The sequence below is a fragment of the Aotus nancymaae genome, unplaced genomic scaffold (assembly GCF_030222135.1).
Source record: "Aotus nancymaae isolate 86718 unplaced genomic scaffold, 86718_ANA_hifiasm-v0.15.2.pri h1tg000043l, whole genome shotgun sequence".
Lineage (NCBI taxonomy): Eukaryota > Metazoa > Chordata > Mammalia > Primates > Aotidae > Aotus > Aotus nancymaae.
In genome coordinates this window covers 9,691,314-9,835,492 of record NW_026988457.1, presented here as the reverse complement: position 1 = coordinate 9,835,492, position 144,179 = coordinate 9,691,314, and the positions used below count along the sequence as shown (strand labels likewise).

Sequence of the window (144,179 nt, the reverse complement as noted above, 5' to 3'; positions counted from 1 at the left end):
TACATCAGATATACCTTTTCCAGAAGGCCTTTTCTGGTCTCCTCCCTGGCTGTGAACGCCCAGTGTCAGCCTGTGATCCATGTTCTTCTATGTGTCCATACAGTTTCCCTCCAGTAAATGGACATTTCCTCCTTCTCCTTTCTAGTCATCTTCTCATTACCCTGAGAAGAACTACATGCTATTGAAAGACACAGAATGCTTAGTTGTTGAAACTATTCTATGTGCAGTTTTAAGCTATTAGTCCCTGGTAAGTTACTCTCTTTTGAAGAGAAGGGCACAGGCTTTGTGACAGGTTTTGTCTCATTAAGCAAAGACCTTTTATATTTGTTGCAGCTGTATTTCTAATGGTTGGAACTGGCCAGTTGGAGTCATATATTATTTTAATATTACGTTTTTGCTTATAAACTAAAGATAAAATATTCAGATGTATTTTGTATTAATTTATGTTTGCTCATTGATTTAGTCTCATGGGATAGAAGAAAACTTCAACTGTGGAATACATTAACTTTTTTACACGTTCAATTTTTCTGGCTGTAAATATGCAATCAGGGAAACAAGCTAATTTTATAAAGTAGCTGTTGAGGAATATATTCAGAGCAACAGACAAAATGTTATCATTAGGAATGCAGGACCTCAGTCCACCCATACAGACCTTCAGGATTTAGTCTTCAACCCAGGTTTTGTCTAAGTGTCACTTAATTAAATTGTGGCATTATCTTGGAGAATTTTCAGTTCATATCTTACCACAGAACAAGAAAAATTATTAGTCACACAAAGGCATTCTAAAATGTGATGCTTTAAGTAATGATCCTTCAATTTATGGGCAATGTTGGTATCAATAGATTTGAGAATCACTAATGATAAAAAACATTTCTGGAAGTAATGGCTTTGAAATGTTAACCTAGATTGATTTTTTTAAAATCCAACTAATATCTGAACAGTTCATTGAGAAATATTTTAAGACCAAGGTCTTAATTCCTCTGAGTAGTAAATATATTTTGGTTGAGTGGAACTAGTCTTTAAATCTCACCACTGACTTATTCCAAGGAAAACTAAAAAAAGAAAGAATCATATGTAATCGTGAAATGTCACTTTATTTAGAATTTTCCCTTTAATTTTTTTAAACATCAATAAATAATTTGCCAAAGTGTTTATTAATATTATTAATGTTTCCTAAAATTAGTAGGTATTATGTAGACAGAAGCAAATATGTACTATTCAAAATAATGAGTCATTTATTCTGCATCATTGTTTTTATTTGAAAAAGAAACTGTTATGAGATTTGTGTGGTAACATTTTATATGATTTATTACATAACTTGCAATATTTAACTTATAACTTTCCTTAAATTGCTATTCATGTTAGGGAAAACCAGCTGATTTTTATGTGTATACTCACTGAGAGAATATACACCATTAGGAAAGAAAGAATACAGTTAATTCACATTAAATCCAAAGGACACTATGATTAATTTTAGAAGTTGTCTTTAAAGTTACTAAAAATAAAGAATTCATGGCCATGGACCAAATTTACTTTTTCCTGAGAAATTTTCAAAGGGTAGCTTTAGTGGCCTTTGTCTAGGACCAATGAGTCGATTTAATTCTCTCTAATGTTGTTGGAATCTGGCATCTGGGTTTTCCTTTAAAAATACGTGATCACTTCCTCACAGAATGCACAGCATTCCATTTAAGATCACAGTCTGGCTAAAGTTGATCAGATCAGTGCCCTTTTACTTCACAACAATCTGTTGTTCCATCGTTCAAAAGCTCCAGAAAATAAAGTTACATTTTATATCTAAAAATTAGTTTCTCAATTAAAAATTTTCTTTTCACCTTTTTAAAAAGCAATTTACATCCTGAATGCCAACTAAGGCATATTTAATTAGAATCTCCTGGTTATATGCACAAGAATTCATGGCTTATTTCAAGTAACCAGCATTTTGTCATAAAAATTATGCACAGAATTATAGCCCTTCAGTCTTCTGAGTAAGGGTTTATCTTGCAAGGGCGGAACCTAGAGCAAGCCCTAGCTTCAGGAAGAGCAGGCATTGACATAGTACTGAGCTATGGGATTGTTACTCTGTGTATCAGCATTAAGGTGAGTCAGCTACTTCATCTATATTCTGAGTTTACTTATTGCCTGGCTTATTCATCCTCAATTCTCTGCTGCTTAGTTTGTGCTGTCTCAAACCTTTGGCATCCCATCATTCCAGTGATTCTGACTCCACATCACAACGCCTGTCATCTCAGCCCCTTTGGGCAATTATCTTGATATTTTTAAGGCAAACTTCTCTAGAGGGGAATTCTGATCATTTTTGCCACAGGCCACTGGCCTTATATGAATTCTCTCCCCTTGAGTCACTTGACCATGACTGACATAATCCATGGAGGTACTGGGTGAGGAGCTCCAGAGTATTACACAAGAACCACCTTTCCATAAAAGGGCATATGGAGAACAATGTCACTGGGGCTGGGAGTTGCCAGAAACCATAATTGGCTTGGTTCTGCAACACCATTCCAATCTAATGCTAATCTCCCTACAGATAGAAATCCTACCTCCTTATTCATCATGTGCAGTACGAGAAGGTTTTTGTTTTATTTTTGTAATTTAAATACAGTCTCATTTTAACAATTCATCAAGGAGTATGAAAGCTCTATCATCATTTTATTACATTATACTAATGGATTATTATGATCCCTTTGAAACAAACAATTCTCCATCTGGGTTTATATACTCCTCAGCTTGTTTCATTCTTTGGAGTAAGTTAAGGAGACTACTTGGCAGATCACCTGACATCAGGAGTTCAAGACCAGCCTGACCAACATGGTGAAACCCTGTCACTACTAAAAATACAAAAGTTAGCCAGGTGTTGTGGTGCACACCTGTAATCCCAGCTACTCAGGAGGCTGAGGCAGGAGAATCACTTGAACCTGTGAGGCAGAGGTTGCAGTGAGCCAAGATCACACCATTACATTCCAGCCTGGGCAACAGAGCAAGACTCTGGCTCAAAAGAAAAAGAAAGAAAGAAAGAAAGAAACGGCCAGTGTTCATTCATTGGCTAGAATAAATAAAATGTTGCTTGAAATTCAAAAAAAAAATCAAATTTTATTATCTAAATATCTGAGACTCTTTGCCATTTTACAAGATGCATTATGTGCAATTTTAGTTGTAAACATGGAAATCTGTAATAATGATAATGTTCTTAATTCTCCTACAACCAAAGCAAAATCAGTAAAAGAGCAGACTTTTTAAAGCCTAAAATTTGGGATCTATCATTTATTAGCTGTCACTTAGTGCCCTAGGACAGAGATTGACAAACATTCTATGAAAAGGAACAGATAGTAAATATTTTAGGTTTTCTCAGCCATATGTTCTCCGTTGTAAGTACTTTCTCCTGCCATTGTAGCACAAAAGAAGCCATAGGGAATGCATAAATGAATGAGAATGGATGTGTTTCAATAAAATTTTATTTATGGATATGGAGATGTGAATTTTACATAGTTTTCATGTCACAAAATATCACTATTTTGATTTTTGTCCCAACCATTTGAGAAAGTAAAAACCATTCTTAACTCAGTAGCCATGCAAAAACAGGCTCTGGGCCACATTTGCTTCTCTCTGCCCTAGGAAACTAAATTTAGCTTTCAAAGCTCTTGGGAGATTTAAGTACACCATTTCTACTAGTTTGAAAAAAAACAATTTTCTTTTACTTTTTTAATTGTTTAATTTTGTGATTGCCCTAAAAGGTTATTTTACTGTTGATATTAATGTTTAAGTTAATTATGTATACATAATAGTGCCATGCTTTGTTGTCATATCTTATGTATAATGATTCTATTAATATAGCTATTAGTATCATTTTATCTTTATTCCAGGTTATTTGAGACACTCCAGTCCCTGTTTTGGTCAATATTTGGGCTCATCAATTTATATGTGACCAATGTCAAAGCACAGCATGAATTTACTGAATTTGTTGGTGCCACCATGTTTGGGACATATAATGTCATCTCTCTGGTTGTTCTACTCAACATGTTAATAGCTATGATGAATAATTCTTACCAACTGATTGCTGTAAGTTGACCAGCTTTATTTTAATTCAATATTTCCCCTCAAATGTGTTGTTCTTAGCTATACTCCATCTTCTTATCATAGGAAGTAAAATCTGTAATTGGCTATTGATGAGACAGATAAAAATTATAAATGATTTATTTGACATTTCTGAGCAGTATCACACTATATGTGGCTATAAATTAATCTAATTTTGTTGTGTTACACATGATTATAGAGATAAACCAAATCCATCTTGCCAGGCAGTCACTGGCTATCGGATGTAGTAGGTGAGGTCTGACTTACAAGCAAGCAGCTGATCTCTGTGCAGTGACCAATAGGTTTTGCCTCCTGTCTGTCCATTTAACCTACCATCCTAATATAAGCAAAGTCAGACTATAGGGCAAGACACAAAAGATAACCCTGAGAGGAGTCTGGGAAGGGAGGAAGCCACAGGATTTTCAGTTTCTTAAAGCTCAGGGAAAGCAACATATTAACAGAAGCAATGTTAAATTCTGTAGAATATTACACAATACAATACATGGTTTTTTGAAACTTTGGAACCTAAGCAACTTAGTATAAGTTATTTATTTATTCATTCAACACATACTTACTGGCTACATACTGTGTTGCCCAGTACTGTTCTGGACACCAGAAATACAGCAACGCACAAGAAAGACAAAGCTTGAACTGATCTGCTTGAACTTATATACTAGTGATGTACATCTATGACCACTAGCAATAGCAGCAAAGCAGAGCTCTTAGTGGAATGAAATATAGTTAAGTCTTTCATATTTATACCTTAGACCAGTAGCATTTAATAAGCATAATTATAGTTTTCCCATTTTCTTCATAAATAACTACATTTGTATTGTACCTTTGCATCTATGGCTAAACCTCTGAAGTGTTATTACTGTTTTTTTGTCAAGCAACACTCTGAATTTTACTTCAGCTGTCCTTTGGGACACAAATTTTTCTCATGAGACACTCATCACGGATGAAAAACTGCATAGAACGTGAGAATAGATGGTTTTTATTTATCAATTCATAGATTAAAGTATTCCAAATGCAGAAATGATTCCTTTGGAAAATGTAGGTCCTAGGATTTGGGGGTAAATATCCAAATTTATGCATACTTTGATCTTCATGTAAGCGTCTTATGATCGGAAATTTTTATAGTCTCCAAATTTTGGTGTCAGAAGTTCTATATTCTCCTAATAACACATTTCCAAAATGTGGGCTCTGTTTTCCAGAACATCAGAAACAACAACAAAAAAAATTAGAAGGCCTCTAATTATCAAGCTAGATACAAGGAAGCTGCCAGCAATTTGGATCTTTTAAAACATTAAATGTTCCAATTTCATCAAGAAGAAAAATCTATTTAAGAATATTATGACATTTTCTTATTGCTTCTTTGTGAGGTGTACTTTTCTAGGTAACTTCATTATAGAGATGAGAATCATCTTCAAACCTCCATTTCTACTTAGCCCAAACTCTAAGACTGTGGAGGGAAGAACAGGCATTGCGAACCTGAGACAGGTGTGGTTCCCAGGACTTCATGCATGAAGCCTCCTTGGGGCATGAACGTACCAAGCATTTGCTTTCACCTGTCCCAGAATTCAGAACAGCAGATTTTACTCTGAGGTTTTCCTTTTTCTTTCTTTCTTTTTTTTTTCTTGTCTTGCTAACTGTAACTCAGAGCTGTAGGTAAAGCATAAAAAAGGAAGAACATTTAACTGCTGAAAGGCAGAAGCAGTTATGTAGTCCCTGACTAAAGCCTGCTTTCCATTCACTCATTTGTTCATTGATGAAATATTTATTGTTCATCTACTATAGACCAGACATATGTTTCATTTTAAGGATACAAAGAATTAAAAAGTCCCTGTTTTCAACAAAAAATGATATAGTAGAGATTTTAAAATCAATAAATAATTTCAATATTGAGAAAATAAATTTGAGGATGTCATGAAAGTATGGAAGAGGGGACCTTGACTGGGGTTGGAGATAGGAGGCAGCTCAGGATTCACGGGAGGCAGAACAGGCTTCTGAAGAGAGGATCCTTAAGCCGAGTTTCAAATGTTGACTAGGAGTTAGAAGGTGAGTAGTGGAAGATGAATCTCGTCATCAACAGCTTAGAACTTTTATCTCCAGATTTTCTAACACCATAGATTATGTGATAGACCTTCTTGAAATCCTAAATCATGAACAAAGAGAGCACTTGCTTAGTGATTGTAATAAGATAACATAATTTGTGGCTCCCTGAGAATCAGAGAATAAGAAGGCACTATTCACAGGCCAATGCTTTATCTAAATGATTGCTTTTTTATTTCTTTGAGCCAAATCTACTGAGTCCCATTCTCCATGCCTGCAGGAAACAATATATACAATTCTCTTCACCAATGCAGCATAGTCAGCAAGAACCTATAATCTTGTTTAGAAATAAAGAGAAAGGAAAGGAGGGAGAAATCAGGAAGGAAAGGAAGAGAAGGGAAAGTGGGAAGCAAACTGCAGCTTCTGTGTTCCCATTATGTGGATCAATCCATATTATCAAACATTTGCTTAGCAACAATAAGGCCATGCATTTTCTAGATATTGTGATTCCTGTTCAAAGCACAATATGTCCAGTATCTGGATTAAAACCCATGTTGTGCAGAATAGAAATGTATGTATAACTTATGCATTTATCAGCACACAGCAATTTAAGAATATCAAAATGAAGCATAGTTGAAGATTATTCTCCTACTCTAAAACATGAGTTCATGTATATGATATTAACTGGTTACTATGAACTATTCTGAATTCTTAAAATGAATGTATGTCCAGTTTCTACCACCTCCTACTTCTCAGATCTTCTGCTTAAATCAGATTTATGGCTAAATTAAGAAGAGACTGGCTGCCCCAGATCTAATTGCCACAAATGCTCCAAAGTTTCCACAGGAGATTAATAAAGTGAAGTGAGTAATACGTGATGAAGGGGAAAGCCTCAGACTTGTGGGCAACCACTGGCTGTGCTCCTCTCTGGTGAAATCTGTCCAAAGTTAGGTCAAGAGTCAATGGTGTGTCAGAGAGGCCCAATTCTACATTTGTTAGAGGAACTTCTTGCTGAGTTTATCTCTGTTGGCTGAAGGTAGACAATAATATTCACATGAAAACATATCCAATAAGACTTTTCCTGTCAACAATGAAGGCTAAGCCATGAGCATCTGTGGAGGTAGCTTTAATCTAAGCAGGAGTACAAGGCTTTGGTTAAGATAGAAAGTCTATTTCTGGCCTAAATCAAATGAAACTACACTAACGTGAGCCTACGGTGCAGAAGATGCTGGTTAATCTTCAAGTCATAACTAATTACTGCAGTCTTTTTAACATGGAATTATTTTAGATGTCTGTTTCATTGAAGAAGCAAGGATGAGAAGTGACACAGGAGCTGGGACTACTCTAGGTGAAGCCGTCGTCTGAAATGTTTACATGACTATCTCTGGGAGTCAGTGGTGGTTTTATAAGCAATTTAATTAATGTTCAAGAGCCACTTGATGTCGGGTTATAGGCTCTCTGTGAGGTTTATGGTACCTTGTTAATTCAGAAACCTGTCATCAGTTGTCACGTTCTCCTATTCAGGACCATGCAGATATAGAATGGAAATTTGCACGAACAAAGCTTTGGATGAGTTATTTTGAAGAAGGAGGTACTCTGCCTACTCCCTTCAATGTCATCCCGAGCCCCAAGTCTCTCTGGTACCTGATCAAATGGATCTGGACACACTTGTGCAAGAAAAAGATGAGAAGAAAGCCGGAAAGTTTTGGAACAATAGGGGTAAGAACACAGCATGTTAGTATTACTCTTTTTTAAAAACTGTGTATTTGAATATATTTGTATTTTTTACCTAACATGTTCAGATCTTTAGCCTTTTTGTTCTTATCGATTGCATGTCATGAACGTTTATAGCACACCTACCATGACTAAGGCAGTGTCTGCTGAACTAGGACTTCTTCAAAAATGCATTTCCTGCATTGAGGGCAGTCACTACCAGTTTAATAGAAGTCCTGCTCGTCACACAGCCCTCCCCAAGTTCTACTAGTCAAGGCTGGGGAACTAGCATACTCTGTCTTAGTACCTTGACTTCTAGGTCTTTTCAGAATGTGATAGCAGGTTATTTGTGGCATTTCTTCCTCATTGTCTGTTTTCCGCTCTGGATTGTAAGCTCCATGAGGGCAGGGCGTGTGTGTTTGGTGACCTCAAATTCCTCGTGCCTAACATAGGCCCCTGCACAGAGCATTTTATGCTGGATAAGAATTCTCAATTAAATGATTGACTAAATATTATAACTTAAAATGCTGTGCCAACTGTCAGCTGTGATTGCAGAATATTTTAATTACTCGACATGTTACATCTACTCCCTATCATATTAGATGCCAAGAAGTTAGGCATCTAATACATATATATATATAGAGAGAGAGAGAGAGAGAAAGAGAGAGAGACAGAGATATATATATATATATATATATATATATATATATATATATATATACACTCCAGATATTTGACTTTCTTGTTAAAAGTTTGAGAATAAATGTAATGGCTTAGATTTAATAAGCAATTACTTCCTGTGTTCCCCTTGCCAGTAACTGAGCTAGAATTTGAGGAGTGGGAAGAGGTACAAAGGCATGGGTTCCATCTTTGAGGGAACAAATTTTAATGTGAGAGATACAGAAATAAAAATAGATATGTTATGTAGTATATTTAACATTATAATATATATGTATGTATGTCTATATATATACATATATATATGCAGAGGGAGAGAGTGAGGGAGTAAGAGTGAGAGAGAGAGACAACTGCTCAGAACCATGCTCCTGGTAAACTGGAAGATGATATTTCCCTTTCTTTATTTTGGAAATCAAGGTTTCAAAAAATTCCAGCAGAAGATACATTATGTTAACCTTTTGGTCCAGCCATACCATTGACATAAGACAAGTCATTCTTCACGCCTTTCTCACTTTGTGTCCTATTTTCGAAAGTTTTCATAGTGATGTTTTGGGAATTATGATGCTCATATTCATTAGTCACTTTGATCTTCTCAGAGACATTGCTTTGGAAGTATTTAAAAATGTTGTTACATTAGAATTACCAAGTAATATTAGATATTAATTAAAACCCCAAAAATATTAATTTGTTTTCAATTTTCTTTAACATGGATTGTGACTGCTATGCCCTAAGAGATCCTTCCCACGTTTTAACTTCATTGTCCACCAGGCATTGTCATCAGCACCAAATGGAGCTTTCTCCTACTGACAGTGGCATGGATCTCCCTCTCATATCAGTAACAACTCTAATTCTAAAGAGAAATTGACTGGCAAGTAAATGTTACAAAGAGGTGATTAGGAGATGCAGTTATATTGTCTCCCATAAACTATTAACCGTAGACTTGGGGGACTACAGTTTGGGAACGTATCTTAGAAACCAAAGTCAGATTATGACAAAGCCTTATCCTGCCATCCTCATACTAATTTATGAACTTTATCAATGACCTTAGAAAGGAGTGAATTTATTTTACTCCAGATATTTGAGTTTTGTGTTAAAATTTTTCAAATAAATGTAATGACTTAGATTTAAGAAGCAATTACTGCCTGTGTTCCCCTTGCTAGTAACAGAGCTAGAATTTGAGCAATGGGAAGAGGTATGAAGGCATGGGTTCCATCTTTGAGGGCACCAACTTTAATGTGAGAGATACAGAAATAAAAATAGATATGTTAGGTAGTATATTTAACGTTATAATATAGTCACATGCAAGAGGCTATGAGAAAAATGCAAGAACTATTTAATGCTTCCCTTGGGGTAAACAGGACAAGGTTTCAGGGAAGCCAGCCTGCAGCTGACTCCTTTCCAGATCAAATATACTTATCCTTTGTGCCATCTCATTCTTAAATTTATAAGCATTTTTTAATCGATCTCTGAAAAGATAGTGATGATTAATACTGTCATAATATGCTACCTTTTATAAGAGCAGTTTGATTTAAAAGGAGCTTTTGGGCCAAAAAAAGTACCTATTCATCAAAGAAATACGTCTTTCATATTTTAATTTTAGGCAATGGCAGAGAGAATCTTGGTTTTTAAGATAACAGGAAACTTGTAACTAGGCACAGGGTCCTGCTCTGATGTTTTAAGAGATCCATCTGTACTGACAACAAAAAGAATGGAGAACCACATAAAAAACTTGACTTCCAAACCTCCCTCCTATCCTCTCACTGTTGACTCACGGGTAGGATTATGTTGCCATCATTTTTTAGAAGCAAAAAGAAGCTCTCAGTCAATTGGCTTTTCTATTAAAATAATGATTCATTTTCAGAGTTAAATAGTCTTATTTGCTATATATTACTGGTCTAAAAAAAAACCCCACAGATTTCTTTTATGTGTCTATCTCTAAATTTGAATTTTTTGCTCCAAGCTGATGCACAGCAAGAGAATTTGAAACTAATCAGAATCTCAAACCATTTATTTTTCCTTCACTGTGAAAATTTTACTAACATTCAACAATGGGTATTTGGATGCTTTTGGAATGCATGCCAAACATAAAAATATTCTGAGTCATGTTTCTCTTTTCCACCAATCTAGAGCCTTGGGTGAGTACCAGCCCAGTCAACATCAGTGCTGTCTAAAGTTACTCTTTCTCCGTACTGCAATTCCAGAATGAGAAGGACATATTATTTTGAGATGTATACTCTTAGTTGAGTTTTATACATTTTTTGCTTATATGAAAATAGGTATCATTTGTAAAGAAGCTCTTGCTTATTAAAGTGTGAGATAAATGAGATATAAATTAAGATGGTTGCATTATTAAGAGGAGTTAACTGAGAAAATAATGTCAAAAAGTAATTAATTTTTCTGTGAATTTATTTCAACTTGATTAATCATCCTGATAGTTCATTACATGAACGTACAAAGACAATGAGATACACAAATAACTATTAATTAAAGGGTGACGTTTAAGGAACAGTGACAGTCGCTTTGTGAAACTAATGCATGGTTTAGAATATACCATTATCTGCCAAAGGGACCTTAGATAACATTTAGCTCAACCATTTCTTTTTTTTTTTTTTTTTTTTTTTTGGGGATAACTGTAAGTTGTGTGTGTGTGTTTTTTTTAATTTATTTATTTTACTTTAGGTGCATACTATATCTGGCATTTCCCCCCATATTATCCCTCCCTATCCTCCCCTCCCTCCCCACTCCCCGCTGTCTCTCCCCTGCCCACCCCCAACTGCCCCCAGTGTGTGATGCTCCTCTGCCTGAGCTCAACCATTTCTTTTGAAAGAGAACCTGTTTACTTTGCCCATTTTATCAGGGTCTCCTTAAGACAGAGCAGGCGAAAAATACTGTGTCTTCTGTTTCCCAATCCAAACTGCTTTCCATTGCCCTCCCTTATTGCCCTGAGAAGTCTGGTAAACATGCAGCAATACCTTCCCCATTGTGTCTTTTGATAGTTCTCAGCAGCCTTTGCAGATCCTACCCTCATTGTTTTCAGTTGCCTCTTAGACTCCTGTATTTCGAATCCCTTATTTACCAAGCTAGTTTACCTTCTGCTTCTTATCCTCAACCTGCTCATCTTTATGCCGCATTTTTGAAGCAGATAATTAAAGCTACACTGGAAGTGACTTCATTCTTTGCAGTATTTTCTCTGATCTTCCCATTTGTAGTTCACTTACTGACACTCGTCACCCAGCCTTTGCGTAAAGGTCACCCTGGTGCTCATTCCATTCACGTTCCCAGGAAATGCCTGGGAAACCAGCGCTCTTCAGGGTTGCTACATTGGCCACTCTGTAGGAGCCCATTATTGGCAATCTTATCGTGCTATTTATGGCTTCCCAGTAATACTGATACAACTAGCTCTGAAAACTCATTAACTCATATTTCTTTGTGACTTTGGACTTCCTTTAATGGGTGATTGGGAGTTCCAGGTAAATTAATCTTTCACTTGACTGCTTTATGGGGGAAAACATAAATGAAACAGAAATGCTTTATTATTGAGCACAGTATTTGTAATAAAAAGCATACCCATTATTGAGAGAGCCTTCGTCTCTGAGCTATTATAAAAATCCCACCAAAAAGACACCCTACCCAAATAAGAAACACACTCTAACTTGTGATTTTTGATATTACTTCTTGTCAAATGTTTTGTTTAACCTCATTTTATCAGCAAATGCCCTTCTTGTTATTAAAGCATTTGTTCTTAAATTTTATAGCATACAAGAATCGTCAGGAATCACCATTTTAACAAAAATTTCCAGTTTGTAACTTTAACTAGACATTTCTATTCCAGAAAGTATTGGTATCTTCTGCAGTATTTTTTTTAGTTTATTTTAATCTTTAATTTGTGTGGGTACATAGCATATCTGAGCTTTTTAATCTAAAACAAAACCATGCTTCATGCTGTTGTTCAAAAAGTCCCGATCCGTTTAATTCAAATACGAAGATGCTATTACAATACAATCCTTCCCCAAAACATTTAATTAATGTGAAACATTTTTAATGCCACAGACTAGGTTTCTAATCAAAATGTTTACATTTATATGTTTGTATATGAACCAAAAAAATACTAGTTTTTTCGCTAAAAATATTTTAACTTCCTTAGTTTTATGTTTTCCACTTTTTAGTTTTCTCTCAAGCACATGGTGAGAAGAACAGGAGGCATGATGATCTCTGGCAGGGTCACTGAGTATCACTCAGCCCTGAGATACAGGTGGAATATTTGATCCCGACTAGTTGCCACAGAAATATGCCCAGTTAAGTCACTGCAAATGAATTAGAAGCTGTGAATAGATTAGCAACAGCTATCATCACTAAAGAAAAAATGCTCATAGAACATGCCTCCCAGACTTCATTTATAGTGGCAATTAGTCAAAATGTATTGTTCCCTAATCTTTAGGACACTCAGTAGGCCTAACGACAAATCTTACAGATATGACAGTTTTCACTCGTGAGTATCTCCGGATTCCTAAATTACTGCTGTAAAATTTGTTGGCAGGGCCTTTTGATAAAACTTTATTTCCCCAGTAGGGATATATAGAAATTAATTGCTTGATATTCTTGGTATTTCAAGAGTGAGTTTCTGAATATTTGGTTTGACAATACAACTTTCAGGCATTTCACATGAATGATTTTAATATGCTTAGAAAGTGTTTTCATGAAAAACAGTAAACAGATGTATACTGTAAAGGTGGAGAAAGACTGTTCATAGAGAACAATATGTAGACTCATCTGCAAAGAAGCCAAACTGCAATTTTTTTTTGTAAAGGAATCACATCCTGGAATGGCCCCCTTGCCTTTTTAGTTTTCATTAAAGCAGAAGAACACAGTAAGCTGCATGGCTTAAGGAATTCAAGGAGCAAAGCAAAGACTAAAAGGCATAATTCATGGGCTTAAAATTCACTGCTAGACCAAAGCCAGAGTGGAAATGAGAGAAAACGGTACTGAAAGTTGACGGCAGGGAACTAGCTACATGAAGTGAACCTGACATTGCGCATAGTGGACCTGGAGAGAACTGGAGGTAGGAGTGAGAAACTGTCACAGCTCACTCTCCAGAGACCCCTCTTTTCGAGCTGCAAAATCTTCCCTGCTCCAAAGGAACCTGACACTTCTGTTGAAATCCTGGAGTTTCCTTGCAGTAGCAGCAGTTTCTCAGTAGATGGTCTTTTCCTTTAACATGAGTTCTCTGATCCAAACAGCACCACTGTCTTGTCCTAACCAAATCAAGAGGAACCTGCAAACTGTGAATTATGCCAATGTGGCACACAGGTATGCCCTCAGCTCCTGCCTTGAAAGCTACCTTGCCAAGGAACATTCCACACACAGTCTAGTGACTTCTGATATCGTTTGCAAAGACAATTGCCAACTTAAAGAGCACTTCTTCCAAAATATTTTTCCTAGACACTCAGTTAAGGAAGAAAAGTCCTTGATTTGTCATAGGGTCCATTTTTCCTGTCTTAAACACCACTCACAACCAACTTAGGTTTTTCAAAAATAGCTGCAAAATGCAAGTTCCAGAAATTTCTATGTGACATTGTACACATGAGTTCATTTACTGAGAAATTCTTTATTCCTAGCATAGGCCTACCATGCTATAATTCTACCTAAGTTATTATTTTTAGTAAAATTAGTGAACACCTAGTCAATAAAGATTACTCTGTCAAAGTTTAACATGCAAATGGCTTGAAAGAAAATTAAATACTCATTTTCTTAGGTATTAAAGCTAAATACTCATGTAGGTATTTTTAAATGAAATGGCTTTCATTATATTACTTTTATAAAAAATTATTCAGATCTCCTGTTCTTGGTCATTTCCAGTGATAATTGTAAGAAAATACATCTTCTCTTAAGGTAGAAAATCCCTTTGAAGCTCAGCTGATCTTTACCGAATAAAAGGATATGAATATCCTAAATGTCACTGACGGTAGTTCTATTGTATAATATTTAATGGTGTCACTAATTGCCAAAAATTATTGTGATGTATATTGCAAAGAGTACATATATTATGAATTGAATTGTGCGCCCCTTCAAAAAAGATATGTTGAACTCCTAACCTCCCCCCATACTTAGATTGTGACCTTATTTGGGAAAAGGATCTTTGCAGACATACTTAGTTAACATGAGATTACACTGGAATAGATTCCTGTAAGAACATGGGCATGTAAAGACAAAGAGACCCAAGAAAAACACCATGTGAGATTGCAGACAGGCACTTAAGCAAAAGAACTCCAAGAATTGACAGCTACCACCAGAAGCTAGGAAGTCTCATTCCCACCTTATGCCGCTGCTAGATGACTATCAGTGAAATTAAACTTCATCACATGTCACTCAACTAGTCAAAATCCCCAGGTGCCTGTAACCACTGAATTCATGTGCCATCTACAATTCTACATTAAGAGTCTGTGCTAACTTCCCACTGCAATCTAATCTGTATATTCCCAGTAGCAGAGAGTTTGCAACTGTCCTGCCAGAAGTCTTCACAATGTGTCTCTCACTTTCTAGTCATAGAATATTTGCTTATCCTATTCCAATTGTCTAGAACACCTGTGCACCTCCCCTTGTCCAAATCCTATGATTCCTTCATGTCCCATCTAACACCCCATTCTCTATATGAGGTCTGTTATGGCTTCTTTCTTTAGCACAGTGTTACCTTCTTCTTCCCTGTATTCAAATAACACACTTACAGCACTTCCCATGTTTTCTTTTGTATTTTGCCTTCATGTGTAGTCATTCATGTTCTTGGCAATCCACCTTTTGGACTATAAGCCATTTAAGGGCAAAAGTGTGCTTTATTCATCTCTGGTTTCTTGCACTCCACTGCCATACACATGTAGTCGCTTAATAAATATACCTTAAATTAGCCCTACAAGTTAAGAGAGTTATAATTTCAAAATGGAGCCTTGAGACAAGCTGGCTTTACTCCCTCACAACCCCATGGAAAACCAAACCCAAATATACAGTGCCAGGATTATCACCAGCAACATCCCAGGGCTCAGATATGAGGCAAAGCCCATTTTAGGGGTTGCAGATAAATGAAAAGCTTCAAGCACATGGTAAAAGAATCACATTTCCATATCCAGGATGCCCTTCCCTTCAATTGCCTGGCACCAAGAATGTAAACAATTTCTCTCAACTCATGGTTTCCATACTGAAAAAACTGAGATCTGAGGTAGATAACCAGCTTCCCCAATATCTTGCATTCCATAGAAGTAGACTTCTCCTTGCCTCAACCCATGAAAATTATCTGAATCCCTGAAGAGAGAAATATCCCTGAGCTCAGCCAGAGACAAAGGCGAAGGAAAAACTCTCACCCCCAGGCCTGGAGACTCTGCTCTGTAACTCAACCAAAAGAGACACCAAATCAGAGTGGCTCTTCAGTAGCAACATGATGTAGGAGGTACATTCCACAGGTCCCCTGGGCAGAAACCCCTGGCCAGCCTTCCCTTTTGCCATGACCTCTGAATTTTCCTTTGAGTTTCTGTATCAATGCTCACATATGGCTATCTCATTAGGGTCATAGCAAAAATTCAGTGTCATTCAGAAAAGTTCATAAAACTTTTGGGCTACCCCAAAAGATGACTGCCTACAGAGTTTGGGTCACATCCATCCAATTTTACCAGAACTATCCCCGTACTCTATCACTTACATGCAAGTTTCCTACCTCTAAACACCTCTACTGCCAAAGCTGAAGGCATCTAACGATTTAGCTGAAGGAAATGCTCTTCAGAAGCGTGAATTGCCATCAAAATGATTTAGAGACACAGTTAAATCTAAGTATATTACTTTACTTTCTCAGAGGTAATAATAATATGTGTCCTACTATGCACAAGCTTTGAGAATCAAGATATTTTAAAAGGCTGTTAAATCATATTATTAATCAAAAAGAAAAAACATGCAGAGGACACAAACTAACATTAGTTAGCCACAGATGCCATAAATCTCTTATCTCATGTCATCTTCAAAATTACCCATGGAGTTTATCTTCACCTTGCAAAATAAAAAATCAGGGAAGAGGGAGGGTTTCAGAGTTAAACCCCATGACTAGGCACAGTCAGCTTCAAACCCAGCTGTAACCCCTGGGACCATGTTCTTAATATCACACCACACTTTATCCCAGAAAGTAGGAACTGGAGGGCATAATGGTAATGATCACTAAACAACCTATTCTGTCATGCTAACCAGGGAAACAGAGATTAAACAGAAGCGAGCTCTATGAACTGCATAATTTAGCGTTCATCATTTGGTGAGTGCACTGCATTCATTTTTAGGTTTCAGGTTCAGAAGATGGTTAACTTCACCCATTCCTATTTTTCTAGCCTGGATGTTGAAGTTCATTGCCTGATAAAATTTCATAAAACTAAAAAATTGTTTTGTGATACTACCACAAAATTTTGGAAAATAATTGGTTGGCAAAAACAATGAATTATATTAACTTAGTCTTAAACCTGGGCTATAGAAACTGAATAACACCTGAAAGTTACCACAGTGAACATTTTTAGTGTTTCTCTCTCTTTTTGACAAGCTATTTTGATTTTTTAAATTTTTTCCCAAGAAAATTGACCTAGAATTGTTGTTTAAAATGTAGTCTTTTTACATTTGCATCAAAAATTTTTGACTTTGGATGAGTAAGATTCTACTGAAGGAAAGACAGTTTGTGTTCATTTTAATACTAAAATATATCATGATAATTTTCACTTATTAGTCATAACTTTCTGATTCTGTTATCCCTAATTTTAATTTGATGTTAAAGAAATTTAAAATCCTGACTTCTAACTGCTCTTTGTTGAAAATTTCTTTATTGGAATTTAGAAGGATAGGATTCTAAAACACGGTAGTGAAATGCTATAGAACCCCAAAACAATAAAAATTAAGGAAACTAAATTCTTTCTATATTAAATTAAGAGTCTCTAGCTACTCAAATAATTAAAATCAGATCTCTGATATAGTATTTATGGTGAGAATGTTAAAGAAATTGATGTATGATTCACTCTAGTATTTTAGTTTAAGTAAATTTAAGGAGATTCAGAAGACTGTGTGTTTCCTTCTAGAAGTGCTGTTTGTCTTATGTTTCAGCTGAGCTGTGTCTCGATATGAGTCAGACACCTCCATCTGGTGGCCCAGTCATAAAATTCCCATGCTATACTTTTTTCAAGATGCTCTACATTTGTGTTGCTTCAAATTTCTGAGTTTTTAAATTGATGGCTTAATCCTATTTTAAATGTTTTTCTCAAAATTTATTTCTCTTGCAAAAGCGAATGATATTCAAAATAATCAGTGACCTTTAGGAAGCTAAGCATTGTCTTATCTGTTCCTGCAAGTCACTGCTAACCACGAAAGACAGTTGCGTCCTTATGGCCAGTGAATATAGCATTTTCTTCTATTTCTCTGAAGAGAAGAAAAGAGTTTCTTTTAAATTATTTAATATTTGAAATATCATTTCACAGTGATACAGGCACAGTTCTTTTCAATATTCTATTTTATCAGCCTATGATTATTTATTAAGGAACAAGATCAAAAACCTCATTTTAAACCCAAAATATATTATTACTTTTGCTTTCTCACAATTTACCAAAGTAATTCCATTATTATAGAGATATTTTTATTTTAGATTATTTTGGCCAGTTTTCTTCCTGAAGAATCAATGCTGATGTTTATTCAACATACATAAATTTGGGATTATGTTGGGTTTTTTTCCTAATATCTGTAGAATACTTGTGAATCTGCAAATATATAATTTTGATGTCATTTATCATTTCGCTCAACTCATAATGGGCTTTTTTTTTCAATCATTAAACAACCCATCTCTCTAGTCTACACTCCAAAATCACTGCTCTGTGCTTACCCCACCTCTGCGCTCAGACCATTCTGATGTCTTCAAAACATGAGCTGGGACTCACATTTAATTTTTTTAAATGAGTTAATAAATGCAGTGTTTCAACAGAAACCTTTATTTATTTATTTTGTTAAATCCAGCCATCTATTTAAACAGGAACCTCCTCTTACTATGTATATCATTGAAATGAATATTGGAGAGTTCAGTGACTAATGAGGTCTCTGGTTACCTGTTACATAATGTAACTAGCTTCTTAATCTTGCCATGTTGATATTTATGAAGACTTTAGGTTTTTATTTAATATGTCCTATCTCTTTCTCTTAGCATCATTTCAACTGATTTTGAGTGTATATTAACTCCAATTAACTACTTTTCCATCATCCTATATCCTGTATGAGAACAACGGTTCCGTCATTGTTAACTTATTGTTTTAAATGTCATAAAGGTTATATACTCACACCTTAGTGTTTTTGTTCACTCATTCTTTTGATTCATGTGAAGCATGCTTTAGCCATTGGCCACTGCCTAGTAAAACTCCCACTTTGAATAAATGAGAATAAAAACATTCTTGATTAAAAAACATTAATTTTTTTTTTTAGAATAGCAATATAACCATATAACCAGAAAGGAAATGTCCTTTTCCTTTTCAGAGGCGAGCTGCTGATAATTTAAGAAGACATCACCAATATCAAGTAAGTTGTCCTTGTATTATGTCTTGAAATTTTCATTAAAATAAATGCAGTCCCCCCTTCAGAACTGACTCAGGAGAGAAATTTATTTACACATTGAATATCAATACTCTGTTCTAAAATGCCCCAGGAAGTTATGAGGAACCTCGTGAAGCGATATGTTGCTGCAATGATTAGAGATGCTAAAACTGAAGAAGGCCTGACCGAAGAGAACTTTAAGGTAACCATTTTCATCTTTGTTACAAAAGGCAGATTGTGCAGAATCAGAATACGGATCCAGATGAGCACAATTAAAATCAGAGCTGGAATGTTGCTGTGTGTTCCAGCAAGCCTATGTGCCCTCTGATTTTTTGATTGAAACCCTACGGAACTGTAAAAAGAGAAGAAAAGCAAGTGGTTAAATTTCTTCTCAAAATAAATTGTTTTCAAACATACAGAGAAAAGCCTAGTGCTTAATGGCATTCTGACTTACCTGATCCCAGAGTGAGCTTCTGTTACTGAAATTTCAGCCTGATTTAAAAATCTGCAACGTTTAGTAACTAACACATTAACAACAACAAAAACTTGCTGCATCTTCTGCAAAACTTTGATAGCGATGAATTTATAATTTGAGTTTAATTGTAACTAACACACTTATAAACTTTCTCCTTGATAGTTTTTCAATGTGTAAGAGGAAATAGGTAGAATATGTGAAATATCATGTGCTTGAATCACGTTTAAAATAATTTAGTTATGTCATGTGAGTGTTTCGAGATTTTGGAAGAATGATTAAGGTCAATAAGATCTTACAGGCAAAAACAAACAAATAAAATCTACAGGAGATATTTAACATAGAAAGTAGCAGGTTTGAACATGAGAATGAAGTAGTGAGTTAGGTAAGAAGATAGAGAAATTACAACACTTAAAGCACAGGTTGAAAATTGGCTAGAAGCCCAGATTTTCTTCACAGCCACAAAGTTCAAATTGTAAAGTTAAATGATTCATGTTGCTTTAGGAGATCGGTTGGGGCAGGAAACTACCAAGAAGACTGCCATCAGGTTAAGACTGAGAATTCAATTTCCCCAAAAGACAGAGGAAAAGGATGAATCTAAGAAATGTTGTTAGATCGGAAGCAATTTTTAGGATGTAGAGGCTGACCCAGATGTAGGGGGAAGGTCCTCTTCAAGAGAATAAGCAACTGAAAGTAGCTATTCAACTCTTAGAAAGTTAGGCTTCACTTAATTTTCAGATATCCCTTTGGACAGAAAACTGTGCCAATATTAAAAAAAAAAAAAAAAAAAAAAACCTTATAAAATGCAACCCAGAGACAGGTAACTTGCCAGCAGATGAATAATTTGGAGAGGAAGTCTTCAAAACTGTAGTCCCAAGGAAACCCAATGTACTCAGCTGCATCTTGGTGGCAAAGATAACTCATGTTTCTTTTTACATCAGTCTTAGGAAGTGTCCTTCCCAACTGCAATAAGGAAATTAGGAGACACCAAAATGACATCAAGTATCCGTGAGAGAACTGGGAATTCTAAATAGAACCACAGTCGAGTAGAATCCTTGTTGTTAAAAGGAGTAAAAACATTTCTGACTCATATATGAGACAAGAAAATGTTTCCAAATGTTTAAGTCATAACCTAATTTTTCATTTTAAATTCTGTGTAGGAACTAAAGCAAGACATTTCCAGTTTCCGCTTTGAAGTTCTGGGATTACTAAGAGGAAGCAAACTTTCCACAATACAATCTGCAAATGCCTCGAAGGAGTCTTCAAATTCGGCAGACTCGGATGAAAAGAGTGATAACGAAGGTAATAGCAAGGACAAGAAAAAGAATTTCAGCCTTTTTGATTTAACCACCCTGATTCATCCGAGATCAGCAGCAATTGCCTCTGAAAGACATAACATAAGCAATGGCTCTGCCCTGGTGGTGCAGGAGCCACACAGGGAGAAGCAGAGAAAAGTGAATTTTGTGACCGATATCAAAAACTTTGGGTTATTTCATAGACGATCAAAACAAAATGCTGCTGAGCAAAATACAAACCAAATCTTCTCTGTTTCAGAAGAAGTTGCTCGTCAACAGGCTGCAGGACCACTTGAGAGAAATATTCAACTGGAATCTCGAGGATTAGCTTCACGGGGTGACCTGAGCATTCCTGGTCTCAGTGAACAGTGTGTGTTAGTAGACCATAGAGAAAGGAATACGGACACACTGGGGTTACAGGTAGGCAAAAGAGTGTGTCCATTCAAGTCAGAGAAGGTGGTGGTGGAGGACACGGTTCCTATAATACCAAAGGAGAAACATGCAAAAGAAGAGGACTCTAGTATAGACTATGATCTAAACCTCCCAGACACAGTCACCCACGAAGATTATGTGACAACGAGATTGTGATACTTGAAGGAGGAAGCGTTTACCATACACACACGTATTTTCTGTAGTGCTCTGGATGAGGGAAAACGTTTAAAATTAAATTAGCAAATGCTAACTTACACTTTATAGCGTTTATCAATTGTGGCATATTAACCTGTAACATGTTTAAATACGGCAAAGGCAATCAAAAACCTTTTTGTTTCGTAGCCTGCTTTTGCTTTCACAATTTGTTTTTCAATTGTTTTTGTTAATAAATAAATGCACCTTGTATTCTTGTACTGTTGCAATAACCCACAGAAAAATTTTAGCTATCTTTTTCAATTAAAACAAATGCAATTTATTTCATGTGGTAGTTGACTCCTAAGATAGGTATTTTTGTATGCAAAAACCAATGTGGAAAAACCAATGTGGCTGAAATATTAATAACTTTTCATAATTTTTTAGGGTCTCTAGCGAGGGTTACTCACCAAGGACTTTTCACCTAGTCCTACAGTTTGGCTTTAAAACACAAATATTACCAAATTATGTCTTAAGGACGTGTAAATAATTATTGTACACAATTAAAGCAAAAAAGTCTTCTCATGGGTTCACGTCTAAACTCCCTCAACGTCAGAAATACTTTGTAGGGTTTTCGGTTTCCAGGGTTTCCTTTCAGTAAGTAAAAGAAGTGTTTGTCTTAATACATTCTGATGATTAATGATTTTTAAGGACAATTTGTCAGAAAAAAAACTCGCTTCTCCAGTTTTTTTAAATTACCTATTTCAGATTCAACTGCTTATCAGTATAAATATGAGTCTTTATGAATAACTGATTTTCAAAAAATGGCAAAATTTCTCAGTTATCGAAAAAATAATAAACTATAATATTGTAAGCACCTTAAACAAGCAAGATGATTGCATACTAATAATATCCAAATGAAAGTGAATTTCTTCTAACAATTTAAATCTAAGTAAAGTTGAATTCCAGTACTTTCAATCAATGCAATATTGTAATCAACTAAAAAGAAGTACAAAAACCTAGGAATCTCCTTTTTCATCAGTAATTGGTATGCATTTCTTTAAAATTAAAATCACTCAAAAATGTATTATTAATTTTGTCAGCAGATATAGATACATAGTTTTGCCTACAGGAACAACATTCTTATTTTTTGTTTCTTTCTTCTATTGTTTGCAAGGTAATTTAGCTTATAATAATTCACTGAACTATTATAAGGAAAGTGTTCACAATTTACAAAATATCGGTACTAGAAACTTAAAATTTAAATTACATTGCTTGTGTCTATTTAAGCCACTGTAGGAAGTTTCTTCACCACATACAATTAGCATTTATTTCAAATAAATAGAAAAATGCTGAGTTCATTTTATTTCAAAATTACTCTGTGAAACTCAGAAATTGCATATGATTTTTCACTGGCCCCAAACTGCATAATATTATGGCACTCAGTTTCTGATTACCAAACATCAAAAATAAGGAATTAACAGCAACAGCAATGCCAGCCTCCATTCTATTCCTATATAGCTATTAACATATGGGTACTGCTCTTAACAACACTCTGAAGTAGCTCCTGCTCTTATCCCCATTTTACAGATGATAAAACTGAGACCAGCACTAACTGGCTAAGGTTACATAGCTAGTGATGGAGCTGTGATGTGTCTGTCAGAGCCATTCCCATCACCACTACATTGTACTGCCTTTCAGAACACAAAAAGACCAAGTTATAAAATACACACATACAGGGGTTACCATTGCCACTTCTGAAGTCCTATACCTTGAGAGAGAATGAGTTTGGTAAGCTTCATAGGTGTCCCTTCTTGAAATGCAAGAGAAATGTGCAAAATATAAAATGTGCTGTATTTGATTTTTTTATACTAAATTACATTAAAGTTAGATTTTAAAAACATATTTGGTATGTGATCTCTGAACTCAACTTGAAATTTTAGATTTTAATTTTCAGAAAAGCCAGAGACACTAAACCCCTGCTTACTTCTAAACCTGGTTTTGTCCTAGGGATTTAGGAATGGGCCAGTTAGGTTTAGAGCAACACAAGTCTAATGAATGTATTCATTGTTTCAAGAACACCTTTATCTCAAGTACATTAGGACTCAGAGCAAATCCTGCATCTACTAAAATATTCAATTTTTCTAAGTCACACATACAGTAGTAGAGAAATTATAGGCCTATTCTCCATATTTGATATATTTTCCGTTAATTTCTCTTTGCCTCTCCTGTGCCTTGTTGTTTTATTTTTTTCCAAAGTAAGGACACTCCACTTCGCCATTTTACATACTTTACCAGAATTTAATTTCAAATTATCTCTGTTCCTTCAAGCAATGCCAACAACAGTAAAAGCAACAAAACTTTTTTCCCCCAGTAGCTTATTTACATCGGAGGTTAAGGTGCTGACATTTTGTAGGGGAACATCATGGTAACAGAGGAATGTATTTGGAGCAAGTAAGACCCTCCTTTTCAGTGTCCTGGAAAGGATGATTCTTACAACCCCCAGATGCTGCTAACAGATGTGTTTATGAGTATGAACAAAGTGTTGGATGTTATTGGTACCAGATGCTACTAATATTACCAGAATTGAATGCTATTCTAAATATGTAGTGATATTATGTAGCATTAATGAAGATAAGCAGTAGGGATATAATAAGAAAAAGCAACAGCAGGATGGCAAGCAAAGAAATATTGTTTATTTGAGGTCTGTAAGTGAGTACTTCAGGGTTTTTATTTCTATTCATATTTCTATCCACAGAAATTTCTAAATGCTACAGAGAAGTTTGAAACCACCTTCATTTACATAAATAATGTTTCGTGTTTTTCATGCTCTCTTAATCCTAAAAAATTTATTTTTCTTAAATTTTGTGTCTGAGTTGGGTGAAGGAGTGTGTTGAAAATTCAGTTTAATAGACTAGCGGGTAAGTTTAAAACACTTTGTTTATCACAGATACATTTTGGAAGCCCCATTTATAAGAAATTATGCTATAAAGATGTACCTCATCATTTGTAATAAAGGTTTTCCTTAAAATTTCTGTGGAAATAAATCTATATTAACTTCAGTAAGGAAATTGGCTATATTTTTTTAAATGGTGGTGAATTATTTTGTAAAATGAGAAGTAATTTTTCAAAGTGCTAAACATCCTCAGAATGTATCTGTTTCATGAGCTGGGTATTTGTGTATCAAATATTCTTAAATTAGTTACTCTGTTTACTGGCTGGCAATTAAACTAGTGCAAAAACATACTTTCTTGCCTTGACATAGACAAAAACTTGAAATACTTTAGTGATCAAACAAACTGATGAAAAGTCAAGGATAGTAGACTTACCATACTATTCTCAAAGAAGCAAAGTCAATTTTCTAGCAAACATGGAGGAAATATAAGTAACAATGGCATAAGAAAATATTCTTCTAACATTTGATAACTCTGGGATTTAGTTGAGTAAATGACTCTCCAGTCTCATGGCTCTTTATTGAAGAGCAGCCACCAAGTTTTGAAATCTGTCCATTCTTAGGCCTTTTGCATTGTATATTTAGCTGTCTTCTATGGTCCATACAGCTGTCTTCCATGCTCAGTGTCCTTAAAACTCAACCTAGCAAGAGCCATCCATTGTGGACCTATAAATATGCTCACAATAACTCAGATTTCAGAAGGCCAGAACTCTGAATATACTTCACCATTCTGAAAATTATTTATTCTGTTTTTTATTATATATATTTTTCTTTCCGTGTATTATCCAAAATTCAGACCTAAAACTAACCATAGAATTTAGAAATTTAATATTGCTGGCATTCATCTTCAAGTCAGCATCAAAACCATTATTCTAATAATTTTACAATGTCTGAAAAGGCATTTTATTTATACAGTGTTATCACACGCCTTTTAAAATTTAAATTTTAGAACCATGTTAAATAAGTTCACCATAGATAACTGGGGAAAATAAAGCTCAGGGGATTTATGGAAATTATCTCAATTTACCCAGGTATTTGTTGGTCAAATTAGGGCTTAAAAACCTCCTCAACTAGATATTTGAATGAGACATCACATTATAAATGCCTTGATTACTGACTTTTTATTTGGGGAATATTTTGTCTTCTTTGCCCTTGTGGAAGTTGTCCAAACATTCAAGTTAAAATTCAGAATTGATACCATATTATATTTTGTTTTTCTACAAAGTTATGTTAAGAGAATTTTTTAAAAGCTAGTTTCTTACTGCTTTCAGAGAATACACTGTTCATTTTCCCTGAAAGTTTAGATTTTATAACCTATATGCATATTGGTAATAATAAAATCTATTAAATAATATCAAAACTTCTCAACTGAAAAATGATAGAGATGAACAATGTAAAGCTGAACTAAGATTGGGACAATGGGACCAAGCCTGGATACAGCCACACCGTTACTAGGCTGACAGTAAAGATATCTCTGGAAGTGATATTCACCAGTAGCAAAACCATTTATTTCCTTTTGTGCTGCACTGTTCAATAAGGTAGCTCCTAACCACATACGGCTATTGATCACTTGTAAGTGTGGCAAGTCTGAATTAAGATGTGCTGTAAGTGTAAAACATACACCAGATTTCTGAGACAGTATGAAAATAATGTAAACTAGCTCATGAATATTTTATATTGGCTACATATTGAACTGATAGTATTTAGGAAGTGTTGATTTAAAACATACTAGGTAAATGAGTTTTATGTTTCTTTTTCCTTTTTCAATGTGGCTACTAGAAAATTGAAAAATGTGTATGTGGCTTGCATTTGTGCCTTGCAATACATATCTGTTGGACAGTGCTGCTCAGGAACATTTGTATTTGTTTCAGTCAACTCATGTATTTCCATCATCTGAATTACAAAGGTAGAAAATTCTGTATTTAATTACTCAAAAAACTTTATGTAGCTCTACTAAAGTCTGCAATCTCTCCTTGATTTCTAATCTCCTAATGGAACCAATGGTGATAATTTACTGTTTTCCATGTTTCCTTTGCCTTTACAAATGTATTAATATATAAATATACATGCATATATACAGGTTATGGTTTTGTTATCATTTTTGTCAAGAATTTTATCACACTATACCTATAACTTAGCAAATGTTTTTATCTAACTGTGTATCATGGAACAATTAAATATAGTGGAGCCATTTGAGTTTAGTCAAATAAATTTCTCCACTAGTTATTTTACCTACTGAAATATTATCACGTGCTATTTTTAAAACCATGAGAGAAGACCTATTTATCGGCGAAAACACAAGGTTTTTAAGTGATGACAAAAGCCTGAAAGACAAGTTGTGTCCGAAAGGCAAATGAGCTCATTTCTCTCTTTCATTTACAGTCTTGCAGGGCTTGGTTTCTGGTACCAGCATCACTTCTCAGTATCATTCTCTCACACTATACTTCAACCATTCTAAACTTCCTTATTTTATTTTATTTTATTTTATTTTTTGAGGTAGGGTCTCACTCTGTCACCAGGCTGGAGTGCAGTGGTTGGCTCACTGCTTCCTGGGCTCAAGCAATTCTCCTGCCTCAGCCTCCCGAGTAGCTGGGATTACAGGTTCACACCACCATGCCTGGCCAATTTTTGTATTTTTAATACAAAAATTGTATTAAAATATGAAATGGAGTTTCATCATGTTGGCCAGGATGGTCTTGATCTCTTCACCTCATGATCCGCCCGCCTCAGCCTCCCAAAGTGCTGAAATTATAGACATGAGTCACTCCGCCCGGCTCCCAAGCTAAACTTCTTTTAGCTACTTACGAGTTAGTACTGTTTTTTTCCCTAACATTTGCAAACATTGTTCCTCCGTGCTTGAATAGGAATTGTACCAAAATGTTATTACTTTAAGTAATAATAATACAGGATTTTAATTAATTCAAATCTACTTATTTTATGATTTCCTTTAGGTCTGATCTGATTGTTTTACCAAAATTTTTTTTAAAGAAAATATCTTCCTGAGAGTGCACATAAAGAGCAAGGTTATCCCTCTGGAAATGAGGTGTGATCCACACTGACATGCTTTCAGGGCACCAATGTACTTAGAGAGGTTTAATAACTCTCAGAAGAGTAAGTACACTGTGCCGCTTCACGATTTAGAATGCAGAATGCCCTGTAGTTCTGGGGAAGGCAGGAAACTGATATCTTTTCGTAGCTGCTGTGAGACCTCAGTTGCTGATATCTGAAATTTCTGGAAGAAAATATCTTACCTATCTCAAAAATATGAAACTATACTAAGTCACCTTTCTAAAGTTAGAAGTACAAATATGAAAGTTGAAACATAGAAAAAAAATAAAGACACCATAAAATACTCAGTTAATGATTACTTCTCCCATTAAAAAAATTAAACTTCAAAAAGGTTTTTTTAGATTTTCATAGATTCATATCCAATTATAAGAAATCATATAAGCATATCTCACCATCTACCCATTTTCCCTCAATGGAAACATCTTTCAAACTGTAATGCAAATATCGAAGTGTTTTGACATGTGTTGCATTATCCACAGATCTTACGCCAATTTCCAAAGATTTACATATACTTACTTGTGTGTGTGTATTTGCATGTTTATTTAGTTCTGTACAGTTTCAGCACACATACAGGTTTGTACATACACAACCATAGACAAGATGCTGAAAATTTCCATCACAAGAATCCTGGAATTGTCCTTTTACAGGAATACCTCAGAAATATTGTGGTTTCAGTGCCAGACCACTACAATAAAGCAAATATCACAATAAAGCAAGTTACACACATTTTTTTGTTTCCCAGTGCATATAAAAGTTATGTTTATACTATACTGTAGTCCATTAAGTATGTGATAACACTTTTTCTAAAGCAAAATGTACATATCTTAACTGAAAACAGTTTATTGCTAAAAATTGCAAACAGTAACCAGAAACTTCAGCAAGCTGTAATTGTTTTGCTGGTGAAGGGCCTTGCCTCTATGTTGATGGCTGCTGGTTTATCAGATTGCTTGTTTTCTACTTTTGGGGTTGCTATTGCAATTTTTTAACAATGCAACATTAAAGTTTGGTGAGTTGATTGACTCTTTCTTTCACAAAAAAATGTTCTCTGTAGCATCTGATGCAGTTTGATAGCATTTTACTCATAGAACTCATTTCAAAATTGGAGTCAGTCCTTTCAAAACCTACTGCTGCTTTAACAACTAAGTTTAAGTAATCGTCTAAATCCTTTGTAGTCACTTTAGCAATCTTCACAGCATCTTCACCAGGAGTAGATTCCGTCTAAAAAAATATCACTATCTTTGCTCATCCATAAGAAGCAATTTCTCATCTATATTAGTTTCATCATGAGATTGCAGCAATTCAGTTATATCTTCAGACTCCACTTCTAATTCTAGTTCCTTTGCTATTTCTACCAAATCTGCTGTGACTCCCTCCACTAAAATCTTGAAACCTTCAAGTTCATCCATGAGGACTGGAATCAGCTCTGTCCAAATCCTGGTTTATGTTCATATTTTGATCTCTCCTCATGAATCTACAAACGTTCTTAACGACATCTACAATGGTGAATCCTTTCCAGAAAGTTTTCAATATACTTTGCCCAGATCCATCAGAGGAATTACTATCTATGGCAGCTACAGCCTAACAAAATATATTTTTTAAGTAACATGACTTGAAAGTCAAAAATTGTCCTTGATCCATGGGCTGTGGAATGGATGTTGTGTTAGCACATATGGAAACATCTGTTTGTACCTCTCCATCAGAGTTCTTAGGTGATAAGGCCCACTGTAAATAAACAGTAGTGTTTTGAAAAACAAAACTCTCGTTCTGAGCAGTAGTTCTCAACAGGGGGCTTAAAATATTCAGTAAACCATGCAGTAAACAGATGTGTTGTCATCGAGGCTTTGTTGTACCATTGATAGAGCATAGGCGGAGCAGATTTAGCATAGTTCTTAAGGGCCCTAGGATTTTCAGAATGGTAAATGAACGTGGCCTTCAGTCAACAGCTGCATTATACCCTAACAAGAAAGTCAGCCTCGCCTGTTCTTTGAAGCTTTGAAGACAAACATTGGCTTCTCCTCTCTAGCTAGAAAGTCCTAGACAGGACAGTAAGTTCTTCCAGTAGAATGCTGCTGTGTCTTTGGATGCTTCACTGCACCTTCTACATTAACACTTGCTGCTTGACCTTCCACCTTTATGTTATAAAGTTTGCTTCTATTCTTAAACCTTGTGAAACAATCTCTGCCAGTTCCCAACTTTAGTTTTCCAGCTTCCTCACCTATGTCAGTCATCATAGAATTGAAGAGAGTTAGGTTTTTGCTTTAGGTTAGACTTTGGCTTAAAGAATGTTGTGGCTGGTTTGATCTTCTATCCAGACCACTAAAATTTTCTTCATGTTAGCAATAGGTCTGTTCTGCTTTAACATTTGTGTGTTCAGTGGAGTCACACTTTTAATTTTCCTCAAGAACATTTTTTTACATTCACAGTTTGTCTGTTTGGCACAAGAGGCTTAGCTTTCTTGGTTTCTGACAAGTTTTCCTCACTAAACTTTATTATATCTAGCTTTGATTTCAAGTGAAAGATATGCAGCTCTTTCTTTCACTTGCACACTTAGAAGCCTTTGCAAGGTTATTAATTGGTCTAATTTCCATATAGTTGTGTCCAGGGGATAGGCAGGCCAAAGGAAGGGAAGAGAGATGGGTAATATCCAGCTGGTGGAGCTATCAGAACACACATTTACGGATTCAGTTCACCATCTTACATGGGCACAGTTTGTGTTGCCTCCAAACAATGACAATATTAATTTCAAAGATCATTATAACAGATATAATAATAATGAAAAAGTTTACTATATTGTGGAATTACCAAAATGTGACACAAAGGCACAAAGTGAGCACATATTGTTAAAAGATGGCATCCATAGACTTGCTCAATGCAGATTCTGGTTGTAAAACAATGCAATATCTGTGAAGCACAATAAAGAAAACTGCAGTAAAACAAGGTATACCTGCATAATATTCCATTTCCCATCCTCCACCCCCTACTCATCCCTAACCCCTGACAACCACTAATTTGTTATCCATTTTTTATCTTGTCATTTCAAGTCAAAACATTTATCAGAGTTATATAAATGGAATTATGTACCATGTAACCTTTGGAGGTTAGTGCTTTTTACTCAGCATAATCCTCTGAAAATTTATTCAAGTTGTTTGTTTCTATCTATCAATAGTTTGTTTCTTTTTTGTTGCTCAGTTAAATTCCCTGGTGTGGATACAACATTTGTTTAGCGCTTCATCCATGAAAGGATAGCTAGGCTGTTCCCAGTGTTTGGCTAATACAAATAAAACTGCTACGAACATTTATGTACAGGTTCTGGTGTGAACTTAAGTTTTGTTTGTCTGGGATAGATTCCCAGAACTACAATTGCTAGGTAGTATGGCAGTTTCGTGCTTAGTTTTATAAGAGACATGCGAGCATGCTGTACTTTTTATACACTTGCCAACAACATACGAGTGATTCCTTTCTCTCTCTTTTTTTTTTCTAGCATTTTATGTGGGTACCAATTTGTATTTTACTCATTTTGATTTCTATATAAGGATATCTCACGTGATATTAATTTGCATTTTCCTGATGGATAATGATTTTAAACACCATTTCTTTTGCGTATTCCTCATCTGTATGCCATCATGGCATACTAAATCAAATTAGAATAATGAAATTATAATTTTATGTCTGCTCATGTCATCTGTACGTTTTCTAATTAGACTGTTTGTATGTTTGTTTTTATTGTTTACTCTTTGAGTGCTTTTTTTATACTCTAGATACCAGTCATCTGTCGGATGTGCTTTGCAAATATTTTCTCCCAGACTGTAACTTGTCTTTTCATCTTCTTGACAGTTTTCCACAAAGCAAATTTTTAAATTTTTAAGTCCAATTTTTCAACGGTACTTTTTATGAAACTTCTAAGAGCACTTTGCCTAGATCATGAGGATTTTAGTCTACGTCTTTTTTTTCTAAAGGTTGTATTCTTTTGTGTTTTATATGTAATCAGACTGTTTTTCCCATTTTTTCAAGTACATTAAGTAGCATACCATATTAGTTCATTTTGCATCACTATAAAAGAATACCTTAGGCTGGGTCATTTATAAAGAAAAGAGATTTGACTCATGGTTCTGCAGGCTGCACAAGCATGGTGCTGGCATCTGACCAGCTTCTGGTGAACAAGAAACTTTTATTCTTGGCAGAAGACAAAGGGGCATCAGGCATGCCCCATGGTGAGAGAGAGAGCACAAGAGGGAGTTGCTATACTCTTTTAAACAACCAGCTCTCACGTGAACTCATTACTGCAAGGAGGGCACTAAGCCACTGATGAGGGATCTGCCCCAATAATCCAAACACCTCTCACTAAGCCCCAGCTCCATCACTGGGATCACAATTGAGTGCAAGATTTGGAGGGAACACATAAATAAACCATATCACATACATACGGATTTACAGCAGAAAAGTAAACTCTAGGAATAAGATCACGCATGCATACACAAAGGAAATGATGAGGGGAATGCTGATCAGCAAATATGCAGTTATTAATAGTAGTGAAATGAGGTGACAACATGAAAGAGGAATTATTTTTATGAGATTAAAAACTAACCCAGTTAGCCAGATTTTCTGAAGTTTGAAAAAAAATAAAACTCAAGTAACTTTTCAATTCTATTACATTTCTTGCAACTTCCTGAGCCAGATGGAGAAGAGAAGTTATAAAGATGAGAAAAATTTCTCTGATGAGACTGGAAGCCAGAAAAAAACAAATAAATAAATTTCAAGTGCAACCCACTTCATGAAATTCAATTGCTGTTTGAAAAAGCATGAGATTGCAGAAATGTAGCATGACACCCTGTGTTCTAAAAAATATTCACTGAATTTGAAACTTGTATGTAGCTACCACTGAAACCACCAATCATATGTTTCTCTTTCGCTTTGACAGGGAATAATGACAACAAAAGAAAATAGCCTGGATTAAAAAAAATGTAATTCATTGGCATAAACTAAATCAAATTAGAATAATGAAATTATAAGTTTATGAGACTGTGTATAAACCATTAAACATTACAATTTAGTGCCCAGCAAAAAACGACCACTTAATGATAAAGAATGTGGCATGAAATTCCCATTTTAATTAAAACAATTCACAAGGTTTGCATTAGAAAGACAATTATCTTTAATAAATAACCATAATAATATAGACTAGTTTTGGCTAAGTCATTATGATATTATAATTGATATCATATGATATTATTAAAATATCAGAATATTTTTATTCTCTGATAAAAATATAGCAATCAATTAAATTTTTAAACAATGGAAATAATTGGAATTCTTCTCTCATATAATTTGAAGTTTCCACTTCTTACAAAACTCAAAGTTGGAAATTGTAATTTAATGTATAAGACAACCTGGATCTCTAATTTGGCCTTCACTTTCTAATATTTCTCATTTTTCCCCCAAGTTAGAGTTTTGATTCTGTGTTAAAAAATGGAAGTAAAAAATGAAGAATGCTTTCTATAGGAACTCACAATGTCAAGTCTGGAAAAATCTCACCTGGGTTTTGCATTATAAGATCAGAAACATAGTGTTACTCTCCATATAGGTTTGCAGACTACATGTTTTTTCTCCATCATTCATCAAATCGTGTGAAAAGAGACTATTTTCTTAAATGTGGTATGTATTTTCATTTTCTTTGAGATAGAAATGTAATAAGAAATACAGAAAAGGCAACATTTTTCATCTCACACCTAGAATAAATTTATTGAATGAATGATACATTGATTATTTTGTGCCTTCATATTTTTACTCACCCACATAGTAAATTACTGTTTGCAACAATTATTACCTTGTTTATCAACATTGATTAAGCATACACTTCGTGACACACATTGTAATACTTGCTGAGTAATAAAATAATAAAACAAAAAGTTGTCGAACTAAAAGAATGTCAATTCTATGGAAATAACAATTAAGTATGATAATCATGGTGTCCCTGGGGAGAATCTAGGAGACGAATCTAACCCATTATGATAAAGAGAGAATAAGAGATGTCTGTGTTATTTCCTAAAGATGAGTAATAGTCATTGAGAAGTTGATCTTTATCCTGGGAATAATTGGGTGTCGTTAAATAATTGGGTGTCCTACTTCTTGTAGGAGTTTGTTATGACAAAATTCTCTTTAACTACAGATGGAAGGAGAGGAGGAAATAATCATCACATTTGCATGTCAAAATTAAAGAGAAGTGAGTCCTTAAAATTCTGAAAAAAACTTTTTGGGGATTTCACTCAATGGTGTGGAATAACCTGACTTCCAATCTGCAGAAGATAAATGGGGAATAAATTTTTCTAAAGCAAAACAAGTAACTACAATTCTAACAGGTTTTATATGTTATGTTTTAAAAGTAAATATGTTTTATATTCAATTGTAATGAATGTACTGGCTGTTCTTAAGCATCTAAGGATTAAATATCTGTTTAAATTGCTTTATTGAGATATAATCCACGTACTATACAATTTGCCAACTTAAAGTACATAATTCAATGGTTTTAGTATATTTATAGATGTAATTATCACCACAGTTCATTTTACATTTTCATCACCTCAGAAAGACACCCTGCACTCTTGGTCTATCACCACCCTGTGCTCCCACTCCCACCTCCCTCCATCCCCATCCCCAAGCTAACACTAAATTTTCTGTCTCTATTGATTTCCTGTTCTGAATTTTTATATAAAAAGAATCATATATTTGGTGTTTGGTGACTGGCTTCTTTCAGAACATAATGTTTTCAAGTTTCATCCATGTCATAACCTGTATCAGAACTTCTTTTCTTTTTATGTCCAAGTAATATTCCATTTATGGATATACCACATTTGGCTTATCCATTTCTATTGATGGCATTTGAGTTGTTTCTACCTTTTTCACTACTGTGAATAATGCTGCTCTAAACATCCATATACAAAGTTTTGTGTGGAAATATATTCACATTTGTCTTAAATAAATACCTAGGAATGGTCTTGCTGGGTCATAGACAACTAGACAATTCTATGTTTCATCATTTGAGGACATGCCAGACTTTTCCACAGTAGCTGCTCCATTTTACATTCCCATTAGCAATATATGACAGTTCCTATTTCTCTACATCCTGACCAATGCTTATTTTCTCAGTTTTCGGTTTCAGCCATCCTCGTGGGTATGAAGTAGTATCTCACCTGTGTCTGATTTGCACCTTCTTAATAACAAATTGTGTCAGCCATCTTTTCATGTGCTTATTGGCCATTTTTATAACTTCCTTGTAGAAATGTCTATTAAGATTCTTTGTTGAATTTTAATTGGATTATTTGTCTTTTACTATTTTCAAGTTTCATCCATAAAGTAGATGAAAGTTTACTTTCATCAAGTAAAAGTTTCATCTTTTACTATTTTCAAATTCCATCCAATATTGAATTTTAAGAGTTCTTATATACTGTAGATACAAATGCATTATCAGACACAAGACTTGCAAATATTGCCTCAATTTCTGCAAGTTGCCTTTTCACTTTCTTGCTGATGGCCTGTGAAGAATGATTTTTTACAAATTTGATGAAGTCCAATTTATCAAATTTTTTTTGGTTGTTTATGCTTTGTGTCATATCTAATAATCCTTTGTTAATGTCGTAAATATTTATTTACTTTAGTTTTTTCTGAAAGTTTTATAGTTTTGGCTCTTATATCGAGGTCTTTGATCTATTTTGAGTTAGTTTTTTAGATATTCTGTGAGGTAAAGATCCAACTTCATTCTTTTGCATGTGGCTATTCAGTTGCCTCAACACTATTCTTTTCCCATTGAATGGTCTTGGCACCCTTGTCAAAAATCAATTGACTCCATCAAAGAATACAAAATTTCAGTTACATGGAAGGAATAAGTTCAAGAGATCTATCTTACCATACGGTGACTCTAGTTAATAACAAAGTATTGCATACTTGCAAATTGCTAAGATAGCATATTTTAAGTGTTCTCACTACAGAAAAATTGGTAACCATGTGATATTATTTAGCTTGATTTAGCCATTCCACAATGTGTGCCTATTTTACAACATCATGTTGTGCACCATAAATATATACATTTCTTTCTCAACTGAAATAAATAATAATAAGAAGAATACAAAAAGTAAGAGAAAAGAGAAAAAAAGTAAGTTGACCATAGATGGATGGATAGATGTTCTGATTTCTGGACTCACTTCTATTTCGTTGATCCATATGTCTGTCCTTGTGTTCTGACTACATTATCTCAATCACTGCTGCTTGGTAGTACTGAATTCAGGAAGGGTGAGTTCTCATATTTTGTTCTTTGTCAGGACTGTTCTGGCTATTCCGGGTCCCTCGCAATTCCAATTTAGAATAACTTTTCAATTTCTACAAAGAAGTTAGCCATGATTCTGAAAGAAGTTTCATTAAATATGTATGTCAGTTAGGGGAATATTGCCATTTTAAGAATATTACATCTTCTAATCTATAAACATCAGATATTTTCCCATTTATTTAGATCTTCTTTAATTTCTTTCAACAATATTCTGTAATTTTCAGAGTATAATTTTGTACTTTTGTTGAATATTTGTCTAAATATTTTATTCTCATTGATGCTATTGTGAGCAAAAAAATTGTAATTGTCTTTTAAGGTCCAAATTATTGATGCACAAATACATATACAGAAATTCATTGATGTTATAAATATATTAATCAAAAATTGATAAAGTGAAATTCTGGACACCTCTTACTTTAGAAGTTTTTGCTAACTAATGATACAATATCAGGGGGAACCAATGATTTTTATTGCTAAAGCCATTTAACTGTTCCAATAGTTTTGAAGGCAGTACATATCAATGCCAAGAATAAAATATTGTATTCAAAGATAGAAATCCACATTTATGTTCTGATTTTTACTTAATGGTTTTATATTAATTGCCATATATAGTGTCTATATAACTTTTGCCAATTTAAATTACAGTATGCTACATGTGTTAATGACAAGTTTGTGGTTACAAGAAAACCTAGTATTATTACCCATTTCAGTACAGTGTAATGTATATACACAAACTTCCTGATGGGGAGGGGTTCCTTTTTTTTTCTCTTTTTTTTTTTTTTTTTGAGACAGAGTCTCACTGTTTCACCCACGCAGGAGTGAAATGGTGTGATGTTGACTCACTGCAACCTCTGACCCCTGGGTTCAAGCAAGTCTCCTGCCTCAGCCTCCTGAGTAGCTAAGATTACAGGTGCCTTCCACCACGCCTGGCTAATATTTGTATTTTTAGTAGAGATGTGGTTTCGCCATATTGGCCAGGCTGGTCTTGAACTCCTGACCTCAGGTGAGAAGAAACTTTTAAACTGTTTTGAATTTTATGTATGTATATGCTCTATCTTGTTATACATTAAGTAATGAATATAAGATATCTCACTTATAAATATCTACTTATAATTTCACTGATTAATGAGCAGTAAGGGGTAGGAAGTGGATTTAAATACTTGTTACTATTTTTTATATTCATAATTTTGATCTACTTAGTAATGAATTTTTTACCAATGGATTTTTGACATGACAACCATGCCCCAAAATTTCACCAGCTTTTAGAATCAATGTAATTCATCACTCTTACATACAACAGTGAAAAGAATAAATCTAGCCACTTTGGAGGATTCGTGTTCAAATTACTTCCTTACATTAGGCCATAGCCAGCCTAATTGGTTACATTAGTTGAAAACATGAGACAAAAAGGCACAGATAGGCTGGCCTGTGTGGGAAAACTAGGTCCATGATATTTGCAGATTAAGATTTCACTATGGATGAGAAAAAAAATGAGAAGGAAGATGTTAATGAGCACAACCCTACGTCTACAACCCTTAGGGGAAGAAGGATGAGAATTGAGCTCCCGACAAGGCCTTACTCATTTGCTCCTTCTTGTCCCTATCTACAGCAATTTAAAGAGAAAGAAATGTTTTTGAAGAAGTCAGGCTAATCATGGATGCAAATATTCTAAATACGTATAATCTCAATAAATGGGCGGGAACTTGGCTGCAATCACGTTTAATCAATGAAACTAGCCAAAGCCATCTCCAATCCAAATACCTTGGCAGGAATCTTCTGCTTTGACTATTGGACTTGGAAGCAAAAAGTTCAGTTTCTGTCTTTATCCTAGTGTCTCTATTGGCACATTCATAAAATGGGAAAATAGTTACTTAACTATTCTAGACCAAGGAGCTCAGTTATCATTACGATTTAAAACATGAAGAAATAAAATTATTTTGTCAAGTATAAAGAATTACGTGTGCATGATTCGTTTTTTCATTATACGAGGTTAACACTAAGGAATCCCAAAGATTTTAGGATTAAGTCATATATAAGTTCCTTCTTATACAACTGGGATCAAATAAAATGGCACATCACCTTAAGGAAGCAGAATGAGCCACAGGCTCAATCTGACCTAATGTATCAATGTAGCTAAACAATGAACGTCTGTCAGAATGGAAGGATAACCACAATTGGTAAAAATACCATTAGAAAAAGGAAAAGGAGTGTTAGAGAAACCGATGGCATTGTCCACTCAAATGCTTCCTTGGAAGGATGCTTAGCCAATGGACTTCGATCATTCAGGTCCTATTTCCACAACTGAACCAGTTGTGGAAATAAATGAAGATAGATTAGCTGGATGCCACTGATACCATGACTAAGAACTAATTTTCTGATTCTAATTAAGTCCCAATTATAGCTTTATTCATGGAACGAATGCACTAGTGATGTTGAACATGTATTCTGGTTTGTGTGCTAGCAATAACTATGGATATAAGAAGTGGTCATCCTGACTGTAGAAAACAAGCTCCTGCACTTGACAAACTCGAATCTGTAAGAGATGAGACCATGCTACAGATAATGACAAAGTTAGATTTCAGAGCCTGCAGGCAAAGAGCCAGACGCTGAATTAAGGGTCATTCATCAAGGGAGGCTAGTTTGTGAGACTTCCTGGCATGCAACCAGCTGGTATTTCTCAACGGGAATACATCTGTGCATCCCTAGGCACGTTTGCTAGTCTAAGAGCCAGAGATATTAGTATTATTGCTAAATCTCCTTGTACACACTATATCGCAGACCTACCAAAGTTTACTATCTCAGTACAATGTTGCTTATAACAGAATACTTGAAGCTGTGTGATTTATAAGTAAAATGAATGTCTTTCTTACAATTATGGAAGCTCAGAAGTCCAAGGTCAAGGGGTTCCATCTGGTGAGAGCCTTTTTGCGGGTGGGGATTCTGAGGCAGTGCAGGTCATCACACGGTGAGAGGGCTGAATGTGCTAGCTCAGGTCACTCTTCCCCTTCTTATAGAGCCGCCAGTTCCATTCCCATTCCCACCAGTTCCATTAATCCATAAGTTGATTAACCCAATCATAAGGGCAAAGTCCTCATGATCCAATCACCTCTTAAAGGTCTCATCCCTCAATACTGCCACACTGGGAATTAAGTTTCAACATGAGTCTTTGGAGAAGACTGTCAGTTCATAGTAGTTACTAAACACACACAAAATTAAGAGGATCACAAACACTATCACTGTAAGCTTATATCCAATTCTGAAATTTACATGTGCCAATTAAACTTATGCATATTCTACTGCTTGATTTGAAAGACCAACTGAAGCCAATAGTAAAGAAAGATGGAGAACTCAAGGAGGATAATCATGTCTGTAGCCTGGGTGGATACATAGTTCAAGGAATAATCAATGTGAAAGGAAGTAACCAAACAATCTAAACAGCTGTAGCCAGGCAAATGGCAGGAAATACTGAAATGAGAGAAAGAAAAGTCTTTCAAGAGAAAGTAGCTTACACTGACAGAGCTTCAAGAGGTCAAATAACATAAGATAGAATTTTGGGGGGAAAAAACAGAAATAAAGAGTAACATAGATTGGAGTAAGTTAATGAGATTCATGGGGTAGAAGAACAGTACACTGAAAGGTATATTGAAAATATTAAAAGATTCAGCTTCCACTTTCCTGCTTTACAGATAGATGGAATCTGGACAATGAACCACAACCACAAATCAGGGCTACATGAGGAGGTGGTTTTCTCAGGAGAGAATCAAGTTTTGGGTATGGAAAACTGTTCAAAATTATTTTCAAAGTAGAGGGTGATTATTTAAAACTACTTTTTCTTACCATGAAATAAGTAAATAAATAGTTGTTTCAGAATTTAAAATGAAAAGATTTTTTAAAAGAAATCACAAGAGAGAGCCTGGTAGGGTGGCTCACACCTGTAATCCCAGCACTTTGGGAGGCTGAGGCAGGTGGATCACCTGAGGTCAGGAGTGGCGACCAGGCTGGCCAACATGGTGAAACCCTGTCTCTACTAAAAATGCAAAAATTAGTCAGGCATGGTGGCACACACCTGAGATCCTAGCTACTAGGGAGGCTGAGACATGAGAATCGCTTGAACTCAGGAAGCAGAGGTTGCAGTGAAACGAGATCGCACCATTGCACTCCAGCCTGGAATAGAGCACAAGACTGTCTCAGGAGAAAAAAAAGAAAGAAAGAAAGAACGATATCACAGGAGGGAATAGATGACTGGAAAAATAACATTAAGGGTAATTAACTATATAACAAAGATATAAAACGGGATGTCTGGCGTGTTTCAAGGTTTACCAAAATACTTGGTTTCCCGAGTTCTTGGGGCACTTGGGAGGAAGTATAAACATTATTTGTATTACTTTTCTGTGTGGGAAAAAATCAGTCTCAATTTTGATTGTGTTTCTGAGGGAAGCTTAACCCAGGTGAGATGGCATGTGATGGGATTTTAATTAGAGATTATGATTCTAACCCAGGAATTCTAAATAGTGATAGATTTCTTCATTTGCTGAATAAAAATTGTAACTGAAATCAACAGTGCCTTAAGAATTGTTGCTTAAAACTAAGACAGAAAAAACTGAGATGTGTTAAAACATGAAAAACGTTTATTCAGGAGAAGACAATGAATCCACTGTAATTTTTATAGTAGGTTGGTAAAGTTAATTTCTAGCTCTCAATTTTTATGATAGTTTTTAAAAATCATCAGACTAACATTTTTTTAAACCAGAGACTTGTGTTGTTTCTCTGTGTATTTTCTGCCTCTTTCTCTCTGAAATACTTCTCTAGAAGGGCAGGAGCCCTATCTATCTTGTTTATAATTAATATTTCCAGTGTCTGTAAAAGTCCTGGGGCTTTACTGTATACCTAACAATTATTTTTGAATAAATTTTCTGAAATGTTTCTCATACTACCACTTCACTTGCCATCCTGATTTCCTCTATTAAGTCAAAGAAGTAGGAATGGTAAAATTATAAACTCAATGGTTGCCCAAAATTATAAATTTTATAGAAAATTTAACAAAAAAAAAATATATGTTGAACATTTAATTTAACTGAGAGATTTTCAGACATTTAATGTAACTCATATAGGTTGTTAGTAGTTTACAGTTTCCTGGTTTTCTCAGTGAAGAAAAAGGATTGAGAAAACTTAGCGTTGTACCCAAAGTCATATAACATGTTTATGGAATATGATAGATTTTACCATAAGAATCTCATTTCAAAAAGAAGAGGGAGGAAATGAAAATAAAAGGCAAAAGGTAATGGAGGGTAGGAGGAAGAAGACAGAAGAAAAATTAACTCCTCTTAGAATGAACACTTCACCTCCTTATAACTTTCATAAGAATTCAATCTCATAAATTCCATTCTCATTTCATTTAAAATTGTTAGAGAGTTCGCATGATTTTTGCAAGTGACTCACAGCTAAAAGCTAGTGGAGCTGGGATTTGAACTTGGATATTTTATATTCTGAAGCCCATGTTCTTTTGGTTATATCATAGTCTTTGACAGTAAGAGAGAAAAGAGAGGCAGAATACTCTGAGCTCCACTGAGAATCCAAGCTAACTTTCTGAACAATATATTTGGGCTGGTTCTTTCACTCATGGTAAATTGAGAGATACGGTGTTCTTTATTTTTTATGGATCCTCATGTTTCAGCTAGCTGGAGGTACATTGTTTGCATTTACCTATTAATATTATACTAAAAATAAAATTATGTGGAAATTAGGAATATTAAGCTATTGTCCCTTAAACATAAAATTACTATCATAGTTAATTATTTTCTCTCACATTTGAGAACCTGTCAGAGAATCCATGTTTGTTTATAAAAACAAACAAAAAAGAATATTTTTCTTTTATTGCTTTCTGCCTTTACAGAGCATCTATATGTACAGTCACCATAAAAGTGTAAAGAAATCCACGCTGAAATTAGCTTAGGTAGTTATCTATGGAATAAAACTGGAATATCATGTGACAGTAAGTACATTTTTCATTAAAGATGCTTTTGAATCTTGTGTTTTCAGCTGATAAATGCAGAACAATCTTAACAAGCTGTGCCTACTCTAACTTTTCACATCTGTCTGTCTGTCTGTCTTCAGTATCCACGCTGTATTTCACTGAGTCATGTCAACACCAACAACAATCATTGTAGACTCTGATAAAGTTTTCTATCGTTTATTAGGTCAGTGATGTATATAATTGCATCAAGTAAAAAGTCAAAAGCTATAGAAAGTAAAATCAGCTTTATGTGCAGGGAAAGAAAAGAAGCAATTGCATCACTATAGAGTCGAAGCGTATTCTATTGTCACGATGTGATGTTTTACAAAGGTTGATTGCACACATTTTAACTGAGAGCAAACTTAAATGTTGTTTTCCAAGTACCACACTTTTAAGAGTTGTTATGAAATTTTTGATACACAGTCCTTTGCCTGCCTCTAAAATAAGATGAATATTACAATTTGCAGCATCCTGGGATGGGTAATTTCAGCTATTGGACAGAATTGGCTATTGGCTAGTAAAAAGAGAACAAATAGGGACACTACTCTCTGCTATTATCCTCTCCCCCACGTGGGTCACTAGTTCTCAGGAGCAATGCTGGCTTTTTCTTCATAAGAGAATGCTCTTTTGACTTGACTCAAGTAGAAAAATAATGGCAATGGTCACAGTTTAACTCTTCTAACATAAGCTATTGCAATAGCAATCTATTTATTTCCAACCTCTCACCTTCTGTTAAGAAGCAGATGACATCTGTGAAGGAACTGCTCTGCAGAAGAGAACAGGAGACTTGAGAAAAATGTGATGAATGTATGTCCCAAAATTTTACTCAAGTATAGGAGGAAGAATTACGGGTTTCAATCAGAAACAGAGTGGCACAAGGATAACTTCAAACTGATTTTGACCTTTGAAAACATAGGTATGTGTGAGATTGTGCACTGGTGTGTGTGAGACTATATTACAGGCAGGAAGTAACCACAGCTTGGTTCCAAGTTCAGAGGAAACTATCTAAGGTACTCTTTCCCAATGGGGGAAATTTCCACAATGGCAACTGTATTAGTCCATTTTCACAAAAGGCAAAAGGTAATGGAGGGTAGGAGAAAGAAGACATTTTACCTCCTTAAAATTTTTGTAAGAATTCATCTGATAAACTCCATTCCCATTTCACTTAAAATTAGAGAGTTTGCGTTATTTTTGCAAGTGACTCACAGCTAAAAGCTAGTAGAGCTGGGATTTAAACTTGGATATTTTAAATTCTGAAGCCAATGTTCTTTTGGTTATAACATAGTCTTTGAGAGTAAGATGGAACTTAACTGTCAAAGTAAGTTCTGCCCAAGAACTGCCCGAGACTGGGAAATTTATAAAGGAAAGAGGTTTAATTGACTCACAGTTCGGCATGGCTGGGGAGGCACTACTATGAAGAACTGTCCGAGACTGGGAAATTTATTAAGGCAAGAAGTTTGTTTAATTGACTCACAGTTCAGCATGGCTGGGGAGGCCTCAGGAAACTTACAATCATGGCAGAAGGCAAAGGGGAAGAAGGGCACCTTCTTCACAAGGTGACAGGAAGGAGACGTGCCGAGTAAAGGGGGAACAGTCCCTTCTAAAACTATCAGATCTCACGAGAACTCAGTCACTCTCAGGAGAACAGTGTGGGGGAAAATATGCTCCATGGTCCAATTACCTCCACTTGGTCTCCCCCTTGACATGTGGGGATTATGGGGATTATGATGATTATAATTCAAGATGAAATTTACGTTGGGACACAAAGCCTACCCATATCAACAGCAAACTCAGCTGATGGTATAAACACACTGTAATGCACTTAAGATTTTCCCACTCTCCCTGTTCGTTAGTACCATGAAATTCCCTATAGGAGGTATTAATACTAAATATAAGAAAAGCTACAAAATGTTATTCATGTGCTGTAGATTTTTTTTACAAATACTGACCATAACACTTTCTAAATAATATGTTATTATTCCCATCATAAAGATGATGAAACTAAGTTTCAAAAAGTTTAAAAAGTCGCCAACATCACATAGCCAGTAGAACTGTGCCAAGATGCAAATTCATTGTTTCAATAACAGATGCTTGAATATTATAGAAGAAGATCACATACTGTATGCTATTAAAAACAAACTCTCCGCCATTTTTCTTTTACATATTTCATGCTTTGAGTTTCACAGTTCTGCCCTCTTCTGTCCATGATTGTTCATGAGAACCCAAGGTTTACATTTGAGAATGCCCCTAGTGAAAGGAATCTCAGAAATGTACAAATGAGCAGATTCTTCTTCCTCTGCAGCTTCAGTGGAGACACACCACTTTCACTCGTACAACTAGTTCAGTGAATCTCACCTAACAGATGCCAAGCCAATAGCAATCTTGTTTCTTTCTCCCATATGGAGACTTCTGTGAAACTGCTTAGCTGTTAACTTTGTTTTCTGTTATCATAAGACAGTCTTTGGACATACAATTTATATATGGTTCCTTGCATCAGAAATTGTTTCTTTAACCCAGAGAGAAGTAATCTATCATCCCTAAAAGTTCTGTCATCATAACTGATTATCTTACCTAATATATTATTATGCAGGAGTAATGTTATAATTGGTATACATCTAAAAGGCATAATTATTTATAAAATTATTTGTTAACAAACAGTCTTTGGTATTTTCATCTTGTACTACCATGAATGAAGATATAAACAATTTTTTAATTCCTTAATCAGAGGAATATTTGAGAGCTGTTATTTTATTTAAATTAAGAGTGTACTATAACTATAGAATTTCAAGTTGGAGGGAATCTTTACAATAATCTATTCTAGCAGTCTAATTTCAAATGAGGTTCAGCGAAGTAAAACTATATTTCAAATGTTGCATAGCAAGTTAGAGATAAAAGCAACACTGGAATCTAAACTTCTGAATTTCTAAGCCAGCATCACAAGTTATATCACAGGACTGGCCTTGAGGACTTGTCACACTGAATGGCATCTGTTACTGATTAAATGCTATATTTTAGAGATTCCTGTATAGGCATATTATACTACATGAGTTTTAATTGGGATTCCTCAAAACATGATGTCATCCTGTGGTAGGATGTATTCTAGCTCTATTTAAATCATGTGCAAAGACTATGTCGTGGTATAATAAGCATGACATTTATGCCAAGTCAAGTTCAGAGAGTTTGAAAAGTGGATTTATAATAATTTATAGTACTCAGTCTCCTTGTAGGACGTCTTCTGGGTACTACTAAGCACTAGTGACTGTAATAAAAATATGAGCTGAATTTCTCACAGTTTGGTTGCTAAAGACTTATTTTGACTAAGCTAAGGCACTGTAAGAAGTCCTAAGAGTTTGGTTTTACTTCACAATTCATCACATAGGATTTACTGTAACTTAACTTCAAGAGTTTAGTTGCCTTAGCAATAAAATGTAGTTAATCATAGTACATGGCATAATGAATTATGAGAATGAAATGAAATCAAGTGTTTCACAGTGTTTTGAGATACAAAAAACTATAATAAACAAACTTGGGCTAGTAGGTCTCTTACCTAAACTCAACTTACAACTTACAGATGCCACATAAGCAAGAGAGAAGTTGAAGGATGCTAGAAGGTAGTGCATACACACACACACACACACACACACACACTCTCCTTGGATAAAAAGACGTGTTTACTTTCAAGGGGAAGCTTGGGGACAAAATGGTAGTTCATGACATTATAGAAAAAGAACAGGCCAGAGAAGAGATTTCTAGCCATCTATCACTAAGGGATCGGATATCTACAATGTTCCATAAGCATACGTTTGGATGTTACGCAGCAGTCTGACATATTAAACGATCTGCATATAGCTACATGGATAAATTTCGATGAGCAATATTGAGTAAAATATACCTTCATTATCTATAGCAAAATATTATTTGTGTACATTCATAATATACGCACACACAAAGAAACAAAACACGATACATTTTTTTCCTCCACACACATATATTTACAATGAACTGAGTTTCTACAGGAAGAAGAGAAATGCCTTGTGGAGTGAATTTTTTAAAAAAGAAAACAATCATGAAATAGAACAAGAGAGGAGGCTTAAACTTTTCTTTACTGGCAGTGTTCCATGAACTAAGAAATATCATTACCTCCGCTCCGCAAATTCCACCAAGGAAAAGGAAGGAAGGAAGGGCAGAAAAAAGAGTAGTAAAGGAGGAAGTGCTGGCTCAAAGTTCGGTTATGCCTCACCTGTCTTCACTGTTGCTATGGAAGAGTATCCCAGAACAGCTCCACAGTAACCATTCCAGTGATGCATGGGATTTTTAGCAAGGAAAAATTGTCATTTTATTTTATTGATATCTGTATTCACATGTACATATGTACACATCTATATGTATTTGTATACAAATAGATATATTTGTATAAAGACTCACGTCTTTATAATCTGCTTTGATAATAAAAGAGTTATTAAAAAATTGTGGGTGGTCTGGCTCTATGTTCGATATCTGACCACTAACAGCTTTCAAGCCCCACTCCTTTTCCTTTCTCACCTCACATCTAGACAAGCCAAGAGAAAAGGCCACACACACACCCTTTTTTGATACTGGTGGGAAACTCAAACTACAGAAACCCACACTCATGTGCAAGCCCCCTCACCCTGGCTGAGAACTCTAACTCCTATAAAAGCCTAAGTCAGTCCTTCTCCTTCTGATCTCTCAAGCCACATTTGAACCTTCCTGGGAGCCCATCCTGCTCTCTACAGAAGGCATTATAAAGACAGTAATAAATCTCTAGACTTTCTTGACATATCCATGACATGATCAGTCTCGATATTCGGTCCAAATTTGAGGAGTGGAATTGATCCTCCCCCTTTGCAGAAGAACTACAAATCAAAAGAGAAAATAAAATAATCACAGAAATTAATTTCCGTTCTCCTCATCATTCTCATCATAATGCTGGCCTGAGAAACCAGCACATAGTAAAAGAAAGTTGCTAAACAGAAATGCATTGATTACCTTTTATCCTTCTGCTTGAAATTGCCATTAAATCTAAGGGTAACAGATTTTATGATTTTATCTATACTTCATTTTGAATAAAATAAAAATAGCACTTAAGCAAAATAAGTCTTTTCTAAGCTACAGGGAATATATTACTATGGTAACATGATCCCCAACAGAAATAGCAACACTGATCTTGACATAGTCATAGGATTACTTTTCTCTCGATAAGCATATAGATAATATGTGCAAAGACTTCAAGCAGAAAACCTAAGCTATAATTTCACACAACCTCGTAATGAGATTCTGTAAAGTTTTATCCTTGAAGTCACCATGCAAAAGAATCCAAAACTCCTATTTGGACAGTGCATGGTAATAAGGGTACGAAGCCATAGTTGCTTTTTCAGGGCACACCAGCAGAATTGAAACTGTGAGATACTCCATACTTTTAACTTGGTAGCAACTCTGTGTGTCTTCTGGCAGCCAAACATAAACAATCAAAAAACAGAAGCAACAACAAAATATTTTGCACCTTTCTAGAGAAAATACTAAAAGGAATTTTAAAAATTCAATTTAAGGCTGGGTATAGTGGCTCACACCTGTAATCCCAGCACTGTGGGAGGCCAAGGCAGGTGGATCACTTGAGGCCAGGAGTTTGAGATACGGAAATTTATTGCATATCATCCTTACACATTTGAATAATATTTCAGATATGTCTTTTTTTCGTTTTAATTTAGGTAGGTTCCACTTTGAAGGCTTTTGTCTGTGTAGCCTCTCCATATCGCCAAAGCTCTAAATATACAACCCTCTCAGGAAAATTATTCAGTGAGAACTTTGTCTTTTGGTGACCTGCACTTTCTCCTCTCCAGCTCCCTCTATCTCTCATTATCTCCCCAGAGTTGATTTTCTGAATAGTTTGAGCAGGTGCTTCTACATGGTTTTCTCCTCACAAAGTTGCCTTAATCCTATAACTTCGTATTTTCCTTCATCTATCTGCTTTGCAATTTAAACCACAGTTTTGCACACAGCCCACTCTATCTTCAACAAAAAATAACTCTGGGTGTTTGCATGGTTATTTTCGGAGCTATTGTATGACAGTTTCTTGGGGTCAATCATTATTCCTATAAAGACAGAAAAGTAGGTATTGCTTAGTGGCTTTTAAGGGTCTAACTTGACATAAATCAATACAGATTTGATAATTTTGATAGTAATGCTCACTTCTGTCAACTTTGACAAGATACGAGATTTATTTCATTTGGACATTTAACTTAAAACCTCTGTCCTCTATCAAAAATAAGTCTTAAAACATGTCTGAGGGATTGAAAAGACAGATATTATTAGATGATTGTTCAGCTAAGGAAATTGAGGCACGGGAAAGTCAAGCTATTTCCCAGTGACCTCACAGCTGATGACTGAAAAGTTCAGGGGTCAGCCCAAGCCATCTGACTGCCAAAGTAGCAGCCTCTTTAAAATATACAGCACTAAGCCGGGTGCGGTGGCTCACACCTGTAATCCCAGCACTTTGGGAAGATGAGGAGGGCGGATCACCTGAGGTCAAGAGTTCGATACCAGCCTGGCCAACATGGCGAAACCCCATCTTTAAAAAAATAAATAAAATAAAATAAAATAAAATATACAGCACTGCCTCTCTCTTGGCCTCATGTCTTTAATTGTTAATTTTTTTTTTTTAAAGTCTTTTTACTTTTGCTAAGATCCAAACTTCTCTTTAAACGTTAACGGGAATGTGGAAGTATCTGTGAAAGAATGATCAAATAGAAAGGTTACGGAGAAAAATAAGGATAAAATAATCTTTGCTAAGGGAAAGACCCCAAGGTACAAATTTTACAACAAGTTTGCTCAGGGTTTTTTCTAGCTTTTTCTAGCAGAATCTGATCTCAAGCAGAAAGACCATAAACTCATTTTAACCTTAAAAAATAAACAGTTCATAACAGATTAAAGTGTTACAACTGCTTCTCAGGAAAGGTGTACCCTAACAGATGAATGTTTTTTTAAATGTCTTCCATACAGTGGAATTTCAGCCATCATCAAGTAGTTGGAAGATGTTAGGATGAAGAAGAGTCTCTGAGAACCTACTCAGTAGGAATTTTTCAACCCAGGATTTTACGCTTTCTGTGTTGTAGACTTGTTGGCTTGGACGAACACCATTCAATAGGCTAATTCCAAACATTGTCCATCTCACTTTCATATGTTTCAATTGTGTGAAGTCATAAAACTACTTGACTCGAAAAACTGATCCTACGAATAATCTAATCTAATTACTTTATTTTGAATTAACCTTAAAAAACACAGTCTTGACAACCAGTGATGTAGACAATTCCTATAACAATACATTAGAGTCCAAATTAGTAAAAAACATGTTCTTTCCTATGTAAGTATGAAGTCCCTACAATTTTTAGGGTTTAAGCGATAGTATACATCCATTAATCCTACATCATTTGTGATGTCTTTAATTTTACTTTTACATATGTCATCAATTCTAAATATTGTGATTAATAGTGCTTTAATTAATTGTCTTTTAAGCTGTTTAAGAAAAGGAATAAGCAGTATTTTACAAACACCTACAATTTCCATTTCAGTGCTTTCCACTCTTACTAGTAGGTCCAGATTTCCTGTTAGCATTTTGCTGAGCTTGAAGAATTTCCTTTAGTCGCTAATGATGCATTCTCTCAATTTTTATTTATTTTTGGTTCATCTAATTTTTAGAAGAATGTTTTCTATACATAGAAAATTCTAAGTTGACTCTTTCTTTCTCTTATCAGCAGTTATTATAGCTGTTACAAGAGCCACTGACATGTTCACAATGGAATTTATTAGGGATAAATCCTACATAATTAATTATTTACTCCATCTCTTCATATCAAATTCTCTCTAGTATAGGCTACTTAATTTTTCTGATTTCCAATGGCCTTTTTGAGTTTTCTACATCAGGACATGGACATGGAAAAATTAAATTAGTATACTTGGTGACATGGTTAATTTTCCCAGCACTCAGATTTAAAGTGTGTGCACTAGTTTTGGTTTTTGTAAGAGCAGAGAATGAAGTTCCTTTCCTTTTTTTCCCCGTGGCAATTTAGATCAAAACAAGGTAAACTGGATCTTTATGTCTTTTTGAGTGTGGCTGATATTCAAATTGAAGCACTACTGAGTTCAGTTATTCAAATTGCCTTCATAACTGACTCTGCTTTTAAATCAACTGAAACTTAAAAAGCAACTTGCATAAATACCTATTTCACAGCAAAAAGTCACACCTCTGTAAATTCCTTGAGCAGCACACACCATGTCAGGGCCATGAAAAGCCTGTAAATGCCATTGCAGTATCACTATTATTTTTCTCTGATAAATTACAGAGTACAAAAGCCCCACAGTTTAAAGGCAGGGAAATATATTTATAATTTTCATGACATCAATTTATATAATAGTTCCAAGAATGTCCACAAATCCTAATCAAGACAAATATGAAGAGATCCATATCTCAGCCCACCATAAACAAATTGCCCAAACCAGAGATACAAAAGAAAAAAAAATCCATAGAAAAAAAAGATGCACTATATCCAGAGGAAAATGTCAGGAGAGTCAACTTTTATCAGAAACATTGCAAGCCAGAAAATAAGAGAAAAATCTTATAATAACTGCCAAAACGAAAAAGAAAAAGTCAATCTAGAATTTTCTATGAATGGAAAATATTCTTCTAAAAATTAGATGAAACAAAAATAAGTAAAAGCTGAAATAATGTGTCATTAGAAACTCTCTTTATAAGAAATGCTAAAGGAAATTCTTCAAGCTGAGCAAAATGATAACAGGAAATCTAGATTTACTAGAAGGACTGGAAAGCACAGAAATGGTAAGCAGTAGGTGTTTATAAATATTACTTATCCTTTGTCTTAAATAGTTTCAGTGATAATTAAACACTATCAATCACAGTATTTTGAGTTCACAGTTGCAAAAAGAAGTTGCAACCACTAGAGGTCAGACATTTAAATCTGCAATATAATGCTTCGTATTACTAAATGCTAAAATCATCCAGTTTAGAATTCTGTATCTTAATTTTCAAAGTATTTTCTAAATTTTTTTTAATTACTTAAAGTCCTTTCCTATCTAAGAGCTCAAACCATGCCCTGCCTTGGTGGATATATGTTTTACCCTGTGTTTAATTTGAACACAAAATCCCAAAGGAAAATGTAATCCAGGAATACAAAAAGATGGAACACCATTAACAGGGTGATTTTCTGATGATTTTCTAAAAATAAGTTAACTATTTGATGTATATCACTTGGCAGATTTTAAAGTACTTTCACATACATGATCTACTTTAACCACAGGTTAGTGGACTCTAAATCATTTCTAGGTCTACCAGGAGTTTCAGGGTTTGAACACCATTTCCCAATGGACACAAATATTTTGAGTCTCCTGTCATCAAGTGAGTCTATGTGCTCTCTTCTCCTTTTTGGGTTGACTTTTGGTGGCTTCGACCATTAGCATATGTGGCAGAAGATGGCCACAGGCACTCCGACATCAGCTCATAAAAGACCATGCATATTCTGCCTTGTTTGCTGGATCACTGAGCTGTCATATGTCTAACTCCTCTGAGGCCATTGTGTTGGAGAAGCCACATGTAGGTGCTCTGGCTGAGAGTCCCTGTGGAGCTCATCCTTGCCAATTTGGGGACACATGAGTGAATAAGCCATGTTGGCAGTGGATCTTGCACTCTGTCGTGTCCTAGTTGACCAACACAGTTATTGAAATCACCCCAGCCATTCTGATCTTCCCAGCTGAAGCCACAGATATCATGGAATGGTATGGGTACCTTATAAGTAATTCCCATTCTGCACTATCTGAATCCTTGACCAACTGATACTGTAAGTGTATTAAGTTGGTTGCTACTTTATGGCACTAAGTTTGGAGTGATGTGTCAGGCAGCAATAGGTAACTGCAACATCCAGGGGAATTAACTGAGCTCCCCCACCTTCCTTTCTGCTTTGTCAAACCTGAAATGTGTAAAATGTGGGTCAACCTGGGCAAATGAACTATTTATCTCAATTACTCTCTGGCTATTAATCTTGTGAGAGAAGAGGGAAAAAAACTAAAAAAATTATCTGCCACATGGTAAAGATACATCCTGACAGATGTTTAAATGCAACTGAAAAATTGACATATCTGCTTCTAAATAGAGGTTCCCCAAATAATCTCTCATGCTGAAGAATTATTAATTCATCACTTCTGTGGTTTTATACTGCTTAGATATAAAGTCAGCTTCTCATTTTAGCAGACAACTCACATCCAAGTTAATGATTTCTCTAGCACACTGTACTTTGTGTATGAATTTCAAACAATGCAAGTATCCATTTAAGCCATTATAATGAATATGCTACTGTTGTTATTATTCAACTAACATCTGCATACTTGTGTTTGTTTTACTTAAAGTAAAAATAATTTGCTAAAGGTAAAAAATGTACTGCTCTGTGTTCATGTGTTCCTATAAAACCTAAAAGCAGACTAAAAAAAATTAAAGATTCTTTTCCATAACTGCTCCAGGCCTTTTTTTCTGAATAAGAACCATAGAATTAGTTTCTGTGTTCACTGGAATAGTTTCTTTTCCACCCTTCACCCCGACCTCTACCCTTTAACATTCTCTAATGGGATCACTTTTTTTCTTGTTCATTATATACTGAGAAGCTAAGACATCCAAACCCCTGTTCAGGTCCTACATGGCCTGAAATCCTGTAACTCATGTAATTTCACTTTAACTTATCTAATTCCACTTCTTCTACAAGTATGTGTCCTTAAGAACAATAATTAAGGTATAAAGAGTGTTGCACATTTGTTAGCATAAAAAGAAGAGCAGGTCTTTTCCATTTTTCCCCACAGTACTAACACAGTATCCCGAGATTGCTTTGTATATAGGACAATATAAGTGAATAAAAACCTTCATCAGATGCATGCATCTTAGAGAGGAAAGCAGAAAACCTCATGATATATGGGGAGAACAAGAAGAAATCTGGAATTGAAACAATATTCAATTTCTGCAATTGGAAATTCATCACATAAGATCATTATCCGGTGAAGTGGAGAAACAAAGTTTATTTTAGAACAAAGTATATTCAATGTATTTGAGAATAGCTGAAAGATTATGATTGAAAAATGAGGAATAACTCTACTTTGGTTGGCACTTTTCCTGGGAAGAAATCCGAAAAGCTTTTCAGATGTAGAGAGGAAGCATATATAGACCCTGTACTACAAACACTGGAAATAGACGAAGGGATTTTGAGGACAGTGTTGGACACAGACAAATCAGCAGGGAGGATATATCAGCAGAGAAATGGAGGTTTAAGCATGGGACCTGAGAGTATTTCTATTTCAGAGGGAAAGGATCCAAGGAAAGTGATAAACGGTTGATTACAAATTATGGAGTTATCATAATTTAGACCATTCTTTCAAAAGACCAAATGCTCCAGATGGGATGTTGAAATTTCAGTACTATGAAAGATGGATGGCTACAGAGTTCTTTTAATTGCAGCAATTATCCACCCCTTCATCTTACAGTCTAATCTGGAAGAATATTAAAAGTTATTTGTGGGCAGGAGACAGATGATGAGTGGGGTCTTAATTACCTCTTAAACAAAATCATCCAGAACCAAATGAGAGAGAAGATGCAAGGCATAATGTCAACAGTACCAGGGGCTGAGAAGTAAGGGGTAAATAAATGTGAGAGGGAACCAAAGAATGAAATCACACTGCAGAAGTGATTATTTCCAATCATTTGTCTGAAGTAGAAAAATTCTGTCATCATTTCTAAGCACATGTCACTATTTTATGTCAGAAACAAAAAACCTCAGAAATTCAGATTTAAAAAATGAAACTATTTTCACATACATGGAAAAACGGGACTAGATTCTTCAACTTTTATCTAGATTTGGCATCGCTTATTGTGACCAATATGTATCAGCTTCAAAATATTTTATGTAAGAGTGCTTTATTAATTTTCAGTCATTTGTCATTTTGAAACACAGGTAAAATGTCTAAGATTTTTGTGTCAGTTTTATTTTGGTTATTAATTTAATCAAAATATAATAGATGGTATCTGTGCTTCCAGAAACATTGTACACTATACTTTCTCCACTAGATGTCTCCAGAGAAATACAAGTAAATACTGCTAATAAAGATACTGTTAATAAGCACCCAGTTTTAAAATTGCAAAAGTACCCAGTTCAATTGTGGTCAAATAGGTTACATTGACTAACAATATTTAATATGAGAGTGGACCTGACACTTGATAGGCTTTTAAAAGATGTGACAGCTTAAAGCTCTACAGAGAAGATGGCATATTACTTGCATTTATTTCAGAAAGCCTTTTGTCTTGCTTCTAAATGACTTAACGTTAAAGAAACATCACCCCATGTTGCTTTGGGCTGCAGTTAATCATCTCTTTGTCTGTATATAATTTCATTAGTTTAGATCTGTTAGGCCAGAACATGCTTGGAAGATTTATGGAGTATCCAGAGGAAATCCATTGGAAGTATTACATCTAAAGATGTCGTGAGAGGGCCCAGTTCTTGTAGACTAGACAGTGTGTCCGCCACAAGTATCTGACCCTATATATTTCTTCTTTGGCTTCTTCAAGTTGTTCATTGATGTTCAATTTTATTTGGGCTCTATGCATATTTTAAAAAGGAAAAAAATCATGAAATCTAATTTTTGTTTAATTTGAATTCCTACTACTGTAGGCTTAGTTCAGCCTAACCTAGTCATTTTAAGAAAATATTTTCACTAGCTCAAAAGAAACAAAGACCACTGGGTCTTTGCCAGAACTTCAATTTATAGGGCTGTTAACCTAGCTGTCAAGGAAGCCTGGGACCCTCACTAGCCAAGATAGTTGGACACCGGAGCGCTACCCCCAGAAAGTAGGGCACTAACGTCAAGACCTTATTATGTTTTACAAGTAAGTTGTAAACTACACGCAGTTTACAAATAGGACAGAAAAACAGCAAAGTGATATTCAAGAAACATTTTCACGATCCGTGACCTACATGTTAAAAAGCCAGGGTTTAGAAATAATTTAGCATAAATAGCTGCTCTGGATCGTGCAAAACCAAATAAATTTTTACTTTAAAAAAATCTGCATTTGGCTTGAGTATCCTGGTTTGTTGAATCCATAGTCTATGTCTTGGACAGTACAGGGCAAGTTTAAGGTTAGTTGCATGCTGGTGACAGTAAGCATGATATTACAATGACTTCATAGTCGTTGAAGGCTACAAGCCTTGTTACAAAGATCCACTAGATAATTTGCAAACTGCCAATAAATTAGCATCCTGATAGCTAGAAACAAATGACCCTGTCTTTCAGTCACATTATTTTTCTTCAGTTACATAATAAACCATTTATTTTTCATTAATGACTTATGTTTCTGGGTCAAATTTTATAACCCTGAAAGTCAGACTTAATTATCATCATTTCAATTTTCCTCCTATCTCCTAGGAAAATTACATGACCAATCCCAGGCTCAGTGTCTTTTTCTGATGCAGAAGAATAAGGGTCCTGTGTGGTGAGAGACAGAGAGAAAGGGGTGGGCGGAAAGGAGAGAGAGAAAATTTGACCCTTGATAAATGCTCTGAAAGGGAAGAATTTTGTTCTTTCCAAGATTTTCAATATCTTCTCTAAAACTTAAACTACTCTTTTGTCCATTCTTTTTCTTACAACTGTTTCCTTCCCTCATCCTACTCGAAACTTCCTGAGACTTCCTCCCATTATTAGGCACATAATATCACACTTCTGGTCTCACCTTAGATTTTTAAGTTCCAGTGCTATGATCTTTTTATATTACTCTAATTTTTCCTTCTCTTGGGATATTCCCCAACCTCTAAACTTGCAGGTAGTTTGTATGCACACCTGGCTTGCATTTTCAAGATATTTCTTGATGTCATCACTAATCCTTACTGTAAATGCTGAGAGCTGGTATTTGTTGATTTCCATGGGACTTATACAAATTTCAGAAATGACGCTTAAAATGGATAGACCTACAATGTCTATTACCTGTGAAAACAAAGATTTAAGATCTCTATTTTAATTGTATGAGCATATATCATGCTTTCCACAAAAAAAAGCATAAATCTGTCTCACTTGTCAGAAGGGAGCAGTAGTCTTTTGAAATATGACTGCATTTCCATCTTCACTACTCATTTCTTGCAATTATTTATCAACTGCAAGAGTCAGGATGAATGGAAGCTATTAATTCTAGTGGATAAAACTGGTTGCAAGGAACAACTACGTCGAAATTGTTTTTGAAAATAATACAATTTTAATTCATTCCATGCAATGTTAAGAAAGCAGGCAACATGGCAGGAAATTTTGATTCTTCCTTCACCTCTTATATTCATAATCAGGTCTATCAGTTATCATTCTGGACTGTATTTAAAAATATATATTTTTTACCCTTGATACTACACAAGTCTATATGTGGTAAGTAAATATGTACTACCTCATCCTTCACCTCCAGTCAAACCCTATTGGATTTGAGCAGAGTTCAGCCTCATTACAGAAAGGCTTGTAAGTAGTTACAGCAGTCTAAAGATGAAAAATGTGGCATTAGTAGAAGTGAGCATACCAGTAAAGAGTGCACAACTTTTTAGGATGGTGACCTTGGAGATGCTGAATACTTTGAGTTTTATTCATTCCTCTGCAATTTCAAAATTCTATTGTTATGTTTTAGAAGGTAAGTAATCTATATTATAATGTCTAACTAGTCTAGAGTTGAAGACTTTTATATACCTATGTTACCATGAATGTCCTAACAGCTAATTTAATAATATTAAGTAGAACTCATTTTCATAAAATAGTTTATCCATCCTAATCAATAAGCAGTTCTTGATCACTTACCATTTACACAACATAAGAGCAATAGAAAGCTACAATATAAAGCAAAAGATGACTTCATAAATATCGAGTCAGAATGATTCTATTCAGAGAAATGTAAATGATGGACTAATACTCTTCTTCTCACAGAGGACCAGGGACAGGATATAATTTATCCTCTCCAGCTCTTCTTCTGAATTGCCCCTTCATTTTCTATACCTTAATTCCAATATTTTCATATTGAAATGACCTCTCAATTATATTTCAGCATTAGTTGTTTCACCGTGTGGTTTCTTAATAAACTAAGCAGCAAATTGTAGAATATTTTACTATCCCAAGGCAAAACCTCGTAGTGAGTTTAAGCATAACTCAGGATACTGAGAATCCGCTCCTGCCCAATCCAGTTCCCTTAAAGGCCTTTCCATTAGAACAACAGGGAGAATCCAGACAAAATTTCCCTATCTCACCACTGGAAAAAGAACAGTGATATGACATTACAGAGGGAGCACTTTGTAACAAGATGTATTGAAATTACACTTTACGATGACGTGCAGCTTGTTATTCAAGGAAATTGATTGTGGTTACCATGCCAGCTCATTGTTTACTTCTGACATTCAGATTTCCTTTATCCAAAGTGTTCTAACATTTGATATATGTGCGGAGTAGTAAGAATGCACATTTTCTTGGCTAGGGATTGCATAGTGTAACATTGAAAGGCTTTAGTTAGTCTTGATAAAATCAGAAGAATCACTTTGGCAATGCCCATTTCCTAATATGTATTCAATTATTCTAGTTATCGTTAGATTCATAAAAATTGCTTCCAATGCTGCTCACCAGTGGTTAGATGCGCTGTGTAGAGGTGTTCAACATCACGTGAAGTATGCAATGAAAACCAGTAAAGCACAAATGTTTTTCCTTTCTGCTTCATTTCAAGAGTTAGATACATTTTTCAGAGTATGTTTGTGTTAACTCTATATGTTCCTTGATATTTGAAAAAAGAAAGGAAATGAGAGGTAGTGCTCTATTTTTGTAGGATAGCAAGGAAAATGTGGACTCTCCTACCTGATTCTTCAGCAAGTTAGATTCTTATTTCATATCTCACACCAGTTTTAAATCTATCCAGAGTTTGTTTTTAATCAACAGCCTTTACTCCCTTGTGATTGTAAGACTTGCATCTACCTTTGTTTTCTGGTAAAAATAACAAAAATAATCTTTCAGTTCTGATGTGAACTGCAATAAGACCTAACAATAATCTTGAGCACACAGACATGGTACATTCTCCTCTGAAAAGGATTGCAGAATCTCTTAAAACTCAACAAAAGAATTTTTCATAAAACCCTCTAAGATACAAAAGAATAAAACTGAGACATAAACATGCAGTGAGTCAGATGTTCATATGATTAAAAATAAGTACCTTCTTTATAATGAAAAGGAAAAGTAGCTCGATGTGTTTCTTAAATATAACTAACTGAAACAAATCTCAGCTGGCAACTCGAAGTTGCTGATGTTTCTTGGAAAGAGTTCACATTCTCAGGTTGATGCAGTGTTCCCTCCCACAACTCTGACATGTATATAAACTCTGAGCTCTGCAAAGCCCACTGCCAGTTCTCTTCGTGGACTAACTGCAACGGAGAGGCTCAAGATGATTTCCTTCTTACCCATGTTTTCTCTACTATTGCTGTTTGTTGTTAACCCTGCAAACACCAATGGTCATTATGACAAGATCTTGGCTCATAGTCGTATCAGGGGCCGGGATCAAGGGTAAGTCAGTGGTTTGGTTTTATAAACCATTTTTCTTGTTCCTTAGCTTGCTGTATGTTCAAGTATACATAAAGTTTCTCATATATGCCTGAGTTTTTTTTTTCTCTAATTATTATAAAGTAACGGGAAAGAAAGGAAAGTGTGAGTATTCTGTGATTTATCTATGCACTTTAAGCTTTAAGACTTAATTACTGTCTAAATAACTTGAATATAATTGCTTTTTATGAAATATTTTGTAATTTTAATCTAATTAAAATTTAGTTGGGCATTCTTTTATTATTTAATTTATTTGTGTTTTTATTTTCTTCTATCTGAAATTGGGTTTTTAAAATTAAAAAATCTATTGTTAGGGACTATCATTATGTAAACAGCTTTGAAATATCTCACATGATGTTAGAGAAAATTTATTTAAATTACCTATGAAGATTAAATACTGGGTAATGTAACCAGTTCTCTGAATTCTTTGAAGCATTTAAGTTACTTTTAAATTCTGAATTCTGTAAAATTTGCCAAAGGAATTTATATTTTATAGAACTAATGCAACTACAACTAAGCATTTTAAAAATTACATGTAATTTTGTAACTTATCCAACCATTTATAATTTTTAAGTGGATCTTGGCACTTCTTCCTATGCCTCACAGGGATTTTCATGATGTTCAAAAGCTTCTCTGACTTACAGTGAAATAAGATCTCTATCCCTTTAAGAAGGGAAGGAGAACCTTAAAATTGTGACAGAGGGTGTTCTAATCTGTTGCTTCCATTCAAAAAGATAAATTCTCCTTTATGCAACCAATTGTTTAAAAGTTAATATTAGCACTCATTTACTTCCGTGATTACTTACCTAGAAAATTACACAGTATAGTGTCTGTGTACATAGTAAATTTTGTCTCGTTTGCTCTCTGATCTCTCACTGTTCCAGAGAGCCCTGAAGTTATGGCCATCCTCCAGATAAGCACATGTTTGGTTTAAAAAGGGTCACTACATTATCCACTATTAAAAGCAATAAGGCACATAGAAATACAATTATGTTAGTACCGTCTGAATATTCCTATTTAACTTTTTGAAACACTTGTATTTTGCTCTCAGAAATGTATAATTTTTTTTCTCTGTCTCCCCCCAAACTCTTGCAGACTTTAGCTTTTTCAATTCAGAAGGATTGGGTCAAAAATTAGATTTGTACAAGGCTAGAATCATATCTTTGCATATCAAATCCACATCTTAACATTTTCTTCTATCATCTGATCTGTAGATATGAAAAAACAGTCATTACTAGGACATTAACTTTTTTTTCCTTTCCCTCTATCCTCCAGCCCAAATGTCTGTGCCCTTCAACAGATTTTGGGTACCAAAAAGAAATATTTCAGCACTTGTAGGAACTGGTATCAAGGTGCCATCTGTGGAAAGAAAGCGTAAGTCCTATTTTTTTTCATAACATGTCAGTCCCAAAAACAACTTTATGATGTATATACCTTCCCTTGGGTGTACACACCATTCTTCTTGAAAATACTGCCCCAAATTGTGGGAGTTATTTAAAGAAAAGAAAGGAATATACACACGAATAAAGAAGTTCTCCCTGCATCTCCACTATTACCAATAGAACTCAGATTTCCCCCGAATCCATGTGATGTGGAAGCCAGAAGGAAGCAGATCACTTGGCTATTGATTGGGTATAGAATTGGTGTGAGTAAATGATTATGTTGTTTCTACCCCTGGTTTGGCCCTCTTTTATCTTAGGCAAGTCACTTAACGTCTGTGACTTAGTTTCCTCATTTTATAAAAAAGTGACCCAGAACAAAGTGATTTAGAATATCAGGGTTTCTGAGTTAAAAAGTTAATGTTTGCTTGCAGTCATTTGGAAATTGTCTAAAGTACTCCATTTTACCTCAAGAGTTTTTCATAAAAGTTTAAAGTTAAAAAATACTTGAGTTTTATCTCTTTATTTAATCCAGTGATTCCCAGCTCAAGATGTTCCATCCCCAGAGGTCCACAAGGTGATAATGGAAGCTCATCATTATAGATAATATCTCAATAGCCCAAAGGATGATTATGTTTTAACATATATTTCACTGATTAGCTTAAAATTAGAAAGTATTATTTATCACTTAATAAATATTCCTTCTGGTTTGTTTCACCAATAAATATTGGGAGAAAAAAAGTAAAAAGCCATCTGGACATATTAAGGTCAAGAACCACTCCTGTGATCTAAAATCTTTATTTTACTATGAGGGAATGAGTCATAAATAGGGCAAGTAATGCAATCAGAAACGCGGAGATGCCATGCCCAGTCAAGAAAACAGTGCAAGTGGCTCCTCCCGGCCTCCTATTAATTTGGAGTCCACCCTCAGTGAAGGATGCCTTGAGAATCAAAAGATCCAAGGAAGAACCTGATTAATACATCAGCATTAAAATTCAGTTTCCCTAAGTTTGGGTGGAAGCATTGATTGGAAACTTATTTCTAAGCTAATAATATTGGTATAAATACTAAATATTGGCCAGGAGTGGTGGCTCACACCTTTAGTCCTAGCACTTTCCGAGGCTGAGGCGGGTGGATCACTTGAGGCCAGGAGTTCGAGACCAGCCTGGCCAACATGGCAAACCTTGTCTCTACTAAAAAAACACAAAAATTAGCCAGGTATGGTGGTGGGTGCCTACTTGGGAGACTGAGGTAGGAGAATTGTTTGAACCTGGGGAAGAGGCAGTTGCAGTGAGCTGAGATGGCACCACTGCACTCCAGACTGGGCAACAGAATGAGGCTCCATCTCAAAAAATAATAATAATATTAAATATGGAATCCCTCTTGTAGACTTGCCTGTAAAACATGAATTTAATACCTGTATTATATAGAGTTTCTGAGAAGATTAAATGAATTGATGAATGTGAAATTACTAAGTAACCATAATGCATAATATCAATTGTCCTTAAAATTAAACTATTTTTAAAAATGCATAGATGTAGATAGGAAAGGAAGTTGTAACCAGATGCCTATTTGAAATGCACAAGATTATCTTTATTTCTAAGTAAGGACCATGTATACAAGGCATTTAACAAGGCATGTATATATGGCATTTAACCTTAGCTGGGTTGCATCTCCATATGGTATCCAAGTCTAGAGGACCTGAGGACTTCATTGACAATCCCCTGCTTATTGGCTTAATAGAGTTCAACTTGATATTATCATTTAACTTCAACATTATTCTTATTAGCATACAGACTTCTGCCAGACTTGTGAGTCATTCACACAATTAAAATGCAATCAGTTGTTACAATGATCTCTGCCTTCCTGCAAGCTAGGCCCCAGTAGGGACTCTAAGGCCCTGAGTTTTCCTCTCTTTGTTCTTTATATTCTTGGATACTATGAAGCACATTTGAAATGCACTCTAATTAGATAAGAAAGGACCTTCACCCTGAAATATTAAGGAGAATGCTTATTACATCCTTCCTAGAAGATTGAGAAGAATGCCATCAGTTTACTTTAACCATCTAAATACATGAGCAATGTCAAGACTTGTACAGAGGCTGTGCCAAAATTCTTTCATGTTTTCCATTAAAAAAAAAAAATGACTTTGAAGCCTGGCTTTTTTTTTTTTTTTTTAGCTAGCAATAAAACAGTGTCTCCTTTGTTCAATTATATTAGCTTATTCTTCCAAAGTAGCTTCATTTTCAAAAACATAGTTACATCTGAAGTAAATGTAAATGCTAATTTCAAATAATCAAAGAAATCAATAATATTGACAGGAAGTCTGCCTGGTCTGCAATCTGCTTGCTTCTGCTGAAATTTCTAGAGATATATTCAAGACTTTTTGATCAGATGACAGAAATGTTTGCCTTCCAGTTGGACAACTGCTTTGGGGATTTGGGAAAAGTAAACTGAGCAGGCCTGATGAAAAGCATGAAGCTTCTTAAGGTTAAGATATTGCCCAAAATATATATTGTTCTGGTAATATAGTATTCTGTAAACCTCCTCTAGAGAATGTCTGTGACATTTTTAGCTGGTGTTTCATGAAATGTTAGATACTATTCTGAAAACAAAGATAAATTTCTCATGCGTAGAGATGTAGGTAGCAATGGTTATATTTTTAACTCTTGTTTTGCCCTACTGACCATATGGGAACACTGAGTTTTTGGTAGCATAATTGTTCTTCTGAAAAAACTACTTATTTCTCTTTTCAAAATATCTACTCAGAGATAACCACATTGTTCAATTATCAGCAATACAATGAACTGTTAGAATTTTATCTCATCTAGTGCATTAATTCTCTATGACTGATCCTTGTTATATTAACATATGCTGTATAATTTTTTGTTAAATTTCTTTTTCTATCCACTATTTTACTTCAAGTAAGTATTATCAAGTGCTGGACTAAGCACATTTGTATCTCATTTTTTAAATTGTTTACAACATATGCTAAAGCTAATACATAAGCAATTCTTGATCTTTTGATATCCAATTATCAGATTTATTTACATACAGCTCATGTAAATAAAATTATTTCAACACTGTATTAGGATTTGCATAAGGCTCCTATATAGCTATGTTTCCAATACCAACTATTCCTCCAATTATATTAAAATTAGAGAATAACTTGAAATGGGTATTTCCCATTTAATTTTGTCTACATTTTTATCTATCTATTATTCTTAAGCCAATATTTCATGCCAGAAATTTTTTATTAACAAATAGAGAATGAGGATCCAATGTTATAAATAGGATCACAAATCCTAGATAATTACTTAATGGACCTGGGTTCAGTTTGAAAACGTTTATTTACTTTTATTCGACTGTATAAGATCATCTCTTACATCATTAAAATTTTTGCTTCTTGATAGTTTGCTCTTATCATTTTCATCATACTAAAAAAAGATTTTATTCTTATAGTTGCCAATCTCTCTCCCATGTCTAGATTATTTTATTCATTCATACTTCTTGAATACAATTATGACAACTAGATAAAAGGCCAGAAAAGAAATAGCAACTGAATTAGCTGATTCATGTTTAATTAGTGAATTACAAAAGAATCAATCTGTAATTGTCATAATCTGTGTAACATGATATGTATCAGTTAAAATTTACAAAACAATATGCATTTTTACTTGTAATAATCCTCCTCTTTCTAATTATTGCTTGATACATGTACCTTTATATTTCTATTGAAAGGACATTAGTAATTATGTAAAATTTTAGTTAAAATAGACTATATTAGAGGAAGTTCAGAAAAAATCTATAAAATGTGAAAAAAATAAAAATTAGCATTAATATAATCACATATTAATACAATCATAGTTTTCATTTTATAAGCAATTATATATATAATTTTAAATTACTATTTTCTCTCAAAATATAGTAAATTAGATAATGTTATTGTGTATATATTTTGATTGCTTGAATTTTCTGGTCTGTTACCTTAATTATTGTCTATAGAACTTAACACACTTTGTTAACTTTAAACAGGATGCCATTTTCTCGACTACTGAACTCTAATATTAAAATAAACTTAGATTGCTTTTAAAAAACTTTACAGAAATAAAAACATTTTGAAGTTTGTGTATAATATAATAAAATTAATAACTCTACCAACAATTTACACCTAAAATAGCATTATTTAGTTAGCAATAGATAGCATTTTATCAATTCAAATGAATTAATGTATTTTCTTATGTTTCCAGTGATCTTTTCTTAAAGCACATTTCTAGCCATTTTTAATTTGCAAAATGATTTCAAAAGCATTATTTCATTTGAGGTTCACAATTACTCTGTGAGTAGGTATTATAGCTACTATATTCAGGTTAAATAGTTGGGGAAACAGACTCCAGTTTATTAAATAACTTGCTCAAGTTCACACGTCAACCAAGTAGTAGAAATGGGACCCAAATTGCATTCCTCTGAATCAACATTCTGCAACTTTTCTATAGTACCGTGAGACTGTAGCAAGAAATCAAACTCATGTAAACATAGAAAGAATTAGGGGGAAGAAAACACCTGATTTTTAGAATCTCAACAAATTATGGCAATAAGTGAAATATTTTGTTAAATTTATGTCAAAATGTAGCCTTAGTTTCCCACTTTAATATTAATTTTCCTTCAATGTACAGGACTGTGTTATATGAATGTTGCCCTGGTTATATGAGAATGGAAGGAATGAGAGGCTGCCCTGCAGGTAAAATCTCAATTTCTTGAATTAATTAAGGAACATGTTATATGCAAGGAAAGGGTGGGGGTGGCTTGTGGAGAAGTCAATTGTATGTATTTCAGCACCATCCTAAATCCAAGATATGTCCCTCCAATTTTTGTGTTAATCATGAATTTATCACAATGATAAAATATAAGAACACATTTCTCATGCATTGGATGCTGGGCAATACAAAGAAACTTAGTCATAAATTTAAGTTAGTTCAGCTTCCCATTAAGGAACAAAACTCTTTACAAAATCCCTTTCTTTGAACTTGTGTAAGAACATGGAACTTCACTACTTGGCGAAACTTCATCTTCTCTAGTTGAATAGCTCTGATTTTATAATGTTCCTTATATTGAAATTTGGTTTCCTATACCTCTGCCAACTAGAGAAAATAATAGTTCATCTATTTCCTCTTTGAAATGGCAGCCGTTCAGATATTTCATGCCAATCATCACGCCTTTCCACCAGCTACCATCTCTTCTTGAATAAAATCTTCTGTTCTCTGGGCTAAACATCCCCAGTTCTTCTAATGTGACATAGACTCTGACCCTCCCCATTATAACACCAACCCACAGAAAGTCTCCAGTCCAGCAATCTTTTTTCTGAATATAAACCCAGACTGATATTTAAAATCCATCCACATGGGTCTGAGAAGTAGAGACAATATCAAGGTAAGTAACTGATTTGGGGAGACCTTGCACTTTGGATAATGTCATTGATAACTATGTTACATCATTAGCTTATATTGAATTTTGAATCAATTAAAATTGATTACAGATTACACACACTGTTACGTCAGGTCTCTAGGATTTGTTTTTCTCAATTTAGGCACAAGAATTACACAGAACCTTGTGAAATTTAACCTTTTTCATTTTGACTCAGTTTCTCCATTTTAAGGGTTTTTTTAAATCCCAGTTTTATACTTTAATACTTGTTTAACCAAATCTAAGGATATTCTCAAATTTAATAACCATTTCTTCTATGCTATTAATCAAATTGTACTAATTTTCAAATCAAACAGGGTCAGAAAAAATAAGTTGATGGCACATTACTCAATAAACCCCTTCAGGTTGACATTCACGCATGAATCTTTCTTCTGACGTTCAGGAGAAATATTCTGGAAACATCAAATATTTTGAATTATTTGCTCCTAGAAATTGTAATGAAAACAAGCAGGCCTACATATTTTTTTAGTGACTCAAATCTATAAAATTGATAGATTTAAATAACAGAAAATAGTGAATTGTAATTGAATTATTATTGATATAGCAGGATTGAGATCTAAATAGGTTAAATGTTAAACCAGGATGATAGTTTGCAATTTCTTTTCCTCAACACAAAGAATATGTAAAATAATATTTTTCAGTAGCATTTATTATTTAGCACTCAAAAGATAACTTTTCCATAAAATTGATTATTGATATAATTTTATTGCTAAAATTATTATATGGGAACTTGTGAAATTTAACCTTGTTCATAAAGTTTAAATGATTGTGAATAACATCCTGAGATTATTCTCAGTACTTATTTATTTCTTGATTATTTCAGTCATGCCCATTGACCATGTTTATGGCACCCTGGGCATCGTGGGAGCCACCACAACACAGCGGTATTCTGACGTATCAAAACTGAGGGAGGAGATCGAGGGAGAGGGATCCTTCACTTACTTCGCACCGAGTAATGAGGCTTGGGACAACTTGGATTCTGTAATTCATTACTTTTTCAATATGTTTATTTTTGCTGATATTGTTGTTTCATTTTAAGTGATTTATTAACTTGAATATTAATAGAAATTTTATATCATTCTATTGTATACATATGAAGATACATAAAGGGATGAGTTATTGAGGGAAGTAAAATATCTTAATACATCTGCAAATAGAATAACCCTCCAGGAGACTTATACATTAATTTTTTTAAGAAGGGGAACCGAGAATCAGCTAAAAGGGCACTTACCCTGTTGTGCTTGTTTCCGCTCTCCTTTTTGTTTGTGAGGAAATATATATGTAATTTCAGATAATATGTCTAACAGAAAGGTAAGTTAAGAAGCCTACTGAAATTTAAAATTATCATAAGCTGTGTTATATAGCTGTATTTCATTATGTATATTTAATTACATGTAAATATATATGGATGTTCAGATTGTGAAATTTGTATACATGTATGTGGATAGTTAAATGAAACGTGAAAACACAGTTGATTTTCGGACATTTGTGCACAGTCTAATTTACAATACCCTAAATTATTACTCAATTTCTGAATCTATAAAACTGATATAATGTATTTTCATTCCTACTTTCTACTAGATATGGAGATGAATTGATAATTATAACTAGAGCCAAATATACTTAATAAAGTTTAGGCATATATCTGTAGGCATTATTGGCTACATTAGCTGTGTGGTTAGTTGCTTGATTATAGAACTCTCTCTTCTGGTTGTCTTTCACCACATCTCTAACCACCTCTCCCGTTCTTTTTGCTGACTCCTCTTCTTCCTTGCCTTAAAGAATGGAATTTATAAGAATTTCTTCCAGCAGTTGACCCTGCTCTTTAAACGCACTTACCATTGTTTCAGCTATCACTTTAGGGCACACAGACATTATGTCTCTGCTTGTGGTTTGGACTTGTTTCTTCTTGGAACTTCAGTAGAATATTTCTATTGTTTATCTTAGTATTTATCCCTGGACATACCATCTGCATCTTTAAACAAAAGTTATCTAAAACATATGCCATTTTATTTCCCCCCATAAATAATTGGTTTGGTTTTTTATTGCCTTTTCCTCCCAATTGGCACTACCAGTCTCAAAGTTCAGATCTGAAAATTTTGAGCCATTCTTACCTCCCCTTTCTCCAATTTTTTTTTTTTTTACTTTAGGTGTATACTATGTCCAGCATTTCTCCCCATGTTAAACCTTCCCTCCCTCCCCACCCTCCCCACACCCCCATCTCTCACCTAGCATCCCAACTGCCCCCAGTGTGTGATGCTCCTCTCCCTGAGTCCACGTGTTCTCATTGTTCAACATTCACCTATGAGTGAGAATATGTGGTGGTTGGTTTTCTGTTGCTGTGTCAGTTTGCTGAGAATGATGGCTTCCAGATTCATCCAAGTCCCTACAAAGGACACAAACTCATCATTTTTTATGGCTACAGAGTATTCCATGGTGAATATGAACCACATTTTCTTTGTCCAGTCTATCATTGATGGGTATTTGGGTTGGTTCCGGGTCTTTGCTATTGTACATAGGGCTGCAATGAACATATGTGTGCATGTGTCTTTATAGTAGAATGATTTATAGTTCTTTGGGTAATATGCCCAGTAATGGAATTGCTGGGTCAAATGGAATTTCTATTTCTAGATCCTTGAGAAATCATCACACTGTCTTCCACAATGGTTGAACTAATTTACACTCCCACCAACTGTGTAGGAGTGTTTCTATTTCTCCACATCCTCTCCAGCATCTGTTGTCTCCAGATTTTTTAATGATTGCCATTTTAACTGGTATGAGATGGTATCTCAATGTGGTTTTGATTTGCATTTCTCTAATGACCAGTGATGATGAGTATTTTTTCATATGTTTGTTGGCCTCATATATGCCTTCTTTTGAAAAGTGTCTGTTCATGTCCTTCATCCACTTTTAAATGGGGTTGTTTGTTTTTTTCTTGTATATGTTTTAGTTCTTCGTAGATTCTGGATATTAGCCCTTTGTCAGATGCGTAGATTGCAAAATTTTTTTCCCATTCTGTTGGTTGCCAGTTCACTCTAATGATGGTTTCTTTTGCTGTACAGAAGCTCTGAATTTTAATTAGATCCCATTTGTCTATCTTGGCTTTTGTTGCCAATGCTTTTGGTGTTTTAGTCACGAAGGTCTTGCCTATGACTATGTCCTGGATGGTTTTGCCTACGTTTTCTTCTAGTATTTTTATGGTGTTAGGTTTTATTTTTAAATCTTTGATCCATCTGGAGTTAATTTTAGTGTAAGGTGACAGGAAGGGGTCCAGTTTCTGCTTTCTGCACATTGCTAGCCAGTTTTCCCAACACCATTTATTAAACATGGAGTCCATTCCCCATTGCTTGTTTTTGTCAGGTTTGTCAAAGATCAGATGGTTGTAGATGTGTGGCATTGCTTCTGGGGCCTCTGTTCTGTTCCATTGGTCTACGTCTCTGTTTTGGTACCAGTACCATGCTGTTTTGATTCCTGTAGCCTTGTAGTATAGTTTGAAGTCTGGCAGTGTGATGCTTCTGGCTTTGTTCTTTTTGCTTAGGATTGTCTTGACTATGTGGGCTCTCTTGTGGTTCCATATGAATTTTAAAGTGTTTTTTTCCAGTTCTGTGAAGAAGGTCATTGGTAGCTTGATGGGTATAGCATTGAATCTATAGATTACTTTAGGCAGTATGGCTATTTTCACTATATTAATTCTACCTAACCATGAGCATGGAATGTTTTTCCATCTGTTTGTGTCCTCTCTTATTTCGTTGAGCAGTGGTTTGTAGTTCTCCTTGAAGAGGTCCTTTACATCCTTTGTTAGTTGTATAACTGCTGTTAGTCTTATCTCATGTTTCATCTAAAGTGATCCACCTAGTACTCTCATTTCTGCTGTACATTACCACTCAACTTTCCTGAAGCCTGATTCTAATCATTAAATCCCAATGCCACAAAATCTTCAGTGGTTCCTCATTACCACTTTATTTTACTCTTTAGGGCATTAAAGTCATCCACATTACTGTCCAACATACGCTTCTGAAGTTCTTTCTTAATAGTATCTGAGAAACATAAAAGTATGTATTAACCAAACTGGACAACTTTTGCCTTCTTGGCATTCACCCTAAGTCAGCACTGGATTTAGAGGACCACCACATCATTCCTATTAATTTAAATCTCATCTCCTCTTCAAGATCTATCTCCAAACTACTTCTGAAAAGCTGTTCTTTCTTATTTGAGCCCTGAAAGCATTTTTCCCCTCTGTCCTATATCTTACTGTGTCTACTTTTATTTGCTGCTATATGATAAACACCTTAATGGTTGTGACTTTTTGCTTTACTTATTATGTTTTCCACAGCATTGAGTAAAGCATAATATAATACATGGTATTGGATAGATAAAAAGGTACAGGATGATTGAATTCTTGAATTTGCTATGAAATAAACATGAAACCCTGTTAAAACTCAAATGTTGCATACAAATATAATGTCATTTTTGTTTTGTTTTGTTTGCCACTTAAAATAGTTTAAATATCTGATAATTTCATATCTCCCTAATTCTTATCATTTTATTATTTATATCAAGATTATCTCTTCATTAACATATTCATTTTAAAAATTGTGCTCTAAGCACTCTATCACATTCAGGACCCTTAACTAAGTATCTGAACTTACAAAATTCCTTAACCAGTTGTAATAATATAATTTCAAGTTATTTATGTAAATTTTGTATGTCCATCTGATAATGCAATGAGAAAATAGCAAGAGAGTAGATATAGGGTGATCATAAGACTTTTACTAATGATCCACAATAAATTAAGCTTCTATCATTGCAATTTTTCCTAGGATATCCGTAGAGGTTTGGAGAGCAACGTGAATGTTGAATTACTGAATGCTTTACATAGTCACATGGTTGATAAGAGAATGTTGACCAAGGACTTAAAAAATGGCATGATTGTTCCTTCAATGTATAACAATTTGGGGCTTTTCATTAACCATTATCCTAATGGGGTAAGTTTTTTCAGTAAAAAGCACCTTTATGAAAATTACACTGATAAAATGCCTCTTTAATTTTGTCTATACTTTTTATATAATGCTCACAAAAATAATAAAATGTTAGTGAGAACAAGTAAGTGCTATATTATGACTTTCCCCCCAAATCTAGGGCATGTAAATTTCCAATCTAGTTATAGTTATTGTAAAGGACAAATTACATGAACGATTAGTTGACAGTAGACAGGTATTCTAAAAAAAGAAATTTTATTAGTTGATGTATTTGAAATAATTGATTGTAATAGCAAAAAGAGTAATCAAAGAATGAGTGTTCTCTAGCTACTGTACTAACTGAAGTTCTTGTGTGTTTGGATCAGTTTTTGCAGGAAACTGCCAACGGGGTCATAGGACTTTTTCCATAGCCAAATTCTCAGGGACAAAAGAGGTCAGCGATGAAGCAATATTTAGGAAGTTCTTGTAATAGAACTAATTATATCTCTACAACAATTATTTGTTTCTCCCTCTCAAAACTTATTTTAGGACTAATTAGACTTCTTTATGTCATTCATTGACCCACATTAAAAAGTTTGTGACTATCTGCATAAAAGAGAAGAACAAAAGCAATAATTGGAATGAAAAAACACCTTTGCCTTATGTTGCTAGATATGTTAAGTATGTCTAGACTTGGGTTTTGAATTGGTTCCCTTTTCTCTCACAGCATCTTTTTTAAGAGATAACAGCATGTAATTCTTCATCCACAGCATTTACACGTAGGATATAGTTTCCCTTCTGTTACATTTGCTAGTATAAATGAAAAACTGGGAGTGGGCTTGCAGTCTCAGTAGTCAACGGATGTCTCTAATTTCAGCATTTTGATTTTTCCAAATAATTATAGGTTGTCACCGTTAATTGTGCTCGAATCATCCATGGGAACCAGATTGCAACAAATGGTGTTGTCCATGTCATTGATCGTGTCCTTACACAAATTGGTAACTCAATTCAAGACTTCATTGAAGCAGAAGATGAACTTTCATCTTTTAGAGTAAGTCCAAGAGCACATTGTCTTAGGTCATTGAAATCCCTCCTCTTCTCCTGTCAAAATTTAAAAACAATAAAAATGCTATAAATCTGGCAAAAATGTTACAAATATAGTTCTTGGAATGAATACTATTTTCATTTTAAACATGAGAAATCATCTCCTCACATGAAATAATATTTCTATGAAAATGATAGACTAAGAATGGTTAGTCATGTGACTGGAGGGTATTTAGTGCATTTAGAGCGTGTTCATCTGTTATTATATCTACTGCCGGATATTGCTACAGTCCCACAAATGTGGGCAGAATTTCCATTCTTGCAAACACAATTTGAAGACAGTTGGAAAAGACATGGTTGTGTCAAAAAGTAAGATTTTGAAGCTCTAACAAGAACAAACCTGTACAGTGTAGGAAACAACTCCTTCATGTCAGCCTAGGCTAAGCACGTTGTAATTTTCTTTTGGATTTACAATGTGAAAATCTCTAAATGGCACATTTTTGTTTCAGGCAGCTGCCATCACATCGGACATATTGGAAGCCCTTGGAAGAGAAGGTCACTTCACACTCTTTGCTCCCACCAATGAGGCTTTTGAGAGACTCCCACGAGGTGTCCTAGAAAGGATCATGGGAGACAAAGTGGCTTCTGAAGGTAGTTAAATGATTTTCCCTCTAAGAAGTCTCCCAGCATTCTGAGAAGGAAATAAAAAACAGGCTAGTTCTTGCCAGTAATGTCAGGTTTAATAAGCAAAGGCAAGGAAAAACTTTTATTCTGAGATGTAATATGAGTCTTTCAATTGTCCTTGAAACAGCAGGCAGAGTATAATTCTTAGATAGTAAGAATACTCTTAAGATCACATTCTTTTATTATTATTATTATTACTATTTATTTTACTTTAAGTTCTGGGGTACACGTGCTGAATGTGCATGTTTGTTACATAGGTATACATGTGCATGGTGGTTTGCGGCATCCATCACACCGCTATCTACATTAGGTATTTCTCCTAATGCTTCATACTGCTTTCGAGTAAATAAGTAGTAGCTATTCAGAGGATTAGCAAGGGTTGGAAAGAAATATTAGATCATCAAATTTTAATATTGTAAACATGTTATGCAATGCTTTTAATTCTGTATTTATGCCAAAGGGTATTATTGAGTTGTGAGAATTGTGTGGTTCTCTTGGGCCACAGAAGAATTTGGTGGCTTTCCAAGCTTCCTTTCTATTGTTAGGTAGGTTTTACATTGTGCTTGCATACTTTACGTACTCAACCTATCCCGAAATGCATTTAACCAATTTAGGATGAGAAATTTTCAGGATGTACAATAGCTATTACGTAGTTGAGGCATAGATCCCTCCAGAGGTCCCTCAATAAATCATCTTTATTTGGCTACTTTCTAGAAGTTGCCTTCATGAAATAATTTGTTTTATCCTCAGCCTCTATCGACCTCATTACACATTATGTACAAATATTCTGCTATGATCAGCTAATACAAGATACTGCCCTTGGGTATTTGGAATTTAACAGGGCTTCCTTTTTCTTAAATTTTGGTAGAGAGGGGTCTTGCTGTGTTGCCCATGATGGTCTTGAACCCCTGGCCTCAAGCGACCCTCTCACCTAGGCCTCCCAAATTGTTAGGATTATGAGTGTGAGCATCGTGCTAGTCAAAGGTCTTCTGAAAGAACCGATTCTTGCTTTCACATCGGGAGTTACTTTCTGATGATAGCTGGAACTTAATCTACCACGTTTTCTAATACTGCACAAATCATTTCCTGAAGCAGATCTTCTCCTCTCATAATTCCTACGAAGCTGAGCCGTTTCTATTTTGTAGTTGATAGGAAAAAACTTCTAGAACATAAATAGAATTTTAAAGCTGTTAGTGAATCCTTAGGTCTTACTACATTCTAAGAAATACTTAGTTCCACAATGAAACACATCTTTTCAGAGTCAAATGTTATTTCCCTTGATCCGAAAGCTAGCGCTTTTTATTGTGTTCTCCAGCTCTCATGAAGTACCACATCTTAAATACTCTCCAGTGTTCTGAGGCTATTATGGGAGGAGCAGTCTTTGAGACACTGGAAGGAAATACAATTGAGATAGGATGCGACGGTGACAGTATAACAGTAAACGGAATCAAAATGGTGAACAAAAAGGATATTGTGACAAATAACGGTGTGATCCATTTGATTGATCAGGTCCTCATTCCTGATTCTGGTAAGAAATGGTTTTACATATTTTTGCAACTTACTATAATTTACCAATTATGCTGTCTCAAAGCGTAAGTCGGTGAAAAGTGAATGTGCAGTATAAAGAATGGCAGGGAAAGTGCTAACTCAATAAATAGTGAGATACTTGAGCTCTTCATAGATAGTGTAGTAATGGGCACTCCATGCATGAATCTTTGGCTTTCCAGGGTTCTGACGTCTAATATTTATAAAGGTTTTCCCAGTGCCAGAGGTTTTCTTGGAAAAAGACGGAAAGATCTGACCAAATGGTCAGCTTTGGATAAGTGAAAAAGCTATGGAATTCACAGGGTAGAGAGATAGGAGAGATGAATAATAGAGAATCAAAGAAACATGTAGTAGGAAGACAGAAAGATATTTTCCTTCTGAAGTTCATTGTGATTATCAGCCCCTTCCAAAAAATTGTAGTGGAACTCTTTTACAAGGGAGGGGCAGGACGTCTTACCATACTGAAATTGCAGTAAATAGCTTACAATATTAGAAAAGAGACAGGAATTGATTTAGTAGTTTCATGATGGAGATAATAGCAATGACGACATTGTTAGGATGGTGATGGTTTATTTTTCAGCCAAACAAGTTATAGAGCTGGCTGGAAAACAGCAAAGCACTTTCACGGATCTTGTGGCCCAGTTAGGCTTGGCATCTGCTCTGAAGCCAAATGAAGAATACACTTTGCTGGCACCTGTGAATAATGCATTTTCTGGTATGTACTGGACACTCTTCTTCTTATTCTCTGCCTCACACCTTTTTTTCTTTATGATGACTGTTTGCAGTAAGAAAGAATACATGTTTTATGAGGTTGAAAGTATACATGTTTTATGATTGTTGGCAGTAAGAAAGAATACATGTTGATTCGTTTCTGCACTGGCTACACATACAATGTGTTAGCACTATGTTGTCTCTACTAAAATGTTCTTCATTATAAAACACTTTATTATAATGAATAATAGCCTACAGGGAGTGAAAGTTTGTAATAAAGAGTATTCACAGGCAGGGTGTGATGGCTCACGCCTGTAATCCCAGCACTTTGGGAGCACGAGGTCGGGAGTTTAAGACTAGCCTGGCCAAGATGGTGAAACCCCATCTCTACTAAAAACTACAAAAGTTAGCCAGGCACAGTGGTGTACACCTGTAATCCCAGCTACCTGAGATGCTGAGGCAGGAGAATCTCTTGAACCCGGGTGGCAGAGGTTGCAGTGAGCCAAGATCGCACCACTGCACTCCATCCTGGGTGACAGAGCAAGACTGCATCTCAAAAAATACATTAATTAATCAATTAAAAAATATTTAAAAAAAGAATTTTCAGTTTCTCTGTGAATCTAATATTTCCAGCACAATAAGGATGCATTGATAGATCTTTAAAAAAAAAAAGCTGATTTCTTTATTTGATACCAACATAATAATGTTTAGAAATAAATAGGTGTATTCTGCATCTCATAATTTGGATAGTAAGGGTGTCAAATTATAAATAAATAAAATGACAAGATTATACACTTCCACATCATGATTTAAAATAGTATACATAAATATTTCATCTAGTAGTTGCTATTCACAGACCATGTTCAGATTCACACAACCTGTCACCTTTCTGAGGACAATGATTTCACAAAGACATATTTAAATTGTTAGACAAAATTTATTAATTAAAAATAGGTAACACAATTTTTAATGGTTTTCCAAATTTATTGTTTTCCAAATACTAAATTGTGATATAGAAAACTGTTAATCAAAAGAAAAGTGAATTCCTAGAAAGGCTGCCTTTTTTCTTTGTAATAATCATCCCCAGGTGTTTTGGCAGCAACCCATATTTAAGAGATTGTTTGCTTTGATTCTCTTTCCAGTAATCAAGATTAATTTAGAGAGGATTCATCAATAGTTTTTCATGTGACTAATGGACATCTAATTATCAGAAAAAACCTTGGCCACCATTAAGGTGTAGCATTTGCCAGTGACCGCTATAAAACTATGTAGCCCTTTACAGAGATGAAACTCATTGTTCGAACAGGTCGGAACTATATTATTGTCATTTGATACAATGGGTCACCGAGTTTCTACTTAGTGAATTGAATTGTTAGATTTGAGCATTTAGTTGACTCATATGAGTGCAAAATCCATGATATTAATAATATCAGGGATTATCTGTTTACATGATTCCCACTCACCAGGAGAAACTTTAATGCTTTCTAAATAAAATCATGCTCTTTCTTAATGAATTTATTTACAGATGATACTCTGAGCATGGATCAGCGCCTTCTTAAATTAATTCTGCAGAATCACATTTTGAAAGTAAAAGTTGGCCTTAATGAGCTTTACAACGGACAAAAACTGGAAACCATGGGAGGCAAACATCTCAGAGTCTTTGTATATCGGACAGTAAGTAAATCAGAATAAAATTAAAAGTCTGTTAAATGGCATGCCAAAGAATGTTGTTTCAATGAATATTTCCCAGAATTTTATGAACGTGATTTTATTGGTAAATATTCATGGAAGCATCAAGGAACTGGGTAGCTTGGATGAAGACTGTGAGCAAAATCCACAAAAAGTGCTATGTGTTAAAAACTCAGATCGTGGCCGGGCCCAGTGGCTCACGCCTGTAATCCCAGCACTTTGGGAGGCCGAGGTGGGCCGATCACAAGGTCAAGAGATTGAGACCATCCTGGCCAACATGGTGAAACCCCATCTCTACTAAAAAATACAAAAAAAAAAAAAAAAAAAAAAATTAGCTGGGCGTGGTGGTGCGCGCCTGTAGTCCCAGCTGGGAGGCTGAGGCAGGAGAATTGCTTGCACCTGGTAGGTGGAGGTTGCAGTGAGCCAAGATTGTGCCACTGCACTCCAGCCTGGTGCCTGGTGACAGAGCAAGACTCTGTCTCAAACTCAGATCGTTTGCATGTGCTTCATTATAGATAATTTTGTGTTCTAAAGCATCAATTATTTTAAATTCTAGAAAGCACTAAATTTTTATAAACTTTTTATTTGCAGAGTACTTTATAATTTACAAGATAATTTGTACATAGGATCAAATATGCTAGGTAATATTGTACTGTAAAATAACCAGCCAGCACCTGAATACCTTTTGAATGATTTTCAAGATAAACCTTTATTGACACATAGAGATTCCTGGACTTTATAAAATGGTCTTAGTGTATTTTTTTTAAAAAGACATAGCTTCACTGTCATCCAGGCTGGAGTGCAGTGGCACAATCATAGCTCACTGTAACCTTAAACTCCTTGGTTCTGAGGGATCTTCCCACCTCAGTCTTCTGAGTAGCTAGGACTATAGGTGCACACCACCACACTGGCTAATTTTTTAATTAAATTTTTTTTGAGACAAAGTCTCCTGTATTTCCCAGGCTGGTCTCAAACTTCCAGCCTCCAGTGAACCTCCTACTTCGGCCTCCCAATGTGCTAGGATTGCAGGTGTGAGCCACTGCACCCAGCCCTAATGTACTTTTGGATGCAGGAAAATTTGTAGAAATATTGCTTATCAAAATTACAGTGCAACTAATGATACTTTTAGTATCTGTCCAGATAACACATGCAGCTACAGCTAAAATAGTTCACAGGAAGTCAGGCATTACTTAGAACTGAATCTGGCACATGGCAGCAGCTCCCTGTGTTCCAAACACACATTTTTAAGTATGCATTGAATGGGCTGCACTTTAAATTTTGTGTATACATATATATGTGTGTATGTGTGTGTATATATATATCACATTTGTTCAAAACGCTATAAATATGTCAATAATTTGACTTATAATGATGAATAGGGTCTTACAGTTAAGAAAATAAAGTAAATATTTGTAAAGGTCCCTAAAAGCACTAAAGTGAGGAAACTTTACAGATGGTGTTGACCGAAAGAGGGTGTGGAGAAATAGTTCAAATCTAGATAGAAATGATAAAAAATGTAGAAGTGGGATTCCATGAAATTTTCATAATTTGTTGACAAAATTACCTGCCTGACCCATAGGGTAGCTTGACTTATTTAAATAAACCTGGCTGGATAAGAAGTGCCTTGTGAGTTTGTGTGAGCCACTGAAAGATGCTGTTAAGTGGCCTCAGACAATAGGCAACCTCTCAGAAAGGCCGATCCAGAAATTTAATTATGCAGTTACATCTATATGCGAAAATTCAAGCAAGGAAAAGGACACTCCATACCTTTCTTTCCTTTCCTAGTCTGTCTGCATTGAAAATTCATGCATGGTGAGAGGAAGTAAGCTAGGGAGAAACGGCGCTATTCACATATTCCGTGAGATCATCCAACCAGCAGAGAAATCTCTCCATGAAAAGTTAAGACAGGATAAGCGCTTCAGGTAAGCCTATCAGTGGCACCTCCACGAAGAATGAGAGCTATTGGCATATTTTTGTTTTATAGGAAGTATCCCAAAAGACGTGCAGTCTTCTGTATGGTTGAAAATATAATTTAGAATTAAATGTCCATACAAATTTTTCAAAATTGATATATGTTTTCACTGCTACTTCATGGTGCACCATAATATGATTTTGTGTGTAAAAACAAATCTAACAAAGTAAACTACTTCTTGACATTTTTCTTACAAATAGTTTTTAGAAATTGATGGTATATATAGCAAAGACTATATTGTGGAGTATTAAATGACAAATGCTTCTCAAGTTTTATAGGATAAAATCAGTTAAAAAAATTTAAAAATTATATTGTATGTTTCAATCATTTTTCATAATAAAACTTTTAACCAGTGAATTATATTTGAAACACTTGAAAATGTATAAGCAGTTCTCTCATGCTTTCCACAATATATGGATTCTGTTCTATTACATGTACTGTACATGAACATACCTAAAGCAAAATCTGACAAAATAAATGTACATCCTTCCCATTTAGCACCTTCCTCAGCCTACTCGAAGCTGCAGACTTGAAAGAGATCCTGACACAACCTGGAGACTGGACGTTATTTGTGCCAACCAATGATGCTTTTAAGGGAATGACTAGTGAAGAAAAAGAATTTCTGATACGTGAGTAGAAGTGAATTCCAGATACTTTCCCCTTCATTTCAAGATCTCATTTCTTTCTCAAGCTTTTCTGTCCAGATTTCTGCCTTAAAAATATCCCCTCGGCCGGGCGCGGTGGCTCACGCCTGTAATCCCAGCACTTTGGGAGGCCGAGGCGGGTGGATCACGAGGTCAAGAGATCAAGACCATCCTGGTCAACATGGTGAAACCCCGTCTCTACTAAAAATACAAAAAATCAGCTGGGCATGGTGGCGCGTGCCTGTAATCCCAGCTTCTCAGGAGGCTGAGGCAGGAGAATTGCCTGAACCCAGGAGGCGGAGGTTGCGGTGAGCCGAGATCGCGCCATTGCACTCCAGCCTGGGTAACAAGAGCGAAACTCCGTCTCAAAAAAAAAAAAAAAAAAAAAAATCCCCTCTCTGGTATTCATGGCAAGCTTTAGTTTCCTTTAATTTCATCCACTTGGGATGTGTGGAGGGTCACTCAGAATCTTCTTAAACTGCTTACTGTCATACCGTTGAGCTAGATGTTCACTTATGTGGTTTCTATCAAAGACCGTGTAATAAGGGGACAAAGAAGAAAACAGTTATAATTTAGAAAATAAATTTTTTTCTACCAGTAAGTTAAGTTCTATTTTGATTAGGCTAATTGAAGTGACTCCATGTTTTGACATAGCATTGCTATCTATTTGAGAGAATAATGACGTTCTGAGAAAGTACGATATGGAAAATAATAAAGACAAATAAATGTTTTGTTTCTTAGTCCTTGTCTATCAAAAAGTCATATTATTGAATTAAAAAAATGTATATTTTTTCCCCTAGGGGACAAAAATGCTCTTCAAAACATCATTCTTTATCACCTGACACCAGGAGTTTTCATTGGAAAAGGATTTGAACCTGGTGTTACTAACATCTTAAAGACGACACAAGGAAGCAAAATCTTTCTGAAAGGAGTAAGTTGTCTAGAATGAATTTATGATTGTGTTCAACCATCATTAAGTTATCTAAATATTCACCCTTAATTAAATGTCATCATTGAAATTGCCTCCTATTTTGATAGGCAAATGATACACTGCTGGTGAATGAATTGAAATCAAAAGAATCTGACATCTTGACAACAAATGGTGTAATTCATGTCGTAGATAAGCTCCTCTATCCAGCAGGTTGGTAATTATTGAACTCACTGATGGGCTAAGTCTTTTTAAATATGAACCTAGATTTTTATTTTATGCTTTCTTACCAACATTCATTTAATATTCCTCTTCATAGACATACCTGTTGGAAATGATCGGCTGCTGGAAATACTTAATAAATTAATCAAACACATCCAAATTAAGGTATTGAAAGTTACTTGATTTATTTCTAATATGTAAAACACGTATTACCGGCTTAACGTAACAGACTATAAATGTACGCATTAATGAGTAAATATATACCGGGCTTGGATTGCTCTTTGTTGTTTATGCACCACTCCACCACCTATAAAGAAATGACATCATTTCTTTGTGGTTTTGTTCAACAAATATTTATTTAAAGCTACACAGGACCAAGTATTGTATAAAGTGTTATGAAAAATATGTATTTAAATAGGACATGGTCTTTATTCAAAAAGTTTACAGTCCAGTTTAGACAACTAAGATGGTAAATAACTAAAATCTTTCTATCATTCAATACTTCACTGCAGAATGTAATTCACTTTAAAAAAATGGTCACTAATCACAGATGAAAAGCAAAGGAATATTTTTCTTCTTTGTCAATGTAGGGTAAAAGTAGCAGAAAACAGAAAATAGTGTTTAACAAATATATGTAACTTTGGATTAATTATTCTATAATTTTTCAATCTCTGAGTAATTAATCCAATGATTTTTATGCCATCTGACCTGATAGCATTTAATTGGAAGATGATTTATATGACGACTTCTATTAGGTGTAATAATAGCTTCACTATTTTTACTTTAGTAAAAATTACAGTGGTGCAATGGTTTTGTTAACACAACTATCGCATTTCATGTTACTAAATATAAACATTTATTTTCAGTTTGTTCGTGGTAGTACCTTCAAAGAAATCCCCATGACTGTCTATAGTAAGTATATAATAAATATTGGCCACATAGGTGGCAAGGTATGAAAAAAGAAAACAATACATTTCTTTGTATTTACAGAGATTATTGATAATCTGGTATTTAGATTCCAAACTATGGCCAATCTCATTTCACTTGAAACAGGACTTGAGCTCCCAGATAACATTCAACCCCAATGAACTTCTTCCCCACTCACTGGAAAAACAGGAATGATACGATATGAGAAATATAGCAAGATATAATATTACTGTGGCAAAAAGGTAGGAAAAAAAAGACATATAAAGGGAAGAGATGGCATAAAGAGCCTCTAGAAATATCTAAAAATTCAGATGCATCGACACACAAACGACCTTACCAAAGACTTGTTCATGCCACCTTCAAGCCCTGAGCTGTCTAAGGTCAGGTTGAGAAGCACGCGTTAAAAAATATCAATGTTTATGAAGTGACAGTTCAAAAACTCTCCCATTCAAAATTGGACAAACATGTGACAAATCTAAAGTTTCTAAATTCCAGGGTTCTTTGATCTCTGACACTACCAGATTATCAAAATTAAACCTCTACTACCTAACAATGGTAAAGGGTACTTCATTCTCATAAGTGTAGCTGGTAGGATGTCTTTTCTATCATGTCTTTTTCTATATCTTTTTCTTTCTTTCACTGAAGCTTTCAAGCAGAAATTCTTTTCATTTTGTTTTGGCTCTCCAATTAAACACTCAACATGTATTGGTAGCTAAAACATTACTTCAATCCCCACATTTATTCTGGCTAGAAAAACATTTCATTTTATACCATGAGCATCCAGTTATTTAATTAAGAAAATTTCTCTTTAGATTATACTAGATATGGAAAAGGAGTAAAGCTAATGTAAGGAGCAAAACAAAATGTCTGCTGCTCTTGTTGATTTCAATTATGTAATAATAACATGCAATTCCAGGATCAGGCCAGCTCAAAACTGTATTAAAGACTTAATTGGAATAGTTAAGATTCATCATGGGAATACAATCTTGTAAAAAAAATGTGTTTTCAAAAAATTAAAGAATACTTATGGCTCTATTCATCAGACATGTTATGCCATCTTTCTTCATCAAAGGTATAAATATATACATACATATATACACACACACATACATTTGCACTATATTTCTTTAGATTTCCTTCTTTACCCATGTTAGTTTCATTACTTTCTATATAAGTGAATGCAATATCTTGACTACAATGAGCAAAAATATTATAATTATTTTCTTCTACTAAATTGCATCCTCACTCACAGAGCATAAGCTACATTTTATGAAATTATACAAGTTCAATGACCATTCCCTACCTACCCAGAGGCCTTGAAACAGCTCTGACATTTACATTCCAATGTAAGATGTTTCTTTTACTCCTCTTTAGATGGTATACTGTTATTAAGAAGTATTTTCAAATAGAAGTAAAGATAAATTAAACCAAATATTATATTTTTATATTTCATTGTTGACTTGTCTCTAAAATTCCTTTAATTTTTTGCTGCATATTATTCTAATCTCCAAAATAACATCCATTTTAAAGTGTATAATTGAGGGAAAGGATGCTGTTTTGGTATAAGTTGTCAAGTATGGAACATTTAACCTGGAGAGGACTAAGATCAATATTTAATTCTCTTGAGAGACCATCATCTATCAAAACTATTTAAGTCTTCAGAAAATCAAGATTAAAATGAAAACTACCAACCAACTAAATCTCCAAAACTTCAAATTTCTTAACATAATGTAAAAAATTTAATCTAAAAGTAATTAACCAATTTTGATAGTAGCAATAGAGACCCCTATGCATTCAACCATCATGGAAAGGTTCTTCTGTCGACAAGACCACCTGTGGAAGCAATAATTGAACACAAAGATTTGTTACATTTTAGAGCTTCACAATTTGATATCTCAAAATATAAACCATAAGGCTGAAACAGTCTCTATGAAGGCTAAGAACCCGCATTAATTCAAAAAGTTGACACAGCTAAACATCTTATAAGCATAAGGTGAGAACTGCAGAAACCGAAGCTGTGCTATCTTGCCTCTGCTGTGTTAATGTGATCCGAGTGCACAGTTAGTTTTAGTGTGGCCCATTATCTAACAGAACCATCTTTCAAGACTTTTCGATAGAAATTACAAAAAGCCAGCAGCTCTGACTGTGTGGCTTCAGAGGCACATTTCCAGTTAATCAGTACAACCAAAGTCAACCAAATCATTGACTGGTATTTTACTTTATTTACTTTTATTATAGATACAGGGGGATACACATGCAGGTGTTTTAGATGGATATGTTGAGTAATGCTAGGGTTTGGGTTTCTAGTGAACCAATCACCCAAATAGCAAATGTAGTACTCAATTTATAGACTATTATCTTACTTAGGAAGATGACACGTTTAAAATATATACCTTTAAATTAAAAAAAAAAACTGAAAATTAAAGACATTTTAGCCTATAACTTAAATACTGATCATATCATATTTGTTGAATAGAGCTCATGTCAGGCTGGCGAAATTTCTTCTTACTTTTAAGTATTCTGAACTATTTTTCATTTTTTCCTTTCTATGTCACTGTTATCAGATGCATGAAAACCATTTTAAAAGGCTTTTCTATCATTTTTTCTTTTAATTGAGAAAGAATCCAGCAATGCAATTTAAGATATTATGAATTGCATGACATTAATCATATTTGTCTTCTGTTGCAATGCAGCCAAAATTATCAAGAAGTACAAAAGAAGGTAAAGCGTTTTAGTGGTACGATTAAAAATTATAGATTTCTAGATAGAATTTCTCACTCTGTGAGTATATATTTCACTGGATCAAATTCAAGTCACTGGACTTCAGAGTTCAACACCTGGACATGAGAAGATATTATATTATGTACCACGAATATTTCTTGTATCTGATTGCCTGAATATATTACCACATCCTGTACCTTAGTACTCTACAGAGACAAAGAAAAAAAAAACCTTTGTTCAGGTTTTTATGTAAATATCATTCATGTTCCACTTTCTATACTTTCAGCAACTAAAATTATAACCAAAGTTGTGGAACCAAAAATTAAAGTGATTGAAAGTAGTCTTCATCCTATTATCAAAACTGAAGGTAAAAATCAATGTTATACATGGTTCCTTTTATTATAAAAAATCCATAAAAATACTGATTTCTATGAATGTATCTACATTCTTTTAATAACTAACATATTAAATATATCTATACCAATGGCATGCTCAAGTAATTGAAGAATGCAGAGTGCAAATTATTTAGCAAAGCAGATGATGCATTCCTAATGCTTTCAGTACATTTGCTTGTACTTGATTTAATTTGAATCTAATTGGCATTGCCTTAACACTAGTACCCAGATATTCACTAAACAAATACATCATGATTTTTTTTTACTTTAGTCAGACTCCTTCAGACTCCATAGCTTTTTGTTGCTTTGTTTCCAATCTCCCACATGTTCTTTTTTGTAACAATACAAGAAGCTCTTTCAAAAACATTACAGGCATTTCTCATTCTGAACCTAAGATAGCATACAAGCTATGTTTAATGAAAGCTTTTAAAATTACAGCCACACATGAGATATTTTTTAATTAGACCATCAGAATTAGAAGAAAATAGAAGTAGTTTATGCAGTGAGTTAATTTTTAAAATACTTAATTCCAGTCCAGAACATACTCTTAAATATGCATATATATATTATATATGAAATATATATATAATATACACACACACACATACACTCACACACACACACTCCTCTCCTGATGTTTCATACTAGAACATTAAATAAGCAGTCACTTATCTCTATATTCTTAGTACTTATGTTAGCCAACTTCAACATCTTTGATGTTACTTTCATTTCATGTATTTTAATTATATCCAAAGATCACAACTTAAATTTTTAAAAATTTCCAGATATAAGCATCTTAATGTGACAACGTACCCAGAAAAGAACTAGTTATCTTCTTTGTGCTATAAGAAGGGTAGAAACAGTCTTCCAAAAAGAGAATAGACTGTATCTTTGACTGAATCTTTGGAAAACTGTAATTGTAATTATCTTTGATTTTCCTATTTCTTTTGGCGGATTGAGAAGGTAATTTCTTGAATACTTTTATAAAATAAGCCATTAATTTAAATTGATGCATTGAAAACACATAGGTAAAAATGGATTTCCTAGTTAATCAGTTATCATATTAGCATACATTCTTGAGACTTAAAATTGAGTTGTTCCTTGAAATCTGTCCTTGTTTTTTAAAAAATACTAAAATTATAATTATTTAATTAACTTTATATAGTAATGAAGAGAATTTAGTATTTTAAGAAAAAAATTAATCAGAAATTTTTGTTGAAAATATATTCCTTGATCATTGTAATGAAACATGACACAATGATCTTTGATAATACAATTGATTTTAAAATCAAATCTTGTCCTGTTTTAAAAAAATCAGATTCTCTAAAATTTTGCACTATAACTTGTGCACAGCTTCATCTGAAATTATTTAAATGTACCATTTTCTTATTTTCAAAGATTCTTCTCCTTTGAAGCTTCTTTATTCAACTCATTTATCTCCTCAATCTTTGTTAGTAGGATTCTATCCTACTAATCTTTCTTCAGTTAAGATCACACTGGACTATCAACTCTACTTGGCTTCTTCTTATAAAGGGAACATGAATGAAAAAATGGAGTTGTGTCACCTACTCATGAATAACTTGAGTTCAAAAATTCAGGAATTACACTCCTGTGTAGCAAAATGAAGGAAACAAATATTTATCTTAGCAGCAATTTACAACTTCCAAGATTGCTACTGGCATTTCCTTCTTAATGTTTGAACAATTACAGATCTATTGATGACTTTTAAATTCTTGCTAAATAAATTAAACTCCAGGACACAATTTTAAGATGCCTCTTATAAAAGATACATAACAACATTTTGGAATTACAAATAAATCAGCCAAAATTCAATTCAACAAATAGTTTTTGAGCAGCTATTGTGCTGGGTACTTTCCTAGGTATTGGGAGTAAATAGGAAAACAATCTTGAGAAAATCTCTTCTTTCATAGAGCTTAACTATAAAGGATGTTTCTAAAATTTCAGTTTGGCTTTTCTAAAGAAATATTGATTTAGATATTTTATTAACTTGTTTTTGGTTCTTAAATTCCTTAGGTGTGCTTTCTTTTGAAGTTACCACACCTTAAAAACCTGGCTTTATGTTTTGTGGTCAATATCCCTTGGCCTTATGTATCAAATATTATGGCATAAAATATTTATGAGTAAAAAGACTACTTTTATTTTCATTATTTTGGATTGTTCTAGGCTGGTTTAGTTTTGGTAATCACGTACACTGACAATTTCTGAACAAGCCAAAAAAAAAAAAAAACCACTCTAAAAGATAAGCAAAAAATGGTTGCATTCCACTGTTGAAGGCTATTACAGTATGAGTTAAATGTACTGAACTTATTTTTCTTACTCCTTTGTGAAACAGTCTTAATTAACTAATGTAGTAAGCAGCTTTCTAACCTTCAAAATGATTTTCTGTGTTAGCAAAATCATTTTGCAAGTCAAATGCAACACTAGTTTAACTTTTGCATTTGAAGGACTGTTTAACTATTAATTGGTTAATTTTGTATTATTCTCACATAGAAGGTAAGTACTCAAATTCTTTTCCTCATAAAACCTGGCACTCAGCATCTTAAAGGTAGGTATACATTTAATATTTTCTTATGTTCACTCCTATGCCCACTAGATCAAAAATATAAGATACTGAGTGATTTTAAAATTTAAATGAAAAATTTTAATAAGGAAAAAGTAATAATATAATATCAGTATGATAAAGTGGGATCCACACCAGTTATGAGAGAAACACAAATGTGTACATGCTGCATGATTTACAAAGTGTAGCCATATATATTATTTTGTGTAACCATACTTTATAACAACCAACAAATAGATGGATTTATACATCAGTTTGAAAGCTAAAGGAGATGAAAGTAATGTTAGTAGCACATCGATAGACTGTTGTCTAATTTGAAGACAATGGGAAATGTTTAAAACTGATTTCATAGAGCCCAAAACCACTTTGACATTTGAGTTGAGTAACACCGAATGTTGAAATAAATGTCCTGTTCTGGTAAATTTAAAGGACTCCTTTAACACGATAATTTGTCTTCTAAAATAATGTCCCAGGACCCACAAAAACAAAAGTCAAAATTGAAGGTGAACCTGAATTCAGACTGATTAAAGAAGGTGAAACAATAACTGAAGTGATCCATGGAGGTGCGTTTCGTATGTTTCCTGGTGCTGACTAGCTTCGCTGTGATTATTTTGAAATAGTGTTGGTTTAGAAATATTGAACATCTGATATTTTCTCTTTGTTCTTACTTTATGCATATAAATTGTGGGAATTATTTTCTCGGCTACGAGTTATTAGCTGGTCAGAAATAAAATATAGTTAGCTTTTAATGGATCTAGCTGGAATTAATTTAACTATTAAGTCACCCAACAAAACTGTCATGATTTTCACATATACAAGTGAGGTTTGTTGCATAAAATTGTAACACTAATGTCAGTATAAAGGGAAATAATAGACTCAGAAACAGTAGGAAAAATGACCATGTGTAAGTCTCTAATAAGCCACCCCACTACTAGGATTTATGATGGGACTCCCATTCCGATGATACATAACTCCCTAGACTCTCACTAAGTATTCATTCCACAGCCAGAAAACAAGTATGACATGGAGAGTTAGCATGTCAAATGGCCCTCTCACTCAACCAATATTCAGGATATAGCTATCATGTTATGGATCCCTATTGATCTGAAGTTATTTGAGATATGTTCTAAAAATGTTTATGACTGAATCCTAAATGGTAATATTTTTAGAAATGTAGTTAATCATTACAATGTCTAGCTTATGGATGCATAGCCACTATATGAGGGTAAATCAAATGTATTTGTATTCCCCTACTTTCAGAGCCAGTTATTAAGAAGTACACCAAAATCATTGATGGAGTGCCTGTGGAAATAACTGAAAAAGAGACACGAGAAGAACGAATCATTACAGGTAGCCACTAATTCCCACTAGTTCCATACATGGATCTCTGCCCAGATTATAAAGATCAAATTATAGTTAATCACCAAATATAAGCATCATTAAAGAAACAACTCATTTTCATGGTGGTTACTAAAGTTACATCATATTTTGGCAGAAATAATATTATTCTAAATATGTAATCTATATTTTACTCTGAATTGAAAATTTGTAGATAAATCTAAAAGCATTTGTTTTTATTACTTGTATGCATCCATGCATGTAATCTGATATACCATTGATATGATATACCATCTTCACTTTACTGTTTGTTAATGAGTTAGAGGATTCTGGAAGAAAAGCCATTTCCTCTTTTGAGTTTCCATTTATCTTAAGGTCTGTACATCTATGTGTCAAAATAGAAGCAAGTTCATACAAAGCTATTGATCAATAATTTTAGTAAACCTGTGCATCTGACTTCCAAATTAGCAGCCCAGTTGGCCTAAAGTAGCCTAAAATTAGCCTAAAATTCTTAATTAAGCTATTCTTTAAGTATTTGTTTAAACAATTAGTGAGCAAGTATGGCTTGTGCCACCTATTTCTGGAAATAAAGTTTTATTGGAACACAGTCATGCCCATCCATTTATATAATGTCTAAGGCTGCTTTCACGCTGAAGTATCAGAGTTGAACAACTGCAACACAGACTACATAGCCCATAAGTGTAAAATACTTACTCTCTGTCACTCCACAGAAGAAGTTTGCCTACTTCTGTTTTAGACCTTTTTCATTGTCTTTCTCATAGGTCCTGAAATAAAATACACTAGGATTTCTACCGGAGGTGGAGAAACAGAAGAAACTCTGAAGAAATTGTTGCAAGAAGGTTAGCATTTCTAGAAAAATAAGAACGTGACTTTACCTAAGCTATCCGTATCCAAGTCTAAAATAATCTGTGAGGCATTCTACATGCTTTCTACTCTATCTCATTCTATTGTTCATTTCCATACCAACAAGACAAAAGCACAAAAATAAAGAATTAAGTGCCAGCCATATGTTTATACAGTATTTTGTTTGACAACTTTATAAGAAAATTAGTAAGTCAGAAATTGGTACTAAAGGTTGTGAAAGAACTGAATGCTGGACTAGAATTCATTATTGGGCAGATGCCATTATTTATCACGTCAAGTCTGCTGTCTTAATTTTGTTATATAAATCAATTTCTGCTATAAACATGTATCCTCTCAGAGGTCACCAAGGTCACCAAATTCATTGAAGGTGGTGATGATCATTTATTTGAAGATGAAGAAATTAAAAGACTGCTTCAGGGAGGTTAGTAAAAGGACAACAACTAACCCCCTTAACAGGTTCTGGTGACTGAGTTCAACTTTTTAAAGACTGAGCAAGCAGGTTTTTCTTTTAATTAGGTTAAAAAAAGACAACATCTGCTCTTGTCTTAATAGATGGATTGGTTCAGAGGTAACTAATAGTTATGAAGCAATGATTACTAGTTTAAACAGTCTTTAAAAAGTTCTATGGTATAAAGCTTGGGGAGCAATGAATATTTTTTTGCTTTGATTCAGTTAATTTTAAGGACGTTTTAAGTATGTTAAAGAGGATTGTTAAATTGCTAGTTGTTAAACAAACCCAAATTTAATATACTTTTTATATTTAAAAAATTATATTCACTGCCCCCATAACAGCAATCAAGGCATGTCTTTAAATTCTATGCATAGATATAGCCAAAAACAGTGCATTTAGTAACTTTCTTTTCCAAAACTATATCCTTGGGAATGAGTATCTGTTTCTTCTAACAGATTGAGTGATAATCTACACCTGAAGATATAAATTATTTTGCATATAAAATTAATCTTTTATGGAATGTTCTCTGTCTGTGGCATTAAATGGACCTTAAGAACAAAGAAAAAAGAATTCAAAATCTTACACAAACTCTACATAGTAATTATTCAAAGATGTTGTGTTTGTATATATGTGTGTATGTGTATATATATATATATATATATATATATATATATATATATAATTTGGATTACTGGCAATGGAATAAATAAATTATACTTCATTTTTTAACAAGGAAAGTATTAAGCTGAAAAATTATTTTTGTGAAACAAGTATTTAAATTCTTTAGAAAAACCAAATAGGCTCCTTGAAATATACTAGTAATTGAAAAGATAACTGAAGTTTGATGTTTATCCAGAACAGAGTCCAGATGGCTATTCAGCTTATAATTTTAAAAATTATATCACTATGTCCAAGAAAATGTAAATTATCTTGGGACCTTCTATGTTTTTAGCAATTATTGTTTCTATATTCTGTAGTTTAATAAATGTAAAATCTCTTAAATAGTATTTAGAAATTTATCAGTGATAGTTTAAAATTTTTTTAATTCAATCAATGATTGAATTTTCCCTCAATAGAAATATATATGTCTGAAAAATACAAGTTTCCTTCCAGAATGCCAAGAGTACATAGCACACCAGAGCCATAAGGGAACCAAAGATTCCCATAAAATCTAACAAAGAATTCACTATCTACCCTCAAATGCCCAACTGTCTGCTAGGAAAAAAATCTAAGGATTTGAGGGAAGAGACAAACACATTATGAAGATTAAATTGGATTCTTTTTTTTTTTTTCTTATAGTCCTTGACATAGTAAGCAGCTTTGTAGAATGGTAGTGCTTTTTAGGGAATCAATAAATTCGTAGCTGCATCTGTTTATATTGCTTTAATTTATTTAGGCTTAAATTTCAGGTAAGTATGTTTTCTTCTTCTTAATAAGCCCCTGTTATTGAAGTCACTATGAACAATCCAGTTAAATACTAAAGAATTGTTTCAGCCAAGAAAAGATATAACTGCTACAAGCTAAGAATATGACATTCAATTTTTAATTAACGGACTCCTTTCTTAGCTCTTGTCTCTTCATTCCAGAGGTTTATTCCTTTAGTTCCCAGTGTATGATCTCTCTACATATCTCTAAGGCATCCGTTTTCACGATGCCACATAAATTATTGCGGCATTATGAAAAAACATACAAACATAACAAGTTTTTATCAAACCGTTTCCAAGGTTTTGCTTTTCATAGGAAAGACACGAGATGCAGTAGAGTTAGTAGTACCAGCAATAATTGGATATGCTTGTTTTCTTTTTTCTAGCTATCTAAAACCATCAGGTTATTACTAAGTCACAAGTGTCCCCTCGTCTATATCCTAAGAGACATTGATAAAAGAAGCTGATAAAGATTACATTATGCAAGAAAATTTTTTTCAAGGTCTGGCCAATTAATACATATCTGAACCATGATCTTCATCTCAATAAGTTCTACCTAAAGCTCAGTTTTTTTATCTAAACAGTTCATATTGTACACATTGTGGTACATGTAGTACATTTTTGTACTTTTAATAATTTGAGTGTATGTCTCAATCATTTAAATCATGACTATTAACATGGCTAAGTGGTCCTTGAGTACTGATGCTGTGATTTGTCACTGATACAGTTTCAAGACCTTAACTGAAAATAATTCTCACTAAATTCATAGAACTTTTTGTGCTTACCTTAGAACTATGCATTCTGAACCACCCAAGCAATTAAAGGAGAATAACAGTTAGTCTATGTCAAAAGGAACAACAAAAAAAAGTCATTTTGGAAGGTTTTGGCCAATCTGCCAATATGACAGGTTAAGATTTGCAACCTCTATAGGAATAGTAGATCAGGGTGTAGGTCTGCATTCAATATGAGCTCCAACTCAATCCCAGATCAGTTGATTCTTTTCTTGCTTGTTTCCTTCTTCTGAAAGTGAGGATAGTAATGTTACCTACAGTGTAAACGAGTTAACATATGACAAGCTCTTAGAACAATGTTCAGCGTAGAGTAAGCTGTCATCAGTTGTTACTCTCAGAATCATCAATTGACATTAACATGGCCAATTAAGTAACGTTCAACTTTAAATTTTGATGGTCATTGCCATGGAAACATACAAAAACACAAACAAGCAAGCAAATAAAATGTCCAAATAAGTGAGCTGAGCACTCTGCATGTTTTAGGAAACATGATGTAGGGTGGCTCTTTGTGATAAGCTATTCAGGTAATTGGTTTATCTTCCCACGTTTTGCTGCCCTAAACATGACCTAGTATAACTCTCATTCATGTTGACATAAGAGAGAGCTGCTGACAGCAAACCTGTTTTCTACACATTAATCAAGCTGTTCTTTCAAAATGTTTGTTTGACACATTGAATGTTTTTTATTCTGGAATATAATCATAGCAAAAACTGATTAATTGGATGCTATAAAAATTATGAATGGAAATCTGAGCACATTTCCTTGTTTTGAAAAGGAATATGGTAAATACTCCCATGATCCAGTTTTAAATTATACAATTAACTGCTATTTGGAATTTAATAAGTCCACTATGAACAATGCACCTGCGCACCAGTTAAAGGTTAGATCTGTCTGCTCTTGACCATGTTTTAGAAGTCATTATTTTGTTACCAAATAAACCTGAAGTTAAGAAATTATTATATTTACATCTGTTTATATCTATTTGAGAATATTTCATAATTCAGACTTGGCTGTTTTACACAGACTTCTCTCCATTATCAATATAGTAAGATTTTTCTGTAGTTCTATATTTTACTCTAGTATTAATGTGGTTTTATAAATGATTATATGCCTTATATTTGGGGGGAAAAGACATGTGAAAATGTTCTAAGTAGACAGAAACAGAATATATACTTTTTTTTGAATGTTATTTCTTTTTTTAAAAATTGCTTACTGTCATATAGAAAAAATTATTCATGATGGTAGTTTCATTGCTGACTTTTTGTAGGATTTCAGAGAATTAAAAAAATATATATATAATAGAAAAAAACTGACTTCATGCTGAGTATAGATGATATATATAAAAGAAGTCAAAATTTGTAGAAAAAAATTTAAAAGATAAGTAGGAAAATGAACTCACTATAAAAACCACATTTACTTTTTGATCCTAAATGCCCAAAAACTGAGTGAAACTGTAAATTTAGGCCTACCAAGTAGTCTTGTCAATGAACCAAAAGAAAAACAGGAGAATAGAGAAATATGCTACAATTATAACAACACAAAACAGCATAGTTTTGAAATACTTGCAGATCTTAAACATAAAAGCTTTTATTAGTTAATTTTTTTTAAAGGCTCTCATAGGATTAACACTGAATCAGGTTGGGGGGTGGAATAAGGGTGATGGCCTATCTTCCTGAATAGCTTATTATAACATTTCTAGAGTCATTAAGTCAATGCTATTTTGTTGTCCTCATGTACAATAAAGCAATCACAAATTGATTTTAGTGAGAATTTTACAGAGGCATACATTACAAGTAGGTATGACTGCAAAGATGGTTGACTAACTCTTGGAAGATATTTGTGCTAAACCTTATATGACATTTAATAACCCTTCATCATAAGGTAATCTTTTTTACAAAATGGCTGAAAAAAATCACGTAAGTCATTTACTCTGCAAAAATGGCACATTATTTGGGCTCCAAAATCCATAATGAAACAATGTGCTTTGCAATTAAGAAACATTCATTGTGATATATGGAAAATACTGTCCTTTGTCAATGTGAAACTCTCAGGATTATAAAGCTTACTATTAAAAAATTCTTCATGTTTAAGTGATGTTTATTCAAAACTTTATGCTTTTCTGTTTAACCATGGTCTCCTGCCTGATTTTAGCCATAATTGCAAAGTATTTCTAACTATAACAATTTAATTTTAGACACACCTGTGAGGAAGTTACAAGCCAACAAAAGAGTTCAAGGTAAGTGTATTGGCTACAGTAATGTGTGTATATGGCCTCTTTTGCTATATGAAGAGAAATCAAAGAATAGGAAATTCTTTTAAAGTATTTTATTGAAACTTGTTGTCAATCAGAGAGAAAAGTTAGCCAGTTTCGATGCTAAATATTTTGATAACAATCAGAAAATAAATTTCTCATGTTCTATACTATCAGTAGACTCTAATAACAAATATTAAGGGAAAGGCCGATATACTTATGCAAGCTGGTAGACATATTGAACCCTTGAGATAGACTCAAGTGAATAATCTTCAAATATATATACATATATATTATTTACGTGTATAAATTAGAGTCCAAAATTATATGTATATATAATTTTGTGTGCATAAAGTTAAATATACATATAATTTTGCATACATAAGTGCTAAGTCGAAAAGAAATTTTTGACTATCAGAGATAGACAGATGTAGATTGCAGGTGGATCTGAATCCTTAAAAATGCTATTACGTGCAACGATGCTACAGTTTGAGACATAAGTAAATAAGAAATGTATACATACAAAAAACCATCAATTTAGCTATTTGCAAAATGTTCATTTAAATGTGTAGATTATATATGTATATATCACATATGCATTACATTTATTTTATAATCACACTATGTGCATTTTTCTATCCCTCCACTTAAGATATCTTACATTCTGATACACTGAGAGAGCAAGAATTTCCCTTGTGAAACCTAGAGTAAATTACAAGCTTGGAATGACAAGTTTGGAATTTCCGTGATAATTACATACTAATAGTCAAAAGAAGACGCAAGGCCTATCAATGCACTATAAGAACATCTTACCTGAAGCCAATCCAATGTGTAGACCTTTGAAAGTAAAAGATCAACTGCACAGATTTTTTAAATAAATAATGTATCAGTAAATCTATGTAAATATCCAAATCCACACAAATTTTCTAAGGAATTAAAATTATTAAATTTCAAATTATTACGTGTATATACTTTTGACCAAAACATAATATTTGCTTCACTGTAAGCTGAGGATATTATTAAGAAAACATAATCTAAAGTTTGTTACAATAAAAAATAATGACCTCTGATAGATATACAGAGAATAAAATATTCTTAAATTTTAAATTTTTCTCACATTTTCAATCTCTACATTCTCCTTTCTTTCTAACTAGGATCTAGAAGACGATCAAGGGAAGGTCATTATCAGTGAAAATCCAACCACCAGACAAAAAAAGCTTATACAACCCTAAGTCAATAACCTGACCTTAGAAAATTATAAGAGCCATGTTGACTTCAGGAACTGAAGCATCAGCGCCAAGAAGCAATCATCAAATAATTCTGAACACAATTTATTTCTTTTTTTCTGAATGAGAAACATGAGGGAAATTGTGGAGTTAATCTCCCGTGGTAAAGGAACTGAAGGAAATTATATGCTTTTTCATCTTGACATTAAAAGTTCTGGCCAACTTTGGAATCCAGCAGAGAAAATCCTTGTAACCAAATTCATTACAATTCATACAGAAGAGTGGGGAACTTACATTGAGAAGACCGAGCCTTGTATGTATGCTATGGATACATAAAGTGCATGCAAGCAGTTACCTCTCCGTGGGAAGCTAAGTTATAAAAATAGGTGCTCAGTATACAACAAAATGTTTTACATGGAAAGGCTTTGCACATTTCTATAAGAGAGGGTTTAATGGTAAACTATGTTATTTTTTTACAATTAATCTTGTACTCTCAGAATGTTTGTTGTATGCTTCTTGCAGTGCATACTTTTTAATCTCAAACATTTCAGTGAAACCATTTTCAAGTATAAAGAGAATTACTTCAAATCAGGTAATTCAGAAAAACTCAAGGTTTAAGTTAAAAAGTGGTTTGGATTTGGGAACAGAACCTTATACCTCTTTTATTGTAACAAGTACTCATTAAAGGAAATTGAATAAAATTAGTGTTTCTTGAGGTTTGTTTTTTTTTTAACGTTTAAGTTCAGGGGTGTGTAGGCATGTGTAGGACATGCAGGTTTGTTACATAGGTGAATATGTGTCATGTGGGGTTTTGTAAAGATTATGTTATATAAAAAAAAGTAGACAATGAAGCAATCATTAAACATCAGCTGAATACTTAATATAACCCTAGGACTGTGCTGAGTCATGAGGATTCAAAAGATGAATCAGGCACATTTACTGTCCTCAAAATGTAAGGAGATAAGTAACCAAATATCCTCAATATACTGTGGGCTATAATAGTATCATAAATAGCACTATACAAGCATGGATGCATCAATTCATTATTCCTGGGCTAGGCACTGGGGAGCCACAGAGATGCTCTTAACTTATTTGAAGTAACAGAGTCCATTGCATGGCAAAGAAGAAGAAGAAAATATTTGTTTGCTAGGACTAATGCAAGATTGACTTGATCAGTTCAAACCTCAACAAGTGTCATTCTAACTTAATCCGACTGACATACGAGCCTTCTGGAAACAGAATTCATACTGATGAGAGACTGAGTGGTGAGGGGGAAATAGAATTATACCCTGCGTTAGAAAGAAGTCATTGGGAGACTGTAAAACCTAGGAAAGCCAAACCGAAGACATCAGGTTTAGCCATGAATGCCCACCTGGGATCAGAGAAAATCGGGCTCAGCAGAAAGGACCTAGAAAGGGGCTTGGGTAGCTGAAAAATTCTTGTTTGATTAATGATTAGGGTAAGGAAGTGAGGTATAAAATTCTGGGAGTGTCATTTACTAAAGAAGTGCTGGATAGCTTTGGTTTTTGAGAATGCTTTCTCATTTGGGAGAGTAGAGAGATTTATTTCTACCATTTAGAGACCCTGCCAGAAAAGAAAATCCCCTACTAACTCTGTACCCACGGAGAGAATCTCAGCTGCAAAGGGTGTCGCTGTGGTCTTCCCAAGATGATTCAGAAGAGGTGGTTAAGTAGAAATAGGTGATACTGGTAGAATAGACTAAAATATCATCAGCATTGATGGCTACTCCAAACAGGTACCATGTGTTCAAGATGCCAGAGAAGATATCCAGTTAATTGCACAGAAAGGACAACAAATAGGTCCACTCAGCCACGTTCAAGATTTTCATTTGAAAATAAGCCAAATACTTTGAAGCTGGGCTTTGAACATGATATTCCAGGACCATAAGACTGATGTTGAAGTCTTTTTAGACTGCTAAGGCACCAGATCCTTTTTTTGCCATAGAAGAAAAAGGGCTCTGCTTTTTACCATAGAAGAAAACTCAGCATTGGCTCATGCACACACATAAATCCAGCCTATCTTTCTGGTGAAAGACAGTCTTTCAAATGACACATGTAATGTGTTTACAAATAAAATCTAAGGAGAAAAAATATTAATAAGAATAAATTAAATAGTAATATAAATCAAAAGAAATAAGATTGAAAATATAAGAAAGTAAAGGATAATAATTTAAAACCTTAAAATCAGGATTAAAAAATAATCACTAAATATTAATTCTATTTAGACACTTTCTAAAAGTTGAAGATGCATTGTAGTATGTGATTTTTCACACAATCATTAATCCTTTAACAATTTTGAAGAGATTTATTATGTCCAGTTTTGTGTGGGGAAAAAAGTGAGGATCAATAATTTACATAACTTTTCTTTCTTCTTTTGCCTTGTACTAAAATCATGACACTGATCAACTTACCACCAGCCATTACCCAACAAGTACAAACATGAAATAGCAAACAAATTTGTTGCAATGGTTATGACTCTTCTTACCTGATCTTAACTCATTTTTTTTTCTCTTTAAGTGACATGCTAACTTTTGGTTTGGGCACATTGAACTTAGACTTGTGGTCTTAGCAGAAATCTCTATAAAGCACTGTTTCTTAAGGTTAGGGCTATGACATTCTGCAGCAGAATCAACTAGGAGAGCCTATTTTATAATAAAGATTTCAGGGTCCATCCAAGACTTAGAAAAGAATCTTTTGGTCAAACTTCCCTGTTATTTGTTTTTAACTTTTATTTTAGGTTTGGGGGTACATGTAAAGGTTAGTTATACAGGTAAACTCATGTCATGGGGCTTTGTTGTACAGATTATTTCATCACCCATGTATTAAGCCTAGTACCCTATAGATACTTTTTCTGCTCCTCTCTCTCCTCCCATCCTTCCATGTCAAGCAGACTCCAGTGTCTACTCTTCCCTTCTTTGTTTTCATGAGTTCTCATCATTTAGCTATCACTTATGAGTGAGTACATGTGGTATTTGGTTTTCTGTTCTTGTGTTAGTTTGCTAAGGATAATAGCTTCCAGCTCCATCCAGGGTCCCACAAAATATATCCTCTCATTCTTTTTTATGGCCGCACACTATTCCATGGTGTATATGTGCCATATTTTCTCTATCCAATCTATCTTTGATAGATATTTAGGTTGGTTCCATGTATTTGCTATAGTAAAGAATGCTGCAAAGAACATTCACATGCAAATATGTGTCTTTACAGTAGAATGATTTGTATTCCTCTGGGTATATACTCAGTAATTAGATGGTTGAGTCAAATGGTAGTTCTCTTCTTAGTTCTTTGAAGAATCACCATACTGCTTTCCACAATGGTTGGACTAATATACAATTCTACCAACAGTGTATCAGCATTCCCTTTTCTCCACAACCTCTCCAATATCTGTTATTTTTTGACTTTTTAGAAATAGCCATTCTGACTGGTGTGAGATGATATCTCATTGTGGTTTTAAAGCGTATTTTTCTAATGATCATTGCTACTGAGCTTTTTTATATTCTTATTGGCCACATGTATGTTTTCTTTTGAAAAGTATCTGTTCAGATACTTTGCCCACTTTTTTATGAAACTGTTTTTCTTTCATAAATTTGCTTAAGTTCCTTATAGATGTTAAATATTAGACCTTTGTCAGATGCATAGCTTGCAAATATTTTCTCCCATTCTGTAGGTTGTTTGCTTACTCTGTTGATAGTTTCTTTTGCTGAGCAGAAGCCCTTAAGTTTAATTAGATCACATATGTGAATTTTTGCTTTTCTTGCAATTGCTTTTGGGTGTCTTTGTCATGAAATCTTTCTTATTCTTATGTCCAGGATGGTATCACCTGGGTTGTCTTCCAGGGTTTTTATAGTTTGTAGTTTTACATTTAAGTCTTTAATCCATCTTGAGTTGATTTTTGTGTATGGTAGAAGGAAAGGGTTCAGCTTCAGTCTTCTGCTAGCCAGTTATACCAGCACCATTTCTTGAAAGGGGTCTTTTCTCCATTGCCTGTTTTTGTCCCACAGCCAACATCATACTGAATGGGCAAAAGCTGAAAGCATTTCCCTTGAGAATCGACACAAGACAAGGATGCCTTCTCTCACCACTCCGATTCAACACAGTATTGGTTGTCCTAGCCAGAGCAATCAGACAAGAAAAATAAATAAAGGACATCAGAATAGAAAGAGAGGAAGCCAAACTATCCCTTTTTGCCAACAACATGATTTTATATCTAGAAAACCCCATAGTCTCAGTTCAAAAGCTCCTCCAGCTGATAATTTCAGCAAAGTTTCAAGATACAAAATCAACATATAAAAATCAGAAGCATTCCTATACAGCAAAAATAACCAAGCCTTGAGCCAACTCAAGAAGGCAGTCCTATTCATGATTGGCACAAATGAATAAAATACACAGGAATACAGCTAACCAGAAAGGTGAAAGATCTCTACAATAATAATTACAAAACCCTGCTCAAAAAAGTCAGAGATGACATAAACAAATAGAAAAAACATTCCATGCTCATGGATAGGAAGAAACAATATAATTAAAAGGGCCATACTGCCCAAGGCATTTTACAGATTTAATGCTATTTCTATTAAACTACCAATGGCATGCTTCACTAAACTAGAAAAAAACTATTTTAAAATTCATATGGAACCAAAAGACAGCCTTCATAGCCAAGGCAATCCTAAGCAAAAAAAAAAAAAAAAAAAAATCATGCTGGGAGAATCACATAACCAACATCAAACTATATTACAGGGCTACAATAACCAAAACAACATGGTACCGATACAGAAACAGGCATGTAGATGAATGAAACAGAATAAGGAGCCCAGAAATAAGACCACACACTTATGACCATCTGATCTTCAACAAAGCCCCTGTGATTCTTATAAACACTAAAGTTTTTGTTTTGTTGTTTGTTTGAATAGTTCTTTTAAAGTATAATTATATTACAATGAACTGAAAATACTTGTATGCAATTTCATAAGTTTAGGCATACTATACACATGTGAAACCAACAGTACACCAAGGCTTGTAAATATATTCATCATCACCAAAAGTTTGCTTATGACCTTTTTAATTCCTACCTTCCTACCCCTTCATGCCCCAGACCCAGGCAACCAAAGATTTACTTTCTATCACTACAGATAATTACATTTTCCAACTTATATACAAATTGAGTCACACAGTATGCACGGCTTCTTTTTTGTCTGATTTTACTTTCTCTTGGGTTAATATGTAATAGTGGAATGGCTGGATTATATAAAACGTATATTGCAAACATTTTTTGGATACTACCAGGTCATATTCCAAATTAGTTCTACTATTTTGCATTCCCACCAGAAATATGTGAGAGTTCCAGTTCCTTTTGCTAACACTTAACATGGTCTGTCTTTCGAATTTAACCATTCTAATAGGTACATAATGGAATCTCATTGTGGTTTTAATTTACATTTCACTAATGCATGTTTTTGATGTGCTTATTTGACATTTGTGTATCTTTTATTTGTATACATTTATGGGGTACATTTGCAATTCTGTGACATGCATAGATTGCATAGGTGTCAAGTTAGGGCTTTTAGGGCATTCATCACCCCAATAACACACATTGTACCCAGGAAGTGATTTCTCATCATCCTCCCCCCTCTTCACCCTTCCAAGTGTCCGTTATCTATCATTACACTCTCTATGTCCATATGTATACATTATTTAGCTCCCTATTAAATAAGAACACACAATATTTGCCTTTATGCATCTGACTTGTTTCACTTAAGATAATGGCCTTCAGTTTCACCTATGTTGCTGCATTTTTTATGGGATAAATAGTATTCCATTGTGTAGAAGTACTGCCTTTTATTGTCTAATCATCTATTGGTGGACACTCAGTTGATTCCATATCTTTGATATTGTTGATAGTGCTACACTAAACACACAAGTGCAGGTAACTTTCTAATATATTTATTTATTTTCCTTTGGGTAGATACACTGTGGGGGGATTGCTGGTTCTTTGAGAAATTCCCATATCGTTCTCCAGAGGATGTATTAACATTCCCACCAATAGTGTATTGGAGTCTATCTTTAGTGATCTGTTCAAATCTTTTGCCAAATATTAATTAGATTCATTTTTTAATTAATATTATTGAGTTTTGAGAGTTTCTTATGCATTGTGAATACAATTTTTTTAATCACATATATAAGGTGAAATATTTTCTCCAATCATGTGAATGTTCTTTTCATTCTTTTAAAAGTATTTTCAAAACACTGAAGACAAATTAATCTCTTTGTTTTTTCGTGGGTTGTGTTTTTGGTGTCATCAAAGAAATATTACATTTACTGAAAGTCACAAAAATGTTCTAATACATTTTCTTTCATAAGTGTTATTCGTTTTTTTACATTAAGTGTAATGTTAAAAAGAAGTGTTCATGGTTAAAGGAATGGTTCTTTTTTCCTATAGGTAGCCAATTACTCCAATTCCATTTTCTGTAAAAGCTACTCTTTTTCTACTGATTTGCCTTTGCATATTTGTAAAAAAGGCCACATATTTGTGGGTCTATTTCTGTTACTTTCTATTATTTCTTTTTGTTCTATTCATCTATTTGTGTATCTTATTGCAAATATCACATGGACTTGATTCTTATAGGCTTACAATAAGTCATAAAATCAGAAGAATCTCCAATTTCACTCATCATTTTCAAAGTCGTTTTGGCTATTTTAATCTCCATTGAATTCTATGGCTATTTGAATTACCATAGAATTTTTATGTCAGCTTGGAAATTTCTATCAAAAATAAAAAATCTGCTGGATTAATAATTTGGATTGTGTTGAATCTACAGATCAATTTGAGGGTAATTGAAATCTTTATAATATTTAGTCTCCAAACCATCAACAAAATATATCTGTTAGTTTACATAGGGTATTCCTTATTTTCTCACCAATGCTTTATTATTTTACGTTTACAAGTCTTCCACATCTTTTGTCAAGTTCTTCTTAAGTACTTAATATTTTTTGATAGAATTACAGCTGGCATTGTCTTTATTTCAATTTCTGATTCTTTACTTTTTGTATTTTCATCTTATATTCTGTAACCTTGTTAAATTCACTGATTTATTCTAGTATTTTTAAGATTATACAGTATTGTATACATAGATAATCATACTGTTTGCAAATAAAGATAATTTTACCTCTGTCTCTGTGATCTGGATGTTGTTTATATTTTCTTTTCTTAGGCGTTGATGTTGACTAGTAGAACAATATCGAGTAGAAGTGGTAAGAGTGGACATGTTTAATCTTTGTTGTCCTAGAAGAAAGCAGTCTTTTAACTTTATGTCTGTTGTTTTCTTCCGTAAATATTTGGTAGAATTCACCAGCGAATTTATCTAGCCCTGAAATTGTCTTTGAGGGAAGGTTTCTAACTACAAAGCCTCTTTATTTAATAAATAAAGGATTATGATGATTATCTATTTTTTCTTGAGTGAGATTTTGTAGTTTTTGTCTTTCAAAGAATGAAACTTGTCTGTTTCACACAATTGTCAAATTTGTTGTCACAGTACTGTTCAAAACATTCCATTATTATCCTTCAAATATCTTTAGTGATGTTACTGCTCTCATTCTTGAAACTGGTAATTTGTGTCTTCTCTCTCATTTCCCTAACCAATCTAGTAGGCCATCAATCAACTTGTTGATTTTGCTCAAAACACAACCTTTTGGTTTCATTAATTTTCTGTACCATGTTCCTGTTTTCTATTTTGCTGACTTCCACCATAATCTGGATCATTGGGTCTCTTCTGCTTAATTTGACTTCAATTTGATCTTTATTTTTTAGTTTCTAAACTGTGTGTGTGTTTGTGTCTCATGTCTCTACATAACTTTCTGAACATATGGAATGTAATAGTAACTGCTTAGTGTCTTACACTAATTCTAACAATTGTGCCAGATCTGGATAAGTTTAGTTGGTTAATTTTTTTCCCTCGTTTTGTATCATATTTTTCTGTTTCTTTTCAAGCCTGGTAATCTTTGGTTGCCAAACACTGTAAATTTTGCCTTGCTGAGTGCTGGATATTTTTGTACTTCTATAAATATTTTTGTACTTTGTTCTAAGATGTAGTTTGGTTATGGAAACAGTTTAATTCACTGGGGTCTTGCTTTTAAGATTTATTAAGCAGAATCAGATCTAGGTATAATCTGAAGTTAATTATTCCCTGCCACTTAGGTACGACTCTTCTTAGAACTAGTCCCAATGCCCAGTGAATTATGAAGTTTCAAACTCTGGATTGTGGAAACAGGTGTTATTTAAGGCTATATGTGAGAAACTGCTTTCTCTATTTTTTTCAGATGGTTCTTTCTCTGACCTTTACTAGTTTTTGATATGCATGTGTTTATCAGTATCCTGCTGAATACTTGGGTGAACCCTCTGTGGATCTCCAGATTTCTCTCTTTCTACAGCTCTGTTCTCTCTGGTCCCCTGTCCTATAAGCTCTATTTTCTTGATCTCTTTCAATGCTCAGCTCCACCTCGTCTGCCAAGATTCACCCCTATTTCCCCTTCTTGCACTGCAGCCTGGGAAAAGACAGAAAGCTGGGGGCAATCACAGGGCTCATCTCACATTTCTTTTTACATCCAAAGAATCACTGTGATTCATTGTCTGATGCCCAGCATTTTGAAAACTGTTCTTTACTTTTTCTTCCAGGTTCAAGTGATTCTTGAGCCTCAGCCACCTGAGCAGATGGAAATGCAGGTGTGTGCCACCACACCTGGCTAATTGTTGTATTTTTAGGAGAGATGGGGGTTTGCCATGTTGGCCAGTCTCAAACCCCTGACCTCAAGTGGTCTGCTCACCTCAGCCTCCCAAAGTGATGGGATTATAGGCGTAAGCCACTGCACCTGGCCCTGTTTTTTAAATTTATTTTTGTTCTTTTAAAATTGTCTTAGTCAAGAAAGCAAATATGGTCTCTGTTATTCTACTTTTCAAAAGTGCAGCATCCTCTGCCATAGCATTTAGTTATATTAACTTCACTTTATAATCATAAACTGCACCTTTACATAGGAGCAGCCAACTAGAAAATGCTAAATATAAGAGAAACCAAACTGGAAAATGTTGATAAGACACTCACAGATCTATTACAGGTAGCAGAAAAAGAACCCAAGATGAGCTATCTTACAGCCAGTATCATTGTTACACCATATGCATACATAGTCAAACATATACCAGTTAATTAAACATGGTAGCTGAATTGTATTTATCGAAATTTATTTTTATATTAATCTGAACAGCTATTTATTTTCAATTATTGGAAAAATATTCTTTGAAGTTCTGAGTACTTTTTAGTTTTGTTTTAGTTTTGCCTTTACTTCTGCAGGGTCTTTGTAAGGCCTTACACAATAACTGATAATACCCAATGATGAAATTTCTACAATATGATGGGAAAAGACTGGTAATTTTCTAGCCAACCTAGGTTCTGAAGACACTTGAAAAACTAGGCTGTATGTGAATAAGGCTGCTAGATGACTTTCACTTTTAGCAATAACACAATTAACTAATGCATTTCCTAAACTTTTATGAAATCTCACAAAATGTTATGAAAACATAGAAAAGTCTGAAAGATAAAGGGTGCATTAGTCCATTTTCATACTGCTATGAAAAAATACCTGGGTAATTTATAGAGGAAAAGAGGTTTAATGGACTCACATGACTAGGAAGGCCTCACAATCATCACAGGAGGTGAAGAAGGAGCAAAGACGCATCTTACATGGTGGCAGACAAAGGAACATGTGCAGAGGAATTGCCCTTTATAAAACCATCAGATCTCATGAGAATTATTCACTATCATGAGAACAGTGGGAAAAACCCGCCCCTATGATTCAATTACCTCCCATCAGGTCCCTCCTACGATATGTGGGAATTGTGGGAACTACAATTCAAGATGAGATTTGGGTGGGGACACGGCCATACCATATTATTCCACCCCTGGCCCATCCCACATCTCATGTCCCCACATTTCAAAACCAATCATGCCTTCCCAACTGTCCCCCAAAGTCTCAACTCATTTCAGCATTAACTCAAAAGTCCATAGTTTAAAGTCTCATCTGAGGCAGGGCAAGTTCCTTCTGCCTATGTGCCTGTAAAACCAAAAGCAAGTTAGTTACTTCCTAGATACAATAGGGGTACATGTGTTGGGTAAATACAGCCATTCCAAATGGGAGAAATAGACCAAAATGAAGGGGCTACAGGCCCCCTGCAAGTCCAAAATCCAGCAGAGCGGTCAAATCTTAAAGCTACAAAGCTGCAAAGCTCCTTTGACTCCGTGTCTCACATCCAGGTCATCTTGATGCAAGAGGTTGGCACCTACAGCCTTAGACAGCTATGCCCTGTGGCTTTGCAAGGTACAGCCTCCCTCCTGGCTGCTTTCATAGACTGGCATTGAGTGTCTGTGGCTTTTTTAGGTATACAGTACAAGCTTCCAGTGGGTCTACCATTCTTAGATCTGGAGAATGGTAGCCCTCTTCTCACAGCTCCACAAGGCACTGTCCCAGTAGGGACTCTGTGTGGAGCCTCCCACACTATATTTCCTTTGCACTGCCCTAGCAGAGGTTCTCCATGAGGGCTCTACCCCTGCAGCACACCTCTGCCTGGATATCCAGGCATTTCAGTACATCCTCTGAAATCTAGGTGGAGGTTCCCAAAACTCAATTCTTAACTTCTGTGTACTCACAGGACCAACACCACATAGAAGCTTCTAAGGCTTTGGGAGTCACACCTTTTGAAGCAATGACCTGAGCTGTATCTTGGCCACATTTAGCCTCAGATGGCTGGAGCATCTGAGACACAGGGCACCAAGTTCCTAGGCTGCACATAAGAGGTGGGGCCTGAACCAGGCCTACAAAAACACTTTTCCCTCCTAGGTCTCTGGGCCTGTGATGGAAGGGGCTGCTGTGAAGTTCTCTCATGTGCCCTGGAGACTTTTTCCCTATTGTCTTGGAGATTACCATTTGGTTCCTCGTTACTTATGCAAATTTCTGCAGTGGCTTGAATTTCTCTCCAGATAATGGGCTTTTTTTTTCTACCATGTCATCAGGCTACAAATTTTCCAAATTTTTATGCCTTGTTACTTCTTGAACACTTTGCTACTTAGAAATTTCTTCTGCCAGATACCCTAAATCATCTCTCTCAAGTTTAAAGTTCCACAGTTCTCTAGGGTGGGAGCAAAATGCAGCACATCTCTTTGCATAGCAAGAGTGACCTTTACTCCAACGAATTCCTCATCTTAATCGAGACCACCTTAGCCTGGATTTTATTGTCCATATTACTATCAGCATTGTGGTAAAAACCATTCAACAAGTCAGCAGGAAGTTCCAAACTTTCCCACATCTTCCTGTCTTCTTCTGAGCCCTCCGAATTGTTCCAACCTCTTCCTGCTACCCAGTTCCAATGCTGCTTCCATATTTTCAGGTATCTTAATAGCAGTACCCTATTCTACTGGTACCAATTTACTGTATTGGTCCATTTTTATACTGCTATGAAGAAATACCCAAGACTTGGTAAATTTTAAAGAAAAAGAGGTTTAATGGACTCACAGTCCCCATGGTTAAGGAGGCCTCACAATCATGGCAGAAGGTAAAGGAGGAGCAAAGGTACATCTTATAAGATAGAAAGCAAGAGAGCATGTGCAGGGGAACTGCCCTTTATAAAACCATCAGGTCTTGTGAAACCTATTCACTATCACAAGAACATGGGAAATTCCATACCTATTATTCAATTACCTCCCATTAGGTCAGTCCCACAACATGTGGAGATTACGGGAACTACAACTCAAGATGAGACTTGGGTGGGGACACAGCCAAACTACATCAAAGGGCAATTAAGAGACTTCATATAAGATAAACAATTTTATATTACATTCTTCAAGTGGTTAGTGGTTGACCATAACAAGAATAAACTTGAGATTATAAAAAATGTTCCATATGAATTTTTTTAAAATACTGAAAGAGAAACAGAATCTATAAACAAGTATGTAAATTAAGAATCCAGCTCAGTGGAAGAAATTTTAATAAGGGCTTCTTGAAAATATTTTTCCTGAAAAGTGATTTAAATTTAATTTGGTTAGTTTTAGAAATTGTTCATTAGGCCATTTTTATTACAAAAAAAAAAATCAACCCAGAAGTTTTTTTCTTAATATGGCAGAACAATAATACCTCATTTGATTAAAATATGAAGTCACTAACTTATTATTCCCTAACAGAGTTAAATTAAATTTTTCCTGAAGTTCATTAATATTGCCAATACTTGAATTTTAAGCATTGAACCATGATTTCTGTTTCCTTCTCTTTTAATACAATAAAGTAATTACCTCTCACATCCTTCATAATGATGACATCCATGTACACTCCTTGCAAAGATGGCAAATGACCTTCCAGAAACATATGTTTCTATGTAATCTCTGCAGACCCAAAGCTGCCTCCTTTATTTATGATCTTAGCTCTGGTGTAAATAGACCTTCAAAAAATTAACATAAAGAGAAAAATAAAATGAATGAATTTTCTTCCACTATTTCTCTAACTACTTTTCTCTAACCAATTTTCTTGCCAAACATAGGAGCAGCATTAGAACAATTAATTTACAGAATCTTGAAAGGCTGAGGCAGAAATTAACAGTTTATGTTGCAATATTCATTAAATAAAGAATAATTTTAATTACTACATTTTCAACTGGAACATCTAGGTGGACACATTGGGCATCATCAAGGAAACAATTCGACTTACAGAGAATGGAGAAGAGCAAGACAGGATGACCACCCCCTGAGAGTATCATGGAGTCAAGGGAGGCTTCCTCACCATGGGAAAACGGTGAGTGAGTAAGAGTCCCTGGGGACCCATGGACCTTTGTAACCCTGCTCAGGAGATCCCCGGTAAGTCTCCAACCAGGGGCTCCAGACCAACACAGAGAGCTACGTGGAGTCTGGGCAGAGCTGCTACTCAGGCACATGGAGAGTCCCTGGAGCCTTGAATCCCTGGACATCCCAACATTAGTGGCTGTAGCTCTGGCCATGGAGGAGGTCAGGCTTTCTCACATGCCCCCATGAAAGGAGCTAAATCCAGGGTACTGAGCAGCGATGAACTGAAACCCTCACCTCCACTGAATCTCACAGGCTAAGGCCCACCTTCTTGGGTCCCCAGACACCAACCATCTGGACTCTCAGCAGGTAAACAGCTCCTCACTTTCCTGGGATGAAGTTCCAAGAAAGAGAGGCCAGTCAGCATTTTTTGCTGTCTTGCAGCTTCCACCTCCATCAAATTCAGGCTCAAGTGATTATTAGGGATTAGAGTCCATTACAAAAACACACATAAGTACACAGACCAGTGACACTATAAAACTACCACAAAAACCAGTCAACCTAATAACAATATTATGATGGAATCAAATCTGCACATATCAATATTAACCTAGTCTGTGAACAGGCTAAATGCCCCCTACTAAATGGCACAGAGTGGCACGCTGGATAAAGAAGCAAAACTCAATGGTATGATATCTCCAAGAGACTGATCTCACATGCAGTGACACCTGTAGCCTCAAAATAAAGGGATGGAAAAAAAACTACCAAGCAAATAGAAAACAGAAAAAAAGCAGGGATTGCTATCCTAATTTCAGACAAAATGGACTTTAAACCAACAAAGATTTTTAAAAAGATAAAGAAGAGCATTATACTAAGTGAGTGCAAAAGTAATTGCAGTTTTTGCATTGTTGGAATTTGCCATTTGATACTGGGATACATTCTAAAATAAATGTGGTTATATTATACACCATTTTAATGGGCATTTTTTGCTTTATGTTTTTTTGCTAATGACTTATTACTTGCTGCTTATTTTATGTTTATTTTAGACTACAGAAATGATGTTAGACTAAAATCAAATTTGAATGATTTTCTTGATTCAAGTTCAAGATGGGTCACAAAGCAACAGAGACAACTTGCAACATCAACACATTTGGCCCAGGAACTGCTAACAAATGAACAGTGCAATGGTGGCTCAGACGTTTTTCAAAGGAGACGGCAGTTGACAATGACAAATTGAAAGCAATCATCAAAGCCGGTCCTCTTACAACTACACGAGAAGTTGCTAAAGAACTTAACGTCGACCATCCTATGGTTGTTCGGCATTGGAAGCAAATCGGAAAAGTGAAAAAGCTCCACAGGTCCCTGCTTATTGATGCCTCACTAGCTGAGCAAAAAACAAACAAACAAACAAACAAACAAAAACTTGTTTTAAAATGTCATCTCATATTCTGCACAACAGTGAACCATTTCTCGATTGAATTGTGATATGTGACAAAAAGTGAATTTTATACAATAACCAGCAATGATCAGCTTAGTGGTTGGACCAATAAGAAGCTCCAAAGAACTTCCCAAAGCCAAGCTTGCACCAGAAAGAGATCACAGTCACTGTTTGGTGGTCTGCTGCCAGTCTGGTCTATAGCTTTCTGAATCCCAGTGAAACCATTAGATCTGAGAAGTATGCTCAGTAAATCAATGAGATGCACTGAAAACTATTTCACCTGCAGCCAGCATTGGTCAACAGAAAGGGCCCGATTCTTCATGACAACATCTGACTGCATGGTGCCCAACCAACACTTCAAAAGCTGAATGAATTCAGCTACAAAATTTGCCTCATCTGCCATATTCACCTGACTTCTTACCAACTGACTACCACTTCTTCAAGCACGTCGACAACTTTTTGCAGGGAAAATGCTTTCACAACAAGCAGGATGCAAAAAATGCTTTCCAAGAGTTTCTCAAATCCCGAAGCACAGGTTGTTACAGTACAGGAATAAACAAACTTATTTCTCATTGGCAAAAATGTGTTGATTATAATGGTTCCTATTTTGATTAATAAAGATATGTTTGAGCCTAGTTATAGTTATTAAACTTCACAGTCTGAAACCACAATGACTGTTGCATCAATAATGGTAAAGGATTCAATTCATCAAGATGACCTAACTATCCTGAATCTATACACACCCAACATAGCACCACCAAGCAAATTCTTAGAGATCTATGAAGAGACTTAGATTCTCACACAATATTGAGAGATTTCAACACCCCACTGGCAGTATTAGACACACAAAAGAAGCAGAAAACTAACAAACATTCGGTACCTGAACTGAACACTTGACCAAATAGACCTAATAGATATCTACAAAACTCTCTACCCCAAAACAACAGAATATACATTCTTCTCATGGCCACATGGCACATACTGTAATATAGACCACAAAATGAGACATAAAACAATCTTTTGCAAAGGCAAAAGAACCAAAATCATACCAACCATGCTCTTGGACCACAGCAAAATAGAAATAAAAATCAATACTAAGAAAATCACTCAAAACCATACAATTGTATGGAATTAACCTGCTCTGGAATGATTTTTGGATAAATAATAAAATTAAGGCAGAAATCAAGAAATTATTTGAAACTAATGAGAACAAAGATATAATACACCAGAATCTCTGGGACACAGGTAAGACAGTACTCACGGGGTAATTCACAGCACTAAATGCCCCTATCAAAAAGTTGGACAGATTCCAAATTAACAACCTAACATCACAACTAGAACTATAGAAGCAAGAGCAAACCAACCCCAAAGCTAGTAGAAGACAACAACTAACCAAAATTAGAGCTGAAGTGAAGGAAAGTGAGATGTGAAAAACCATCCAAAGGATCAATGAATGCAGGAATTGGTTCTTTAAAAAAAATAATAAGACATCCAGAGTGCTAGCTAGACTAACAAACAAAAAAAGAGCAGATCCAAATAACACAATTAGAAATTAAAAAGGGAACATTATCTCTGACCCTACAGAAATAAGAAAAAATTATCAGAGACTACTATGAAAACCTCTATGCGGACACACTAGAAAATCTAGAAGAAATGGATAAATTCCTGGACACATACAACTTTTCAAAGCTGAATCAGGAAGAAATTGAATCCCTGAACAGACTAATTACGAGTTCTGAGGTTGAATCAGTAATAAAAAGTCTTCAAACCAGAAAAGCCCAGGACCAGACAGATTCACAGCCAAATTCTACCAGACATAAAAGAATAACTGGTACCATTCCTACTGAAACTATGCCAAAAATTGAGGCGGTTTAATTCTTTGCCAGCTCATTCTATGAGGCCAGCATCATCCTGAACAAAGGAAAAAAATCTTCAGCCCAATATCCTTGATGAACATTCATGCATAAATCTTCAACAAAATACTAGCAAACCTAATCCAGCATCACATCAAAAAGCTAATGCATCATGATCAGGCCTATCAAATAGGCTTTCGTCCTGGGATGCAAGATTGCCTCAACATATGCAAATTATTAAATGTGATTTCTCACATAAACAAAATAAAAGCAAAAACCACAAAATTATCTCAATAAATGCAGAAAAAACTTTCAATAAAATTCAGTATTTCTTCATGTTAAAAGCCCTCAACAAACTAGGCATTGAAGAAACATACTTTAAAATTATAAGCGCTATCTATGAAAACCTCACAGCCAATATCAAACTGAATGGGCAAAAGTTGGAAGCATTCCCTTGAAAACTGGCACAAGGATGAAAAGTCTAGTGGTATCAGGAACACATGGGCATACACAAGAAGACCTTTGGAGTGTCTTAATGAAGAGCCTGCCTCCTAGTCCTGTCCTCCTGTTGGCTTCATCTCTTTTATTTTTCAGTTTTTCCTGAATCTGGCCTTTGCTCCCATCAGTGTGTTTTGGAGCCTTATGATTTGTTTTCTAGACTAAAGCAAGTTTCCCAGTTGGACTTCCTACTTAGAGTGTCTCTTGGTCTTATTTCATTTGTAAAAATTCAGTTCATTTTTATTTCTAAAACCCAGCTCTTATAATGTCACTCCATTGCTCAGTGACTTTGAACACTTTCGCTTAACTATAGAAGAAAGTCTACATTTCTGTTCAGACATTTTAAATGTCTTTGGAAAATTAGTACTAACCTAACCTCACTCTAAGTGATGACAAATACCATATATGCTGATGTAAATTGTATTATTCCCCATTTTATAGTTGAGCTTGGTATAATTTCTGGTGTTTCTTTCCTCTTTATGTTGAAGGCTCAGCTCAAGTCATATTGTCCCAGGCACTCATGTGGATGTGCCCAGACAAACCACCCCATCCTCTTCTGATCTCACAGAGTGCTTTGGTGAAACCTCTCTTTTGTCACATATTTTAGCCAACCTTGTCTCTCTCCAGAATTAGAAGCAATATTATCTTGTCATCTTTCCTACAAAATTTTTAGGCTTTAAATAAAATGCCACATTTTCTTCTCATCCTTGTATCCCCATGGCTCCTAATGTTTCATATGGATTACATTTAATGAATGACTGAAATGAATTTGTTTAAAAACGATATTAAAGGTCTTTCAAATATTTCTCCTGAATCAGAATTGTAGTGTTTCTAGTTGTGACTCCATCCAATTTCTCTCCATTTGTAATAATCATTTCTAGACAATAAGGCTGTAAACAACATATTTAGAGGGGGAAAGAAGTGGCCTCAGAATCTTTTCAAGCTGTTGTTATCTGTACACATCTGGTGGTGGTTATTAGTCACAGGAAAATGCCTAAGAGTTTACAAGTTGTATTTCAGTTCTCCTTCAAAGTCTCTCCACACTAGCCAACAATTTATATAAGTCCCTGACTCTACCAGCCCACTCCATGTACACACATGTTGCTTCCTTCTTCGGATCTTCCTGCTCACTCTTTATACTGGTAAAATGAGAAACTATAATCAATCCCAGGTTGAACACACTTCTGAGAACTCCAGAACTGTGTTTTCCCTTCACATGGAAATACTGCTTTAAATTCACACCAGCTTTTTGTTTTGTTTTGTTAAGGATTATTTGACTCTTAATAGTGTGCTGTTAATGAAGTATTATTGCATTTGGCAAAATGATGGCCCCATTATGAAACTGATCTCACTAATGCAGATCCAACTACAAATACAAGTTACTGATAACTCATAAACTTGTAGAGTTTTACTCTTTAAATACTGCAATTAATACGTATTCTTAAGCATAATAATAGATTCTTGTCACATATATGCAGAGAGTACACCAAAGTGCTTGGACACAGAATTCAGAATGATTTCAAATGTATTGTGATACGTTATTTCTCTCAATTTTATGAGTCATGACATATAGGAGATAGAAAAATTAATTTAAATGTTTTCACATCATCTAATTAGTTATGACACATTACTTTTTTTAGTCACATTTCCCAGCTTTTATATTAATGTGTTTATTAGGATCCATTAGCTTACAAACAATAGAAAATCAACCCATAATAAATTGAGCAAAACAACAAAATTATTAGTTTATATACAAGTAGATAGATTCAAATAGCTGACAGTCATCAAGAAAGAGCTACACACGAGGAACTTAGGAATTGAGACTGCGGACTCTATCTCTTTCTAGTCAGATTTTTGTTTTGTTTTGTCTCTCTGTGTTCCCAGGGTGTGGAACATGGCTACTGATAATCTCAGTCCAAAACCCTAGATGAAAACAATGTTTTATATGTCAATGCCAGAAAAGGGAAAGCAATTGATCTTCCACCAGTTATGTGTTCACTCTTTGGACCAGTCACTCTGGGCAGGAGAATGTGGTGATAAGAAGGCACATAACTTACAAGACCCAGACCTCTCACACAAAACAGCTACCACAATGCACAACAATCTGCAACATGTTGAGGCCTTCTGTGTTAATGTCATCAGAGATGGGTGCATGATGATATAGGGGAGTAATCAGGAGAGCCCAAGTTTCATGGATATAGTGAGGTTTGGATGAGCAACATGGGAGCTTAATAGCGTGATGCGATTTCTACATACATGGTTAGGTAAAACTGAGTTCTTAGGTATCAATTGGGTTAATAATAATTCAGACATTCTCTCAAGAGGTGAAATGTAGTTGCCACCTCATCTGTCACTGTAGATGTGTTCCCCTCCTATGCAGCAATAGCCTTTTTACCTAATGTCCCTTGTATCTGCCTTCTCTGCTATTTAAAACAGTTTTACTTGATCCAGAGAAGAAAATGTAAGTCATAAAACTTTGATTCTAATTTCGTGCTCTCTTATATTTTTGGGGGGTGGGGAGGGTGACAGAGTCTCACTCTATCACCCAGGCTGAAGTACAGTGGCACAATCTCAGCTCACTGCAACTTTAACTTCCCAGGGTTCAAGTGATTCTCCCACCTCAGCCTCCTGAGTGGCTGGCACTATAGGCACGTCACTATGGTCAGCTAATTTAAGTATTTTTGTAGAGACAGAGTTTTCCATGTTGCCCAGTCTAATCTTGAACTCCTGGGCTCAAATTATTCTCCTGCCTAGGCCTCTCAAAGTGCTGAGATTACAAGCGTGAGCCACTGCACCCAGTCATATTCTCGTATCTTTCAAAGCAAAGTGTATTCTCTTGGAACACAGCACTCCTGAAAATACAAGTAACATATGAAGATATACATCAATTATGAAAAATCATCAAGACCTTGTTTAGTCATTTTTATAGCTGGATATCCTTTATTTATGCCTGGGTGACCTAAAAACTCATTGTTATCAATTTCTTTTATTTTTACAGCTATGAAGTATTTTAATGGAGTACGTAATTCAAAGGGGAATTATCTCTCCTAATTTAGAAAGTACTTGGAATTTATTTTTAGCACTAGTCACCGTAAAACATAAGATTTACTTCTTATCCAAAGACAAATTTCTTAAGAACTACTACATCTGTATCAACTCACAAACTGAGGTGTATACAAGCTATTGCCTGCTTAGTAGAATACTATTGTTTCTTGCTATAATCTGAATGTTTGTGTCCTTCTAAAATTTGTATGTTGAAATCCAATTCCCAATGTAACAGTGTTAAGAGGTGGGACTTTTGGAAGGTGAGTAGGTCATAGGGATGGAGCCCTTGTAAATAGGATTAGTGCCCCGTAAACTCTTGGGATCTTTATAACCAATCAAGTGAATATGTCAAATAAGTTTATGAACACAAGAATTTACAATTCAAATAAGAAACTAACTAGAACAGCTATAATCTGTTCATGTATTGCCATATTGATATTGTTTGGAATTATAAAATTAATTAAATTAGGAGACAAATTAGAGAGAAGAAAGAAGAGATACGCATGCCCTGAATAACTTCATAGCTGGAGATTAGTCAGAAGAGGAGCATCTAGGACAAGAGATTGAGACAGGGAAGCAAAAGAGATGGATGAAGAACCAAGATCATAGTTTCAAGGGAAGCAAATGTTTCCAGAACAGAGTGATCAAATGATGGCAGAAGTACATCCACTGAATATTCCGTTGTAGATGTCATTATGGGTCTTGGCAAGGGAAGTGTTGAGAGCAGAATCCAAGAGTGGATTAACAAGTAAATGAAAAGCAGACAATTAAGGCAGTGTAAATTGGCAACATTTTGAGAAATTTGCCTTTATAGGGAACAGAAAATGGGAAGTACTTGGAGAGGGCTAAGGAATCATGAGAGGTGTTTTCTTAAAGAAAAACACGATATTTTTATTAAAATAATTCATTAAAAATATATAAATTATAAGTATTACATGAAGCAAAATACTCATGTTATAAAATGTTCAGGAAAACTTTTTGGGTGTTAAGCAGAGTGAAAATATACCAAAGGAGCTTATTAAAGTCTTCCACACATCCAGATTAGGCAAATATAGACTCAATATTTTGTTTCCATAATCTTTTCATTGACACTCTCATGATTTTTTTTACCGTAATTTCTCACCTGGATGCTATGGTTTGAATGTGCCTTCTCCAAAATTCAGGTGTTACCAATGTGAAAGTATTAGGAAGCAGGGACTCTCTTATTTGATTAGGCCATGAGGGTTCTTTCCTCTGGAATGAGATTATGGTTCTTACAAAAGAAAGAGACTGTCCGCAGTGTTCAGCTAGCTGGTTCTTCTACCTTCCACCATGTAAGGACACAGCAACAAGGGACCTTGGAAGCAGAGAGAAGCTCTCACCAGACAACTGAATTTGTTGGTACCTTGATCTTGAACTTTGCAGACTCCAACATGGTGAGAAAATAATTTTCTGTCTTTATGAACTACTCACTTTCAGGTATTTTGTTATCGCAGCACAAATTGACTAAGACACTACATTAGTGTCTTACTGCTTCCAGCCTCTTGCTTCTCTGTTATCAATAATTTTTCAAAATCACAAATATGATGTCTTACTGTTAAAGTTTTCACTTTATCTTTTCAGGATAAAGAGTGAACTCCTTCCTCCAGCTCTTTATAATCAGCCTCAATCTCCTAAATATCTTCCCTCATTTCATTGATCATGTACCATTTTCCCAAACTACAATAATGCATTTAATGTATCCTGACTCTTTCATTCATATTTTTGCATACTCTTCGAATACACATTTGCTCAAAATGTTCTCTGCAACAACCTTGAAACTTAAACCTACCAGGCATGATGGCTCACGCCTGTAATCTTAGCACTGGGAGGCGGGTGAATCATGAGGTCAGGAGTTTGAGACTAGCCTGACCAATATGGTGAAACCCCATTTCTACTAAAAATACAAAAATTAGCTGCGCGTGGTGGTGCGTTCCTGTAATCCCAGCTACTTGGGAGGTTGAGGCAGGAGAATCACTTGAACCCAGGAGGTGGAGGTTGCAGTGAGCCGAGACTGCGTCACTGCACTCCAGCCTGGGTGACAGAGCAAGATTCCATCTCAAAAAAAAAACCAAAACCTCAAACCATACTCCTAAATATATACACCTTCATACATAAAATCCACTTTTATAACTAATTAACTTATGGTAATCTTTCAACCTTCATCTTAGATTTCACTTCCTTTGATAAGTTTTTCTTATCCCATAAATTTGTTTTAGAGACTGTCTTCATAAAGTTCATTTTACCCATAATAGCACCTATCCCACTGTATCATGTCATTTATTTTCTTATCACAATTGAAAAAAACTAGAAGTCTTTGAAGGCAAGTGTGATAGTTCACAGACCTTGTAGCTCCAGAACATACTGCAATGCCTGGCAATTGTGCTTAACATAATATGTGCTTAACATAAGATATAGCAATCCCTGGAAGAAACCTGGAAAAAGTATTGAAGAGAGAAAGGAAGGATTTACAATTTTTAGAAGTTTCCCAAGTGAACTTCAATTCTAATATGCTTACCTATTTGAGAACTACGGGTCTGGGTAAACATTTCCTGGGAAGCAAAAGGAAAAAAAATACACCATTATTTTGTTTACAAGCCTTAAATCATACCTAATTAAAATAACACTTTGTTTTTCTTAACTGCATATACTAAGAATTGCATATGTCAAATATTGGCACATTTGCAGTAAACTTACTAAACAGAAATTTAAAATTGATTACTTGAACCAGATAGAAGATTGGAGGAAACTAAAAACTAGCATTAATGATAACCATATTTTCTTCAAAATAAACTACACAGTTTTTTGAAAAAAAAAAAGTTATTCCATATGGTTTGGCTAATCCAGCTGTAATTGTCACTGCAAGTTTTGAAGTGGTATTTTTTTTGGTCTTACTGTTAAAACAAACAAAAAAAGTCTAAAGGCTTCGACCATTAAATAATACAGGAAAAAACTAGACAAATTCTTTTGCACAGTTTTATATATACATTTTCAAAACCGATTAAGTGTTAAAAATCTGCATTCTATTCATGTCTGCTTAGCAAAGTGTCCTCCTCAAGTCACCTATCTATATCTTCCTCCTTTCCTTCCAAACTAACAGTAAGCAACAAAACCATCTGCCTGCTATAAATACACTCAGAAATTATTCCTCAAACTCAGGTTACCATGTGAGGGCAAGGGAAAATAAGGAACATATTTTGCTTCTCATTCTGATTTGTTTATAGATCATAAATTTACAGAACTCAATAACTTGATTGGCATTTTCAGAATTATTTGTCATAATGCTATGTTTACTGAATAGTTGGTTTTTGAGAGGACATACCATCTTTTTTATAGAAAAATGGAATAAAACCACAGTAAAATACCTAGAACTTTTTATGCCTCTTGGATAATACAGTTCTAGAGCTACAATTTTTTTAAATGAAGCAAATTGAATTTTATTTTATCCTGCCTTCCCACTTTTGAAATGTGTCAATGAATTCATCTCTAATCCTCATCTCATCTTCAGGTCACCTCATTTACTTACCCAGCTCTGTTCTTGTCTCGCTCCCCTTCTATATCTAAGCCTTTGTGAATCTCAACCCATACTCACATCACATACTCAGATCTGAGCCTATTCCTAAGCCAAGCTTGGAGATAAACGAGAAATGAATTGAGAGATATCATGTTTGATACTCTTTAAAACTGCTGTATCATAATGAGTCAGATTCAAATCACAGAACTTTCAACTGCCACCACCGTGGGATTGCATTATTCCACAAATGACAACAAATGAAGCTTTCCTCCAAGAATGTAATTGAATGTAAAAAAGAATAGTAACCACATGGAAAACAGTTTTTTCATTATTGGAAGGAAATTAAAGAAAATGAAAATTATTAAAATTAAATTTATAAAATAATTTTCCTAAAACAATTTCTTCTGGCTAGATATATATTTTTGAAATATTTGTTTTGGATATGTGATTTGCTTTTATTTCTCCTTTTTATATGTTTGATGTTTATTTTCTAAATTTATTTTATTTATGGTCAGGCTTATTTGAAGCAGACAAGATCTGCATTTAAAATATTTAGGCAAACACAAACACTTTTAAACTAATTTATTCAAACACCCTGATTGTTTTAAATACTATTTTTCTCATCAAAATTATACTGAATCTTTATCTGTGACAATTAATGAAGTAAAATTGATAATTGGAATAATTATCTTAAAAAATCAGGACTAAATCCAGTTTTCTGTTTCATTGGTACTAAAAGAGCAAGAAGAAAATGAAAAACAAAAAGCAGAGGAAAATACTCTAGAAAGTAGTGCATTGCTCTCCCCGTAACTATTGTGTAAAAAGTTCCGTAAAGCATTTCCAACCGTGATTTTTTTCAATATGCAAGGACAACATGTAGACAGGTTTGAATCCCTTTTTCAGTTATTTGAAAAAATAACCGTATTGCTTTTGAACATCCACAAATTAAATGAACCATAATCCAAAAAATCACTCCATTCTGAGATCTTTGCTTTGGGATCAAGACAATCTAAACATTAGTTGATACCATCTATACAGGGTGATAAATCAACCACTTTCAAGTTTCAGAGGATATAAAGTAGTATACTTAAGCCAAACCTTGAGAACATGTGAAAGACTATCAATGTTTTCGTAATACTCAGATGAGAAAAATGAACAAAAAGGGAAACATCTAGAAACTACATCAAGAAAGCCAATACCAATTGAGGAAGCATCTGGGGCTTTAATACAGAATAAAGAAAAAGAACCTGCTAAGAGTTTACAATGCAATGGTACATGGTAAGTTACTTCAGTATAAATAATGCATCTATACCATATTCCATTTCTGAAGAAAACAGATTTTTTTTTGGTAATAGTCTGTTTTATGCAGCTATAAAAGAATACCACAGACTGAGTAATTTATAATGAATAAAATGTATTGTTTCACAGTTCTGGAAGCTGGGAAGTCCAATAAAAGGTGTGGGCATTTTGCAAAGACCTTCTTGCTGTATTATCCCATGGTGCCAGGGTAAATATAGGGCAAGAGAAACAGCCGAAAGAGGCTGAACTCACCCTTTTTATAAGAAACCCATTCCTGCAATAATGGCCTTAATCTATTCATTCTGGCCTCATGACATAATTGTTTCTCATTAGGCCCTACCTCTTAACATTGTTACAATTAGGGATTCAGTTTCATATTCAAACTATACGTAGGGGTCATATTCAAACGATACGTAGTCAGTAATCCAATTGTAACTAAGAAAGAGGAAGTGGCAAATATTCTTTATTAATAGAAAGCAAGTCCATCATTGGAATGGGGTTAAGAGTCATCTATTGTCATCTAAAAGGCATTGGGCAGACTGTCAGAAATCAATAATAGAAATTTAGAAGAATCACAGTGATAATGGCAAAGAAAGCTGCCAATTTCTTGACACAGGTAAAAACATAGAACCTGTAAGCCTTATTTTCCCAAACTTTGACCTCTTGCATTATAGTTGTCAGGCATTCAAATTCTACATCTAATTTAGACATAGCAGTAAGTAATTTTTATAGTTAATATTCTTTTATTTCAACAAACATATGTACTTTTTTTTTTTTTTGAGATGGAGTCTTGCTCTGTCACCCAGGTAGGTGTACAGTTGCATGATCTCTGCTCACTCCAACCTCTGCCTCCCAGGTTCAAGCGATTCTCCTGTTTCAGCCTCCCAAGTAGCTGGGACTACAGGTTTGTGTCACCATGCCCAACCAATATTTGTATTTTTAGAAGAGACAGGTTTCACCATGTTGACCAGGCTGGTGGAACTCCCAGTCTCTGGTGATCTGCCTGCCTCAGCCTTCCAAGTGCTGGGATTACAGAAATTTACTTTTACTCTCTCCTGCTTTTCTGTGTTTTGAACTTTTTTTTCTTTACCTAAAAAAATCCTTTCAGTTATTTTCTTTAGTTCAAGCTGAATGCTGATAAACTCTCTCAGTTTCTGTCTGAAAATGCTTTGTTTCACCTTCATTTTTGAAAGATAACTCGACAGTATATTAAATTATATTTTGATAATTATTTTCTTTTAGCACCTAGCAATGTCATCATATTATCTTCTGGTTTTCGATGTTTCTCTTGAGAAATTAATAGTTTTTGCTTCTGTGCTCGCTTCGGCAGCACATATACTAAAACAATTTTTGCTTCTTTGATTTAAATATGCCTTGTCTTCAGACGGCTTTTAAGATTTTTCTCTGCCTTTGGTTTTCATTTATTTGATCACTTTATATCCACTTGTGGTTATCTTTTTAGTTAGCCTACTCTGGGTTTCCTGAGGTTTTTTGGATATAAAGGTTGATATCTTTCAGTGGTTTGAAAAATTATTGGATGTTAACTTCTCAATATTATTTATGTCTTATTCTCTCTTTTTTTCTGGCACATCAGTTAGATGTATGTTATATTATTCTAATATGTTTGATACTTTAGCTCTGCTCTGTGCTTTTTACTCTGTGTGCCTCTATTCAGATATGTTTTTATTGGTCATTTTTCCACTTTACTAATCTTATCTTCTCATGCACGCAGTTGTTACAGGACCAACAGTTCCCTATATCTACTGAGATAGCAGAGTTTACAGCAAAGAAAGAGTTTAAGTATTGAAGGGCAACTAAGCAAGGAACTGGGAGAAAACCCTCAACTCCACGTCCCTGAGGAGTTCTGGGCTCGGATTTTTAAGGGGATTGTGGAGGGTGAGGTGCTGAAAAATTGGGATCATGGATCAGTCAGGGTAAGGGGTATAAAATCTTCAGCATGTGGAAACTGCATTCTTTGGTGAGTCAGCTTCTCATGGCATCCTTCAGACCAGCTTATCTCCATAGTTTTGCTGGTATGCAGGACCTGAAAGAATATCTGAAATGAAAAACTTTACATTTCACAATGTTCAAATTGTTTTCTATAGAGCAGTTAAGGTGATCTACAACCTTGTGATAAGGTTTTCATGCTTCTGGGACAGTAGGAAAGCGACTATGAGGAAGTGGGTCCAAGAGCAAGCTGACCTAATAATTAGTGGTGAATGTGCTGTAAGCTTGGCTTACTTTCATTTATCTCCCTCCCTTCCTCCCTAAGTTTATAAAGTTTACAGAGACAGTCTCACAGTCTACTGATAAACTCATCTATTTACTAGTTAATTTTAGATTTTTTTTACTTGTGGAGTACAAATTTGATTCATTCTATTAATAATTATCTGATGATATTTTTATACTTTCATTTATTTTGTACAACTTTTTCTTCATTTCCTTGAATAAATTTCAAACATATTTCTTGAATATATTTAAGCATATTTATTTCAGAGTCATTTACTGCTAACTACAACATCTCTATTACCTATGTCTTTACTGTTGTTTACTTTTTCCCCCACTGGTAATCACATTTTTGTAACTATCTGATTATTATAGATACTTGATCACAGGACAAACACTGTATATATAAAAAAACCTCAGAAATGCCATGTGATGTTACATCCCACGAGAGAGTTTCTCTTTTTGTTAGGCAATAATTTGAGTTGCTGATTCTATCAATTATATCCAAGGATAAACTATCTCCAGATTGGCTTCGAGATTTTGTTTGGATCTATCTACTTCCAAGTCAACACTGTTTTCTAGTATATACTCCTTTGTTTTAGATAAAGAAATTAGCAAGGATCTATCTTATCAGTCTCAAAATTCTCCAGAAGATTAAGCTCTGAATATCAACGATTTCCAGCACAACTTTCCAACATCTTAACAATATGGCTTCAAAATCTGGTGAGTATCTTGAGGGCGAAATTGGAAATGAGATTCAGGCTGTCCTCTTCTCCCCATAAGGTTGGCTTCCTAAACTATGTAAAATTGCCAGAGATTTCACTCTGCTTTTTTAGAAGGCTAATCTCAACTCCCTTGCCTTCCACAGAGCCCCAGATTCAGCAAATGACCCGTGGGTAATATCAGCCTCAAGTTTCCAAATTATTATTCTCGTTTAACATAACCACTAAAATTGCTACTTTAGCTTCCTCTTCTCCCAACAGAAGCTGTCTGTCAGGACTAAGCTCAACCACTAGTTTGCCCACAGAATCAGCAAATAACCCCTGGGCCAGGGGTGGGGTGGGTGGGGTTGAAAATCCATTAGAGCACAGAAAGTTCTTCACTCCCTGGAACACTATTTCATCTGGTGCTCATTCTTTGTAAAGTTCTCTCTGGAAAATGATTTATGTAATTTATTTAGGGGTGTGTGTGTGCGTGTGTGTGTGTGTAATAGAAATATTGTTCTGACATCAACTGTTACTTGTTACCAAGAAGTAAAAATTATCTTTCCAAATTTTTAAAGCTTTGAAATTTTTTGACCCTGACTCTTTGTGATTTGTAGTATCAAACCAAGCTAATAAAAATTGCAATTTTCTTACTGTTCTGAATATTTAATTACATTTTATCAAATGTGCCACATCAGTCTTCAAGATTCGTACCCATCCTCCTTTAAGGGTGCCTTCATGCGCCCCCTGCTGTTGGTAATCCCTTTCCAGTTTAGACCATGTATTTATCCTGGAAACAGTTTTAAAGCTTTTGTGATGGTCTCATTTGCTCCTAACAGCCAGGAGGAGGGACGAAGTTTTATTGTATAAATTTGGGTGATTAAGATAGCAGAAACAAAAGAAAATGTTCGAGTTTGAGAGTTAACAGTGCTAGAAGAGCAGATTAAAACCTCTATGGAATAGATAAAAAGCTAAGAGCTAGATGAGAAACCAGATAAAGATGTCTCACTGGCATAGAAAAATAAGATTTACAAGAGTAAGCAGGTAGAAAGACAGAAACCTTAAGTTGTATTTTATTAAATCTTTTTTTGGTTAATACACAATCTAGAAATAGCAAATAAAATGTTTGCTGGAAATAAGTTTGATTGTTTAAAATGGGGACTAAAATGCAGAATACTAAATGCCAAACAATACCAAAGTTTTTACCATGGAATGATCCAGAACAGAGCCTATAGGACATGGAAATACTGACCATTACTTTGTGCATGCATAGAAAAGATTATAAAGTGATTAGGTAATTGATTTATTGACTTTTGTATGTGGCCTCTGACATCAATTGGGGCAAAACAAGAAACTATTGTGAGTCCAAAGCTCCTTCATTAATTGGGTCCATTGCCTTTGACATGACTGGTGATTAGTCACAGACAATAATTAACATGCATTAGAAAAAACACTTGGGAAGAAACAAGTAAAAATGGTTTCTGAAAGACCTGTGGCCCAGAGTGACTATGTGACGAAGTGGAAAGAAGATAATTTCATCAGGAAACGAGGTTTAAATATTTGAATCAAGGTGTTAGAGGAACTCCTGCTTATCAGGCCTCTGTTTTAATAAAATTTGACCAGAGTGACTCCATCTTGAAGTGAGAAACTAAGTACTCACAAGGCATCTATAAGGTTAATACTTGTCTGAAAATAGCCACATCCCAAGCTGACCACCAATTAGAATTACAGAATATGCATGGCCATACAGAATATCCCTCACCAAGCAAGCAGAATGTCCAGATATCCTAAAAATACTGTCCACTTGACTTAAAGCTAATGTTAATGAGCAAGCTTAGGTTGAAGGATTAATGGTCATCAGTAACACTAATAGCCACTATCTTTAATGAATACATTTGCACATTCAAATTTGATTATAGCTCCTTACAGTTTCTTATCAATAGAGACACTTATAACAAAGGATGGCACATCTCTCCTCCTGCTTTCTGAGGACATTCTACCTTTAACAAAGTAGTTGTTAATAAACTCGCTTCCTTCACTGTGCTCTGTGACTTGCCTCAAATTCTTTCCTACACGAGATCCAAGAACCCACTCTTGGAGTCTGGATCAGGACTCTATTTTCTGGCAACAAAAGGGTTATCAATTTGGTTTTGATCTTAAAGTCCTAAGTTGTATAGTACAAAGCACTCTTTTTTTTTTTAGTATGATTTTGTAGAGATAATGAATAAACATGGTATAAAATACAGAGAACAGATGAACATATGGTAAAAACGTAAATCTGCTCTCTATTTCTACCTATTCTTTCTAAGTTTTGGTATTGTTTTCAACAAATACACTATGCATATGTGGACCTATTTATCAACCAATTGATAGATCAATCCATCCTTTACATGAAAGGGAGGATATCAAACCTATTTCCCATGCAAATCTTTTTTAATAGTAACATATTATGAAGATCTTTTATATCAGTATATCTAGAGCTAATTCATTCTTTTTAAAGCCTCCTAAGCTCTGTAGAAGATCTCTTTGATATAATCTGGCCCCATAGTTTGTCCATTAAACTTTTTTATCAAAGAAGGAAATTTAAAAAAGCACTTGCTTGGCTACTGGTTAATATCTTCCATAGTCCCATAACTGACTTCCTTTTATATTTACCGTATATAATAATGTAATGCATAGTCAAAATTGGCAAAATTTACTTTTTTTCCTTTATTAATTCAAAGATTGAGAATCATGATTTCAAATAATGTATGGCTGTCATCCAGTTTTGAAAAGACTCTGCCTTTAGAGGAATGGGGAAAAATATGGAGAAGTAATTATTAGGTTAAAACTGACATCCATCCAGAAAGCTAGTTACCCAGCTGAGAGACTGTTGTGGATTTCACATTCATTAACTCTGAGAGCCTCTACAAATATTATTTGCATGTGTGCATATTCTCACGGGGATTTGGTCTGACTTGACCGGTTTGGGAAGCTGACAGGCACAGATTCTTTAATAAGAGAGCATCCAAACTAAACTGTAATCCTTCCAGGCTAGTAAACCACTTGGACAAAAATGGCCAAATGTGGTCACTGAGTTAGAACAGAGAAAAGCCATCAAGCCAGGAGCCTTGAGCTACACATTCTGTTAGGTTCTGTGAGCTACACGAATAAACTGAGATTATGTGAAATATATTTTAGTCGACTACACAATAAAAGAAAGAAGAATAAAAAAAGAAAGAAAGAGGAAAAGAGAAAGAGAGAGGAGGAAGAGACAGAGAGGAGGAAGAGAGAAAGAGAAAGAAAGAAGAAAAAGGAGAAAGAAGAGAGAGAGGGAGGAAGGGAGGAAGGAAGAGAAAAAGGAGCGAGGAAGGAAATCATAAATAAACACAGTTGATGGGCTTTGAGTACCAGGTCAGAGAAGTTTAAAATAGTAATTACTAGCATTTGTGTTTGTATTATGTATTTTAGGAATTACAAAATAATTCACAAATTCTTATTCAATTAAATATTTTAAATTTTGTGCACTCCATATGTATGAGGATAACCGCAAATTTAGTGATTTGCACACAAACGTAATACCACATGTTCACATAAGACATTTACCCAAGACTGATGTTAAAAACCTTTAATAAAATTATTACAGGGTAGTAAATTGACAGGGGTCAGGGATGAGGAAGCAGTTGCTTCTGAGGTGCTGATAAAGTCTGTTTCCTGATTTCGGTGTTGGGTACCTTGGCATTCTTAATTCTTAAAAAGCCACTGATCTATACACTTATGAGTTACGTACTTTTGTAAATTGTTGTTATACTTCAATTAAAACATTTACATGGGCTGGGCATGGTGGCTCACGCCTATAATCCCAGTACTTTGGGAGGCTGAGGCGGGTGGATCACGAGGTCAAGAGATCCTGACCATCCAGGTCAACATGGTGAAACCCTGTCTCTATTAAAAATACAAAAATTAGCTGGGCATGGTGGCGCGGTCCTGTAGTCCCAGCTACTCGGAAGGCTGAGGCAGGAGAATTTCTTGAACCCAGGAGGCGGAGGTTGCAGTGAGCCGAGATCGTGCCATTGCACTCCAGCCTGGGTAATAAGAGTGAAGAAACTCCGTCTCAAAAAAAAAAAAAAATTTACATGATAAAATATTACAGAAGTAATATATGCTCCAAAAAATTTTAAAATATCAAGTACAAATTTATTCAACTCTTCAGTACTAACACACATTTTTTTTTTTAAAGAAAGAAAAAAAAGAATGAAGAGGAGGAAAAAGGAAGAGAAAGAGGGAGAGAGAATAGGAGTATTGCTTTCTTGCCCAGGCTAGAATGCAATTTAGTAATGAGTTTTGAAAACCTCTTTTATACTGATAATTATACTTAATAATGTAGTCAGGTAAAAATAAGGGAAGAAAATAATAAACAAACAGCCAACCAATATTTCATTTAAACCTATGAAATGCTATGTGATTACTGAGGAGTAATTTATTTCCAATTATGTAGTCACTTTTGGAATAGGTGTGAGGTGGTAATGTATGTTTTGTGTATTTGAAGTGGAGAGTTCTATAAATGTTTATTAAGTTTACTTGTTCTGGGTCTGAGTTCAAGTCCTGAATGTCCTTGTTAATTTTCTGTCTCGTTAATCTATAGAATCGTTAGCTCTTCTTGTTACATTAATCCTTTTGCCATTATGTAATGTCCTTCTTTGCCTCTTTTGATCTTTGTTGCTTTAAAGTCTACTTTATCAGAGGCGAGAATTGCATCTCCTGCTTTTTGTTTATTTGTTTATTTTTACTCTCTGTTTGGTTGGTAAATCTTCCTCCTTCTCTCTGTTTTGAGTCTTTGTGTATTGTTGCATGTGAGATGGGTCTGGATGCAGCATATCAATGGGTTTTGGCTTTTTATCCAATTAGAATATATATAAGTTTAATACTGGTATTTGATGCTAGCTGGCTGTTTTGCCCATTAGTTGACGTGAATTTTTCATTGTGTTAATGTTCTTGCTTTTTGATATATTTTTGGAAAGGCTGATATTGGTTGTTCCTTTATATGTATAGTGCTTCTTTCAGAAGCTCTTGTAAAGCAGGCCTGGTGGTGGTGAACTCTCTAAGTACTTGTTTGTTCGCAAAAGATTTAATTTTTCCTTCGCTCATAAAGCTTAGTTTGGCTGGATAGGAAATTCTGGGTTGAAAGTTCTTTTCTTTAAGGATGTTAAATATTGGTCCCCACTCTTTTCTAGCTCATAGGGTTTCTGCTGAGAGATCTGCTGTAAGTCTGATAGGTTTCCCTTTATGGGTAACCTGACCTTTCTCTCTGGCTGCCCTTAGTATTTTCTCCTTCATTTCAACCCTAATAAATCTGGCGATTATGTGCCTTGGGGTTGGTCTTCTTGAAGAATATCTTTGTGGTGTTCTCTGTATTACCTGGAGTTGAATATTACCTTGCCTTGCTAGGTTGGGAAAGTTTTCCTGAATGATATCCTGAAGAGTATTTTCCAACTTGGATTCATTCTCTTCATTACATTCAGGTACACCTATCAAATGTAAATTAGGTCTTTTCACATAGTCCCATATTTCCTGGAGGCTTTGCTCATTCCTTTTTATCCTTTTTTCTCCAATCTTGTCCTCTCATTTCATTTCACTGAGCTGGTCCTCGACTTCTGATATCCTTTCTTCTGCTTGATCAATTCGACTGTTTAAACTTGTGCATACTTCATGAAGTTCTCGTGTTGTATATTTCAGCTCCATCAATTCACTTATGTTCCTCTCTAAATTGTCCTTTCTCGTTAGCATTTCGTCAAACCTTTTTTCAAGGTTCTTAGTTTCTTTGCTTTGGGTTAGAACAAGTTCTTTTAATTCACAGAAGTTTCTTATCACCCACATTTTGAAACCTGCTTCTGTTATTGGAACACACTCATTCTCCATTAAGCCTTTTTCCGTTACTGATGAGGAATTGCGATCCCCTGTAGAGGTAGAGGCATTCTGATTTTGAGTATTCTCTGCCTTTTTAGGCTGCTTCCTTCTCTTCATTATATATTTATCCCTCTGTCGTCTTTGTAATTACTGACTTTCTAACTAGGTCTCTGAGCGGACGTCCAACTTTTTGATTCCCAGCGCCGAAATCTGAGCAATCCACTGTGCCAGCCAAAACAGCGGTGTTAAGATTGATGGTGCTTTTCTGCCCGGGAATCTCTGGACTCTGCACCAAGAACTGCCGCTCTAAGGCGCCAGCTAAACTGCCGCACCGGTCACAAGAGTTGCCCTGGCGACCTGTGGGGCTCCTCCGCTGGGAATCTCTTGGTCCGTGAGCAACAAATATTCGTCTGAAAGTGTGGCGTCCTCTCGTTCTCTGTGCTTTCACTGGAAGCTAGGTGCCCGAGCTGCTAGTGATCAGCCATCTTGGATCTCTCTCTAACACACATTTTTTAATCGATATATTTTCCATTTTTTTCTATTCATATGTGTATACATATATTTCAACAAAATATACAATCACAATGTGGCACTTTTTAATAATTCCTTTTTCACTTTATGACATATTGTAAACAAACATTTTTTTCACTGATGATGATAATACTTATAAAATGGCATTTTAATGATTTTCTCTATATGGTGATATTATCATTTATTTTCGGTTGTCATTTTCCTCTTCATAGAACACTAAAATATATCAAAATGAATTGGCAGTTTTGCCTCTTCTGTTAGTGCCCTTGTGCCTTTCTCTGGAAGCTTATTTTGGCTATTCTTACTCCAAACCATGTAATCAGTTCTTTCCAAAATGTTGCTCAATTATTTAAGTTACCCAGCAATATCTGAATGTAGGGTTTCTCCAAGGATTATTTCTGTTTTAAAAAGAATTTTATAGAAAGGGAAGACATTGAGGTCCCGAAAGACTGGAACGATAATAGTGAAAAATAAGTGCTGCTGTGGACAGTGGAACTGGCCTAGATCATTACTAGTTGCCTAATGCAAGGACTGGCCTTGTTGTTATTTAAGGTAAATTACTGTAGACTATAAAACGTTTTATGACAATAAACATGATATTTGAATTTCCTTTCTATTTCTTTTTTTTTTTCTTGAGACAGAGTCTTGCTCTGTCACCCAGCTGGAGTGCAGTGGTGCGATCTCAGCTTACTGCAGCCTCCGCCTCCTGAGATCAATTGATTCTCATGCCTCTCAAGTAGCTGGAACTACAGGTGAGTGCCACCATGCCTGACTAATTTTTGTAATTTTTAGTAGAGATGGAGTTTTGCCATGCTGCCCTGGCTGGTCTTGAACTCCTGAGCTCAGGCAATCCACTCACCTCAGACTCCCAAAGTGCTGGGATTACAGGTGTGAGCCACCGCGCCCAGCAAATTTCTTTTGTATGTCTAATACCTAGATCAGAATATGGCAGGTGGTAGATACCCAACAAACTTTGGAATAACAAATGGATTGATAATTGGATGAGGATGAATATATGCATTGGTGGACTAATGAATAAATTAGCTCACCCTTTTCAAGACACCCTAAGTCCCTTAACAATGATAATGAGATAGTGAGGTAAAGGCAATAACTTCTTCTCCATAATTGTCCTTTCATATGGATGCAATTTAGAGTCATAATTGCAAATACACTGAAATAATTTCTTTCAACATGATGGGAGGCATTACATTACACAGGTCTCCACTGATGCTCTCTTGAAAAGCTAAGCTGCCTGCTTCCCACTTTCCTCTTCAGCCTACATGCTCTGTCTCACCTCACATCCCTTTTCAGTTAATCTCACCCTGTAGGCAGAGAGCACTATCTTTATATCAATCTTTATTTACTCCCCAGAGTCTAGCATGGTGATTTGCAAATCACAGCTCTTTATTAAGTAGCATGTACCTGCCAAAAGCACTTGACATAACCAATAGCTGAAGACACCTTAGGAACTCTCATCAACTGTAAACACAATGCACTGAATGAACCTGCCCACAGCTTTATGTCGATGCCTAGCATACCAAAGCCACTTCAACACAATGATTTCCATTAACAGACCAGATTGTTACTATTGATTCAAAACAGGGAGCAGAAGTAGCCTCTGGTCTATAGTGTTATTTAACTGGAAAATCAAAACCACATAGATGTGATTTTCTTGCTTTAGGAATATTAAGAAAGATCAAAACAATATCAGAATGACTATCTACTGCTAGGATGAAGATGACACAATCAGAAGATGTTCATGGAAACTGAAAAATGAAGAAATTGGAGAAAGTTACTTTTGATATTACTTCTATATTGTAGGAGTAGAAAACTGTAATTATACTTTTAATATAATTACAACCACTTTTTCATTAGCCAAATACATGATTCATGGTTCCAAGGTAAACTAGTAAATATTGGCATTTATCAGAGCCTAAATGCCTCCACTAGATTGTCCCAGTGAAAATTTTGTTTTTAAAAACGAGATGTTTAGATAAGTTTATTTATTGAGGCAGGAATCTGGGCAGTGTGGCAATTTAGAATAATTTAAACTGAAGCATAGGAAATTGAAGTATATACACTTCTTACATATGTCCAGATCCATGTTAAAGGAAAAACAGGGAGTTATACATTTACATATTTACAGCAATTATGACTCCACTGTCATTTTTCTGTAATTTTAAAAATGGAGTTAAGTATTATTTTTCAAGATTTTGGTGTATACTCTTCATAACACTAGATAGTTTGTGTTATTTTTTGTGGGCATTCATCATCACTCTGTCAGTTATGTCTATTAAATGTTTTTTAAATGAGCCCAATATTGAACTGTAACCTCATATAATATATGCATGTTAATATCTGAATTTTATTGTTAGGTTTCAGATTTGTAATAAGTATTTCTTCTCCTTTCAGCCAATAAATAATAATAATAATATAATAAAAATTAAATGCATAATTTAAAATAAATTAAATATATAACTAAATATAAATATGTAATCTAATATAAATTTAATAAAATAAAATATAATAAAGCTTACTATAAGAATCCAAATTTTAAATTACAAGCAATTTAGACAAAATTCCATTATATTTACTTTTATAATATAAATATAGCAACTAATTATTCTGATGATTGAACTTTTTAAAAACTCCAAGATACTTGAAAAATTCAAACATGCAAATATTAAAGCAAAAGTTACTAACTTGAATTTCAACACAATTTCACTACATTTTTTATGGCTAGTCATTTTTCTTTTCTTTTTTTTTTTTTGAGACGGAGTTTCGCTCTTGTTACCCAGGCTGGAGTGCAATGAAGCAATCTCGGTTCACCGCAACCTCCGCCTCCTGGGTTCAGGCAATTCTCCTGCCTCAGCCTCCTGAGTAGCTGGGATTACAGGTGCGCGCCACCATGCCCAGCTAATTTTTGTATTTTTAGTAGAGATGGAGTTTCACCTTGTTGACCAGGATGGTCTCCATCTCTTGACCTCGTGATCCACCCACCTCAGCCTCCCAAAGTGCTGGGATTATAGGCGTGAGCCACTGCGCCTGGCATTTTTCTTTTTTATATTTCATAACGGATTGTGATTGACAGGTAACAAACAGAGCCTTAATTCAGCCGACTTTGTTTGAACAAGACGGACATCAGAAGAGACAAGATTTCCTTGCACTCCCTTCAGTCTCTCCTCAGTCTTCCACTGTCTTTGTAAAGTCCTTGGGAAGAAACTTTTATTGCATCCTCACCACTCATTCATCCTTTTCCATAAATGTGTGACCTAAGCAGATGGACAATATTAGTGCCTGACAGAGTCCCTTGGTTCTACAAGGAACTTGCCATCTCCTCCTTGCCCACCCCTTTGCATTTTATTAGCTCCCATTGGCAAGAAGAACTCTCCAGTTGTACGGCCTAGGACAGGATGGGTCACAGTATGCAACTCATTTTTACTACTATTCCAAGCCATATTCTTCAATCAAACTTTGCCACTGTTAAAGCTGAATTTTCAGCATAATCTGATTGCTTGTCTATATCTCAATTTGTTGGAACCTGAAAAGAATGGATACAACTAATTAGCCTCCTCCAACCATAACCCTTAACACATGCAATGACACAAATATTGTCAAAACATGGCTAGGCACAGTGGCTCAGCCTGTAATCCTAGGATTCTGGGAAGCCTAGGTGGGTGGGTCACTTGAGATCAGGAGTTTGAGACCAGCCTAGCCAACATGGGTCTCTACAAAAAACACAAAACTTAGCCAGAAGTGGTGACATACGCCTGTAATCCCAGCTACTTGGGAGACTGAGGGAGGAGAATCACTTGAACACAGGAGGTGGAGGTAGCAGTAAGCTGAGATCATCCCATTGTACTCCAGCCTGGGTGACAGAGTAAGACCCTATCTCCCCCTCACAAAAAAAAAAAAAAAGACAAAACAAAAAGAAAAAACAACAAATATAGCCTAAACATGCTGTCAAAGATAACTCTGTTCCATCAAATGATTTGAAAACATTGGATTTGTAAAGAGATAGACAATTAAAGGAGAGCTATAAAAAATATTAAAAATAATCAAATGGAAATGTTATAATGCAGTATACAATGTTTAAAATCAAAATTTTGACAGATAAAACTACAGGAGACTACACAGCAAACAAGATTCAGAAATTAGAATGGAGTCTCTTTGAATCTACATTAAATGCTGACCCAGGTATGTATAGCTTAAACTCTGCAAGACCAAGAAAATTATGATTAAGGAGCTATATGATACACAAATTTCCAGAGGTAGAAAAGGGCAAGGGGACATTTGGATTCCAACTAACCAGAATGAGAGGTCTCATGGGTCACACAGCATATTTAGTAAAAGCACCAAAAACATTGCACCGTAGTCATGGGGTTTGATTATCTCTAGAATAAGGTTATTATAGACGTGTCTTGTAAAAACTTAACATCAAGATGCAGAAAGATAAAACTTATCTGTAAGTAACTTATCTTTCGACCAGATCAAAGTCTAACATTCTTTTTAAAAAGGTAAAAATTCAGACACTGAAATGCATAAAATTTACAATAGATGGTACCAAATCAAAAATTGCTATATAGACCACGAAGCAGGAAAGGGTAACTTGCCAGTAGGAAAATAATCAGTCAGTAGAATCAACCCCAAAGTGAAAGTTGTTAAAATATTAGCCAAAATATACTTAAGGACTTAAAAGAAAAACAGTATGAGGAAATGAAAGGTATTTGAAAATAAAAGAATGAAAACAAATGTCCACAATGGGAAATTCGTGGATGGGATAAACAGTAGCTTAAATAATATAGAAGAAAAGATCACAATGGAATACCACTCAGCAATAAAGAGAATAAACTGCTGACATGCAACAACACATCTCAAAACATTGTGCCGGGTAAAAGAAACTAGACTTTTTGAAAGAGAATATAGTCTAATTCTGTTTACAGAAAATGCAAAGTAATCTAGAGTGACAAAAAGCAGATTAGTGCTTGCCTGTGAATGGAGTTAGGGAGAATGCACTAAATAGTGGCACAGGAAACTTTGCAGGGTGAGCAAATTGTTCATTATCTTGATTAAGGTATATACATTTGTCAGAACACATCAAATTATACGCTAAAATTAGTGCATTTTAATGCTTGCAATGATACCTAAAGTTAATGTGTATGACAGTCTAAGTGGGAACAAGACAAATGTGAAAGTCTACTAAATAATAGGAGAGTTCATAATGAAACCCCAAAGTATTCATTTAGCTACCTAACTAAGAATAGGAAAGAATGAGAAAAAGCAATGTGGGCTACCATTATCAGGATGAGTTACATGAAAGATTTAGTCAGAAAGGAGAAAATATTCCCCATGAGGAAGCAGCAAAACTAAAGAAGGAAAACCCTGTAGAAGGTTTGTGCAGAGATGTGAGTTCCAGTTTTTGTTTAGTAATGAGCAAAGCTTAATAGCTTTGCCACCTGATCTCACTTTCCTGAAAACAAAACAAAACAGAACACAAAACATTCTAAAACTAGTCTCCAGGGCAAGGCTGACTTACATCTCTGCAAGAAATGAAAATATCTCAGGTATAAAATGCTCTAACATGTCTGTTCAGTATTCTTACACCCGTGAAGCTGACATAAATGTCCTAAAGTGGGAAAGCATCTAAGGCAGAGAATAACTCGATAAGGGCCATGGGAATAGTTCATATGTAACAGGATAATGTGAAAGAATAAAGAGTGCATTTTAGGTTGTTCAATGGATGTTCTATTCAAAAAATAAAAATGTTTTACAGCCTCATGGAAAAGTGAAATGAATTGGACATTGAAACCTGATTACCTGGCTTCAATCCTGGATCCTATATGTCTATTTCTTAGTTTCTCTAATCTTGATCACCTTCTATGGGCTGTGTCTTTATTTTTTTTGTCTTTAATAAAATTAGACTCATAAACTAGGAGAGATGAATTAAATCATAGAGAAAGTGAGAATTAGACAATTGTCACCATTTTTTCCAGTCCTAGGATAGCTAATAATTCATCCATTTCTCTTGGTATTCAGTGTCATCATTTCATTGCTAATAATTTTTCCAGGTCCTTAATAATTCGTGTTACTACAACAACATCAAATTTTCTAACCTTATATTCTTTCACTTTAAAGCATCCTACATACTACTGAAATCGTCATTTTTAAAGCAACAAAAGTATGTCTTCTAGGTCCCACATAAAAATTTTATCAGATTTTTATTTTTTGACAAACCAAAACCAGAAACTAAAAACTAGACTTTAAAAAAAAATCAAAGATGCAATTATTCAAACATATCAACAGCATAGCAGATGTAAAGCATTCCCGAGGCAATCAGAGAGAAGCCTGTAGCTCCAGGACCACATGACAGCTTAGAAACTTTCCTGATTTTGAGTTATAATAGTCTTTTAATGTCTTGCTTTGAGGCACCAGATACAAATAACCCCTATACACACACATACACACACAGTGACACACATAGAGTTAACAGATGGCACCTTTAAAAGTAGAGATACAAATACGATTTAAAATACAATAAATCCAATCATGACAAGAAATGGAATAAACATTTAAGATGGTATGCAGGGCTGCATCCACGTCCGCTGAGGTCGATTCTAGGTCTGAAGGCAGAAGAAGCTGCCAGAAATTCATCCTCTATGGATAACAGTATTAAAATTGCAGTGAGAATCAGGCTCAGTGTTTAATACTAGGGACTGAAGTAAAGCTTCTTTCTTCATAAGAAGGAGTTAAACCAACTGGCCATATTATTTCTAGGCTATGGCATAAGTAAATCTGCATCTATAAAGTAGAAGAAGCAAAATTAACTTCACAACATACACCTGAGCTACCCACTAGCTCAGTGCCAGAGTCTACAATACTGTTATTTTCAGATGGGGCATGAAGCTGGCAATAAGAGGTAACTTCTAAGACTAACAGAGACATGAGAATAAGCTCAAAGAAGAAGGGAGAGGGAAGAACAAACTTTGACACAACATAGTCTTGTACTCACCCGTATCTTAAAACATGTGATAAAAACTAATGCCAAGAAAGACCACAAAATTAACAATGAGAAGACTCGCTTTCTCAAATGGAAATGAAGTATCAATCAGAGTTTAGAGTCCTCAAATAGCATTTTTTAAATTCAAGCAACAAATTATAAAACAAAAATAGGCAAAATAAAAAAGTGGATGTGTAAATAAAACATATTAAAATATTTAAATAAAATAATCATTAAATCTGGGAGAGAAAGTCGGGAAGGAGAACAGTTACTAACGGATATGAGCTTTTTTGATGGATAATAAAAATATTCTAAAATTATGAGTATGCTTGCACAAGCCTATACATGTGCTAAAAATCATTAAATCATAAACATTTAAGTGAACTTTATGAGTTGAAAATTATGTCTCAATGAAGCTCTAAAAAGTCATTAAAATTTAAAAGTTTCAATAGAAAATTCAAACTATAAATCCAACACAAAGAGAATTATTTATTTCATCTATTCTAGCTTGTATATATTCTTCATATTGTAACATCTTGGAAATCAGGAAGCATCTTATAACCAATGAGGACTATAATCACTATCACCTAGGCGGCTCTTAGGGTGAAATGGTCACTGTCTCGCATCTCACATGTGTGAACCTGCTCATATCTGTCCATTTGACTTATGTGATTTGTTTGTGCCACACATGCTTGATATAATTGCATTTAAAATATCTTCAAAATATTACACTTATTATTATTTTGCTCTTAGGGTCATTGAAAGAACAGCAGGGATTAAATTTGATATTAATGAAGCAAAAAACATTGTAGGAAGAAAAGCCACAATTCAATATTTCCTTGCAAAACAAAACAGAATCCTTTCAGAATTCCAAGTGAGGAAAATACCCATATATTAGAATCTTCATTTTGCTCTGATTGCAGACAAAAATAAGATAAAATACCAAATCCCAGGAAGCGGCATATTTGCTGCAAAGTTAATAAAATTTAAGCTCTAAGGCCCCTCGTGTGCAGACTTCTAAGACCCTGTTCTTCTTCTTATTGTTTTTTACACAGGATCACTCCATATTATGAATCTGTAGGCCGTACAAAACCTGAATCCAGCCCTGTCTTCAAAATGGGTGATTTTCTTAGTTGGCTGGTATGACAGATTCATGTGATGAGCAGGGCTATTACAAAAGTGGCAAGCATCAATATCCCAGAAATATACACTTAATCTCTCATATCATATCATGTAGTTTAACTGGAGGAAAAGTACGATTGTACATTTTATTAATTTTTTTGCTTAGTTTGAGACGGAGTTTTGCTCTTGTTGCCCAGGCTGGAGTACAACGGCACAATCTCAGGTCACTGCAACCTCTACCTCCTGGGTTCAAGAGATTCTCCTGCCTCAGCCTCACAAGTAGCTGGGATTATAGGTGTTAGCCACCACGCCCGGCTAATTCTTGTATTTTTAGTAGAGATGGGGTTTCACCATGCTGGTCAGGCTGGTCTCAAACTCCTGACCTCAGGTGATCTGCCTGCCTTGGCTTCCCAAAGTGCTGGGATTACAGGCTTGAGCCACCATGCTAGGCCTAATTTTTTTAAAAAATTGATAAAATCTCATTGTCCTTCAATATGGCTCAAACTTACACTGCCAAAGCTAAAGGTGCTAATGAGATCAGGTTCAATAAGCAGCATATCACTGCGATTCCATTCATAATTAATTGATGGTCAAAAGTTGTTACTTAATTTTAAACAGAAAAACAGTTCCTAAGTATGAGAACGTCCCCTCAAAGATGTAATTGTATATGCCCCACAGAAAAACAAAGGAAGAAAGAGAGAAAGAGGGAGAAGAATGACAGCTGAGCTAACAGCACTGGCTGAACAGTCATCTGGAACAGATATCAGGGACCTCCACAGTACCCACCAAACATGTGAGTTATTACATTTCCTGTATCTGTATTTAAGCAATGAAAGAATAGACTCACCAAAGTTGAGTGATTTAATTGTTATCCCTGGAGTAAACACTTGCAACCAACCCCATGGTGACCTCATCAGAACTTATGTTCACACTGAGGAAGATGAAATTTTATTCCTATTCTACCTTATACAACAAGTTGACCTCCAAATTCTTGGTTTTGCCCAGATGGATCACAGCCCAGACTCTAAACCAGTTAAGCAGCAGAGGAAATGCATATTTCCTTCTCAAATAATCTGAGATGATCAATCCCTCATGGTGCTTAAGCCTAGTACAAATTGTGAAGTGGATCATCTTATTGCTATTTTTGGTGATCCTGTAGTTTCTTCTTGGTGCCAAAGGCTCCATGATATATTCACCCATGTACTTATTCACTCACACTCTTGGTCTCATTCGTTTTCAAAGGTCAGCATCTTGATAGTCAACCTTAACTGTAGAGTTTATTGAAGTTGAAGGAGTCTCTAAATTATCCAAGGTATCCATTGAGACATTGTCATCCTAGGACTTGAAAGGCAGAGGTCACTTGAATTTTCATTAAGGTTTCTAAGTTACTTGAATTTTCTCTCAGATTAATCAACTATCCCAAGGGAGATTGTCAAATTACCAGTTGCTTCTGCAACTATAGTCTAAAAAATCATTTATAGCTTAAAATATTATAATTTCATATTTATACTTCAATATGTTCCTTATTTAATTGTATAATTTGTAATCTCCATATTTGCTGCTCAGGTCACCATTTTGGAATATAATATTCAAGATTTCAATAGTATCTTGTGTAGTTTGGACAAACCATTTTTGTCTCCAATTTTCTCCTTGTATGCATGAATTAATCATATTTTGAGGGGTTTAAAAAAATCATTCAAAGGTTTCCAGTATTTTTTTTTCTGGAGCAGATTATAGAAAAATTTCTTTTTTCTTATTTGAGGTCAGATTTTTTTGTGTGGAGAGGGGTCCACCAAAGGAAAAAAAAAATCAGGCACAGAACAGCTAAATCACAAGAAAGAAGCCAAAAGCTGTATTCTATGTGTTGACTTGTATGTAATCTATCTTTATATCCGCAGAAATCACATTTTATTTTCCCTACTAATATCATGGTGAAAAAATGCCACAACAAGAGAAGGAAAATCAGAATATACCTTATCAAATAATCCATATATTAGAAGTAAAACTCAGACATATCCTATCACTCAAGAAAATAGCGAAATTAAATTTTTCAGACTTTCTTTGCCTAAAATATCATGCAAGAAGAAATTATAACAACACAATATTAAATATTTATTGGTGATTATGTTTTCAGCTCAAACTTTTTGCTTATGGATTTTGCTGCTTGTAGAGTCACTGGAAAATTGTGGAACACAACTTGAAAGCTGAAGGATGAGAATCCTAAATTGGCCATAAACCCTGAAGAGTCCCACCCGGCAATGAAACACATCCTGTCCAGCCACAAGATTTTACCAGATAACTCCATGTGTCTGATGACAGCCCATGGTTGGACCATCACACAGTTTATATATATTTTTTCCATTGATGAGTTCTATACACAATGAATGAACTTTTCCCAACTTCTCCACCCATAATGAAGATTTTTTTCTTTATTTCTCAGATGTCTTTACTCTGAATTAAGGATGCGAGATTTTTGCTGCCTTACTCTTCTGACTTTCTTACATTTTGTGATTTTTGTTTCCCTGTTCCATTCAAGTTTTCTCTGAGAAACATCACACTGCTGATGGCTGCTAATGGGAATGTAGAGATTCATATTCAGTATTCGGAAAGAGTAAGAAAATGTAATAACAAATTATTCAATAGACGCATTCCCAAATCTCACCACTACTGGTGCCACAGAACATTATTACTGCAGTAAAGAAAAAACATAAACTTATAAGGATTTTTCTAAAGAAGATTCTGTGCTAGGTTAAGAAGTCTATGCAATAGACATGTATCTAGTCTATGAAACTGAGGACAAAAAAATACTTTGTGTCAAAAGGCTTTCAATCACCTGGAACAATGGGTGAAGGTGCAAAAATCCCTGTTGTATTGGTCAGAACACAGAGTCAGGACTAGACAGAGCAGAGTTAGGATTTCCTCTCTGTGTGCTAGACATTGTATTCTTATTTGGACTGAGGATCTTTTATTCTAGTCTCTGGGGAAAGGAATCTGCATCCAATTTCGGCATTTTCTTTCCTAATCTGATAAATCTCTCTAAGCACCTGTATCTTACATTAAAATTACTGAAGAGACTAAATAAAGTTACATATGTGAAGAACCCAGCCTATGGGTATTCAAAAAAAAAATGTTAGCTTTCCTTTTCTTAAGAAACTTGACAGAGTTACAGCACCAAAGTTGCATTTTAGGCTCAGGACAGATCCTTTCTTTCCTGAAAACATCAGCGTTCTTTCCTTAGTAGTTTCTATACTGTTTCTTCAATCCATCTTGTCCTTGCAGATTGATGCCTTTGTGGAAGAGGCGTGAGATCAAAGGCAATAGGAGAAGACCTCTCAGCAACTGTTGGAAGCTGTGAAACCATCGGAACGGTGGTATTCTACTTACCCTATCAGAGAATCCCAAAAGCCATCAATTAGGCAAGCCTAGAAGCAGGCTGATTGGGTCACTAAAGCCCAGAAAGATTTGGGTAACGAGAGCACAGATTTGAATTTCCCAAAAAGAGTATTAGGACTTAAAAGACAATGCACCAGTTAAACGTCTTTCAACCCAAAAAACTATATCCTGACCAACCATCCATCAACTGCAAGGGGAAAACGATGACATTTAGGAACATGCAAATGCTCAATGTACCTCTTGTCCAGAAGTTACTAGATGATACATCACATCATACAAGGAAATTAGCCAAGGGAGAGGAAGACATGGCATTAGGGAATAACATGAAAGTTAAGAAATGCACCAGGTAATGGTGAAGGAAATTCAGAGTGGAGAGGAATCAAGAGACTATTATTTTCCATGAAAAGTCTTATAGAACAATTTGCCTTTTTAATTCTTTGCATGTAACTTTGATACTAAAAATTATATTTATATAAATTAAATTAAAAGCTCAAAATTCTTATGATATTTCTTATATATGTATTTCAGATACATGTTGAAACATAATAAAATTATTCCTCTCTTATTTGTTTAATTATTCCTCAACCTTTTGATCAGGTTTCTTCCTAAGAAGCCTCACACAGAATTATCTAGCTCATGGCTACTCAAAATGTGTACCTCAGACCAGTAGAATCAGTACCACTTGGGAGCTTATTAGAGATGCAGAATATTAGGACTCATCTCAGACATTCTGAATTGAAATCTGAATTTTAACCAAATTCCTAGGTGATTTGTATTCATATTAGACTTTGAGAAGCAGTGGTCAAGGTCACGACATTAGCACCCTTATCTCTAGGGAAGATATGTCGTCCTCTCTCATAGATATCCTGCCTGTCTCTGTCTTTCTGTGAATTGCCAAACCAGCTTACCTCCCACTACAGTAGGGTTTCTCAACTTGGGCACTTTTGAAAGTTTGTACCAGATAATCCTTTGTTGTTAGGGGCAGTCCTGTGCATTGTAAGATGTTGCGCTGCCTCCCTGGCTTCTACCAACAAGATGACAATCTCCCACCCCATAGTGAAAAACAACAATGTCTCCAGACATTACCAAATGTCTCCTTTGGGGTAAAAATCAACCCTAGTTGACAATCACTGCATTAGTGAATGATGTTCAAAGTAGGGTATGTGGTGGCACAATCCTGAGAAAGAAGTGTAACCAGAATCAGAGGGGAGAGAGCAGAGAAGCAGAAAGAAATGTAGTCTGAAAAATAATATTAAATATTACAGCATAATGTTATATTTGAAATAGACTATCTGTGGCTTAAAATATGTGTTATTGACAGTAAAGTACCTGAACGTTCCTTGGGGATATTCAGAAGATCCAATAACTCCCAGTTTCAGTTCATCCTTTTCACATCCCAGGATTCTGATAGGCATGCTTGCATTCTTGAAATTTTTAGTAAACCAGCAATATTGTATAGTATTTCTCATATTTCAACATTATTTTGCAAAGTAACAGTCTCAAAATGAAAGATATACCCTGAAATGTGTGATGCTGTGTGTTAGAATTCAATCCCACACTTTGGGATAATCCCAGCACTTTGGGAGGCAGAGGAGGGTGGATCACCTAAGGTCAGGAGTTCGAGACCAGCCTGACCAACATGGTGCAACCCCATCTAAAAATACAAAAGTTAGCAAAGTGTGGTGGTGCATATCTGTAATCCCAACTGCTTCAGAGGCTGAGGCAGGAGAATCACTTGAACCAGGAGGCAGAGGTTGCAGTGAGCTGAAATTGTGCCATTGCACTCTAGCCTGGGCAACAAAAGTAAAACTCAGTCTCAAAAAAAAAAATAGATCTGCTGATAATGTGGATTGACACCTGCACCTTCACTCAGTTTGTATGACCAATGGTCACATGTCAGTGACCACAGGAGCAGCATCTGAGGGGAGAGGGGCTGGTAGTGGCAATTTCATTTATTCATGTTGAAATGTAGCACTGTTTGGAAGGACTGCAGGTGGGTGATTATGGAAACCATTACTTTTTCTTACCTAAATAAGCCTTCACTAAATGGAAAAGAGTCTTAAAAAATAATCCTGGTATTGCAAGCACAAGGGAAAAACAAAACGCTGGAGTTGACAGGCTTTCTACTCTTTGTACAATTTCGTCATCAGTCATGTGGTGCAATTATATATATGTATGTGTATATATGTATATATGTATGTGTACAGACATATATATATATGGACATAACTGTATTCTCAGCATAATATATACAGCTACAGACATATATATATGCCTAAATTATATGTGTACACACATACTTATATGTGTGTATGTATAGGTGTGTATGTGTATGTGTGAGTGTGTATGTGTGTGTCTTTCAGAGCTGTAAAGAGTAACAATGAATTTTCTTGATATATCCTTGCAGAATAAAACCGATTAGTCTATGGAATTCTTCAAACCAGCATTGGATTACTCTAGTTAACCCAAAGGTTTGCTTTTAAGTACAGGACTTGAACTGGTATTTTCTATGCAGATAGTCTTTCTATCAATTAGAGAGATTTCACTTGTAAATATTTCCCTGAATAAAATCACCATAGATTATCTGGAAAGCCGTTTACTCTACCTCTTCCTGCTTCAGGACATGAAGTTGTTTGAACAAAACTGGATTCCAATGTTACCAGATGTGGCGAGTCTAGAGCCTGCTGTGCAGAAAGTGCAAGGAGTTTCTCCTGTCAAAGAGCTACATGAATGATTTGTTATCCACAGAAAGCCCTCTAGAAATGGCTCGGCATACATGCCAGACACCTGCATGGTTTCAGTCAGAGTTAGATTCCACACTAACATTCAGCTAAGACCCACTTTGTAATCTGAAATATGCTTGAGATAAAATAAATGTTGTTCTACTTTGAAAACCCTGGCAATGTCCTATCCCAAGGCCTAGTTGTTACATTTTAAAATATTTTATTCATAGGATCTTTTTTATTCTGTTTACATCTGCAGAGCATGAACTATTTGTTTTAATACTTGACAATGTGTGCCTTAGCAAACAAAATAAACATATCTTTAATGGAAAGGCCCATGGAACAGGAAATCAAATAATATTAATAAAGGCAAATGATTAAAGAGAGAAAATAATTTTTTTTCATTTATTCACAAATAAAAATACATTTGAAGTTAAAACTAGACTTTCATACTATAAAATGCCAACTATATACCAAATATACTGCTAACCAGAGTGTATAAAAACAGAAGTGTTAGACTAAAATCAATGTTTGGCTCAGTATTTCCACTTTACAGAAGCATCTCAGTAAGTCCATAAAGTAAATCCATTTATTAATGAGAAAATTACGGCTGAGGAAAATTTAATCATTTGCCCAGGTTATATATATTATTAATAGAAGAAGCAGGACTTGAATCCAAATCTGCCTGAAAACAAGGTCCATGCCCGTGATCCCCAAAGAAGAGAGGCAAAAGTTAGCACTGCTATTGAAGGCTGACTTCCGCTCTTCTGACACAGGAGAGGAGGAAGTGAAAACAGGTAAAGAAACTGTTGTGCCTTGGATATAAAAGAAGAAAAAGTGAAATGTACTTTTAAAAATAAGAAAAAAATTTAATGTTTTTAGTTAGCCAACTTTTGAAGTATAATATGATCAAAATATTTTTCTACTGAACCACAATATTTTATCAACAAGTGATTTTTTAAATCCATAATTATAGCAGCTGCCAAATGGTCAGGATTCAAGTTCAACTAAATGTTCGTGCTTTCCATTAAAAGAGTTAGAAATAAATTGTCATACCAGAGTGTTCAGGTTGAGTCTAAATCAAAATAAATAGCATTTCTAATGTGTTTCAAAAGCACAAGCTATTTCTACACGTCTGTAAGTGATAGATTTTAGCGAATATGAGAAAGTCCAACCTACTTTGCAGATCATGTGATAGATTGACTTATGTGAATGGTATTTTGTGCTTCTAATGTGGAAAACTTCTTGGTAAGCAATTTTTCTGCATCAAAGCAAGGAAAGGAGACTGCAACAAGAATTGAGTTAGTAGAAAGAATCAGTCATTCATATTCAAATATTTTCATTAAGAATTTTAAAAATATTTAATATGTAGATTTTCTTAAAGATCCATAGATCATTTTAAATTTTAAACAA

The 144,179-nt window shown here is 34.8% G+C and overlaps 2 protein-coding genes across 9 annotated transcripts in view; both read left to right on the top strand.

Moving 5' to 3' along the window:
• Positions 1–26,496, top strand: part of TRPC4 (transient receptor potential cation channel subfamily C member 4) — a 216,182-nt gene extending 189,686 nt beyond the window's left edge. Inside the window, exons 7-12 of one of the 3 annotated variants that reach the window (XM_021672834.2) lie at positions 3,876–4,071; positions 7,663–7,857; positions 19,051–19,092; positions 19,220–19,309; positions 20,740–20,881; positions 21,137–26,496. In XM_021672834.2, the coding sequence (XP_021528509.1) occupies positions 3,876–4,071; positions 7,663–7,857; positions 19,051–19,092; positions 19,220–19,309; positions 20,740–20,881; positions 21,137–21,462 (991 nt within the window). In that variant the 3' untranslated portion in view covers positions 21,463–26,496. Of the gene's footprint in view, positions 1–3,875; positions 4,072–7,662; positions 7,858–19,050; positions 19,093–19,219; positions 19,310–20,739 lie in introns of all 3 variants that reach the window. The other 2 variants (XM_012469835.2, XM_012469833.3) reach the window with 2 other exon arrangements.
• Positions 26,497–58,246: 31,750 nt separating this feature from the next.
• Positions 58,247–95,400, top strand: POSTN (periostin). Of its 6 annotated transcripts, XM_012469826.2 has the most exons (23): positions 58,247–58,407; positions 59,719–59,817; positions 64,499–64,563; positions 66,130–66,287; positions 70,127–70,291; positions 71,169–71,315; positions 71,818–71,959; positions 73,308–73,520; positions 74,118–74,252; positions 75,774–75,922; positions 77,723–77,859; positions 78,408–78,538; positions 79,354–79,484; positions 79,592–79,694; positions 79,801–79,868; positions 80,570–80,615; positions 83,638–83,718; positions 86,801–86,890; positions 87,588–87,677; positions 88,448–88,525; positions 88,888–88,971; positions 93,411–93,452; positions 94,622–95,400. In XM_012469826.2, exons 1-23 carry the CDS (start codon positions 58,289–58,291, stop codon positions 94,657–94,659), a joined length of 2,511 nt encoding a protein of 836 aa, XP_012325249.2. In that variant the 5' UTR covers positions 58,247–58,288; the 3' UTR covers positions 94,660–95,400. The 6 variants fall into 6 exon arrangements, with proteins under 6 accessions (XP_012325249.2, XP_012325250.2, XP_012325251.2 ...); XM_012469827.2 differs by lacking the exon at positions 83,638–83,718; XM_012469828.2 differs by lacking the exon at positions 88,888–88,971.
• The last annotated feature ends 48,779 nt before the right edge of the window (positions 95,401–144,179 follow it).

Excerpts from the sequence above, each read along its gene's own strand:
- POSTN (XM_012469826.2), top strand. The coding sequence starts at position 58,289 with ATGATTTCCTTCTTACCCATGTTTTCTCTACTATTGCTGTTTGTTGTT. Across the intron at positions 75,923-77,722 it reads GAGTCTTTGTATATCGGACA|TCTGTCTGCATTGAAAATTC; the intron begins GTAAGTAAATCA and ends TTCCTTTCCTAG. Across the intron at positions 88,972-93,410 it reads TAAAAGACTGCTTCAGGGAG|ACACACCTGTGAGGAAGTTA; the intron begins GTTAGTAAAAGG and ends ATTTAATTTTAG.